The sequence below is a fragment of the Dermacentor variabilis genome, chromosome 10 (genome assembly GCF_050947875.1).
Source record: "Dermacentor variabilis isolate Ectoservices chromosome 10, ASM5094787v1, whole genome shotgun sequence".
Taxonomy (NCBI): Eukaryota; Metazoa; Arthropoda; class Arachnida; order Ixodida; family Ixodidae; genus Dermacentor; species Dermacentor variabilis.
This window is the reverse complement of record NC_134577.1, coordinates 86,395,601-86,539,779: the sequence shown is the minus strand read 5'-3', so window position 1 is coordinate 86,539,779 and position 144,179 is coordinate 86,395,601. Positions and strand designations below refer to the sequence as shown.

At 44.8% G+C, this 144,179-nt stretch overlaps 2 protein-coding genes and 2 long non-coding RNA genes across 5 annotated transcripts; 3 read left to right on the top strand and 1 right to left on the bottom strand.

Moving 5' to 3' along the window:
- Positions 1-36,927: 36,927 nt before the first annotated feature.
- On the bottom strand, positions 36,928-96,886 carry LOC142559635 (uncharacterized). Its single transcript, XR_012823184.1, has 3 exons — positions 96,826-96,886; positions 49,264-49,421; positions 36,928-37,015 (listed from the first exon to the last, which is right to left on the bottom strand). It is a non-coding gene; the product is annotated as an uncharacterized LOC142559635 (long non-coding RNA).
- Positions 52,026-97,696, top strand: LOC142559634 (uncharacterized). Of its 2 annotated transcripts, none has more exons than XM_075671206.1 (4): positions 52,026-52,252; positions 78,204-78,283; positions 81,119-81,190; positions 97,478-97,696. In XM_075671206.1, exons 1-4 carry the CDS (start codon positions 52,142-52,144, stop codon positions 97,500-97,502), a joined length of 288 nt encoding a protein of 95 aa, XP_075527321.1. In that variant the 5' UTR covers positions 52,026-52,141; the 3' UTR covers positions 97,503-97,696. The 2 variants fall into 2 exon arrangements, with proteins under 2 accessions (XP_075527321.1, XP_075527320.1); XM_075671205.1 differs by lacking the exon at positions 52,026-52,252 and adding an exon at positions 71,314-71,446.
- A 25,336-nt stretch (positions 97,697-123,032) lies between these two features.
- On the top strand, positions 123,033-124,577 carry LOC142559320 (uncharacterized). The gene has a single exon (XM_075670935.1). The coding sequence runs from the start codon at positions 123,033-123,035 to the stop codon at positions 124,575-124,577; it is 1,545 nt and encodes a 514-aa protein (XP_075527050.1).
- Positions 124,578-132,247: 7,670 nt separating this feature from the next.
- Positions 132,248-132,719, top strand: LOC142559633 (uncharacterized). The gene is made up of 2 exons (XR_012823183.1): positions 132,248-132,424; positions 132,520-132,719. It is a non-coding gene; the product is annotated as an uncharacterized LOC142559633 (long non-coding RNA).
- Positions 132,720-144,179: the final 11,460 nt, after the last annotated feature.

The following is a 144,179-nucleotide window of genomic DNA, read 5'->3' as shown; positions in this document are numbered from 1 at the left end:
TCATCCGCCCACCTAACTTTCTGCCGACCCCTGCTACGCTTCCCTTCCATTGAAATCCAGTCCGTAACCCTTAATGACTATCCGTTATCTTCCCTCCTCGTTACATGTCCTGCCCATGCCCATTTCTTTTTCTTGATTTCAACTAAGATGTCATTACTTCGCATTTGTTCCCTCACCAAATCTGCTCTTTTCTTATCCCTTAACGTTACACCTATCATTCTTCTTTCCATAGCTCGTTGCGTCGTAGAACCCTTTTCGTAATCCTCCAGGTTTCTGCCCCGTAGGTGAGTACTGGTAAGACACAGCTATTATACAATTTTCTCTTGAGGGATAATGGCAACCTGCTGTTCATGATCTCAGAATGCCTGCCAAACGCACTCCAGCCCATTCTTATTCTTCTGATTATGTCCGTCTCATGATCCGCATCCGCCGTCACTACCTGTCCTAAGTAGATGTATTCCCTTACGACTTCAAGTGCCTCACTGCCTATTGTAAATTGCTGTTCTCTTCCGAGACTGTTAAACATTACTTTAGTTTTCTGCAGATTACTTTTTAGACCCACTCTTCTGCTTTGCCTCTCCAGGTCATTGAGCATGCATTGCAGTTGGTCTCCTGAGTTACTAAGCAAGGCAATATCATCAGCGAATCGCAAGTTACTAAGGTATTCTCCATTAACTTTTATCCCCATTACTTCCCAATCCAGGTCTCTGAATACCTCCTGTAAACACGTTGCGAATAGCATTGGAGAGATCGTATCTCCCTGCCTGACGCCTTTCTTTATTGGGATTTTGTTACTTTTTTTATGGAGGACTACGGTGGCTGTGGAGTCGCTATAGATATCTTTCAGTATTTTTACATACGGCTCGTCTACACCCTGATTCCGGAATGCCTCCATGACTGCTGAGGTTTCGACAGAATCAAATGTTTTCTCGTAAATAATGAAAGCTATATATAAGGGTTGGTTATATTCCGCACATTTCTCTATCACCTGATTGATAGTGTGAATATGATCTATTGTTGAGTAGCCTTTACGGAATCCTGCCTGGTCCTTTGCTTGACAGAAGTCTAAGGTGTTCCTGATTATATTTGCGATTACCTTAGTAAATACCTTGTAGGCAACGGACAGTAAGCTGATCGCTCTATAATTTTTCAAGTCTTTGGCGTCCCCTTTCTTTTGGATTAGGATTATGTTAGCGTTTTTCCAAGATTCCTGTACGCTCGACGTCACGAGGCATTACGTATACGGGGCGGCCAGTTTCTCTAGAACAATCTGCCCCCCATCCTTCAAGAAATCTCCTGTTACCTGATTCTCCACAGCTGCCTTCCCCCTTTGCATATCTCACAAGGCTTTCTTTACTTCTTCCGGCGTTAGCTGTGGGATTTCGAATTCCTCTAGACTATTTTCTCTTCCATTGTCGTCGTGGGTGCCGCTGGTACTGTATAAATCTCTATAGAACTCCTCAGCTACTTGAACTATCTCGTCCATATTAGTAATGATATTGCCGGCTTTGTCTCTTAACGCATACATCTGATTCTTGGCAATTCCTAGTTTCTTCTTCGCTGTTTTTAGGCTTCCTCCGTTCCTTAGAGCATGTTCAATTCTATCCATATTATACTTCCTTATGTCAGCTGTCTTACGCTTGTTGATTAACTTCGAAATTTCTGCCAGTTCTATTCTAGCTGTAGGGTTAGAGGCTTTCATACATTGTACCTTCATTTTGTACCTCTCATTAAATTTCACAACAAGACCTGCCACCCTCTCGTTAATGCTATAGAATCCCTGTATGTTACCAGCTATATTGTTATTAATCAGGAATCCGACGCCTAGTTCTCTTCTCTCCGCTAAGCCCCGGTAGCGGAGAGAAGGGAACTAGGCGTCGGATTCCTGATTGCTGCGTAAATATGACCGCATACGACACCAGTTCTGGCCGGGTCTCTACCGCTCCGTGCGTCGTTATGTCACAACTTGCGATTTGTGTCAGCGTCGGAAGAAACCTCTTATGCTACGTGTCGGACGACTTCATCCAATTGATGATCCCTCTGAACCGTTGTTTCGCGTAGGCCTTCTCCTGCTTGGCCCTTTTCCGACGACGACTAGAAGGAATGAGTGGATCGCCCTCGCTACTGATTACGCGACACGCTACGCGATATCAAAGGCGTTGCGGACTAGTTGCACAACAGACGTTTCCGATTTTGTCATCCGCGACGTCATTCTCCACCACAGTGCACCTGGACAGATACTTCCAGACCGCGGTTGCTCGTTCTTGTGTCGAGTTGTCGACAACGTCCTCCGCTCTGGTGCTACTGAGCAGAAGCTGTCCAACGCCTATTACTCACAAACGAATGGTCTTACGGAACGTCTCAACCAAACAATCACAGAGATGCTGTCGCTTTACGTTTCCAACGATCACCGCGACTGGAACGCCATGCTGGCCTACGTAATGTTGACCTTTAACTCGTCCCAACATGACACCACAGAATATTCACCTGTTTAATTTTTGTATGGTCGCGACCCCACATTGCCGATTGACACCATCCTCCCTTCTGTGCCACGTGTTGCTACTGAATACGCTCGCGAAGTCATAGATCGCGCTAACATGGCACGTCAAGTCGCCCGATCCCATTCATTGACCTCGCAACATATGCAAAAAGAGCGTTATGACCGGTGCCATCGCGATGTTGAGTTCGCGCCTGGTATGGTATGGTATGGTATGGAGAACTTTATTGGGTCCTGAAGGTCAACCATACGTTGACGCGGGCCGCTCCCACGTTGGGACTGTCAGGCCGAGCCCTTCAGCCACATCGCGGGCCTTCTGGACTGCCCGTAATTGGTCAGAGAGTGATTCACTGTGTAGCATTTGCCGCCACCATTCTTGTTCCTTGTCACGGTCTGTGAAGACCGCGGGGCACTGCCAAAGCATGTGGTCAAGAGTAATGATGCCATTGCACTTATTACAGTTGGTTTGAATTTCCCTCTCCGGATAGATCCTGTTAATAAAATATGGTGCTTGGGTGTCTCTCTTGTCACCATGTCGTCGGGTTGGTATCTCTCAGAAGCTTCTCTCTCGCTATACAAGGCCTTATGAAGTCCTACGTCAAGCGAACGACATTATTTACGGGATTGCGCCGCTACAGTTTGATGCATCCTCATGTCCGACGCCTGTTGACGTCGTGCACGTTTCGCGGCTGGAGCCATACTTTGCTGCCAATTTTTCGCCTACCATGCACCGAGACGGCGCTTCGTCACCTAGGGGTCCTGTTACGGAAGGAGGAAAGAAGAGCGAGAGGAAGAGGAAGAAGAAGATCTCGAGATGCTGGCTGCTGCGTGTTGTTGGTGATCAGCCATCTTAACTACTGTGACTCATTTCGTATATATAAATTGTAAATGCAATTTTCTATACTTCCAACATCCGCGTAACAATATCAAATTTTGTCATGTAGTAAATTTACCCCATTACCAACTTTACGTCGTTAAGTACCGGTAGCAAAAAGAAGTCTGCGTAACTGTGCAATAAATGTAACCGGAAAGAGCAGGTAGGTCCAGTGGCATTAGTTTATGGCCGCAAACAAAATTATTTGGCACCCTTCTGTTTGGAAGTAAATTTTGAAGACAGTCTACTAGCAACACATAAGCAGTTTCAGCGAGGCCTAGTAGAGAATTTCAGCAAATGCAAAAATACGCACAGGTTGTGCCAGTCTACCTGAAGAGCTCTCCTACTAAGTTCATCTGATCGCACTGTGAGAAATTCTGACTGCCCAAATACAGCTTGTATCTCTACAACACGTTACTTGTGCTACGATGCTATCATTACCTAAACCATAAACACAGTTTATAATGAATTTGGATATCATGAGAAGCACAAAGGAATGCCAACAGAAAGAAGAGACACATAGACTTGGCGGGCGCTAGACATCAACTGAAGAGTTTAATCGCAATAAAGGAGCAACGCACATAGGACAAGAAGCAGAAGGCGCAGTTATTGTTCAAACGAATTCCAGCGCTGCTCGACTTACCCTTTTTTCTTGGCATGCATGCTTGGGAGGATGTGCTCACACATCTGTCCGCTTTGTTGCTATTACAGAAGGCATAGAAGGTGGATATTCTATGTAATAAGGAGAATATTGTTTTTGTCATGCAATCATAACCAGCACGGGTTGACACATGTCCCAATTTATTAAGGGGTATGCCTCAGTGATTATTTATGAATCCGTTGCCATAGGTGAACAAAACAGAAGGATAATCTAAATCTGGCAGGCATCACCAGTCGTGTCAATGCAACGTCAGGTGGGACAAGGATACCTGTCCCTTGAGTGAATAATGGGGCTGTCCTGGGCACACGCTGATGCACCGACAAGTCTTCCCCATGTACATTTTACCAAACACACACATGGCGAAAGTAATAAATTACACTACGAATGTCAGACTTAAGACAAATCTGATGGAAACTTTAAGCAAATCTCCCTTGCCTAGGTGCCTTTTTCAATTCGCTATGGACTGCTATACACACATGTTTCCATTGAAAAATAAAGTAGGCACTTGATTCACGACAGTTTGCAAGTGAATTGAGAAAGGCGAGAATGCAAGTGATGTTTGCTTGGTAAAGACACTACCAAATTGGTCTAGTGTGTGTCAGAGCCATTGTAGGACATTCCTATTACGTATGGTACGCACAGCAGAATGGCCAGTAATTAAAATGTGCCAACAAACCCCCTATATCACTGAAAAGACCAGTATGCTCGTCCGACCTGGCGGTGCATTGCCATGATAGGGCTTCAGGCGGGATTAAAATCGTTCATCTGTTTCCACCCACGGCGAAAAATTGACAAGAGAAATCAGTAAGGCATATCAAATAAATAAGACATGTGTGAGCCAGCCCCCATTATCTATGCATAAAAACGCGTCGTTTTTGGATCATCATCATCATCATCATCATTTATTGGTCCTTAAAGACCCCTGGAAGGGGCAATACATAAGGGGGGGAAACATTGAACACAACAACGCAGGTCACTGTAAAACATTGTCACAATCAGTGATCAGCAGGGTATATACAGAAAAAAAGAGTACAAGAACCCTTTAAGCATATACAAATATAAAAATAGCAACAGTAAAGCAAACAGAGGCAAACAGAAGAAGACAATAATTTCCACATCATGTTTTCAAATAGGACGTCAGCAATTGCCGGAACTTAAATGGATCGCGTTCTATTACAATATGGTCTGGTAATGAATTCCATTCTTCAATTGCAAGAGGCACGAATGACTTGTTAAATGCGTTAGAGGAGCCGTGCAGACGTAGAATGCTCATGGAGTTGAAAAGACGGGGTGATGTTCGGAGAGGTGGTAGCAGAAGAGAGTCCCGAAGCGAAGGAAAACAGAAGTATAGTTTATGAAATAATGCTAAATGGGCGATTTGTCGTCTGAGTGTCAGAGGCTCGATGTCAAGCGATAATTTTATATTGGTAACGCTGGAGTGAGTGTCGTAATCGGATGAAATATGAATAGCTTCTAGGCTATCGATTAGGTAAGCCTGATGTGGATTCCAAATTGGGGAGCCAATCTCTAGTTTGGTTCGGACAAAAGTTTTGTAAGCTAGACTGCGAGTAGAGGGAGGGGAGAAGCTGAGGTGCCGTCTGATAAACCCAAGTGATTTCGATGCGTCAGCTGCAATCTTCGTGATGTGCTCGGACCAGGTGAGTTGGCTGGTGATGTGAATTCCAAGATAACGGTAAGATTCAACTTGAGAAAGGGTGGTTGAGTACAACGAATATGCGTAGCTGAGGTTAGTGCGCTTGCGTGTTACCTGCACGTATTTACACTTTGATACATTCAGCTTCATTAGCCATGTCGAACACCAGTCTTCAATTCTGTCCAAGCCATTTTGAAGCAATAACTGGTCGTTGGATGTGGTTATGCGGCGGTACAAGACGCAGTCATCTGAGAAAAGACGAATGCTCGACGAAATGCTGGAAGGAAGATCATTTATGAAGATTAAGAACAAAAGTGAGCCGAGCACCGAGCCCTGCGGGACACCAGAAAGAACTTCAGCTGTGGGCGAATGAACATTATCGATGACAGTGAATTGACAACGACCGGATAGAAAACAACGGATCCATGTTAATATCAGCGGATCAAGACACAAGCATGAAAGTTTGGCTAAAAGAAACTGGCTTGATATGTCCTTGGTGCATTTCAGTATCTTAGACGATATATTATCCGGTCCAGGGGCGCTTGAAACTTTGAGCCTTTCAATAAGTTTTATGATACCATGTGTAGTGATGATAACGGGCGGCATCTGTGAAAACGGAAACTTAGATAGGGGAAGGATACTTAAGGTCGGTTCATTAGTAAAAACTGAGGAAAAGTAAGAATTCATTACATCACTGCGTTTGTCTGGTGGAACTTCAGAACCGTTATTGCTAACCAATGAGATATTATGTGATGACGTAATGGCGGGAGTTAAAATTTTGCAGAATTTTTTGGGATTGGAGCGAATAATGTCCTGTAAATCCAGATGATAAAATTTTCTTTTTGAGCATCGCAAAAGTTTTGTGTAATCGCGAAGACAACAGAAATACTTTTCCCAACGCAAAGCGCTAGCCGAATGTTTTGCTGCTAGGAAGAGTCGTTTCTTTTTATTTGAGAGTTTTCTGAGGGCATTAGAAAACCAGGGTCTGCTGGCATCGCCTCGAATGCAAACAAGGGGTACATATCGGTCAACGAGTGATAACAATTTTTGTTTGAAGAGCAGCCAATTTTCATTTACTCTTCTGGAAGTGGAGAACATGCGGAAGTAATGAAAAAACTTGTCCAGCTCGATGATAATATTCTGAATGTCAGCCTTCTTATAGTCTCGTATATATTTGACTGATGGTTGACGAGTAGGGATGGGTACGGACAGATGAATAATAAGGAGCAATGATCACTGAAACCGGGAATGCATGATAATGACTGAATGGATTCAGGGTTCGAAGCAAGAACAAGGTCAAGCGTATTGTTTTGACGGGTTGGCATGTCGACTGTTTGTGTAAGATTAAAGGTAAGAACTAAATTAATAAACTCTTTCGATTGGCCACTGTGCGCCGATAAGTCGAGCCAGTTAATGTCAGGGAAGTTGAAATCGCCACAAAGTAAGCACCTCGCGCGGGGACAGCGGGCCTGAAGGTCCAGTAGAATTGAATACAAATGGTTAACAAATGAAATGTCGGCGTCCGGGGCACGATAGCATGCAATTAAAATGATTGTACTGAAAGGCAGTGTTAATTTCAGAGCAACAATTTCATGATTACTGATTGGTAAGACACAGAAAGAGGGCCCACTTGACCTCACGAAAACAAGTCCACCGCCACCCCTCCGCCCCACTCTGTCGCACCTGTACACCGTGAAAGATTGCACATCGTGTAGCAACTCATCATTCGAGATATCAGAAGTTAGCCAGGACTCAGTAAATATTGCTATAGGAAATGAAATTTGTACGTATGTGCCTACGTGTCAATCTGTGCAGGACACGTGCGCAAAAGCAGGAAAATAGCAGTCATTGGCGCTGGACATCGGCTGATAAATATGTGTCCCAACGGACAACATGGATCACTTAGTATGTGCCAAAGCGTGTGCGCCCAATTTTGTTCAGTGCCATAGAAAGGGTTAGTACCTGAAAAGACAACCAGCCGAATGGGCAAAAGAGGGAGCATCGGCAACAAAGGCACCTGAATGCGAAAACGAAAATAACGTAAGCAATCCAGTAACTGACCATCGATTGAACAGGCTTGGCTCTCCCTTGCTCTTGTCTTCGTTGCCCTAATTTAGTGAGCGCAAAGCCAGAAGTTCATTGCTACAGAGATGCGAAGAAATTAACAACAGAAAATTCAGAAATTCGGTTACATAGAAGCACGCAAAGGTATACTTCATTTACGCCTTTCTATGGAAGCAAACGGCTTCGTTTTGTCTAGCATATTCATTTAAAATATCAGCATGAAAAAAGCTTCCTTCCAAAAAAGGTCCAATTTGTGCAACAGATAAAGTGCAGGAAGCTATGAAAGTGTCAGAATGGGCAACCATTATAGATTGTAGTCAATGGTTTATTCAGCCGAATGATGTGTCTGTATGGGTCCGAGCTAATCGCAATAACGTCGAGAACAATCGTCAGGTGGGTTATGCAAAAATTTGAAGTGTGGTGTTTCCTTACTTTCCCGGCCTTGACGAGGCGGCATGGCCGCTTTTGGCTTAGTAGCTATCTTGGCGGATTTGTTTGCGGATATAGATACGAAAGGTATATGCGCGCCCATGGTTAGTGTACCAGCGACTGCGTTACATACGACCATAACCTTTGTGTGCTTGTCAAATATGCGCAACACTGTTCTGAGTAACAAAAGAACTACACAACATTCGAATATATAATGTCGGCTCACAGACATCTACAAATTACGCCAACCTCTTATTTGAATGGTGAAATATATTTAACAACTTCCTCAATTTAATAGTTTAGTATGGTTCACTGGGCGAATGCCCATTCTTGACCAGTCATCGAGAATGCACATACGACCCTATCATTCCTGCATGATCTTGAGTATGTAAAGCTGGCTCACGGTTATCTCCGCAGAATTTATTTGTCAATTCCGCAGAATGGTTATGTCCGACTATCACTCAATAGGTGCAGCACTCGTAAACGTTGCCTTATACGCGTCATACTATGCTGTGCATATATATGCAATCGCCATCCTTCGCTCGAGATGCATCATACATTGCCTTCGTCCTGGTTGCGCCTATGCCAGTCACACGCGTCCATGTGATTTCTAGTTGGGATTTCAGCTGTTTCAGAACGGCGCCAAGCATAAACATACCATATAATCCTGTAGATATTTTTTACCGCCCTTGTTGTTTATGTGTTTTCTCCTCCTGTCACCGTCTTTATTTGCGGTCAATATGATATGCAGTAAACACCAACAAGGCCAAACTGAAGTTTTTCTGAAGCGCAAACATAACAATTACGTGAATGAATTTCATAATATTTGCGGTGGACAAACATTGCAGACAGAGATGTATAGGAGGAAGGCAGGGAGGTTAAACAGTCAAGAGCCCAGCTGACCAAACTAAGCAGGGTGAAGGGACAAGGGGAATAGAAGCGAAACATAGTCCATTATTTACCACTTCACGCGATGAAAGTAGACACCATTGTATGCGTTGGAACTACTTCTACAGTACCTATTTAGCCGCGTTACTACATCTTTGTGTCACATTCCAACAAGTGGCATGAATGTGCAGGTATATATATATATATATATATATATATATATATATATATATATATATATATATATATATATATATATATATATATATACTGTAACATTCAGGATGGCAGGCGACCTCTAACTGAAGCGTTTAACAGGCGTCTCTAACCGCTAACTGTGCGCGCGTGATGTTCAATACATTTTCTTCTGCTATTTCTGCGGTGCTGCTTGAAAGGAGCTGAAATACCCTTTAGGTTGCGGTTTGTGCTTGAGTTTGTATTATTTTGTCGTTAAAAAGCTGCCAAAAGCTCTACGTAGGAAATGTTTGAAGTAGTAAAGGCAAAGCGCAGGAGACCAGGACTCAAGAAGAACACAAACGACAGGACCGGCGCCACTCACAACTAAATTTATTTTAGCAACAAGCCTGCCTTATGTAGGTTATTCACGGTGGACAATTTCATTTTCTTATTAGAGTTCTACCTGAACTCAACCGCCATTTTGTTGAAGGCAAGTTTTATATGCAGAAGAAAGGGATATGCATCGGTTCTTCTGTAGCTACTGTCCATTGCGATATCTTTTTATCTGTTGTAGGAGCTGAGATCAGTAATAATCTTTCTGATCCTCATGTAGTGTCCATTTACAGATATGTTGATGATTTCTTGGTCATTTTGAAGGATGTCCCTGAGCACGAATTAGTTTCTACCGTTGAGAGAACCATAACTATCTTCTCGAACCACAGTAAGGGTCTCAGGTTTACCAAGGAAGTTCCGAGCTGTGGTCAACTCCAGTTCTTGGATAACGGGCTATTGTCTCCAAAGGAAGGCATTTGTTGGATGTACAATCCGCGTTTTTTGAAAGGCCTGTTACCGTTTGAGAGCGCCCTTTCCAAGATTGTAAAGCGTGCAATTGCTACCAATTCTCTGCAAACGGCTTTAACTAAGTTGTGTATCCATTTGGTGTCAAGTAGCTTTAGCGCTCAAGTGCAACGACTACAATAGGCAGACTTCCCTCCATGTCTGATTTCAGCTGTCTGCGAAACGATGCTCCAAAAACTAAAGCACCCGCGCCTTATCAGGGAGCCAGTTTCACGCTGTTCTGTTGCGGTAATTCCGTACCTTCATAAGGTATCGCACAACATTAAGAAAGTGGCGAGTAGGCATAACGTTCAGGTTGTTTTTTCGGCGCCTTGCAAGCTGTCTAAGCTTTGTGCCATGAACGGAGAGAAACGCCCGGCTTGTTCAATTCAGCATCAGAAGTTCACTGAATGCAAGACACATGTAGTCTACGAAATCCCTCTAAGCTGTGGTCGCAGCTATATCGGACAAACAAGTCGATGTTTCAATCAGCCTGGAAGGGAACACTGTCGTAATCTGCGCAACAAGGAACGGAGTTCCCTTGCAGAGCATTGCAGAGACTGCTCTAATTGCCGCCCTCAGTTTGACAAAACTAAATTTTTGTAGTTTGCAAAAGACAGATTTGAGCCTGAAATTGTGGAAGCCTATTTCATCAAAAAAGAGGGAAACGCATGCGTCAGCAGGCCGTCCATTATGCTTAGTGACAAGGAGACGACTTTTTTAGAAGGGTTCATTAGGGCTCATGTTAAAGTGATTTCATTCGGTTTTACCGTCTGTCTTCCTTATATTTACCTAGTTTTTTATTTTGTTGACGATTTTCTAGTGGCCCTAAAGCTTTTGTTGCATTTTCTTCTTTTTTGACGCAGACGCTGTTCTTAAGACCTTTATCGTTCAACACTTCTGTCCATTTCATTGTTTATCACTTGGTTCTTTTTTCGCGCGGTCACATGTTTTATCAATTTTTTAGGTGAGTGACCACTAGAGATTTTAGTTTTGACGCAGACACTGTACTTAGACGCATTTTTCATGTTTTTTCCGTGTTATTCGTTGGTCATTATTCCCATAGTCGTGCGGGTTTTATGACTGACTGGGCCTTAGGCGTTTGAAGTGTCTTATGTTGTGGATGGTTTGGTAGTGAAGCGTAGACCGTTCTTTTTATGTCTGCTTTTTGTCCCCGTTGGCTTGGAAAAAGACAATACTAGATCAATTGCCTCCTGTGCTGATCCATCTGTGGTTCTTGCTTGCTCATTCGATAATATGTGCCAGATAAGATTCCTGAGTGGTCGATGGATAGCTGTTTTTTACTTCTAAAGTTTCGGCGTGAACAGCCTACATAAGGCAGGCTTGTTGCGAAAATAAACTTAGTTGTGAGTGGCACCGGTCCTGTCGTTTGTGTTCTTCTTGAGTCCTGATCTTCTGCGCCTTGCCTTTACTACTTCAAGCATTAACCAACTAGCCCAAGCAAGAGTTTTACTTGTAGTAAATATCATTGCCGGTGACTTAAATCAGTACGCAGGACCAAGTAAATTACGAGCTCCGCTGCCTACTTGACCTCCATTTTCAAGGCATCATTCTTCTTACTTTGCTGTACTTGTATACACCTAAGCGCTCTCTCATTTGGAACTATCGTTATACTTTTACTATCCTTATACGTTCACTAAATATGACTTTGTACTTTTAGGAGAAGGGTAAGCACAGCTACATGGTTTGGCGTTGTGTTAAATTTTAAGCGCCGCTAAGAAACGAAAACAAGCAGGTGTTGATGTGTATGCAGCTCGGCTATGAGCGTGTCCCATTGTATTTTCAACATTACTCGCTGTGCCGCACATCATTTGGTCTTTTCATTATCTGGCTTTTCCAGGGCCCACAACTCGGAACAGAGAGCCAGGTATTTGATGTACACAACCAATTTGTTTGCTTAGTAGGTTTATTTACAAAATACTGCAGGCCCAAGCTAGGGCCCATGCAGAAGTGGTATAAAAAAGGTTTACACATGCACTGGTAAAATAATCAAACAGAAATCATTATAGATCATGAAGACAGATGGAAAAAATAATATATAAATATAAAGATGACCCATAAATGAGCACCTTATGGCCGTGAAAACAATTATAAACATTGCAACTTTAGGAAAAATAGTAGTTTGCAAGTAAAAAAACAAGAATGCCGCTTCAGATTATGACGTCAATGTGTGGAATGAGTCACTGTTCTGAAGCATACATAGCGGCAAAGCTTTCGAGTCTGTAATCGTTCGTGGAAAAAATGAAAACTTGAATGTCTTAGTACGTGTTCTAAATGGTGTTATCGATTCAGCATGACGATTTCGAGTCAGTAGTAACATCAGAGGTTGGATGTACGGAGCAGGGTCTAATGCCAGATCGTTGTTTTTCAAGCGAAAAAGAAACATTGATCTCAGAATTTCGCGATGTAGCTTAAGTTCCTAGATAATATCTCGTGGCATCATAAAGGTTGGAGAGTCCGTCATGCGGTATCGAGAAAAGATAAACCAAATGGGTTTACGTTGAATCATTTCTAGAGCATCAATGTTTTTATGAGTGTGTGGGTCCCCAATAACACATGCGTATTCCAGGGCAGGTCTAATGATTCAATTATAGGTCAACAGCTTGACGGATGGAGGGGCTTGTCGAAGTTTATATCTGAGGAAGCATAACTTACGAAAGGTGCATGCGCATAAGTTTGATAAGTGGTTATTCCAACTGAGATTCTTTGTTATTGTTACGCCAAGGTATTTATATTCACTGACTTCATTGAGTGGGTGAGATGATAGCGTGTATGGAAACGAGAAGCAATTTTTCTTTCTAGTTACGTTCATGTGCACTGTTTTTTCGGAGTTTAGCTTCATACCCCATCGGTTGCACCACTGATAAACATTTTTCATGCAATTATATAGATGCACCTGATCGTCTATACTATCGATTTCCTTAAACATAACGCAATATTATTTCGACAGGTTCAGGGATAACATTAACAATGTCAATAATATATATTTAAATAGCTAACGTGGCTTACGCGTAAGTTTGAAGATACAGTTTATAAAACTTGCATAAGAAACTGCAATAACAGGCACCTTACAGATCGTAGGGTAAAAAGAAGACTTATCGGGAAAGTACACTGATTTATGTTATTGCCAGAAAAATTAACACTGCGTAGCGAATATGGTAAGCACTGGAAAAGTAGGCACCTGGGCTAGTTTATTGGCCATGCGCGCTACGAATTCCGGAAACAGACTAAAAACCACAGTTTCTAAAAAGAAGTACCGCAAGTAAAAACGCTCGTGTTCCTTATCCTGTCCTACTGCTCCAGCTAAGCTCTCAAACATTCTGCCACAGTTATACCATAAATGTTTTCCCCTTACTAAAACATTTCATAAGCTTTAGTGACCATTCGAAAGAGGCGGAAGTAGTGTCTTCTGCACTTCTGTTTTAGCAAAGCCATTTACTCTGCTATCGATGGTATGGCATGGACGAAATGCAGGTTCATGTACTGCAATTGCCTCGGCGGTGCAAAAGGCGCCGCCAGAAACTGTGCAACCTACAATATTTCATTTCATGGTCATTTAATATGTCCATAATTTATTGCACTTTTGTAACATACCTGGACAGGTGTTCAGTTGTTTTGTTGGCTGCTGGGCAGTCCATTGTTTTCTATGTTCCTTTTTGTTACTTGTTTTTAATTGCAAAAAAACCGACCGCTCTATTTTGCTACTTTTTGTTCTTCAAGGAGGAGAGAGTTGGGAAAGCATTTCAACGTAATGTATGCCATTAACAGATGTATAATGATGCTTCCCTGGTATTCTGTTAAATACGCCTTGTGACAATTACTATTGTATAATGTATGACATTGGTCCTTCCCAGAAATACTTTCAAAAAGAGGGAGATGGTCTTACATCGGGGTTTCAGTTTCGAGACCGGAACTTCGTCGCCCTCAGATGGCGCTGCGAAAGCGATGCCGAGCCTATTTAAGGCGTCGCGCTTCAACAAACTGACTCTCAGCCTCGGTCCCCTTCTGCTGATGCGTCTCTCTTTAGGCAGCCCTCCCGTCGTGCCCAACGTGCCAGCGTGGCGCTCTTCACAGCCATGGCGACATAACACCGACCCATCCAGGAATTCAACTAGAGCTTCTCAGTTGCGCGCACACCGCGAACGCTTAACCGATACGGTGGCGGTGATTTCAAAAGACCGCATCAATGTATTGTCCTGCCATGAAAGAATAGCTGACTCACCAAAAGTTACTGTTGCGCTTTTAGAAGCCTTCTGTTTTGAAGCTGAAGAAAGTGACACATCAGTAGTCCTATCAGCTATATACTTCGAAATCTAGCCGGTGGTACATTTACACATTACGAAACCTCCGTACACAGTCACCTGCACTAAACAACAATAACAAACCAAATGCAATTCACAAATTCACTACACCAAAAACTAACCGTAGCAATGAAAGCTGCCACAACTTTGAGAGATATGCTCTCAGCAGAAATGGTACTCTTTACTTGAGCTGTTACAGCGAGGCCTCATACACCGGTTGTTTTTTCGGTCGAAAGCTCACAGCGACCGCATTGTAGCTCTACAGCTGTGTATATAGCCATTTTGTTCGATAAGGCAGATAAACTTACTAAAGTACTTATCTGTCGTCTTATTCGACTTTTTGCTAACAACACTCATATGTAGTCTCGATATCTTATACAGCTGTGTATATAGCCACTTTGGTCGATAAGGCAGATAAGCTTACTAAAGTACTAATCTGTCGTCTTATTCGACTTTTTGCTAACAACACTCATATGTAGTCTCGATATCTGATACCTACCTACACACTCGGCGAGTGTGCCTTTTCAAGGCGCTCCTCGGGTGAGAAAATGTCGAATAGTGTTTATTCAACGAAACAGCTCCTTGTGTCTAGTACAACCCGTCGCCTCGACTGGAGTTAGTCAAGAAGAAGAGCCAAGTACATAATAATAATAATATTTGGGGTTTTACGTGCCAAAACCACTTTCTGATTATGAGGCACGCCGTAGTGGAGGACTCCGGAAATTTTGACCACCTGGGGTTCTTTAACGTGCACCTAAATCTAAGCACACGGGTGTTTTCGCATTTCGCCCCCATCGAAATGCGGCCGCCGTGGCCGGGATTCGATCCCGCGACCTCGTGCTCAGCAGCCCAACACCATAGCCACTGAGCAACCACGGCGGGTCGCCAAGTACAATCAAGTTTAAGAACGCTAGGGTTTGTATATCCTTTTTCGATGGCATGTGGCCGAGATGCAAAAGTCAGTATAAAAAGATTAGTAGGGACTACTTTGTGGTCATGTCGATGTTGATGCGCTATATATTGGTCATGCTTTCTCCTTTCGGAGTCTCCTGGAGGTTCGGCTTTGGTCAAGTGAAGATATGATTCAGAGCTTACTTCGTGCCCACATTTCGTAGATCAATGTGTGGTAACGGTCATTGGAATATACCGAAAGGCAACAAGACTCGTTCGGTTTCAGTACTGTCGTTTGTCGGGGAACTCAAGCGGGATGTCTGCAGTGGTCATTCTCGTCATCTTATAATTCAGGCCTAGGCCAACCATTTGGCAAACATTTGGCATCAAAAAAGGAAAAAAGGCTCTAGCTGGATTTTACGTTTTTGCAAAGTGTATCCCTTAAATGTGAAAGAAACTGTCCCTCTCTTGAGCGAAATATTCGGCAGGTGATTGGTACATCCCCTGTTTAGACAGTGACTATAAGGGACTGGTGGGTACGATGGGACTTCTAAGGTAATGTATTTCTCTAGGCAGTAGTGACAGCTGGCCAGTACGTAGTCTGATTAAGGCGCGCTTTGGAATTTAACATTTAAGGATGCATACGGCAGCCGAAGATCGCAACTATAACCAATAGTGTGTGTCGATATCTGGGTACAAATTAACAGAAATAAGAGGAGTGAGAAGACCACATAAAGAGAGAAAGCAAAAGTCGGATCAGTCTGGATGTGCTCTATACGTGAAGCTGCAGACGAAATGATGGGCTGTTTCCATCGAGGAGCCTTAAAACTCTAACTACCCGACTTCGACTGAACGCCCCGGTTTCCTTTTATCAGGACATGGCTAAGCCGCGCGCCGCAAGCACAAAATATTTCAAATACAGTAAACTCTCAGTTGTAAGAACGTCAGTTTATCGAATATTTCAGAATAACGAACGTTATAAAAATCCCCGGGAGTTTTCTTATACATTCTATGCAAAAATGTTTCACTTAAACGAATTTCAGAACGGTCAATATTTCATTTTAACGAACTCGCTCAGAGGACCAAGGCTTGCACTGCACTGCACTGCAGGCGCAACCAATGCCCGCCTTCATCAAACCACCGTTTATAAAGCGGTGCATCGAGCCATCTCTCCAACGGCAATGTAACGTCGCTGGCGCTACAGCGCCCCTGGGGCAAAGCGGCGGCGCGGCAAACGAACGGCAACGAGGCATGGCCTCCGAGATTGCACGCACAAAACGAGGAAGCATGTAATGTCGGAGGCCATGAACAAAGTAACGTCGCTGGCACTTACAACGCCGCCGGAGCAAAGCGGCGATCTGTCACACCACAAACCACGTGGTGTGTGTTTTTTTGCGGCCGGCTAGTCCGGGGCATGGTGGTCGTCTCTTTCTTTCCAGTCTCGTCGGTTCCGCGTGTGCACACAAACGACCCACGTGGTGTGTTTTTGATTGATATGTACAAATTCCATTTCACACAATTCTAACACTATGGATGCCATGTCTTTTGCTCCATGAATTGCACTTCAAACTTTTGACTCGGTATGCCATGTCTTATGTTGGTCCAGTAAATATTCGGTTTAGTGAACTTTCAGTAAAGTGAACTATTTCCTTCAGTCCCTTGAAGTTCACTCAAGTCAGAGTTCACTGTACCTCCCTTTCGCATGGCCCCTGGTACGACCTACCCGATTTGTTTTGAATGACGACAGAACCAATTCAAAAAGAAATGTCTATTTACAATAGCCAAAGACTTTCAATGGGACGAACAATGCTTCGCGATAAATATCCTTGGCTGAAATCTGTGTAGTTTTGTCGGTAGCACCGCAGCTGTTCTAGGAAAGCGAGCCTGCAGCTTGCTTGTGTTTCCAATGAATTGTGCCTCCTCAACCGCTCGAAGAATGTGCCCTTTGTAGCGGAGATGAAGCTGAGTAGATGTGACCCAGCTGCGTGGTTGTGTTTCTTGTTGCGCGAAACTGTGCGACGCGTTGTCGGCACAGCTTTTAGCAGTCAGCCAAAAAGAAGCCCAGACGCTTGGCAAGCTTTTCTAAAGCTGTGCAGTATTATATATCATGAACTCAATTGCCTTCATGTCTGTCGCATCGATTCCATCAAGTCTAGCGGGAGGTGCTTTCCTCACATTTTAATTTAGTTTTGCCCACAAAAAAAAAATCTTTACACTTTTATAAGAGCATGAAATGGCCAGTAGGCTCATGGCCGATGCGGAAGCGTTAACATTTTTCACGAATAACAGTGGATCCTATTGCTTCGGCTGTGGCACAGCAGAAAGCAGTATGCCATATTCGCACGCATATTTAATTGGCAGCAATGCCAAGTAGCTCTTCAAGAGACTCAAACTTAGCACAAATACACTTGGCAGCGTGTTAGTTTCTACAGATGCGAGAATGAAGCGGGTACATGCTAGTCAGCACTGGCGCTGCCTTTCTCGCTGCACTTGGCGTGGCGCGCATGTTGCCTCGTTATTGTTTCCTCGAGAAGCATCAAAGATCCCATTTGTCCTCGTGACCTTGTTGCCTTAAGCTTTTGCGGGGTGCATTCGCATGAGCAGCTGCCTGTATTAGTCGGAAAACAGAAACCTTACACGACGTTAACGTCGTAACAGGACAGCTGCATAAAAAAAAATAAATCACATTGTAACGAAGAAGAATGGACGATTAGTCAGGTGCATCTTCAGCATGTTAGATACGAGGAAGAACTAGTGATAGTCAGCGCTTAGATGAAGTACCAGCGCTTTGCGCAGAGAGCCCATTCTGACTACTCGCAGGGTGCTGATTGCCGTACCATGTTCGACCTGGAGTTCCTTGCGTGACCTGTCAATAAGCACATTGGGAATCGGTCGAGGTGCAGCATACGACTGCATCAACGCTGGAACTTTGAAGCGGGACTTTTGATCCATTCCGGCCCATTCCGGACGAGCTAGCCCAGTGTTTTCAAACCATGCCTGACGATCCAGCTGAACAAGCTGCAGCCACAGTACCACTTGTCATGTGTCGTGGCCTACAACGTCAGGAGGAATCCTGTGATTTTTGCGGGTACCGGAGATCACGGCATCGAGGACTTGCTCGCCTCGAACGGAAGACTTAGCGTGCACAATCATTGGGACTGTACGGACAAGCTCAAAACGTAATTTGCTACTTCAGCACCCCTGCACATTTGTGGTATCGTATTCATGAATCCCACATGTGGAAATGGCCGGTGTTCAAGACCAGCTTCACGGAAGTCTTTGGTCGTCCTGAGGTCCCTAAACATCAGGCCCAACAACACCTGTGTGGACATGCCCAGCAACCAGGTGATAATTTCACCAGCTACATTGAACATATCGTTAATATGTGCAACAGAGTCGACACAACGATGCCAGAAGCCGACAAGATCAGGGATATCCTCAAGGGCACTGAGGAAGACGCCTTCCAAATTTTGGTCTCCCGAAACTCAATCTTACTGTCTGTTGTCATTGCGTTGTGCCCGATTTACGACTAACTTCCAAAACACCGATAGTCACATGACATCCGCTATCAGAAATCACCTGTGCCTCAGGTGTGGCGCTAGGTGTTGAGTTGCCTCTAATGCACCAGATTAAGGAGTTCGCGCGAGATGTTGCTCGGTAGCTTTCTTTGGAGCCCTATACGAACGCGCATCCACAGTTCCCATTCACCGCGGAGTTACAGACTAACATCATGGAGCAAGTCGCCGAGTGCCTGTCGGCTGCTATTCTACACGCTACCGTTCATGCGCTCTTGCTATACGCACGTTTGTGCAAGGCCACACTTCGGTCTGCGTCCACCCCCGGCGCCTTTCTCGCTTCCTCAAACAAAGCTGCGACGCAGCCAAATGCATGCAGCTGAAGACCGGCCAATTTCTTACAATTCTGGTATTTTCGGACAGGTTGTCCGCATTTGTCGCCGCCGTACCCCACCTACTTATGATTACCGCCGACTAATGAGCGCTTACGCTCCTCGACAGCTATTGTCTCATGTGCCGCCAGATGCAACCGCTGTTCTAAACGCGACTCAGTCGTTCTTCATCACAACGCAGCCGCTCCATCAGACTGATGAGACGCGGGCCGGGCCCTCCACTTCCGGGACAGTATTTAACACGTTTAAGCATCGTTACGATGAAGTTTTTCACTGTCACCGCTACTAATGCCGCTCAAGTAGGGATAATAGCATCGCCTTGGTGGAAGCTTTCATAAGTAACGAACGATGTCAGTACATAGACACTTCCTTCCGGTTTGCGCCGAAGCGACAGCTGTGAACTGTAGAGGAACAATAACTTGAACGCTTGCTCTACAGCAACCTCATTCTGCAATGAGCACAGATGCGTTTTTGGGACGGTGTGTTGATCCGTGTCACCAGTACTGCTGCCACCCAACAAGCGACAAAATACTGAGATATTATCCATAAATTAGAGTTTTCTTCTCTTTTATTTCCTTAAAGCTCATTTCTCTATTCTTCGGCAATATCCCTTGCCCGTTTTCACCAATCGGCATTAAACCATCGCTGCGAAGCACCGCATGCGATCATTACTCCTGCTCCCATACAAAAATAAAACAGGCGAATGGACATTTCTTCTTAGGTAGCGTTGTTTAGGCTCGTGTTGTCGCCTTCGGTGATAAATATCGGACTTTGAAATTGTAAGACCTTTTCTACATCCAACATAGCTAGTTAAGAAATCCTTTGTACATATGGGCCTAAAATCGCAAACGAGCTGCACTACTCATCCTGTTGCAATGGCTGAAAATGTACAATTGGAATGAAAGCGAAAGCAGCTGAGGAAGCAACGCAAGCGAGCTATGATGCTTTCTTAGCAACCCTTGCCTTCCTGCTGCCTTTTGTATTTGTGGAATTCGCTGTTTGCGACATCCCTCGTTTCGAAACAACATGATGACCGATGGGCTCACAGCCTGCTCTTCCTTGTTGTGAAAAACTGTGCTTCCGCTCAAAATAGCAAGATGTTTCTGCTGGCGCTAAAGATACCTTAGTCTCCTATGTAAGTACAGGCCAATAAACGATGGTGCACCAGCGTGATGTCTGTAGACATGCCAGCGATTCCCAAATTCTCGCTGTATTTTCTAGCTTTAGAGTCAAACGTCACTGCCGGCCACGCACAATCCGCTACAACATGCTTTCTACGTGAAACAATGACAGCTATGGTTTCGGACATAGCTCTCAATACCACCACCAGGACCTGTCACACGAATAACGAAGAACTGCGAATGACGCTGCATCCGCCGCTAGTGCAGCTACTGCGAAATGGCTTCACCACAGCCCGACCTTGTGCGTACACCTTGCATAAGTAAGCCTGTATTTCTTTTTTCATTGAGGCGGCTGTTATATTGTCCAGTTGATATGACGGCGAAGAACACAACAGAAAACCTTATGAATCCCAAAACTAACTGTTATTGGACGACCTGTGTCCACTAGAGCAAGCGACACTCTATATAGAACGATAGCAGTGACCACAGTCCGCGATAGTCGGAGACCTGAGCAGCAGGTCAAGTGTGGCGGATTTCGAGAAAATACTGTATATTTTGCGCCACGCCCCCAATAAGATAACGCACTGTCTCTGACAACAGGCATATAAGAGGGAATCACCGATAACCTTCGAGTAACTGCTAAATGATGCAGGTGCGTCTTGCACTGGGCGACAACCTTAAGGTGTTAACGGTGAAATGCAGTCCCCGAGGTAAGGGTTCCTATATACAGGCGCCGTATAACGTACAACTCTTCCAATATGGTTTTACTCCAATCTCCGGACCTCAAATTTCCGTAACCGCCGACAGAAGCATCGGGCGAGAATCCGCAGGATTTTCGGAACAAACCAATCAAATGCTCGCCTCGTTGATAGGAGATCACTTTTGTTTGCTTGAAAAACGAATAACATTGCCTGCACTGAGCGGCTTGTCTTATCTAATTGGTGCACAAAAGGCGAGGAGCATGCTCCAGTGGAGAGGGATTCGATGGGCCGAGTCACTGCACTGAATATCGACAACCGGATGAAGAGGGTAGTGCCGACCTCTGCGATTGGTCCACTTTCTCTTAGCTTGCGCTGACTCGTCGACAATCGCGGCGGCATGCAACGGAAGCTTAAGAATGACGCTAAAATGGATCATCAGAAAAGAATAGTTGGCAGAACGGGGTCGTAAACGTGCTGAAAGTTCTCGGAAAGGCTACATGGCCAAGCAAAAAGTTTTATTACGTGCGAATAAACCCATGCTCTCCGGCGGGGGCGAGTAGACAGTGCAAGAGCGATCGGCGGCAGCCATACAATATGTTTTTATTCCAATCTCCTGACATCAAGCTTGCGTAACCACCGACCCAAGCATCGGATTTTCTGAACAAACCAATCAAATGCTCGCTTCGTTGATAGGAGATTCCTCTCGAAACGGGGCAGCCGGCGGCTATTCAGAAGAAAATTCAGTTTCTTTCGGCATAATATTGTATCTTTAAGGCACACGTGCCACTTTGACGCGGTAATTTTTTGCGGTTTAGTGAAGTCGCGTGAGAGGCAGGGGAAGTGGGTGCAGCCAGAAACATTTTGACTAATAACCGAGGGCTAATGGGAGAAAGGCGTCGCATCAGAAAGATCTATTTTCGTTTTGTTCGCTCAAATTATGCAACATCTGTGTGTACACGTGATGTCAGGTGGGGAGCTATTGCTGTTTTCGTGACGTCACGTGACAGACAGATGAAGCGGGGGTGGTCCCAAAACGTTTTTGACCAATTGCGGTGGGCTGATTGCAGAAATGGAATAGAAAAGTTTGGAATAGTTTTACGTTATAGCGCCCCTGGCAGTTGTTAGTACTGAAGTCTGACACTTGCGCAAAAGCATGAAAAGAGCAGCTAGTGGCATTGCGCATGTACTCATATGTATGTGGTCGAATGGACAAGATGGATTCCATAGCATGTGTCAGAGGGTATGTGCCCATATTGTTGAAGGCCACAGAGAGAGGAAGTACCTGAAGATACAATCAAAGCAATGACAAAAGCAACAATGTCGCCAACAGAAGCAACTCATTGTGAAAAGAGAAATAGAGCAAACTAGTATGTGAGGGTTCATTGAAGCAGGTTCTTTCTTCTTCCCTCTTCTCCTTGTTGTCATATTTGACCATGCAATGTATGAGAAGCTTCGAGGTATATTGATAGGATGGATCGAATAGAAAATTCAAAGCATTCGCTGCATGGACCCGTGCGAAAGTGCAAGCCATTTACATAATTTCAAGAAAGATGTTAATTATTAGGATTGGCTTTGTATAGCGCGTACACTTAAAATTTGCAAACGTAAGAAGAACACTACAGAAATTCTTCAAATTGTCTACGAAGGCGCACGCATTGTTTCGCCCTGTTCTGACTTTGTTTTACTTGGTTTTGGCTACTTCATTTACCTAGCTAATGCTCATCTAACGATGACCTTTATCATGGCCAAAATGCTCGTTCTTATGAAGAAAAGTTCCACGTTTCCTGGCCGCACCCGGTCCCTTCAATGCCATTGTATCAAATGAGTTAAAAAGCTCAGCACGCCCCTCGACGGAGCAGCGTTGTCGAAATAGAACACCAGCTGCCGCTTTAACTAATGAGGGGCGAGTGCGTCGCAGATATGCCGTAAAAACCTTGATGTTGCTTTCGCAAGCCTTTGTTATGCACCCATCCCTTGTCCTGAAAATGAAATGAAAACGTGTTAAACGTCTTACAGTGCTCGCTTGCCCGCGAGGTGTTCATACATCGAGGAACACTCAGAAGCGTTCATTCTGACATTGCGCCACCACTAAAAAACCAAGTTGGCCCACACCCAAACTTCAACGAAACGCTCCCCCAAATTTATGATGGTCTACCTCTAGATTTGAGGTTGGGGCTAACCGGCATTCCAGTTGTGCCAAACCCAGATTTCAAGTAAATCCAACATTTAAGTTCGCCCACCCGCGAATTGAAGTCGGCACATACTTAAACTTCGTTAGGCCAACTAACAAATTCTAAGTTGGTCCACGCCAAAATTTAGGTTGGTGCACCTAGAAATTTCAGGTCAGCTCGCGCCCTAATTTATGTTGACTCACCAGTAAATTCAGTTAGCCCACCCCCGATTTACTTTCGCCCACTCTCAAATTTCACTTGGTTAAACCCAAGGTTTCGACTTAGGCCACCCTCAAATTATACTTGGCTCACTAACCTTTGAATTCAATTTGGCCGGTATCAAAATTTGAAGTTGGCCGACTTGCAAATTTCAAAGTCGCCCCGGCCACCTTTGAGAGGACCAACTCACACATTTCAAGTCGGCCAGCAGCCAAATTTTAGTCGCACCACCTTCCCTATCAGCTTCATCATACGTATTAAAAGAAGCCCCGTGTATATCTAAGGGCTTTTCATTCATTTTTTGCATTAAAGAGTTCCTTATTGCTTAAAAGCTATCAGTCGCCTACATTTAATCAATCATTGCTGGAAGGTGTTTCCACGTAACGCATTTTTGTGCAGATATTAGGGATTACATTTTCCGCGTGACAGGAACTCAGCAAAGGCTGATTACGCATTAAACACTTTCTTTTGTACGTATTCCCGTTTAAGTGTCGGATATGTTCAACTGATAACGAACCCGAATGTATGGCAATTAGAATTACCCCAACAAATTGTAGTTCAAGGCACCTTCAGCTGTATGGTGCATCTACATTGTTACAGAACAAATCGCAACAACGTCTACAGGAATCTCAGGTTTTTTCTACAAGCATCGCCAAGTGTAGCATTAATCGCCTACTTCCCTGGGTCTATCATGGCTGCCTGGGTGTTGCTAGATTGGTAGTTACCTTGGCGGATAAGTTTGCGGATATGAATACGAATGTTACATCCCAGCAGACAGAGCCTACTAGCGAACTTGCATACAAAAACTATGTATGCTTAACATGTACGCGCACCACTGTTCTGCTTAATTAAAAGGAGAAACTCCTCAACACCTTGAAGAAATAATGTCAGCTCACAGCGACCTAAATAGTACGCCCACCTGGTATCGGAATGATGAATTTAACGAAGTCATTGATTTAGCCATTCAATGTGTGTCACTGGATGAGTGCATATATCCTTAGAACATCGTCTAGAATGGTCATGTGCTCCCACATTTTGCGCATAAATTTGCGCATCTAATGCTGGCTCACGGGTATATGTGAAGCTCACAGATCTGCTACTTTATTGCTGAAAAACGTTTCAGATTTTTCAACGCATAAGCATATCTATCTATGTTACCCAACGAGGTTGTCAGCCCCTCTGTTTACCACATAGGAGATTATCGCTTTCAAGATAGGGCCCACTGCAGCAAACAGATTGACCTTCGTGCTGCCTTTTGGGTTAGTGCGAATTAAGCGGCGAGAACACAATGCACACGAATCCATCAGCACTTGGGGAACTCTGTCGACAAGGCAGGTTGCTTTTCAGGTAGGGCCCGCGCGGCCGTGCCATACGCAACTGCCGCCGGGTGTGGTTGATCACGGCTAATAATGGTTCGGATCGAGAGGAGGCGTGGACATACCCCCCCCCCCCGTCTACGTTGGAGATCTACCAAATGTAACATGGTTCGATTACATAACCCACTACAGCACGCATTTGTCAGTGCTCTCCTCTACGCAGCAGTCACGTCTTCCAAATGCACCACCGGTGCAACTCGAGTGAAGGTTGCTACGACTCCCCTCTTCTTCGTCGTCTCACGCGGCTGTAAATTAAAGTTTCAGTGTTGCAGCCTCGATTCTTCGTTTCGTAATTATTTCTCTTCGTTTGTAGCACTTAAACCAAACACGGCAGCATGCGACGAGAAAAACACTGGTGATTAGCAGTAACTGCATACACATCATATACATAACTCCCACACCAAATGTTTATTTACAATATTTTTCGTTAATTTAGCGATTTGGTATATTGCACTGCCGGTGTGAAATATATTAGTCAATTCTCCAGAATGGCTAGGTCCAACTGTGACACAACAGTAATAGAATGCGTAAATATTGCTTTGTACGCGTCGTACTTATCCATGCATAAGACTGCTATTACCATAATTATCTCCACAGGTATCATACAATGCCTTCGTGCTTGCTGCTGCCTATGCTTCACCCCCCCCCCTCGTGCGCATGATACGGAGCAAGCATTTTAGCATAGTTTTTGAACGGCGCCATGCAGAAGCATTAAAAATGCATAAATATATATTGATGACGTTTTCCGTGAATACACAGAAGAGAGATTTCTGTTGACGTAAATCAATGAATGGTATGAAGGAAAGTGCAAGCGTCGCTGCTTATTTATGAAAATTACAGCACTTTCCAAGAACAATATACATCCTATAAGAAATACGGGTAAGCTCTGTCTAGTTGTGAACTTCCGCTGACCGTATTTCTGAATTCATAATTTTGGAAGCTAGACAAACACACCTACATATGGCATGGCTTTGTGTTAAATATTATGCTCAGCTTAGAAACGAAAGCAGGGGAGGCGTTATCTACGCAGGTCTCCCATGAGGGCGTGTCTTCCTATTTTAAACACCACTCACTATACAGCACATTGACCTTTTTCTTAAGTGACCTTTCCAGGACCAACGTCTTTCAGTAGAATGCCAGGTTTTTTATCTGCAAAGGAAGTTCATAGGGTTAGGACGTTGAAGGTATCTAAGTGGCCGAAGTAAAACAACTGCAAGACACTAACATGTCGGCGTTGCGTGAACTTCAAGGCAAAGCTTATAAATCTTGCTTCAGAAGCTGCCACATTAGGGACATTATAAAACATCAGTTAAAAAGTACTTATAAGGGTAGCATGCTTACTATTGTTATTTCCACACAAATAAAGCATGCGTTCTGAATATTGTATCCAAAGCAGCACTGGAAAATCAGGCACTACTGTTGGTTTATTGGTAGTATGTGCTGGGAGTTGAAGAAACGGAATAGCAACCTTAGCTTCCGAAATAAGGCCAAAGAAATGCAAATGCTCGTGTTCCTTGTTCTGTGTTACTGTCAGAGCGAAGCTGTTAACCACTCTGCCGTATGTAAACTATAATGGCTCACCCACTACTGAAAGGTTTCGTACATAAGAAAGACAATTCGAAACTGCTGCTAGTGGTTTCTTCTGCACTTCTGGCTTAGGAATGCTGTGCGCTCCACTATCACCCACAACTCGAGGAATTGAACTAGAGCTTTTCATGCGTTCGCAAGCACCAAGCGTTTAACTAGCAGCGCGACGGTGACTTCAAACGACCACATCAATGAATTGTCCTGTGATGCAAAAATGGCTCACTCTCAAAAAGGTAATGTTGGGTTCCTAAATGCCTTATGCTCTTAAGCTAAACAAATCGATGCATCGCAATTTCAATCAGGTATGTGTTTCGATATGAATCCGGTGGTACGTTACACTTTGCAAAACATCGGTACACTTTCACCTGCAATAACCAGGAAGGCAATGTCATTCACAAATTCACTACACAAGAACAAACCGTAGCAAACAAAGCAACCCCAACTTTTTAGCAATGATCCAAGCTCCAAACTGTAAACGTACACTGTACTTGGTGTGTAGTTATTGCCAGTTCTCATGCGCAATCGCCGGTTGTTCTATCGATGGAAAGCTCACAGTGGCAGCGTTGTCGAGCTACACTGCAGTAAATTGCTTTGCTGCTCGCTAAGCCACACAAATTTACGAAATGTCTTAACTGCCTTATTTTTTGGCCTTTTTCTAACAACATTTACATGCATTACGAGCAACAAAAGCAGCGCTAAACGACGGGAGGAGCGAAGGGACACAGACAACAGCGCTGCGCTGTTGTCTGTGTCCCTTCACTCATCCCGTCGTTTAGCGCTGTTTTTATTGCTCGTAATCATGAACCAACGAGCCCAAATGCGTACTCATTTACATGCAGTCTCACTATCTGATACCTACACACTAGTCGAGGAGGCCTTTTCAAAACGTTCCTCAGCTGAGAAAATATTGAATAGCGTTTATTCACGAGAAAAGACTTTGAGTGACGTGCGGCCCGTCGCCTCCACTCTAGTGAATCTAGAAGAAGTGCCAATTGCAGGCGGGTTTAAGAATACGAGGGTTAGTATATCCTTTTTTGATTGCCTGCGGCAGAACGTTAGATGCAAAAGTGAATATAAGAAGCTTATTAGGGATTCTTTTGTTGTCATATCGGATGTTGATGCGTTGTATATTAGTTACGTTTTCTTCTTTAAGAGCCTCCTGGGAGTTTGATTTTCTTCAAGTCGAAATATGAATAAGTTCTTACTCCGGCCCCGCTAATCGTACGGGCATTCCAATGGCGATCAGAACATTCCGATATACCACAATACTCGTTAGCTTTCAGTACGGTTGTTTGTTCTCAATCTCAAGCGGGAGGTATCCCGAGGCCATTCGTATCCTATAATCCGAAGCAAGCGTGTCAGCCAAACATTTGGGAACAACAAAAGGGAAATGGGCTTCAGGTGCCTTTCCAGTTTTCTTTTCACTGTGTATCACCTAAAAATGAAGGAAGTTGTCCCTCAGTCGGGTGAAAAGCTAGACAGGTCATCGGTTCATCCCCCTTTGAAGAGTGGCAATAAAGTGTTGGATAGGATGAACTTCCCAAAAGAACGAATTTGTTTCAGCAGCTATGACAGCCGCCCACTAGAGAGTCTGATTAGGGCGGGCTGTAGGAGTTGTCATGTAAGGATACATACGCGAGGCGCCTTGGAAGTGTAACCCAATATTGTATGCCGAAAGCTTGCTACGAAGACACAGAAGTGGCAGAAGTGAGGATAAAAGAGAAAAGCAAAAGTAGGGCAGTTTGGGAGTGCCCTCTACATGAAGTGAAAGTCAAACACGGAGCTGTTTCCACCGAGGCGCTTTCAAGTTTTAATTACCGGGCATCGTTTCAACACGCAGGATCTCTTTAATCAGAACATGGCGGAGCCGCTGACCACACGTACAAGACGTTACAATTGCCTCACTTCGACAGGGGGTCTGATATAGCCTACACGATTTCTTTCTGATGATCTACTAAACAATAACAAAATTATTGTCCCTTCAAGTTCGTGAAAATGGTCGAACAGCGAAGCTCTGTTAGTTACACCGAGTGTTACACCATGCAAGTCAAATTTCGGAAGCAGTTTGTATTATATATTTTTTTCTTTCACCATTCTTACACCTCATTTTCGCTTTTGCAAAAATGAGTTGAGCATGCTTTAGGGGTTCTTTTTTAGTGGTTCCCCCAGTGTTATTTTTTGTGCGTGAGGTTTCATTGTGGGCGCTGATTTCACGGAGCAGCTCCGTATTCAAGGCTTCGTATACTGGGTGCAAGTACCACCACTGGTGATGTGGGCACCGTAATCATTCTGGCGATTGGAATGATCGCTTTGAGGAATACCGGACATGCCGCCATTGAAATATGAACCTGGCAACATTTAGCGCGAGACCGTTATCTAGTGAGGCGAGTCTAGCAGTGATATTCGAGGAATTAGAGGGCAGTAAATGGGATATAATAGGGCTCAGTGAATTTAGGAGCGCAAAAAAAGCATATACAGTGCTAAAAAGCGGGCACGTTCTAGGCTACCGGGGCTTAGCGGAGAGGCGAGAACTAGGAGTCGGATTCCTGATAATTAAGGATATAGCTGGTAACATGTAGGAATTCTATAGCATTAACCAGAGGATGGCAGGTCTTGCTGTGAAACTTAATAAGAGGAACAAAATGAAGGCTGAACAGGTCTATGCCCCTACATCCAGTCATGATGACCAGGAAGTCGAAATCTTCTATGACGACGTGGAATCGGCGATGGGTAGAGTGAAAACAAAATACACTGTACTGATGGGCGACTTCAATGCCAAGGTAGGCAAGAAGCAGGCTGGAGACAAGGCAGTGGGGGAATATGGCATAGGCACTAGGAATAGCAGGGGAGAGTTATTAGTAGAGTTTGCGGAACAGAATAATATGAGGATAATGAATACCTTCTTCCGCAAGCGGGATAGCCGAAAGTGGACGTGGAGGAGCCCGAACGGCGAGACTAGAAATGAAATAGACCTCATACTCTGCGCTAACCCTGGCATCATACAAGATGTAGACGTGCTGGGCAAGGTACGCTGCAGTGACCATAGGATGGTAAGAACTCGAATTAGCCTAGACTTGAGGAGGGAACGGCAGAAACTTGTACATAAGAAGCCAATAAATGAGTTTGCGGTAACAGGGAGACTACAGGAATTCCGTATCAAGCTACAGAACAGGTATTCGGCTTTAACTCATGAAAAGGACATTAGTGTTGAAGCAATGAACGACAATCTTGTGGGCATCACTAAGGAGTGTGCAATAGAAGTCGGTGGTAACTCCGTTAGACAGGGTACCAGTAAGCTATCGCAGGAGACGAAAGATGTGATCAAGAAACGCCAATACATGAAAACCTCTAACTTTACAGCTAGAATAGAACTGGCAGAACTTTCAAAGTTAATCAAGAAGCGTAAGACAGCTGACATAAAGAAGTGTAATATGGATAGCATTGACCATGCCCTCAGGAAAGGACGAAGTCTAAAAGCAGTGAAGAAGAAACTGTGACTAGGCAAGAATCAGATGTATGCGTTAAGGGACAAAGCCGGCAATATCATTACTAATACGGATGAGATAGTTCAAGTGGCTGATGAGTTCTATAGAGATTTATACAGTACGAGTGCCACCGACGACGATAATGTAAGAGAGAATAGCCTAGAGGAATTCGAAATCCCACAGGTAACGCCGGAAGAAGTAAAGAAAGCCTTGTCAGCTATGCAGATGGGGAAGGCAGCTGGGGAGCATCAGGTAACTGCAGATTTCTTGAAAGATGGGTAGATTGATCTAGAGAAACTGGCCACTCTGTATACGCAATGCTTTATGACCTCGAGCGTACCGGAATCTTGGAAGAACGCTAACATAATCCTAATCCATAAGAAAAGGGACGCCAAGGACTTGAAAAATTTCAGACCGATCAGCTTACCGTCAGTTGCCTACAAACTATTTACTAAGGTAATCGCAAATAGAATCAGGAACACCGAAGACTTCTGTCAAGCAAAGGACCAGGCAGTATTCCGTAAAGGCTACTCAACAATAGTCCATATTCACACTATCAATCGGGTAATAGAGAAATGTGCGGAATATTACCAACCCTTATATATAGTTTTCATTGATTACGAGAAAGCGTTTGATTCGGTCAAAACTACAGCAGTCATGGAGGCATTACGGAATCAGGGTGTAGTAGAGCCGTATGTGAAAATACCGAAAGATATGTATAGCGGCTCCACAGCCACCGTAGTCCCCCATAAAGCAAGCAACAAAATCACATTAAAGAAAGGTGTCAGGCAGGCAGATGCGATCTCTCCAATGCTATTCACACGTGTTTACAGGAGGTATTGTGAGACCTGGATTGGGAAGAATTTGGGATAAAATTTAATGGAAAATACCTTAGTAACTTGCGATTCGCTGATGATATTGCCTTGCTTAGTAACTCAGGGGACGAAGTGCAATGCACGCACACTGACTTGGAGAGGCAAAGCAAAAGAACGTGTCTAAAAATTAATCTGCAGAAAACTAAAGTAATGTTTAACAGCCTCGGAAGAGAACAGCAATTTACAATAGGTAGCAAGGCACTGGAAGTGGTAAGGGAATACATGTTATTATGGCGGGTAGTTACGGCGGATCCGGGTCATGAGACGAAAATAATCAGAAGAATAAGAATGGGCTGGGGTCCGTTTGGCCGGCATTCTCAAATCATGAACAGTAGGTCGCCATTGTTCCACAAGAGAAAAGTGTATAATAGCTGTGTCTTACCAGTACTCACCTACGGGGCAGAAACCTGGAGGCTTACGAAAAGGGTTTAACTTAAATTGAGTATGACGCAACGAGCTATGGAAATAAGGATAATGGGTGTAAAGTTAATGAATAAGAAAAGAGCAGATTGGTTGAGGGAACAAACGCGAGGTAATGATATCTTAGTTTAAATCAACAAAAAGAAATGGACATGGGCAGGATATGTAATGAGGAGGGAAGATAACCGATGGTCATTAAGGGTTACGAACTGGATTCCAAGGGAAGGGAAGCGTAGCAGGGGCGGCAGAAAGTTAGGTGGGCGGATGAGATTAAGAAGTTTGCAGGGACGACATGGCCACAATTACTACATGACCGGGGTTGTTGGAGAAGTACGGGATAGGCCTTTGCCCTGCAGTGGGCATAACGATGATGATGATGATGATGATGTGGCTGCCGGCAGTTCTTGCTGGCGCAAGAAGGGCTGACATCCGCGCGCTGTTAGTATCGCATCTCAAGCACTGGGCACTGATTGTTGGCCGCAAACCGCCAGCATAACATCTGTTTCTTTTGTGGCAGGCTTGAATCAAAGGCCGGTATATCCGATGTCGATCTTGCTCAATCGCCGAAAATGCACTGTGTGACAACCATATAAGATTGGTGTATGAGGTTGCATTCTCACATAGGGAAAGGGTCACTCCAGCTCCTTTCGCCCTGTTCAGTTCTTTTCATCTGCCGCTAGGGGATGTGGCCCCTTCTTAGTGCAGTACAACATCGAGTGCAGAGGGTCCGCATAAGCAGCTCCACTGTAAAACAAGAATCTATTTAGAAGAGGTAAATGCCTTGAATGGGGCGAAGAATACTTTGCAGTAAATGTCAGCGGCTGAGATGCGCACGTTTTCGTGCGTGGCTACGCAGCTTTTCTAGAAAAGCAAGCCTGCAGCTGGTTTGTGTCTCCAAACAATTGTGCCGTCACAAGCTCTCAAGAATGCGCCCTTTGTACGATAGCTCCACGGTGTTATGCAGCTACAGGAACCACGAAGCTCAGCAGATGACTCCCAGCTGCGTGGCTGTGTTCGTTGGTCCGCAAGATTCTGCGACGTCCTACCGTCAAAGCTTATAGCTATCTATAGCCAAACATATGGGTGGTGTTTTTGCAGATTCTCATGTTAGGGCGAACGTTGCAGTCTGCAAAAAAGAATCCCACACGCCAGGGAAGCAGTTCAATGGAATAATTGGACGGTGCACCATTAACACTATCGACGTCTTGTCTGTTCCATCGATTCCATCACGTCTAGCCTGAGGTCCTTTTAACACATTTACATTTCCTTTTACGCAGAAAAAGAAATCTGTACGCATTTGCGGAGTATAAGATGGCCAGTAGGCTCAAGGGCGGTGCTGAAGTGTTAAAAGTTTTCAGGAATACCAGTAGCTCCTGTTGCTTTATCTGCAACACAGCAGAATGCATCAGGCGACAATGACATGTATATCTCATTATCGGCAACGCCTGCAGCTCTTTCAAGAGATTAGAACTCTGCATAAAAGCACATCCGAGCACGCAACTTTCCAGAGGCACTTGAATGTAGCAGGCCAATGATAGCTAGCACTAGTGCTGCCTTTCGCGTGGCACATCGAGTGACTTGCATGTGCTCTCTTCATTCTTTCCTCGAGTTACATCAAGGATCATCTTTGTCTTCGTGTCATCGCTGTCTTAAGCTCATACGGGGTGAATTTACATGAACGGTTGCCTGTATTAGTTGCGAAACAGGAAAATTACATGACATTAACTTTGTAACTTGACCGCTGCATACACACAGAAAAAATTATATTGTAACATAGAAGAACCACCTATTAGCCAGGCGCCTCTACAGCATATTATATAGGACGAAACACAGACTCCCGTCAGGCTCATCACCAGCGCTTTACTAATTCGCTTCCACCTTCGTTTCTTTTGGTGTTCTGCTGACCCTCTCCCCAGGCCTCATTTTGCGGGTGTTTGGTCAAGTATGGGCCTGTTTATTTGTGCTCTGTTGTGTTTTTATTAGCCTCTCACAATCTGGTTGATCTTGTTAATAAGAGACTTGGGTCACTTTCTTATCCGGGCAGCGCTCTTTTTCTTGATGGCTTCCGTTCCCACTAATGTTACTCAGATACAGGCTTTTTTGTGCAGTGACATTCTCAGCGCCCCAGTTGGCCTGGCGCCAACCAATGGGGAAGGTATCCGCGTGTAAAAGGCTAAAATCGATTCAAGAAGAGCTGCGAAAACCTGACCTTCACTTCCAGGGCAATACCAATTTTCGCCAATTTGGCAGAGGGGGCATTCTATGTTGCTCGAGAGACCAGAACTGTGTCTCCGACCTTCTAAAGTGTGGAATCCTTGTGCATCACCTGGCGAAACCTTTTGTTCCTGCTCATCTAGCTTACTTAATGGGCCAGTACGGGGAGTCCATGCGAATCTGTGTGCTTCCGAGTTTGGTCACATGCTTTGCTCAGCAGGTGTCATTGCCATCTACTGAGGTTTACAGCTTTCTGAGAATTAGAAAGTCCCCGCAGAGCTGGTCATTGTCACTTTTGCAAGCACAACTAGACGGCTAGAGATCAAAGCATGAGCTTTATTATACGGAGTTTAAGCCTTTCTCCCCGACCACTGTAATGAGTTCACTGCTTGCGATAAGCTCATAGTATTAGGGAGTTTAGATGAGATCTTCGTTGTCGCATTTGCGGAGAATTCCGCGATTCAAAGGCGCGTTCCTCTCAGAGGTGAGTGATGTTCTTTTTGCGAAGGTTCCCATCCTGCGCGCTGTTCAAAATGTCCTGCGAGAGACCACCGCCTTCAAATTTTGCAAGGTATAGTATGGAAGCGATGTTGGTCTCCTGAGGCTCAGGCTTTTGTATTAGAGAACTAATGTGGGTACGCTGAAACTGCAGTACGTCACTCAACAGCTATGGCTGCATCTTTTGATGGTGTAGTAGCAGCAGCTGTATAGAAAGCTATGTCAAAAGCCCTTGACACTCCTTTTTTCGAACCTCTCAGAGGCCATTGAGGAGCTTTTTACTGCTCAGGTGGTGCAACTATTGCAGGTTAAGTGTTGGTTCTTAGAGTGCAGCGTTTCATGAAAATAGAGACAAATTCCTAATTCTTCTTTCTTTGTATTTATATTTTCTTTCAACATACTTTCAGTTAGAAGAAACTTATGATATAATTTTTACAAGCAGTTATTTTATGTTCTTCGAAGTGCTTTAGGTCGGCGACGGAAAAGAATACACTCGTCACTTCAGTATAAAATCATACAGCAGCCGTTCTAATACACTGAAAATTTCAGGGGGCCCACTTGATAACCAAAAATGCGCCATGTCTGATTCCACTATCTTCAGATTGAACACCAAGAAGCAAATTATTTTAGAATTCACTTATTGGCACTCACTTTCGCTATAGCCCATCGCTTTTAAAATATCGGCCACGCACCAAGTTCATCAGGTTTATAACAGTTGGATGTTCATGAATAAGGCGCTAAAAACCAATTAAGCTTATACTGATGGGGACGTTAAGAGACAACCAGGCACCGTCACCTGCAATAACTTGCTTGCCTCATCTTTTCACCTTGCGTCGCGTTCAGCTGTAATTCTTATTGCCGCAAGGCTGTTCCAGTGACTGTACTGGCGCCAAGGCGAGCGCAGTAAGTAAATGTAACCCCTTTGTCTTGCCTCCCTACCCTGATACCAATAGAAAAGATAATGCCGACGATTGCGGCGGGAGACTTTAACGTCGACATCCCGAAAGCCAACGAAATTTGGCTTCGTGATTACCTCGACAAATCCTACGGACTATGACTCTTCACTGATGTCATGATTCCCACATCGAGATGAAGCAGCGTCATGAACCACGTCTACGTACGAGGCCCACCAAGCGTGACACTCTTCACTTGCGTCACGTACTACAGCAGCCATCTGCAAGTGCTCATCTTCCAGGAAAGAGCGGTAGCACGCAAAGGCTCTGTTATCCAATTTCAAAGTCAACAATAGATCCACGAAGAACAAAACCAAGAGCCAAACGAAAGACCAAACGAAGAACAGGAGCCAGTGTACACAATATATGTTGCACATGTTTTCGTGAGTTGCTACATCGCCTCCATCCCTTCAGCTCACTCCCATATCCACTACGGGCTATCTATACCATTGGTAAACACCGTTTCAGCTCGCATATTGTACATTGTCTCGTGCAGCTCTGAAATAACGTTTCGGTGTTCAAACCGAGCTTCTGCCTGTCTCGACTTTTGCGCGGTCGTTCTCGCAATTATACCAAACACACGAGCATACTACCATGAAATATCTAAGTATTACGAAATGCTTACGCGTCATTTATAGAACTTTCAAAGGATATCCTGCGTGGTTTCTTATATTCGTTCGTTAATTCTCGTTAGTGCCCTTCTTCACAAGTTGCCATTTTGAAAAGTGCATCGGCAATCGACGATGACACTGCTTCTCCATAAGATTTAGTAAATCGTGTTTTCTAGGCACTTTCAGGTAAACTAAAGCGATATGGTCGAACAGACCTGAATCTGGTCAACTCATGGTGCTTTCTGCATATATCAAGTAAAATCCCCTGATACATGTTGACCCATCAGATCAATGACAGCGTTATAGCATTTATTTATGATAATAGTTTGAAGATTTACAATGTACTGCTCCACAGCACAAATTACCGAATGCTTATTTGCATCTTCTCCGTCAGTTTATTTGCTTTCAAGATAGCTCAAGCTACGCAAAAGCTTTGTTTAGGATGTAGGGGTCAAACTATAACGTTATTTGCCACACGTTGCCCGTATATCTACGGGAGGTACTTTGCATCTCGGGAGGTAGGGAGTAAGCAGCCCGAAGGCACGTATCCATTTCCTGCTGACTGAGAAGATCCAAAGTTCAACTCGTCACTTGCGTCAGGACTATGCGCAACTAATTGTTCTATCTTCTGTGCTGTATCCGAGTTTTATTTTTTATGTAAAAAATACAACATGAGTAACTCCAGATTTTTGCCGTCTATATCTAAAAACTCTTCAAGGAAACGTTTCTATCATCCCTACAAAGAGGCTTTTTTCCGTTTTCCGTGTTTATTCTTGCATCCTCCGCAAAACGGATAAATAATACCACAGGCTGTTACCCACATGAGAAATTAGCCAACATTTTGCATGCTTCACAAGAGAAGTTTTTATTAAGCACTTTATGACAGCATGAAAACGTATCGAGAATGAGTATGGCGAAAGCGTTTCTACCTGCAGAACCGATAGGCCACAAATAGTCGTAATAGGGGAAGAAGTGTCCATAAAATGGGGTTCACGTTAAGGGTACAATGTCTGGCTAGCAATAAAATACTGTTTCACAGAGCTTAAATGGGTACGTGATACGTTTATGCATCGATACGAAGATATCTGTCACTGTCACCGTTACTACTGCAGCTCAAGAAGAGTTAATAGTTTCTCCCTGGTTAACGCTTTCATAAGCAAGCAACGATTCTGATACTTGAAGGCTGCCTTCAAATTTGGGCCGAAGTAGCAGCTGTGGACGCTGGAGGAACAACGCCTTGAACGCTTGATCTACAGCTGCTTGATCCTGCAATGCGCACATATTCGTTTTCGTCATGATGCGTTTATCCATGTCACCGGCACACCTGCCGCTAAACAAACGACAAAATAATGACACATTAGCGTTAAATTTGTATTTTCTGTTGTTCTATTTGCACAAAGTTTGTTTGTATATTGTTCGGCGATGTGTCTTGCCCATACTTACAAGTCTGCGTCAAACTATGCGTGCGAAGCTCAATATAAGACCACTGTTTCTCTTACCTTGCAAAAATAAATCAGACGAATGGACAGTTCTTCGTAATCTTGCTTGCGATTCTGTAGTCCGCTTCGGCAATAAAAGTCAGTCTATAAAATTGGGGAAATGTTTTATTTAAACCAGCATTACGTAAGAAACTTTTTGTGAATGTAGGCACGCAATTGCAGCCAAGCTGCACTTCGCATTGAATTCCGTTTCCACTAAAAAGGTTGCTGATGAATAATTCAAATGACAGAAATTACTTATCATCTTTGCTGGCGGACGTCCTGTTCAGTTGTGTAGCAATGGCTCAAAATGTAGAATTCGAATGAAAGCGAAAGCAGGCTAGGAAAGAGAACAAGTAGGCCATGACACTTTCTTAGCAGACCTTTCGCCTCCTTTTTGCATATTTTGGGAATTTGGTGTTGCCGCCACCCCTCGTTTCGCGATAATGTGATGAGCTATCGGCACAGAGCCTTTCCGTACTGATGTGAAACAAACCCTTCCTTCCCCCCGAAGTAGCTACAAATTTCTGCTGGGGCTAAAATGCTATCGCGAACCGAGAGGTTAAAGCGGAGTGCCAGGGCCAGAGGAAACGCGTAGCACACTCTTAGAACTGCCTGATCGTACTGGCGCTACGAACACGAGTCACCCAACTTTATCTTACTCTTTTTTTTTTTGCCATTCCAACCAAGGGCGCTCCGCTTCCGCGTCCACACGTAGTGAAATCGATAGGCGCTATGCCCTCCCTCCAACCCAGACGGAACGACGAAATGTACTCGTCGACCAAGTGGAGATGGTGCTGTCTTGGTTACGTGAAGATTCGCTGATATGCCGGCTACATGGCGTAAAATCAGGTTGTGAAGGATAAAACTGGCGATGTCTTTTGCTGCGGCAGATTCTAGGGCTGAAGTTTCAGTGTACCGCGTGGCGTGGTAGATAGCAACAAGAACCCAGCGGTTGCCGCTTGGAGTGTTGGGAAGCGGACCATATAGGTAACTGCCGACGCCGTCGAACGCTCGCGCAGGACATGGTAAAGGTTGCAAGGGGCTGGCGGCATGCTGAGGTGGCGTCTTGCGTAGTTGGCATATATGGGATGACTGGACATCATGTCAAATGAAACGGTACATACCGCGCCCGTAGTGCCGAAGCTGGAGGCAAGAGTATGTCTCTAACACATCAGCGTGACCGCACTGTGGGTCGTCGGGGAACCTGGCACAGATATTGGAGCGGAGGTGTCGGGGTATACCTACTTGCAGGCACACCAGCTGTAGTTGCGGCGGTATAGCAGGTTACCCCGAATATGAAGAGCGTGACATGAAGACGGAGCGTCCGAAAGATCAGCGCTGGCGACTGGCTAGACAGGAAGTCAATAGGCGAAAAGATCAATGGGTCTGCACTGCTCTAAAGGCATGTCGGAAATGTTGAGGGTTAAGGCACCCCAAGTGGAAATAGACGAGCGGACTGGACCGGAAGGCTGGGGGGACCGGGTAGAGCGTCTGCGTCTGAATGATTTCGGCCTGAGCGGTAGCCAACGAGGACGTCGTACTCTTGTATGCGCAATGCCCAACGGGCCAGCCGATCAGTCGATTTTTTAGTGAACATAACCAGCATAAGGCATGATTATCTTTTTACGGTAGCCCAAATGAGGGCCAGACATTCTTTCGCAGTAACCGATTATTTATATAAATAAATATATATATATATATATATATATATATATATATATATATATATATATATATATTGACACAATGATGTGGGGCTCCACGCACAAAGGTCGGCGTCCTGAAAGACGATGAAGCGCGTGAGTGGCACGTTCTTCTCCTGGCCCGCCAATAAATGGCAGCGTCTATTTGTAAGACTCCGTCTTTATTCTACGTTACATTTTACTGGCGGAGGTGCTGGGTACATGCTACCACTCCCAGATTGAACACCGCCTACAAGCCCAGGACGAACTCTGGTCGAGCTGAATCCAGTTCACGTACGGACAAGCGGCCGACTTCAAGGACTACCACCTGAGCACGAGCCGCTACCCAATCGAGTCATAAGGATGAATACCTCAGTTCCGTCTTCTTCCTCAGCCGCACCGACCGAGGTCGTCCTTAATCAGCCGCGAATCCCCACATCCTTCCATGGGGACACCTTCGAAGATGTTCAGGACTGGCTCGATCACTTTGAGCGTGTCGCAGAATTCAACTGCTGGACTCCAGAGCGCAAGCTACGCAACGCCTACTTTGCCCTCGAGGACTATGCGCGGACATGGTTTGAGAACCGTGTGGTGGCCCTATCGACATGGGACTAGTTCCGACGGTAGCTAAGCAGCACATACGCCAGCGCCTATCGCAAGGAGCGAGCTGAATCTGCAATTCAGGTGAGAGTGCAGCGGCCGAACAAACGCGTCGCAATGTTTGTGGAAGATATGTGCCGACTTTTCCGACGCGCGGATCCATCCATGCCGGAAGAAAAGAAGCTCAGGAACTTGATGGGCGGCGTCAAGCAAGAGTTACTCGGTGGACTAATAAGCAACCCATCAAAGACCGTTACAGAGTTTCTCGCGGAAGCCATATCAATGGAAAAGGCACCGCAGCAGCAAACAAGGCAGTACAATCGCGACCTGTCGACCCTATCTCGTGACCCTCTCGTTATGCCCTTGGACAATACCGAAGCCTTGCGGGAGCTCATTAGGCTTGTTGTCCAAGAAGAGCTTCAAAAGCTTCAGGTGGCTCTGGCATCGGTACCGCGACTCGCTCTGGCTGAGGTCTTCCGGGAGGAAATCAGGCACGCAGTACAAATCTCGGAGCGAAGCGAGACACCACAGCACGAGGTACAGGAGCCACAGCCTCGCATGTTGTATGCAGAAGCTGATAGAAATTTGTTGTCTCCGACTTTTTACGATGGGCGCGACCTCCCGATCTTTCCTGGTGTGCGCGCCGTTGAACAAGCAACTGGCGACTTCAGGACTCACCACACACCATTCATATGTGAAACACGACCACCCCACAAGAGCGACGCATGTCGCACTGCAGACCGGAGGCCCTTGTGTTTTCATTGCGCTGGAGCCGATCACCTCTACAGGGCGTGTATTTACCGCCGAGCTGGGCTCCGTGGATTTTCACTGAATGCGCCGTGCCCGCGCAATGATGAACGCCCCCTGGAGATTGAAGCCTACCTCGGGGACGCCAGGACCTCATTTGCCCCATGATTCCGTGTCCCCCGGTCACCGTCACCCGCCCGAAACCGGTCTTCCAGCCCCATCTTCACGCCGAGCGCAACAAGGCGTTGCTCACCCAGCCCTGCCTCCCGGAAGAACTGTGTACCGCGATTTGCGTAGGTGACGTCGCTGACATTGCAAACGCTGAAGATCCCCCACTAAGACGACCGCGATATGACATAATTGAGACGCAGAGAAAGTAGTGTAGTTCGGTGTCAGTACCTTGCGACGTACCTGTTACCATAGATGACCACAAAGTATGGCATTAATCGACACGGGTGTGGGCACGTCTGTTATGAGCCAGAATCTCGCGCGTATCCTGAACAAAGAACAAAGTGTATCGTGAACAATGGACCGGGACTCAGATTCCTACTGCAGGAGGGAACCTCATAGCTCCTATGGGCCGGTGCATGGCACAAGTCAACATTCGGGGCTTCACGTACATGGGCGACTTCGTCATTCTTCCTGAATGTTCGAAGGACCTTATATTCGACATGAATTTCCTTCAGGCGAACGGTGCCATCATTTGACTTGCAAGAGGCTTCGCTACTACGCAAGCCATACCGAACAGCAATGGCAACGCCCGTGCCATCGCGCTTCACGTAGCTGACGATCAGGTCACGTTACCACCCAAGAGCAGCGTGCTTACTCTTGTCCGATGCGACATGGAGGACGACACCGAAGGACTTGCGGAGGCAAACACCCCTCTGCTTCTTGAGCGCCACATTTGCATAGCCAGATGGCTTCTTCAGGTGCGCAACAAATGTTTAGTCATCTTACTAAGAAACTTTAGCAACGAATATCGGAATGTACCTCGAGGCACGACAATCGCATTTCTTCGCGAAATCATTGATGTTACTGACATTGCCCTATTAGAAATCGCAGCGTCTCTGCAATCTGAGTTACCCAGCCTAAAAGAACAGATTCACGTTAAGACTGCTCTGCCAGACCATCGGAAAGATCATCTACTGAGTCACGTGAATGAATTTGCAGACGGTTTTTCAACGTCGACCAAAGTACGGCGCACGTCCATCACAAAGCACCGCATTATAACGGACGAGTCCGCACGTCCTGTTTGTCCGCATCCTTACAGAGTGTCTCCAGTGGAAACGGAAGCAATCAAGCAACAGGTGAAAGGGATGAGATAGTAGTTCTGCGGGAACCCGCAAGGTGGAGAGAAGTAACGAATAGCGGGAAAATCAGACATCCACCCGTTCGTAGCAACTGCTACAAAGGAAACCCATACGAGTTCCTCGAAAGAAAAGCCTCGAAGTTTAAGAAAAATTCGTCCTGCTCCGGGACTCGAACCCGGTACCACCGCATTTCCGGGGCAGGCGCTGTACCATCTGAGCTAACCAGGCGGCTAGCAGATGGCAGGGCGAAGTCGAATTTGTCGACAACACGAAGCAAAGGCAAGTGTTTGACGGAGTAGTTCTGCGGGAACCTCCAAGGTTCGCCACCTTGAAGGCAGATATTCCGCGGAAACGCTATCACCTCAATCATTTCACGGAAGAATATTGGAAGGTTACTGTTTAATTTCTCAATCAAACCAGGTTTCAAGAAAAATCTGTGGCCTTCGCCGCTGAATGACATAAGAATGAAAGTATGTTCAGCTGGGTCTGCAAATATGTGAAAATAAAAGGTACCGTAGAGTTCGAAATCATGAAACGGATGGAAAGAAATGATTAATAAAGGCCAGAATCTACAAGGCCATGAGTTTCTCAAAGAAGGTTTAAGAATGCCATTACAAAGCAAAGAGAATTACCTATGTTCTAAGAAGTGATCTATGCTTATACAAGCATTGTGAAGTCAACAAATGCTGATGCAAATGGAATTAATATATGGTATGTTGGCGCGACCTGACTGAAGCAGCACCCATCAAAGGAGATGGAAAGACAGTCAACCTATAATATGATCTGCTTCTGTGGTAAATTCATGCAGACCGCATTATTTTTGGGATTGAGTGTAAGGAAATCTGTGGTTTCCTCGTAAGAAAAAATGCGGCCAACATGAAACCTATCTGGATGAGAGATTCTCATACACATTTATTGACGCTTTATTTTAATGCTTATTACCAGCAAAGTCGGGGTTGTTCAGTTATGCGGTCATGAAATGGTGCATACCTGTTGTTCCGACCTATTAGCTTGGAATATTTCGAGAATATTTTTGACATACGATATATTTTGCCATGGAAAAGATATATTAGGAAAATAGAAAATACATATCTGCCATCTTTAACGCTAAACACCCTTGCTAAGGACAACTTTTTAGTTCTGCAGTTTAATAACTTTTTGCCAAGTGCTGTATCTTAGGAAGTGATAAAATATTTGTCAATATATATCCACAGTTTGAAGGGCCGAGTCACCATTGGTGCCATTGTGATCTTTAGTGCCATAAAATAATGAAAAGGAGAGGCCGTGCTTGCTATTTACTCTAATAATGCAAAAGTCGCTAACACATTCGCGTATTTTCGCACAACAAATGTAGACCTACGGTGTTCATCTTTGCGCGCTGGCAAGATGCTGATAGCTGGTTTCATAGGGCAGCCCTAAAGGCTTTACTTACAATCTTTTGTGTTCCATTAACGGTTGTGTGCACGCTACGGATGCTCCCACGCCGTCAGTGCCACCACCAACGTTATGTTGTTCCGTTGTCAAAGTCGCACGCATAGCCTATGTGCATAGTGTTGGAAAGTATGCTCAGACTAATGTGAGGAGTTGTACATTTGACCATGCTGTGCGTTAGTAGAAACATATTATATTCTAAGCATCTGGAAGGGTGTAACACATGCTGTAGTTCCCCCAGTATATCATATTTTTCCATGCAATTCGACAGCTTTAATTTGATGGCTTGCACCGTCATCTTATATGTCACCGACGTTCCTGTAACTTGCATGTACCAGCTCGTCTTACCCTAATCAATTTTACCTTTGTAGCAGAGGTTAACTTTCATTTTACACGATCCGACTGGAATTTTCTTCCTTATAATCACTTTCTATGTGACATAAGTCAAAACTGCCCTGCTGTTTGGACCGAGTTGCCTTGCTTAATAGAATTTCAATTTTATCGTGTCCTGCGGCCGCGTTCCTAAAGATAATTTCTTCTCCTTTCTTCCAGTAAGTGTTAGCTATCCAAAATGTTGATCTCTCAGGCTTTTCTGTTGTTGGTGAATCTTTTTGGGTCTGAAATATGCTTTTTTGTTTGCCGAAGATATCCCTAATAACGCATTTCAATGACCGTAGCGCATCGCCTCCTTTGAGGATGTTACCGTCTCAATCTGTTATAACCTTTTGCGCATATTGAGTTAGAGCTGCGAGTGCTCTTAGATGAGGCTCAGAATTGTTTATGCAGCTATTGGACTCTCGCGGTACGTCTGGCTGCGTGGTAGTAGCAGTGCATCGTTTACAGCAAAGCTGTTAACCTGTAGTTGGTTGCGATTTTTTGTGTCCGGGTGCACGGCACTCCCATAAATATGTGGGCTGATACCCGAGACAGTGCAAATAAGCGGAAGCACACAGTGTGCTGCTCTCTCCATGGGAAAGTCGTGACCTCATTGGGTGTCATCATCACTTGACACAGGCGAGATGGCGTGAATTCAGTTTGACGTGGAGACGTCATCAGATTACGTCTTCAGGCAATATCCTCATCTGACAGTGCCATTATTCTGTCATGGTCGCATTACACTCCGAAGCTATCATGTCTGCAGTTGATGTGTAAGTCGTACTCTACGAATTCTCTTACACACTTTGAAAAGTAGTTTAATAAAGCACTTGCGCTTCGCAGAGCGCCTGTAAGAATGAGCACGCATGCTGCTGTTCCGCAGACGTGCGTGTACGAGTGACGTACGTTGCTTGTGGTGGTGGTGTCTGTCCGAAGTGTCTAACCAACGTCGTGCTTACCTAACGTCAGCAACAGCTTGGCTTTACATCCACTTTCACAGGGTGTAATGGAGGCTTACTCTTTTGGGTACCTGCGCCACTGAGATTCGTTTCCGAACGTCGGGATGAGCGTCCGCCAACACCGCGTCGAGATGCTGGGAGGGGATTGGCTCGCTTATGGTGGTGAGGATTTCCCTAACCGCTAGGGTTTATTTAAGCAGCCCGACTGAGATGTGAAGAATGTTGCCCTGGGATCTATGTACTCAGAACTCAGGCGCCAATGCCTATGGCGATGATGTGGTTATCCACCTCGACGAAATATCGACATTACTGGTATAGCATTTTTCGTGTATTCTGATGACATCCGCCACACCTCGTGTGCAGCTAAATCCTCTGTCACCGTCACCGTCACCACCACCGAAGCCTCCTGCAGAATCTGGTCTTTATGCGTTAATGAACGCTTCGTGGCCCACATAGTGATATAGCCCGCATTAATTAAATGAGGGGTTCTACTTGCCAAAACCGCTTTCTGATTATGATGCACGCTGTAGTGGAGGACTCCGGAGATTTCACCCACCGGGGGTTCTTTAACAGGCACCTAAATCTAAGTACACGGATGTTTTCTCACTTCGCCCCCATCGAAATGCAGCCACCGTGGCCGCAATTCGATCTCGCGACCTCGTGCTCAGCAGCCCGACACCATAGCCACTGAGAAACCACCGTCGGTATAGTCCATTTAGAGGGTATAACCCTGGTGAGAATTTTGTAGGGCACAGGCGAGTCTGCGCATGCGAATGTTGCAGAGTAACGGGCAGATTATGGCGCCCTGTGGTGTAGCATTAATTAGCTTTTGAAGTTGATCTCATCCTGTCTGATCTAGCCCGAAGGTAGCTGTTGTACGAGAAAGGATGTACCTAATGTAGTTAAAAGCATGCTCGCCACGTCCAACTCGTTGTGCTCTGAAAGGACTGCGTTGTGAGATCCTCTCAAAATCACTTCAATCTCTAGGGCAAGAATAAAATTTTCCCTTCCTATGGGCACACATTCGAGGACCTCCTCTCTAAATAGGAGAAAAGCGTTCCGATACTAGAGTGCGGTGCGAAAACATATCATGGTGACAGCGAAAGGCTTTCTTTCTCTTTGTAATTTTGGAGCCGTGTTTCAATCACCCACTCGTAGAGCTTGCCCATATGCAATGTTACTGATAGGGGTCTTAAGGATCCTAGGTGTGGCGTTTTGCACGGTTTTGGTATATTTATAACCGCGGCTCCTTTTGATTCAGGACTGAATTCGCCCTTCTCCCTGCACTGTTCGTTAAGGAACAGTCATGTGTACTAAGACTTCGTCGCTGATATGCCGAACACTGGAGTTGGTGATCTCATCTGACCCCGAAGCCTGGGCGCCACGCGCACCTGCACCTTGGTTAGTGGTGCGCCTAGTTCAGGGTTGTCGGTACCCGCACACTCCATGTTTCACGGTGTTGTGATATCTATTCCGATGTATCTTACGATTTAAACCTGGAATTATTCCTGGTCCGTACACGTCAATTGAATAGCTGTTGACTGTAATAGTTCAGTGAGAACTTGAACTTGTCCGGCGCCAGCATACACCTCTGCACCACCCACGTATGAGCGGTGCCCAATGTCTTTACGAAAATAACAGGACTGAATCCAACCATTGGCAGCAAATCCGCTGCTAACCGTTTTCGTACTACGAAAGGGCAGCTGGCTGCCTGTGCAGGTTTCGGTTGCTGCCTCTTCCATCTTTGTAGGCGGCTCCGTCTACTTTCCTACTAGTGCAGCAGATGTTCGTCGATCGCCGGGGTTCCCGCCGTGAGCGCGACTTCTCTCGAATTTTCCTTATGCGTCTCTCGAATGAACGTCACGCAGCCGTTGACTCACCAGTGGTCTCCCTCCGAAAGGTCGCCGTTTCGAAAGGTCGCCCTCTGCGTGACAGCGACCTTTCGAAAGCGCCCACGCTGGAGCATGACTGAAAATCGTGTACACTAAATGAGGAAGAGGGCAAGAAAGGTCACAAACATGTACAAGGCGAAAGAAGGTGTAAATAGACATACGGACGTCATCAGGAATGAGGTGACGTAAACAGAGAGAGTGAATTGGATAGCAATAATGCAAACAAAAACGACCATGGAGATTTACAAGATTGAGAAGAAAGAAATAAGGGAAAACTACAAAATATTACGAAGGAAAATGCCTTGCTATTTGCACCTCGAACTCAGTGCCTAAGCACAAGAACATACCGACAAAAATATTCGCAACTAGATGAGGCATGGTAATGATGCAGAAAAAAATCCGGAAACCACTCCGCAAATCCTAATAGAATGCGAGTATCACCCACTGAGACCCGTAGGTAACGTACACCTTCTACAAGCGGTTGGAATTATTATTGATGGATGTATGATCCGGTCTGTTGTCGATATAGACAAGAGACGCTTAGAGTATTTGTCGGAAGAAAGGCATTGAAGAGTTTGATTGGACCGGTTGTGCTACAGGCTTAAGTAGCGGTACAAGTTAGATAGAGAAATATTGAGGAAGAAAAAGAAGATTGAATAGATGTGTAACAAGAATGATTGAATAAAATATCTGTACCGCATGCCCGTGGGAGTAACTCAAGTAGGCGAGGTGACTATTTCTAACCACCCCGTTTCAATGGGGAGGACCATGCATCATCATCGTCGTCATCGGCAGTCCGTAAGTGCGTCCCCCGCGATACTACGCAGCTTCGGGAAAACGATGGACGTGCTTATAGCGAAATGATCGCTTACTAAATTTTTGTCTAGGTTCGTACTCGTGGAGTTTTTAATGTTATAAGTGAAATTTAAGTGTAGCAATTCAACTTTGCTGACGCTGTTTCCTAACCTTGTTCGTGCCGTTGGCAGAATCGCCTGTTCAAACTACAGCTTCTCTTCGCGTAGTCCCTGGCATATCCCCAGGAGGTATTGAGAGCATTGAAATCACCCACTACTGTAGGTTGATCTTTGGCGCCCTCTTACAGTTATCCTTCTGAGAAACACTCGGCAAGATCGTCTCGTTTGATGTTTCTCTGGCTATATATGTTCGGGATGTGAGCACGTGCATCCCCATTTTTTTGGGGCAAGGATGGTAATGACCTGGTGATTGATTTCTGGTTGTGGTATCTGCAGGTCGCAGTGAGAGACTTGCCTGGCAGCGTCGTAACGATAGGACACGTTCAAGATTAGAGGGTGTATGACCCTAGCAGTTTACAACGTCGTTTCGAGACTTCCTGCAAGCATATTACATCAGGTGGAATTAGTACCCAATGAATACAGTACAGTAATTCTGCCACTCACGAGTGAAACGTGCGGCTGTTCGACTGCCAGATTTTTAGTAGTTCAAATTTTGGTGTTAATATAGTTTGGGCCATTTAGGCCGCTTTAGTGGTCCGTTGTGCCGGATTCGTCCGTGAGGTGGTGGTAGGCCGTTTGTCGCGAACGAACCACGACAGCGTTGTGATAACGCTCATGAATCGCGGTCGTGATATTCGCGACCGTCTCGTCCACATATTGTGTCTGTTGCTGAAGCTCAATGACTAAGCGTTGCATTTGCCTCTGCAACTGCTGCTGCTCGATCTGAGGTTGTTGTTGAAGCCAGTGCGCAATGCCTTGCGTCATGCAACTGTGTTCGTCCGCATGTGTTGAGCGGGCAGTAGCTGCTGGCGTGGCTTTAGGGCCGACATCACATTTAGCCGTCTCTAAGGACTTAGGTTTAGGTTTAAGGTCACGATTACGTTTTTGAACGCTGGAACGCTTCTCTCAGTCGCCTATTTTCTTTGGCAAACTGCCCGCTTTCATTGACAATTCTTTGGTATTCTGCATTAGCTCTTACCGGAGCAGGGGACGCGACAGTGCCAGTCTAATATGAGCATTAAAACGCCAGTACTATGAGCAATCAAATACATTGCAAAAGAATGGCGCAATATACAGAATATGTGAGATGCTAAAATTGGCTAGAACACTACTGCCTCATGAGAGCCCTTAAAACACAAGGCTCAAGAGGCACGTGCTATCAAAAATAACTATTACAGCGGCATCCTCTGTAAAGAGGATGCGCTACAAACTTATTGGGCTTATAAGATGTAGCACAGCATCAATCAAGAAAGCGACGACTGGTATTGTCTTAAAGAGCAGTTCTTATCCAAGAAACGGCCGGATGAGGAGGGACACGATAATGGTATGAAAAAGGAAAATAATTCTTCCTGCCTCTTTTGGGTTCCCGATACTCCAGCATGACTTGGAGGACCGTCAGCCTGTCATCACATCTGCCCTTGATGGGAGGCTCGTTACAAGTCAAAAGAAAGTTATGAGTGCCAGATGTGGATCCTATTCTGGGCTTACTGATTAGGACATATTGTTCTTCGTGTCTTCGTAGTTGGGGGCCAGAAACCGAACTTTGGCTCAATGACGTGAAGGTTGTTACTCGTTTCAGCATTCCAGAAGCGTTGTCAGAGGCTTCGCAGTTTGTTTCGTCGGAAAGGCTTCAGATGTGTAACAGGGACAGCAGCCGTAGGAGCAATAGCTAGCACTGTGAGTGATGCGGCCATTTTGTCAGCTAGTACATTACCCTCGATGCCTCTATGGCCAGGTACTCAGCATATTACTACATGTCTATGCGATAAATAAATGTTGCATACGATTGACTGAAGCTCAATAAAAACAGAATTTCTATGCTTTTATAAAGACATTAACACTTTTACAAGACTTAACGAGCCTGTGAATATGATTGCTCTATCAATTTTGAATTTCTTTATATGTTTTACCGCTGACAGTACTGCATAGGATTCTGCAGTTAAGATACTTATTAAGGGGTTAAATAGGTCAGAATTAGAAAAAGAGAGAGCAACAGCAGCCTAAGATACGCGAGCTTGTGATTTTGACGCATCTGTGTAGAATTCGGAGCAAGAATGGAAATGCATAGCGATTTCGATCTCAGGATTGTGCTTTGTGACTTCCACAAATGATACATCACATTCTATCACCTGCCACTTCCAGGGCGGTAAAAGCTTAGCTGGAGGCATTAGGCGATGCTCGAAAGTTGGGACATAGATGTTTTCTTTAAGTTATCTTACACGCAGGGGTAAGGATAGTCTCATAGAAGTTCTATTATGAAGAAGGGTTGCACATGTCAAGTCATTAGTGGTGGTGCAACACGGATGTTACTGATTAGAGTGCACTTTGAGAAAACAGATGAAGCTGTTGTATGCTCTCTACAAATGGAGTGATCACTCACCTGGCTATACGTACAGGCTTTCAAGAGGGCTTGTTCTAAATTCGGAAGTCGCCAGACGGATACCCAGATAGAGGACGGGATCTAGCATCTTTAGCGCGCTCGGGGCGGCAGAGTGATATACCACGGCACCATAGTCCAATCATGAGCGACTTAGGCTCCTGTAAAGATTCAATAAACACTTTCTCTCACTAGTCCATGTTGGGTGGGATAGGATTTGAAGGAAGTTCATTCTTTTTAGACATTTTGTTTTAATGTATTTTATGTGTGGAATGAAAGCAAACCTGGAGCCATGTATAACACCTAGGAATTTGTGCTCTTTCTTCGCAGGTATTTCCTGGCCTTATATTTCGACAATGGGATCAGCAGCAAGCCCTTTTTTTCCTGGGGAAAAATGCAAGAACTTTTGTTGGAGTTCATTTTGAACCCGTTTTTGTCTGCCAATTTAGAAACATTGTTCAAGCACTTTTGTACGTGTCTCTCGTACACTGTTGGCTTGCAGGATTTGAAGCATACTTGTATGTCGTATACTTTGACGGAATAATAATAGATGGTGGTAATGATTTATCAAGCGTGTTCATTTTAACGAAAAAGAGCGTGCCACTCAGTACGCCTCCCAGGGGTACCCCAGTTACCTCTATGAATGCACATGGCAGTGCCTATGTTCATCCGGAATGTACGGTTGTCTAGGTAAGTTTCTGTAATGTTTAACATAGGGTCGCTGATACTCAGTGTTGATAGTTCGCGCAGGATTCCGTAACGCCAAATTGTAACGTACGCATTTTCAGTATCAACAAACATGGTTAAGAAGGATTGTTTACGCACAAAGGCGTCGCGTATGTTTACTTCGATGCGCACGAGATGTTAGGTCGTGGACAGTCCTACTCTAAAGCGACACTGATATGGATCAAACATTTTGTTTGATTCAAGGAAGTGTAAGAGTCGAGTGTTCATCATTTCTTTCAAAAAAATTGCATATACAAGTTGTGAGGGCCATTGGGCGGTTACTTGTTACTAATGAGGGTCTTTGCCTTGTTTCAGAATCGCACCGACAAGGGCTTCTTTTTGAGGGGTAGGGAGGTACCCCGGAGCCCACATAGCGTACCATACAGCGGATCAGAACTGCGATCAGAAAGTTTTCGCCAAGAGCGCCACCTCGGTCTTCGAAGAGGTTCGCCTCATCGTTCACTAGGGGCAACAGATGAATTTCTTGTCACTTGAGCCTTTCCAGCCCGTCCCATAGATTACCTTCTTCAGTATACGAATTTATACCTGAGAGAAATCTCTACTAGCTTGCCCTCTTTGTCTGTCGTAGCGTCCTTCTTCCCTGTGATTTACCATGTTTAAATTGTATTAGATTTTCAGCTGTAGGCCATTTACATAGTTTGTTCCAAGCTTCATTTTGTCTCTCCCATGCCTCTTTTGAGCGGACCCCTCTTTTGGATGAAGGTCCTCTCGTTTGAGGAGTGAACTCTTCAGCGGCGTCAATGATAAAAGCGGTAGATAATGACACAAAATGATCTATAATAAAATTACCTATAAAATCACGTAGTAAGGGGGTGGATTCTCTAAAAGGTTCCCAGTCAGCTGAGGCAGTTTCCAGCGAGGGAAGTCCGGAGGGAAGTCATGTTAGTTTGCGAAATTTAGCGTACACTAGGAAATGATCACTTCCGATTGGCTTCTAAATTATACCCCATTCTAAATCAGGAACGATATAAGTGCAGCCGACCGCTGGTCTATTGATGAGTACCTATGAAGATGTGGTTCCTTATACGTTGCTTCTTTCTTATTACCGAGGCACGCACTGTAGGTTAAAAGGTAATTTTCAATGATTCGACCTCTCACGTTGCAACGTGAGTCTCCTCACATCGTGTTATGGGCGTTAAAATCTCCCGTAAGTATATAAGGGACGGTAAGCTAATTAATGACCTTATATAAGTCTCTATTTTCTAGATGAATAATTATTAAAAAGAACGGCTCGAACTGACACTGCCTCAACGGACGACAAGGGCGACTTGTCGGTAAGCTACATACTAAGCTACAGGCAACTATTGCTACACCGCCAGAGGCATTAGCCTCGTCACGGTCCTTTCGGAAAATGAAGTAATTACGAAGCAAATTAGTGTCCGTAGGTTTCAGATTTGACGCTTGAGCGCTCAGCAACGTTGAATTAGGTTTGTGTATGATTTATTTTATATTGTCAAGATTATAAAGACGTCATCTAACATTCCATTGTAGTATTTGTGTTTCTATTATGATAAATGTGTTTTGTGTTGTGTGTTCAAGAGACCAAGATTAGCTCACGGGCCCTTTCCAGGCTCCGTGACGCGGAAGTCTTGCCGCTCCTTAGGCACTGCTGCCACTGTCTGGAAGGTCGTTGTGTCCATCGCCTTTTGCGAGGCGCTGGACACGCGCTCTTCTTAACGCCATGTTTGACGTGAAGGCCTTGGTACGTTGGACGGGACCTTTGAAGCCATCTGCCCGGAGGTGGATCGCCCCTTCTGCAGGGGTGGCGGAGCATTGCTAGGTGCAACTGCCGAGGCGGGGGTAGAAGGGGGAAGATGAGGTCTCTGCCGGCTCGCTGCTTGTGGGCCGGGCAGCCGCCGCAAGCCGTTGTGTCGCTGCGCCCTGACGCGTGACATCGGCAAAGTTGTTTTTGGAAGGAGGGATACCCGCCTGCGTGCCTCCTTGCAACTTATGTTTTCTTTTACTTTAATTACACGGCTTCCTTTTCTTATTTCCAGGATGGGCACGACGGTGAGTACGCGGTGCGCTCCCCATCACCATTTACACAGTGGAGAGAGCCCTCTGAAGATTCAGAGGGGTGTTCATGGGCACTGCATATCGCAGAAGTTTGGCGGCATCGGCAGCTCTGTGAACAATGTCCGAAACGCTGGCTTTTAACACATCGGAGAGGATTCGGCACGTATGCGTAACGCGAACCTTCATGCTGCCGGCTGCGATGGACTCGGGCAGGACACTTGAGCCGGAGGTGAGTATCAGGTGCTTGGTCTGGATTTCTTAGCCATGCCGCCGGATCCTAATTCTCATGACATTGATTACATTCTGCTCACTGAAGCTCTCCAAGTATTCAGACTCAGTCAGCTAGAGCAAATCATCGTCCGTCGCAACGCCGCGGGTTGTGAGCATAGTACCATGCGGGGTCACCGTTACTTGGGCCTCCCCAAATGATATTAGCTTCGGAAGTTTCTCATATTGTTTCTGATCCAGGAGCTCCAAGAAGAGATCATCCATGCAATCCTCGACGACCTATATCCTGGACCAAAGCCTACAGTCAAAGACTTAGAAACAAGGAACGGCGAAATGGTTCGCACTGATTCGTCTAGTTTCTCCGAGTGGACTACATGGAAACGAGGGAAGTTGTGGACCTGGAGTCCGAAAAACTAAAATACATCTTTGGTGCGCCCTCGTCTCTGAGGGCGATCGGGGAGTTTAGGAAAATCTTTCTCCAAAAGTAGACATAGGGTTTTTGGCAGCGATGCCAGCAACCCACCATGCAAACCAACAAGGGGACGCGACAGAAATTTCTGCAAGAGAAGCCCGGCCAACGCCCGCCGTACATCACTGCTATAACCAAATACAGGATAACCATGGATGGCCAGCCATGCGAGCTTAATTCTTCCCGCCAGGGAATTCGCAAGTGATAAAAAGTGAAGAGAAGACCAGTAAGGTAAAAAGGCGAGAAACATAGACAAAGATTGGAGAGGAGGACAGGGAAAGGCGACTGCAGATTTGCCCCCGGTGAGTCCGTCTGAAGATGACGTCTATGTGTAGCAGAGGCCAAAGAAGTATATTGCCTCCACCTTAAAGCTCAGAACACTCGACATCGGTTCAACGCCTATGTCCGGCCGACACGGCTAGGCCACGCGCGGCTACACGTGGGAGGGTCCAGCCCTCATGCGCTCGGGTACGTGGTGTCGCAACACACCAAACGCCTGTTGACGCAGACACCCCTGCGCGGGGCTAAGGAGGAGACACGAAAGTATTTCAAGTAAGCATGTTGAAGAGACTTTGGTATGACAGCGCGGATGCTGGTTTACTGGTATATATGTTCGCAACAGGGATGCAGCGCCTAAGCAGAGCGTCTCCACTCTGTAGGTAGAAGTCGTAACTCTCAGAAAGCGCAACTGAAACCGTACGCCCACGGTCCGAAACGCCTTCAAGAATGCGGCGTCTTGTTGCTGCACCACCAGCAACTGGTCACGGGTGAAGAGAGTGTCGCGGAATTCCTTTGCACCACCAGGACCTTTTGGGTAATTTGAAAGTCTACTCGCAATAGCGCACGATAGAGGGCGTCTGCAACGAAGTTGGGGGTTCTTCTCTGGTAAGCTGTCTTTTAGTCATATTTCTGTATGGTCAATGCCACGTGAGCGAGACGGCCACTCTGGTATTCAAACATAGAAATCCATGATTGTGCCAAGCGATCTGTTTGTATTAAATAGTGTGCGTCGCTGAGATAAATGTCAATTTGTGGGGCATAGCAAAGCATCCTTTTTTCTATGACTGAGTAGTTGTGTTACCGTGGCCGATAGGGTGTGGTTAGAAGTAGCAACTCAGTGCAGTTTACGGTGATGACTCGGCTGTAGATGGTGGGAACACCATACTTACTTGCGCCTGTTTGGACGCCAAAGCGCGCTTCTTTCTCGAAACTGAGAGCTAATTATGTGTGCGAATGCATGTAACAGGGCGAGGAAAGCGATGTTTTCCTGATCTCTCTGGAACCTCTACGCGTCTTTTCACAGCAGCTGACGCAGAGGCGGCCTACGACCGGGCAGTTCGGGTTGAATTGGCATTTAAGGGTGATCATACCGCGAAATAACCGTAAAACACGACGTCCAGGGGCGTCAGAAAGCCAAATATGTTTTTCAGTTCATCTTCGCTGGGGTTCGCCATGCCGTTTCCTATAATAAAGACCAGGAGGTCTATTGTGTTGGTGGCTTGTTTGACTTTATGAAGATTTCTACTGGTCCACGCGATGTGCATTCTTTATAAAACTGCCTGCAGGTGCTGCAAGTGATAGTCGACAACGTGGCATCCGATAGTCTCCTAAACATCCATTTGATACAGCAGTACGAGATTCGTCCAGAGAATACTGAATGTGCACAGCTATGATGGCACGACCCGAATGCTACAGTACTCGAGTTGTTGACGCAGTATTTAGAGGGGTGAAACTCGACATTGCCGCATTAGTTACGACGGACTTGGAGCTTGCATGTATGCTGTCATGACCGGACATGAAGTTAACGACTCTTGGAAGGACGAGCTAACCATCAATAGCACGCCTATCGATGGATCTAATGGAAAGACAGGTTTCTTAGTGTCATCAAAAGGAAGAAAATTGTTGCCAGCGCATCTCCAGGTTTAATTTGCGCAGGAGCATACTTCTCTGTCACGTCAGTGTTCGAGTAGCCCTTTGCGCTATTGGGCAAGACAGTCGTTCGAAGGAAAAGGGGGGCTGAATAATGTACTCCAGCAAAATCTGAACGCTGGATTCATCAGGACGTCAAGATGAGCATTTCCCTGTTCTCTTACGGTAGCTTTCAATACTCAAAGCTAAACTTCTTACCGTCCACAGTCATCGTAAGATGTGTTCGTCCCAATTTTTTGAGGCACACCACACCTTTATACTTGACAGTTGGCTGATGGTTTCGTCAATATGGCCCTAAGATACAGGGGTTCTTTATACATTTGTATATTTTCTCAAACCAGATGGAAATAATTAGGACCGGCCTACAGAAAAAAGAAAATAAAACAAGAATGCGGGGGGACTGCGGACGTGCGTTCTTGTCAACGTATCATTTTGTCATGGTATATGTCAAGGAGTGTCCACGCACTCTTTCACATATAATCTCGCAATGCACTCCACATGCTCTAACTAAAGCAGAGCCTATGTGTATAGGCTGGGCAATGAATAATGACATCTGAAAATTGTGCCAAATGTCACACTTGAGAAGCAGCGCTGGTTTTTCGTTATTTGTTGCGCCCTAATTTACGTCACTAGTAACGTCATTGAATGCGTAGTGCTGTTGGAGGCAACATGTATAAAATAATACGGAGACCACTGTCATAAAAGGGTACGTTCTTGAGTATATATATATACCAGGAAACCTTTCCTAGTGGAAGGCGTCGACGCGATAGAACACAGTAGCCATGTTTTTACTTTATCTGAGTTTTCTTTTTACCCTCGCAGCTGCTAGTCAACACGGTGCCTCTGAGCCTTTTAAATACGACAAGCCCAATTTCACTGATTTATTAGAGGTAAATACATTTTAAAAGTCTATATTCTTTCATGGCACAATTTCGAGCTGTATGCCATATGATTAGCGTGATATGGCCCTTTCTTGGTTGTGCTTTACTGCCTTTGATATACTTGAAGTTAATTACTAGCACCGGATGAAGTACTGCTTTGCACTGGAGATTTTAATATAATATGTTGTGTAATTAATTTGTTAGCTGTTCTACAAGCAATCTTCCGCAGGCATCTGGTCATAAGCTAGCCAACTCGCAACACGGCGTCAAAGTGCTCATTTTTGCCACTTCTATACTTGATATCATGGCCATAAAGTAACTATTCGTCCCTTCCGTAATTCGTGGACACGCATGTTGCTGAGCAGGCTAGTGCACTGAGCTAAGCGCTGTCCTGAAATCTGATATGTCTCCAGAGCTCTGTGACTCTTCAGTGCGATGGCTAAGCTATTTGACTATTTTGGGTGCATGCATGCGTGCCGTAATTCTGTCACAGATACTTGGGATTTGCATCCAAGAAGCGGCAGTTTCTAGGTTTCAGGTTGAGTCCATACAACTTGGTTGCCTATTCTACTGTTTCAAGCCCCGTCAGGTGACTGTCAGAATGTACAGACAATAGGACATCATCCAAGAAACGAGACAGGTCTGTCACTTGAGATCTGTGAGCACCACATCGATGATGCGCTGGAATGTGGCAGGTGCCTTAAAAAAAAGAACAAATAGTGTATACTTGAATTCAAAGACGACGTCCGGCCAAATAGCCGTAGTATTTTACTAATCCGTTTCATCATCTTTGAAATTCACAATTATTAAGATTTACCGACCGAGAAGGTTTTGCATTGAAGTGTCTGTGAAGAAAATGTCGATCAACTTCCTTCTTCCTGAGTTTGCTTATGTGGCCGTATCGGACTCCTTGTAACAGGGTGTGTTCAATATTTCAGTATGTATGGTCAATTGTAACCGAGAAGTCAGGCTACACAGAGCAAGTACACAGCTGGATGCCCGAGCGGCTTACACTTGTGCCAAGCAGTGACCATCTGGCTTCATGAGTGGTTCACTGCAGATACCGAATAGACGCTTTGACCGGCCTTGCTCGTCCTCTCTTCTTGTTTGTTCTAATTACCCCCGTGCAAAAGCTTAGTCATTATGTCGACAAACGACATGGAGACGAGTCGGTCATAACTGTTTCAGCCGGCCAACGTCAACAAGAAACCGTCACAGCGGTGCATGTTGGTTGTCGTCGTAAGCGGCTCTATGAGATAGTTCAGAGGTCCGTTCGCGATTCTAGAGACGTTGTGTCGAATTTTCAGACGTGGTAAAAGGCACGGACGACAAGACAAGTGTGCCGGAAGTGAAGGTCGGTTTGGTATCCACAATCACGATTGCATTTTCGTCATTGTTGATCGTCGGAGAAGAAAGTTTGGGTTAACTACGATGACCGGACGGCGATATCTGGTGACGACCAAAACAGAAGCACGACGTTGCGCGTCTGACTTATACGGTAAAGCCTTATCTTTGGAGTGCGAAGGATTCGGAGCGTAGAGGGGAAAGTATGCTGCAAAACCTAAAGTACTTTGTGTAGCCGTACTATGTGCTTAAGTTACAAACATGAGAATGACGTCCGAGTTTGTATAATCCAGTAAGATGTATGTGGCAAGCACGTCACCAGCGTTCGATTCAAATGCTCCGTAAACCCATTAGTATGAGGATGGTGCGCCGAGATTGATCACTGAACAACGCGGCTTGGAGCGAGCACGTCGTCAATGGCCTGCAAAGAAAACACACAGTCTCTACCACTCAGCAGTTCCTGAGATGCGCCATGACAAACAATTAAACGGTGGGGCATAAAGGACGCAACGCCATTTGCGGTGTCTGCAAGTAGATCAGCGATTTCAGCATACCATGTAAGGTTATCTACTGCGACAGTAATGCACCGTTTGCCAGTGGGTGTTAGTGGTAGCGGCCCGTGCCGATGAATTCCCACAAAGTCGAAGGCACGAGCCGAGCACTGACTGCGCTATTTTAACTAAGGGGATTTGGTGCGATGGCATTGCGGACGCAAGCATTCAAATTTTCGTACAACACTTAACATTCCTTGCCAGTAACAATGTTGGTAGGGGCTCATACGGCTTGAAAGTGGCTGCGTGTGAACATTGTGAGTCGGTGTAGAAAGAAGAATTCATATCAGGACGCAAACTCATCGAAATAACAAGCAAACCACTTACGACCACAAGGATGGTAGGTGCGTCGATACAGGTCATACCAGATGGCAAAATGGGTAGCTTGGTGACGCTGGAAAGTGCAGATGAGAGATGCAGACGAGCCGGAAAAGACATTCAAAGAAAGAGCACCCAGGTACCCTTGCGCTATTTTGATGCAAAGGGGTGGATGTCGGCCGACGACATCGCCTCAGAGGTGGAGATGGAAGCAGTATCGTGCGGTAGCGGAGAGCACGGCAGAGCGTCTTCTTGAGCGTGCTGGGTGCCGGAGCGTTAAACTAGGCGCTGGTCACAGACTTGAATGCGAAGGGCCTACCGGGCAAGACGTCCAGACGAGTCTTTTAAAGAGCATTATCAACAAAGGCCGTCATGTTCAGTTACCTCCGTGAAAGGGCGGCTGTATAAATAGAGGGAAATTTTCCAAGAGGCCGAACAATGGCAAGGCATTCTTTTTCTTTGACGCTGCAGTGGCCTTCTGATTTGGTCATTGCACGACTGCTGTACCCAAAGATGTACACGGAGTAGCCAGGTTTGCGCTGCGCAAGCACAGCTCCAGGTCAATACCGCTAGAATTGGTGCACACATCAGTTGGAGCAATCGGGTCGTATTGTGGATGTATAGGCGGAGACGTGAGAAGACGGCTTCATGCCACGAATGCAGTTTGTCAGTTTACCAGGAGGATAAGTTGTGCGCGCGGCTTATGATATAATTGCGGTAAAATTGCGAAAAAATCGTCTAAAGCAAGATCAGAGGCCAATGTAGGCGCAGAGTACTTTGAGTGTTTTAGGTTTTTGAAAACTCTGCTACAGACTGAGATTTTGAAATGTCGGGAAGGATTTTGACTTGGGATGGGACGTGACCTACAGCCGTAAGCTTGCACGCGACGAACTGACACTATTTCAGGTTCAGATGTATGCCCATGCTGTTCGAGTATGTGAACACTTCCATGGCTAATGATCATTATTGGCATTGATCATATTGCGGATATTGATCACATTGATGATAACTGGCGTGGAATTGATCCCTTGCCGGGCTATTGATCCTTATCCTTGGCTTCTGCATATTAATCTTCAACCCCACTCTTAGGCTTTCTCTGTAAAGGTGCTTAATCATTTGTTGTCATTTGTCCCGAGTGTTGCTGAACAGGACACTGTCATGTGCAAACCTAAGGTTGCTGGCATAATTGTTGTTGATATTTATTTGTAAGCCTTCCCAGTTTAACAGCTTGAATACTTCCTCCAAGCATGCAGTGAATAGCATTGGAAATATTCTGTCTCCTTGTCTGACCTCTTTCTTTATAGGGATCTTTCTACTTTTCTTGTGGAGAAATAAGGTAGCTGTGGAGTCTGTACATATTTTCCAAGACTTTTACGTTAGCCTTCTGTACTGCTTCATTACGTAATGCCACTTTGACTGCTGGTATCTCGTATTCCGTAATATATTAGAGGCATATAGAGAGGCTAATCGTACTCTGCAGATTTGGTGATTACCTGATTTATACGTAGATGTAATTCGTCGTACAGTATCCATTCCTGAAGCCAGCCTGTTCTCTCTGTTGACTGAAGTGTTGCCCTTATTTCATCATAAGTTATCTTTGTGTATATGTTTCACAATACTGAAAGTAAGCTAATGGCGTATAATTTTTCAATAATTTGAGCTGTCCCTTTTTGTGAATTAGTATAATGCTGGCATTCTTCCAGTTTTCTGGGACCGTGGAATTCGTGAAAAATTTTGAATAAAGGGCGGCAAGCTTTTGAAGCATGATACCTCGTCCATCTTTGAAAAAATCGACGGTTATTCTATCTTCCCCTGGTGTTTTTCCTCGTTTCATGTCTTGTAAGGCACCTCTGACTTCATCGCTAGTTAAAGAAATATCCTCTATTATCTTTTCATTACTACTTTGAATGGAGGTATCGTGGTTGCTCTCGGTATTACATAGCTCAGTATAGAATTATTCTGCGGTTTTTACTATATCTTCGAAGTTGCTGATGGTATTACACTGCTTATTTTTCTTGCATACTTGTTGTATTGTGCTACGCCAAGTTTCCATCACATTGATTTCATGCTGCGCCAATATTTTACTTCTTTGTCCGTCTTGCTTACGTTATAATTTGAATATTATTTATTAGGTTGGCCTGTTTTTTCTTGAGCAATTTTACTCTTGCTCTCTTTGAAATAAGGGGAATCCTAGTACTCAGTAAACTATCGTCACTACACTTTACCCTATCTACATCCTGCAATATGCAGGGCTGGGTACAAAAAATGAAATCAGTTTGAAATCTAGCTTCACCATTACGGCTTTTCTAGGTCTACTATTTGTTCGAACGCTTCCCGAATAAAGTGTTTGTTATTCGCAGCTTATTCCTTTTTTGCGAATTCTACCAACATCTCTCCTGCAGTGTTTCTAAAATCGACGCCGTAGTTGCCAATTCCTTATTCACCAGGCAGCTTTTTTCCTACTTTCGCCTTGAAGTCGCCCTTAACTACAGTATACAGGATTTGGGCTTTTTTCATCACTAATTCCACGTCTTCATACTGATATTGATATATACTGAATACTGAATACTGAATACTGATACTGAATACTGATATACTGCATCATCAACATGACTGGAGGTTGAAGCGTAGGCTTGTACTATCTTTAAGCTATACCACTTTTTAAGTTTTAATACGGCTACAGCTACCCTCTCATTAATGCTATAGAATTCATCAGTGTTGCCTGCTATGTCGTTAACGATTAGGAATTCTACTGCGTACTTCTTGTTGGGATATCCTCTATTGCGGAGGGTTTGGCCAGTAGTCAGCACTTTATAAGCTTCATGAGTTCTTCTAACCTCTCAAAGGCCAATAATATCCCAAACAATGTCTAATACTTACTCAAAGAGACCTGGTAAGCTAGCCTCACTCGAGAGAGTTCGGGTGTTAAATGTTTCCAGGGTCAGTTCCTCATGGCTTCCTGTCCGGGTCCTGAGATTTTAGCACCCTCTGCAGTTATACTGGCATGATCGCCGTCTTGGTCAGATGCTCCACAGCTGATGGGGACATTGGTTGATAAAATGAGTCACTTGGCCAGGAATTTCCTAATACTGCACTTTAGAGATGCGCATTCCTCTTCTGGTGAAGGAGGGCCTTTTATTTAAACTTAGTGGGTCTTCGTAATTGCATTAGTATAGCCCCCACTAGCTCTAGGCATTTTTTCCTGTGTCAGGCGCCACCCAAAGTCTGGAGATGTAATGTACTGGAGGAGATGAATTCTGGATTACTGCCTTGACATTAGAAAAAAAAACGAAACAAGCAACCTCCAGGATTTCAACTTCTGACCTTGGCATCCCAGCGTCCAAGCTAAGTCACATAATCCTGCACGCGGCGAGGCTACCCAATGACGGGGAATTTCAGCCCGGAGACCCTCACACCAGATTTTCTGCGGGAAGCAGCGCTTAGTGCTACTCGCGTTGAAAAATGAGAATAACGTGCACGATGCACCCGCTTCGATTTCAAAAGGGACATCTGAGCACATATGTTTAGACACCAGGTTTTGAAAGTTGTTGCAGCATTATTAGAAAATCTTAAATGCGGAAAATTTTTCTTGAATTATCCGCGATAGGCGGGTTTCACTTATCGGGATGGGAACACAATACTCGATTATTTGTAATTAGTTCTAACCTCGTAGTTCAGAATGCCATGTACGTAGGCGACCGCGAACGCGGCTAGGTATAGAAGACGTTTCCAGGACCACAAACAGCACTTAAAACGAGTAAGGGGAAAAATAAAGGCGGAACTGGTCACATCTCTTACCCGAAAGGCCACAAGCTACAGCTTGGATACATTCATCTTATGCGACCTCGGCGGCCACGCCGACGGGATTGTATAGGGTGCACTGGCATAAAAGCGACATCAAAGCGATCCCATTGAAGTATGTGTCTGCATTATTATGCGAGGTTCTAGCGTATATTATAAATTTGATGTTCACAAGTGGTACAGTTCCCAGATGAATTGAAGATTGCTCGTGTTTGTCCTATATATAAAGGAGGAAATAGAAATGAAATCACAAACTATCGTCCCATCTCCGTGTTATCCGTGTTATCGAAGGTATTTGAAGGAGCCATTAATAGCAGATTAGAAAAGTTTCTTAGCGTACATAACATTATTAACCCTTCTCAGTATGGTTTTTTTGAAAAATAAATCTTCTGAGCAAGCATTACTCGCCGTTAAAGAAAAGATCATTGACAACACTGAATCCAGAGCGTACACTCTCGGTCTGTTCTTAGACCTCCGGAAAGCTTTTGACTGCGTACAGCATGAAATTCTTTTGAGTAAACTGAACAGTCGCGGGATACGCGGAATATCTCTAAACCTGCTGAAAAGGTACTTAAATAACAGAAAACAATACGTTAAATGGAATAATTTTGTGTCCGACCGTTTGCCCATTACCCAAGGGGTTCCACAGGGGTCTATATTAGGTCCACTTTTGTTTTTGTTGTATATAAACGACATCTGTAACATACCTGATTCTCCAGATTTGGTTATGTATGCTGTCGCTACAATATTATTTTTCACATCACGTACTCTGCCGGAATTAGAAACTATCGTGAAGGCTTATTGGGTAAAATTATACGCTTAGATGCAGGCGAATAAGTTTAGTTCAAACTTGTCGAAAACGAGGTACATAATTTTCAGACCTATTAATGCCTCTGTTCATTACACACTTAACCTAATATACGCCAACACAAAGCTAAAACAGGTAACAACTCAGAAATTTCTTGGTGTCTGGTTTAATGAACACTTATCGTGGAACACACATATTTCAAAACTTCTTACGGACCTTAGTAGAACTGTAGGTTGTCTCTACCGGATCAGCGATCTCTTGCCCGTTTCCCTAAAGGTGTTCATATATTATGCACTATTTTTTTCCAAATTGTCCTTTTGTGCACTGGTCCGGGGCACTACAAAAATAAGTAGTTTACAGAAGTTATTGCTTTTGCAAAAGAAGGCATTGCGGGCTATTGAGGGTTACCATGGTAGGCCCGAAAACCTACCAACATTACCACTCTATCATAAGCATAATTTACTTAAAGCAACCCATGTTTACACATATCGCCTGTCACAGTAAATCCATCGTAATCGTTTGTATTCCATTGCTCTAAACCGCCTTTCTTCTAAATATCCCCTTCGGCAACACATAAACTTGGTCCCTAAAACGAGGACAAATTACGGCAAACAAAAGCTCGATTGCCAGATTACAGTTGTTCTCAATCCCCCATCTTTAAGCGTCAGGTTTGATTCTCCCTAAGAACAAATTTGAAAAAGACAAAAAAAAAGTTACTAATTAGCACTTACTCAATATCATTTCAGTTTTTTACTTAGAGAACCATCTCTTGTTTTCGTATCAAGTTGTTTATGTGTGTGTTTTCTTCATCGACCTCATGCCATGTTTATGCACTGCCTTTGATTTGTGGTGCACTGTCTTTGTATTAAAAGTAATATTTTTTACGGTAATACTGTCGTTTCATGAAATGTAGTTTGTTCACTATCATACTATGATGCAATATATTTGATGCAATGTTGTCTTGATGCAGCGTATTTTTCACTATCATACTATGTTAATATTTATTTCTGTGTTTCTCCCTGCTGTATCGGCTGTTTTCGGGAACTGTGACCTCGTCAGGCTTTACCGACTTTTGTCGCAGTTCCCTCTTTCATCTTTGAAGGAAAATAAACCTCAACTTCTACTTCAACTTCATATACGGAAGCTTGCGCTCACGAACAAATCCGGCCTCCGACACCGAATTTTCTGCAACACGTCGCCCTTAGCGCTAGTCACGTTACGTTCAAAAACAAAAATAATGTGCACGATGCGCTTGTTTCGATTATAAATGGGGGATCTAAGCAGGCACGTTTCGGCACAGTGCTTTGGCAGTTGCTGCACCTGTCTTCGTAAATCTTACATGCGTCAAAACTCCCGTGATTTATCCGCGATAAGCGGCTTTTGTTGAATGGGATAATCTGCGTTATTGCAGTTAATCCAGTTTAATCTACCCATATCCACCTTAGTGTGCCTTATTCTGCATTCTTCCATCTTAATCCCCATTAAACCACCTTAGTCAACTTTATTCTACATTAATCCACTTTATTCAACTTTAAGCGGCAATGCACCTTCATCCAATTTAATCTACCTTCATTCCCTTCCTATCACCTTATTTCGCTTTACTTGACTTTAAGTAAGCTTACTAAAATTTGTTCTAACGCTAACCTTGTCATAAATGTATACAAGACTTTGATAATGATTCTTCCTGCCTGTCGCTGCGGAAAGCCTCGGCTTTTCTGCTTCGCGAGTCACCTAACGCTTTCGCATGGAAATTGAGCTTTTCTTAAGAATTGAGGCGTAACATAGTGCCCAAGCAATCACCCAACTCTAACCCGCGGCCCAAAAGCGCTGAGTGCCATGTGCTTCGCGTAGATGCGCTGTAGATGCCGCGGTTGATCTCAGAAAACCCTAATGATAAACAGAAAACGCGTCGAGCTTTAGCTCTGGCCCAACTTTGATGCCGCCATTCGAATAGGCGTGAAACGCGCAAACGGTTTTATGAGATTTAGCCGGGCCGATGTTAATCAAATTGGTTGTATTTGAGGGGAAAAGGTTAAATTATGGTTAATGTTGGAAGCGAAATTTCGTTTTAAGCATAGCTTTTTTTGAACAAATTTTCAAATATTATTTAGCTAGAGAAAAAATCGAAGCATAAAATTTAAAGCTCTGTAGCTCTGCACCTAAAACAGTCATTATAGTTCTATTATAGTCGATCATCCAAAGCGGATAAATATTACGTGAATTCGTTACACTGTTTACAAAGGATTGGCAAAAGTCCAACTCAAAAATTAATGGTACATTTGAGAGCCATGTATAACAGATACATTTTGTGTGCTTTAGGTATAATATTAGATGCAATTTGTAGAATTTTGATGTCATGTTTCATTGCTCATTTGTATTTGTAAACTTGATAGTTTCGTTATCTGAAAAATTACGCTTTTCAAGATTTGTTACGAAAAAAAATTGATGGCATTAACCGAAATTCGCTACTAACAGTCGCTAGATTTTGCCATTTCCTTTTAAACTTAACAAACCTAATCAAACTTGATGCAGTGATTGCGAGTGAAACAATTTCTGCTTTCCCACGTATCTAGAGAGGAGCCCCCGAAGCTAAGGCTTCTTCTTGAGGCTGGCTTGATTCAGCGCAACCTAAGCGGACAACCAGAGACGAAGTCCACTTTGATAAATCACGTTTTCTTGCGACCTGAGACGAATACGCTAAGCAGAAACACAAGACTTGCCTTGTATTCGCAGGCCGATAAGTTCCGCTTGTTGCCGACCCACGGGGTATGTAGAAATTTCCGACTTCAGTACGTCCAGCGTACCGACCTGCATATTGTGTGACCATTTAAGCTTTATGACAAGCACGTGTACTAAACGACGCACCGACGACATTACGGCGCTTACTGAGGCTGCAGTCCGGCGAAAGAGGCAGCATACAATGCTCAACAAAGCCGTATGCTCGCTGAACCAAACGAACGATGGACATTCGTTCCACGAACATTCCAATGCGTTGTGACCACTTTTTTTCACATTTTTCACATAAACAGGATTGGATTTGATTGAAATGAGACTTCGTGCTCTCAGTGGTTGCCAGCACTGATTTCTGAGTACGCATTCAATATGAGTACACGAAGCCGAAACACTCGCAAACCACGTATTGGTGAATCCAGCCTTGAACGTGCAGTTCTGTTGTGCCATCTAAAATCACATATATGACAGTAGCAAGTGGGAGCACTGCTTCCAACCGCTGATTTAAAAGGACACCGTTATCCGTCTATCAGGGACAGAAATGCAGCCAACGTAACAACATTGAGGATATAGCGGAGCACAGTGGTGGAGGAGGGGGGGAGCATACGGTGGTCGGCCACCGTGAGCGTCATGGGTGATGCAATGCTTGCTGTTCTGCTATGAAACTCGCTTTACACTGAGCTGTTGGCGGAAACAAACTGACATGTTCTCATGCTACTCTTGAGTGGCGTGTACCATTTAACGATTGTGGCCTGTTTATACAGGAAGGAACATGCCTTTGTACCTTAGAAAAAATAATTTTGCAGTTACCACTTCTATCCGCTTATCAAAATTTTTTCAGCAAAATTGAATCTGATGTTCCGGATTGTTCATTATAAAAATTTGAACAGTTGCTTGCCTAATATTTAAGCAAGACAATTGCAGGAAAAGTTGCTGCCAAGCCAGTGTTAGCAATACCTTATTTCCCCACGTATCGGCAGCTGCGAAAGCAGCCGTTCCAGAAGGGTTGCTGCATGTTCCCACTTCTATGGAACACGCGACAACTCTACCTGAATGATTGGTTTCTGCAGCGGCCGACAGGCGGTAAAACAAGTTTATCCAAAGACCGTTTTGGTACGGGTTTGCTTTCTCCCAATAAAAGGCCTCTTTTTCCTTTGAAACGAACTAATTAACTGTGTGACTGTTACATGAAACGATCGGAATATAAAACGTCATCATTCTGCAGAACTTCATTAAGAACAGGCAAGTATCGGGAGCAAAATAATTTTTAGGCAATATTAAGAGAAAAATTATTTGGAAACTCACCTGGAGTTTAAGTATACTCTTAAACCAGTTGCACATTTACGTGTTTATATTTGTCTCTCAACATTCCTCCTCATCTGCCTTGCTTGCGTTGTCTTTCTTGGAAAATGAGCACTCGCTACTGTCCTGTCGATAATGCTATGTCACGCTGATAACGCGCATTCCGCTCTAGACGCGGAAATACCAGGCCCTAAGCGTTAAAGAAGGTGATGCGCGCAAGTCAGAGACGCTTATTCTTGTGGGACCAGATTAACCTCAAAGGGCATAAGAATTTAAAAAGTGAATGCGTAAGCACACCCCCAAATTACAGTTCGCCCACTCGCAAATTTCCATTTGTCCCACCTCCTAACGTAACTTGACCCAATCCAAATTTAAAGTTGGCCCACTCCAAAATTTCAGTCAGCCCACCCCCCCAAATTTCAGTTGGCACACACCAAGTTTCAATTAAGCCCCTCTCAAATTTTGTGAGCACACCGTCTAATTTCAATTTTCTCCAGACGTAATTTAAGCTGGCAATGCCTAAATTTATATTCACCCAACAACAAATTTCAGTTGGCCCTACCCTAACTTTCAAGACGACCCAGACCCAAATTTAATTTGTACCGCTGTGAACTTTCAAGTTTGATTATTCAAGCTTGATTATTCGAAGATGTGGACATTACTAGCACGTGAAATCGAACTATGTATTCAAATAAATAACAGACATTGAATAAGAAACTTGTCAATGTACAGCACATATTGTAATTTACGTATTGTAGCCGGTGAGCTTGTAACACGTATTCATTTTAAACTTCGAGGATAAGCAACAGTTTAGAGCTATTATTTCCCGTGAGTGTAACGAAATAGGCGGGCGTTCTAGCTACTTTTTTTCGTTGAGTACATAAAAGAACATTTGGTTAATAAAGTAAGAGGACCATTGCATATTTAGGGCGAGTTTCATGGCGCATATCTCCAAACTAGCGTCATTCTGCAAAATCATTCGAGATGGATACTCCTTGTAAACTACAAATCGTAACTTTTGATACAGCCTTAAAGTAATTATTTCAAAATTCATTTGTGGATTTTTGTTAATAATTTGACTATATCTTTCGTTTTCTCTGTGCTCGCTAGTCTTCTCTCGAGATTGGTCTGTGACCCTGATAACCCGCATGCCATTCGTGACCTTGAAGTACCGGTCTCGCAGCGTTGGAGAAAGGGAATGCATGCAAGAAAGATGACGATTATTGAGTATGGGGCTTTGGGGCTTATCTTGTCCCGCACAATCAACGCCATATATCTTGCTTGCATTTCCTTTCTTCAACGCTGCGAACTCGGTACTTCCAGGTCACGAATGGCACGCGCGTTATCAGCGTGACACAGCATTCTCGACAGGAAAGTTGTAAGCCCGGTGTATTTAAGGAAGGAAACGCAAGCAAGGCAGATGGCGATTATTGTGTTGGGAGAAATATAAGCCTAAAAGGGTGCTTCCGTTATGAGATCGAATGGCAAGAGGTGTGAAAAAGGCGCTGTCAGGAATTTAGAAACCAGAATACACTCTTTTTACGCCCTACTGGGTGTAAAAAATTCCCAGTGTAGGCGGGCATAGTGCAAGAGGTAGGATATGCGGTATTTCTATTTATGGCGTGCTGGCACCCACGTACGACGCAATTATTCGATGTCATTTTTCTAGCTAAAGTGATAGCCGAGCGCTCTGACCAAGAATGGCGTTTTGTATCTCGCAAGGAGGCCACAGAAATTGTGGCACTTGTTGGCAAACTGGCTCGCGTACGGAAAATCTCATGTAGGCAGCCATGCGATGACGGACACCCCAGATCTTTTGCTCCAATGGCTGATACAAAGGCAGTGCTGCTTGTTAGCGTGGGCTACATTTAGTCTGCAATACCGCCTAGAATAAAGCGCAAATGCCTACAAAATATAGAGGCTGTGATTTCGAACAATCCGCATAGTGCACCTGAACACATCCGACTTACGTACAGCCGAGTGCAATAGTCTAAAGACCACGATATATGCAAAAAAAGCAATTTCTTCTAGCACAGCCGTGCAGCGTGAAATTGTGCAAAAGCTCGGCGCTGGTCAAACAAGCCGATGGGGGCATTGCACTGGACTCGAACCTTTATGCCTATGCGGCGAAGAAAAAACGAATTTAGCGACAACTCTGGTCAAACAATTGCACTCGACTGTACAATAACCGCATTGCATCGATCTAAAGTACCAAGATTTCACTTCCAGTTCATATCACCTACCAATTTTTGCAAAGTTCTGTCCACGTCTAAAATTTTATTTCCTACTTAAATCGCGAAGAGTAAGCTCTATTCTATTAATGTAAATTATTCGTTTTCCTGTCCACCAACATCTCATGAGACGTTCACGGCAGTTGCCTATGCCTATGTTTTATTTAACAGTTACAGACTGACAATCATGGACATTCACCAATATTGTGCGCCTTTTATGACCCATGCTTAGAGGTCACTAACTTGCACGATTTATACAGTTTCAAGACTTTTGGCAGCCCTGTCATAGAGATGTTGCAACGTATACTTTCGATTGCGACCTGTTGACGCAGTATACACCCACAGATCTTTAACTTTAGATATGTAGTGTGGAAACAGAACACATTCTGGCTCGAACGGTTTTTCTTTCTTAGAGCACTTTACCATTTGTACATACGCCACATAAACGGTGACCTTGTGAGCAGTGACTAATCTGCGTAAGAAAAAGTTAGTTGATAGGGCATGCATGACGTTGCCCTTTTATGACTGAACTACTTGCCTTGTTTATCGACGTTCCTTGTTCCTTGTTTATCGACGTTCCTCAAGAGCTAAAAAGAAAGAGCGCCAACCTTTCGTGAAGAAAACAATTTTACCCCTTTGCAACATTTTTTTTCTCGCATTCTTGTCGGCTGACCAGAATTGCATCAACTAATTTTGATGTTTTGGGCAAACATAAGGATTCATCGGTATATTTGTTCGTACTTTTACAGATGTATAGCTGGCGCTATAAAATATTTTATGTTAAATTCCTCGACATTGGATGAGTCGAGTGGCCTGTGAACGCAAATATGAAAGTATTTTTTTAGGAAGTACTACGGCAATGCAAGAAAACAAACATTACTAAAACGTTCTCCAGTGCAGTTGAAGTAATGCAGAAGATATATAGAAAGAACTAAAAAGTGCATGAATCTTGGAAACTATGCACTGTCTATGAATTTATAATTAAGGGGTAGACAATTTCCTGCCTTGAGACAAAAAAAGAGACGAAATAAAAGGCGTGGAATGAAACTTGCTTGCATAATTAGGGCCCACAGCTGCACAATGAAAGTGAACACCATTGTCGGCCCAAGAAAGCGTTGCCGGCTGCAAAGCTGCCCAGACCACAGAAGTAGTGGATTCGCAAATTACCGTAGCAACTGTCAGGCGCCATACAATTATCGCACCTCTTCAATTCTAGGGCAGATGCTTACGCTTTAGAAAGATTTTTAAGGTGAATTTTGAACAGTTAAGGCCAATGTGTGACTGCAGCCCTTAATAATTAGGAGTTACCTTACGCTGACTTGTCGTTTGTACGAAGTGGCGCTTCGAGTATTTGCTGCAGACCTTAGCGTACCGAAGAATACAATATAAATTTTTAGTTTCTTTATCCTTAATGTAGCCAAGGTGTAAGTTTACAGCTGCTTGCTACTGCATACAACGGGGCATGCCATGCGCATCATCTGCTGCAACGTAACATAAATGTTTTCCCTGAAACGATGTACGTAAACAACCTCCATTGTGCAAAATGGTATGCTTTATGCTTTGTGTAACAACTTACAATTACCTAAAAACCTTTGTAAGGAGCGCAATGTTTAAAAAGTTCCGTCGGTTTCGAAATTGTTCTTTTTATTCAAATAAAAAACAGAACAAACTTTTTGCTCGATAATAATTTCATTTTTTTACTCTCCATTGTAATTATTTTTCCACACAGTCTAATATGAATTAAGCCACTTGCATGCATGAAAAAATCTCTGCTTTCCAATAAAGAGCTTCTGTGTATTTTCCCTCTAGAATGATAGACTGCTAGAGGAGTGCAGTTAATTCATATGCCCAGGTAAGTTTCATTCACTCTGGCTAGCATAATTTTGATCATGTTATCAGTAACATGCGAGAAATTACTCGCGTTGTCAGACCCGGAAGTCATTGTTTTAAAGCAGCAGTTGTTTCCAGGTAGATGGACCCACCTCGTATCAGTTTGTCAGCGAGACAATTGTTAATCTTGTGGCGTTCTAGAGTTTACCTTGTCGCAGTGAGCGCAGCAGGAAGATTCGATGAATCAAGTATAAAAGCGGCCCGTTGCAAGTGGCTATCATTCGAACCTGTGTCCTCCGACGGCTTTTGTTGGTATTGCCACTGGCGAGCTGTATCTGAATCAAGGGGCCAATATTTCGCCCAATGAAGTGTTTAGAACCTTAAAACTTAATTCTCTGCCTGGCTGACTGCATGTGTGGGTGCCGTCAGAGCGTCGTGACAATATGGAAGTCTAGTGCTTCCAGCTGTTGTGTTGTTAAATATTGTACCGACGGAATCATAACGAATTTATGTAGTTCCCAAATGCCAGAACTGTTGTTGCAATTACAGGGCAAAGTGGGTTCATCCATGGTATCCTGCCTTGAAACATCACAACGGAAACTAAGGCCGTGCTCTGTGGGTCCCTTTCTAGAGGCTCTGTACTTGTCGAAGTGGAATACAAGTAGCTCGGCTCTATGATAATTAGAACATATTTGCGGCACTAATGCGTGGAGTATATTTCTTAGAGATAAAATGCACTACCGGGATTCTTCAAGCTACATATGTTGAACTTCATGACATAATTTTGTGGCCCTGCTTTTGTGCTTAACACAGGCCGAGTTAGATTCATCGAAAATGGAAACGATGTTTCTCGTTTTTTCCTAGGCTTTGAACACGACCGAGAAAATCTGGCTCAAGCAGCGAAATTATTCTACAAACACTGATTGTACTTACTGGGAACGAATCTGGCTTAACGAGACTGATTACTTTTTTTATAAATGGATGCGGCAGCGACCGCAGCGGTAAGTGGCTATGAAAACGCGCAAAAGTACGTAAAGAAGAGGCTGTCAAATTCTGCATTACCACTATCGAGTTTCTGTTTCGTACCCCACCTCATGTCCTCCATTAACTGTCATCGCTATAGCTGACGTCAGTGTTCTGTACGTGCAGGTATAGCTGAAGGTACCTGTACGAAGATAAATGTAAAATAAGTCGTGGTTTATTTGCTTGTTGGGCCTGCATATGGGGCGCTACCATTCACTACAACATCGGTCCTGGAGCCTGACTCACGTGCCTATCAATAGAGAAACTGGCAACGCACACCGAAACGTGTTTAAATTGCAGCGACTATGGTAATGAACAAGGAAAAAGGAAACTATCACTGTCGCACGCGTTATTCAGCGATTTCCGCTGAAATATTTCTTGTGCGTCGGAGATAGTGCCAAACTGAGCGATTTCCGTCGAATTCACGCCTTAGGTTGCCCCTCACATGGTGTTCAGGGCTGCATCCTTGAAAAGCAAGCCACAAAAACAGCAAGCATGTTTTTGAATTTTGTTATTTTGGTTAAACATAGAATTAGTATTCTTTTGTGGTCGTGCTTAGAAACATGGGATATCAAACACAACTCCTTAGTCTGCATCTGCGATTAGTGAAACGTACAACACACGGTAAAGTATGCCGCTCCAGAAAAGCTTCCACTTTGACGGCACTTGTTCTAGCCCCACCCTCAATCACGCCCATTGTTACGAGTCCACGACAGGCCTGTCCACCTGACAGAGCATTGCCACCCGTAGCGCGCAACAAAAATAGTAGGGTCACTTAGCGAAAACTGTGCCATGATTTGAGAGCCTAACAGAAAGAGTTCGGTAAAACAAGCCTAGCGTGAAAAGTTGATGTATGAAACACCTGTTCGATAGTTGGGCCAATGCCACCGCGACGACGTCGTGTGACGATTCAGCCATCACCACGTGAGGTAATGATACCAAAAGATTTTACGTGCACCATTCACTGCCAGCTTTAAGTCATATCCCCTGCAACTGGCCTTCCTCTCCTCTCTCGACAAAGCCGAAGCGTATCGCTCCCTGCCGGTCTATAGCATGACTAGCACTGTCCTCACTCTCCGCTACCTCAAGCCTGTTTGCTGATTTGAGAATGTAGACAAGCGACTAATAAACACTTTCCAACGTAATAAAAATTATTTTATCATAGACAGTAAACCAAACTTTACCGCGCAACGAGGTAAACCGTTAAAGCAAACTGGGACGGCCTTTTTCAACAACCGCAATTACATCTTACAACCAATGCCTGCTCCTTTTTGCGAATACATTTAAGAACAAGATAATTTACCTGCATCGGTACGTGAAAGCCCTGCTACAGAGATGTGCGGAATCTGACATGAACGTATTCTTAATGCGCTGTGTTTCACATGTCGGATGCGACGAGGAATATCTCCTCTAACTTTTTTTTTATTTCTATACTTTTGTTTATATTCGGGTATGCTGCGCCTAGCCTCCTTTCAAATGCTTGTTGCACATATTTCTTCTTATTATTATGTCTTCTTTAGTTTATGATGGTATTAATGAATAAATATACTCATATTGTACGTGATACTTTTGATCCACTCTGTAAAGGCGAAAGGCCAAGAGGACATGCAAATAAAATTTCCGTTGGTCTCTCGTCGATCACAGTGCGCGCCCCCGTCGTATCCGCTGCTCGATGCCATCCAGCTTGATCACTGATATTATTTGTTTTCTGGATAAATCCCGCTGAAACTTTTTTAGCCAATGTGAACCGCGAAACCTTGACACTGTCCTCCCAACATGCCGCTTGACGTCTACAAAGAGACATCGCAGGTAGCGCGCAGATTTTCGTCCGCGTTCCACCATGGGCGATACTGTCTAAGAAACTACGAAACTCCACTCCCTGACTTGACACAACATAATATACGTGGTCCGAAAATATGTTTCTTAGTTTACTTGCTCGACACGGTTTAGTCGATGCTTAAGCACATCGTCTTCCTACTACGGCGCTTGTAGACATCCAAGTAAGGACTTCATCAAAGAGCGCTGATTTAGTGCATTAGCCTACAAATGTTCTTGCGCTGATTGCACAACACAGTACAATACAGTACGAGTCGCTAGACAGAATTATACATGTAGGCCTGTGTAAGCATTGCGGGCGATCAAATTAGCTGGGTCATGAGTTTACTTTCGCCCTTGATTTTCTGCCGACAGATTTCGCCACACTTCATATTGGTTGGAGTGATGTTCTGAAGCTTGAACTTCCTGCTGATACTAATGTCATACATGGTGCCCGAGCTGCTTACACTATCTAGGACTTGTCCACCTGCGACATGAAATCAACATGCGGGTTGCGCAGTCGACTGCCTGCAATGTGCTCCTGCCGGAACGCCGAAAGCTAGCGCAGTTAGATTGAAGTCTGCAATGCTTCACGTCATAACAATTTACCATGGAGCCTACACAGATGTCCCGCAGCTTCATTGTTGCTTTGACACGTTATTACCAATATATGAATTAATCAACAAGTGCCGGTTGAAGTTGCCCCTTCAGTAGCAGAAGAAATCACTTCCTATCAGCGGTTGCTGACACCATTCATGCGCGCTTTTGTTCCATCTACAGTCGCTGCTACCATTAGCACAAGCGAAGTCTTTCCGGGTTATACTTCGCTACCTCCACTCAAGGGCTCACAGCTGCAACTATTCTGAGTTCATCATTATCATCAGCCTGGTTACGCCCACTGCAGGGCAAAGGCCTCTCGCATACTTCTCCAACTACCCCGGTCATGTACTAATTGTGGCCATGTTGTCCCTGCAAACTTCTTAATCTCGTCCGCCCACCTAACTTTCTGCCGCCCTCTGCTACGCTTCCCTTCCCTTGGAATCCATTCCGTAACTCTTAATGGCCATCGGTTATCTTCCCTCCTCATTAGGTGTCCTGCCCATGCCCATTTCTTTTTCTTCATTTCAACTAAGATATCATTCCCTCGCGTTTGTTCCCTCACCCAATCTGCCCTATTCTTATCCCTTAACGTTACCCCTATCATTCTTCTTTCCATAGCTCGTTGCGTCGTCCTCAATTTAATTAGAACCCTTTTCGTAAGCCTCCAGGTTTCTGCCCCGTACGTGAGTACTGGTAAGACACAGCTGTTAAAAACTTTTCTCTTGAGGGATAATGGCAATCTGCTGCTCATGATATGAGAATGCCTGCCAAACGCACCCCAGCCCATTCTAATTCTTCTGATGATTTCTGTCCCATGATCCGGATCCGCAGTCACTACCTGCCCTAAGTAGATGTATTCCATTACCACTTCCAGTGCCTCACTACTATCGTAAACTGCTGTTCTCTTCCGAGACTGTTAAACATTACTTTAGTTTTCTGCAGATTAATTTTAGACCCACCCTTCGGATTTGCCTCTCTAGGTCAGTGAGCACGCATTGCAGTTGGTACCCTGAGTTACTAAGCAAGGCAATATCATAAGCGATTCGAAAGTTACTAAGGTATTCTCCATTAACTCTTATACCCAATTCTTCCCAATCGAGGTCTCTGAATACTTCCTGTAAACACGCTGTGGATAGCATTGGAGAGATTGTATCTCCCTGCCTGACGCCTTTCTTTATTGGGATTTTGTTGCTTTCTTTATGGAGGACTACGGTGGCTGTGGAGCCGCTGTAGATATCTTTCAGCATTTTTACATACGGCTCGTCCACACCCTGATTCGGCAATGCCTCCATAACTGCTGAGGTTTCGACTGAATCAAACGCTTTCTCGTAATCAATGAAAGCTATATATAAGGGTTTGTTATATTCCGCACATTTCTCTATCACCTGATTGATAGTGTGATCATGGTCTATTGTTGAGTAGCCTTTACTGAATCCTGCCTGGTCCTTTGGTTGACGGAAGTCTAAAGTGTTCCTGATTCTATTTGTAATTACCTTAGTAAATAGTTTGTAGGCAACGGACAGTAAGCTGATCGGTCTATAATTTTTTAAGTCTTTGGCGTCCCGTTTCTTATGAATTATAGTTATGTTAGCGTTTTTCCAAGATTCCGGTACGCTCGAAGTCATGAGGCATTGCGTATACAGGGTGGCCAGCTTCTCTAGAACAATCTGCCCACCATACTTCAACAAATCTGCTGTTACCTGATTCTCCCCAGCTGCCTTCCCCCTTTGCATAGCTTCCAAGGCTTTCTTTACTTTATGCGTTACCTGTGGGATTTCGAATTACTCTAGGCTATTCTCTTTTCCATTATCGTTGTGGTGCCACTGGTACTGTATGAATCTCTTTAGAACTCCTCAGCCACTTGAACTATCTCATCCATATTAGTAATGGTATTGCCGGCTTTGTCTCTTAACGCATACATCTGATTCTTGCCAATTCCTAGTTTCTTCTTGACTGTTTTTAGACTTTCTACGTTCCTGAGAGCATGTTCAATTCTATCCATATTAAACTTCCTTGTGTCAGCTGTCTTACGCTTGTTGATTACCTTCGAAAGTTCTGCCGGTACTATTCTAGCTGTAGGGTTAGATGCTTTCAAACATTGGCGTTTCTTGATCAGATCTTTCGTCTCCTGCGATAGCTTACTGGTATCGTGTCTGACGGAGTTACCACCGACTTCTATTGCACACTCCTTAATGATGCCCACAAAATTGTCGTTCATTGCTTCAACACCGTCTTCTTCCTAAGTTAACGCTGAATACCTGTTCTGTAGCTTGATCTGGAATTCCTTAATTCTCCCTCTTACCACTAACTCATTTATTGGTTTCTCATGTACCAGTTTCTTCCGTTCTCTCCTCAGTTCTAGGCTAATTCGAGTTCTTACCATCCCATGGTCACTGCAGCGCACCTTGCCGAGCACGTCCACATCTTGTATGATGCCAGGGTTAGCGCAAAGTATGCAGTCTATTTCATTTCTAGTTTCGCCGTTCGGGCTCCTCCACGTCCACTTTCGTCTATCCCGCTTGCGGAAGAAGGTATTCATTATCCGCGTATTATTCTGTTCTGCAAACTCTAATAATAACTCTCCCCTGTTATTTCTAGTGCCTATGCCATATTCCCCCACTTCCTTGTCTCCAGCCTGCTTCTTGCCTACCTTGGTATTGAAGTCGCCCATCAGTATAGTGTATTTTGTTTTGACTTTACCCATAGCCGATTCCACGTCTTCATAGAAGCTTTCGACTTCCTGGTCATCATGACTGGATGTAGGGGCGTAGACCTGTACAAGCTTCATTTTGTACCTCTTACTGAGTTTCACAATAAGGCCTGCCACCCTTTCGTTAATGCTATAGAATTCCTGTATGTTACCAGCTATATTTTTATTAATCAGGAATCCGACTCCTAGTTCTCGTCTCTCCTCTAAGCCCCAGTAGCACAGGACATGCCCGCTTTTTAGCACTGTATACTTCTTTTGGCCTCCTAACTTCACTGAGCCCTATTATAATTCCATTTACTGCCCTCTAATTCCTCCAATAGCGCTGCTAGACTGGCCTCACTAGATAACGTTCTAGCGTTAAACGTTGCCAGGTTCGTATTCCAATGCCGGTCTGTCCGGAGGCAGGGATTCTTAGCATCGTCTGCTGCGTCGCAGGTCTGACCGCCACCGTGGTCAGTTGCTTCGCAGCTGCTGGGGACGGAGGGCCGGGGTTTGATCGTTGTGTTCCAATAGGAGGTTGTGGCCAAATTGGCCAAAAGCCACCAGGGTGGCCAATTCTACTCTGGTGAGGGAGTGCGTTACCGGTTCTGGTAACCGGGATCAGGCCACACTCCAGGCCTATTTTATGCAATTTTATCAACACGCGGATTTTTTGAAAATCCGGTTTTAAAATTGCGCGGCACCGGGATTCGAACCACGGACCTCTTGCAGGCGAGGCGGGTGTTCTACATCTACGCCACCGGTGCACCGGTGCATTACCTCCCCCTGAACACAATCATTAAGAAGAACGCCTATTCTTGCCTAGGATAGATGCCTCCCTTGGCTTTATCCAGGGTGCGAAATACCTCTTGTATACTTACCGTCACTTAAGTTATGGGCAAACTTCTGCATACGATTATCAGCATCACCACGTTAGTTACAAGGAACATATTTTTGGAGTCTAAATTCACCGCTGCGGCGACATTGTTAGCATACGTCCATCTTCGTCATCGGTTTTCGGCGACTTCTTAGGCTATGGTGAATGCGGCTGGTTAATTTTTCGTGTCTTAAATATATGAATCAGTCTAAACGTGTTTTGAAGGCATTATTCTTGAAAAACGTGCGGTCAAAATGTGCATTTCTAATAATAATTTAATCGTGTTTTCGGGCGGAACATTTCTCGTGCAAATAAAGCTTTGCCATTGGTGCCACTAGTAACTTGCGTGTGATATAGCTGTTTGTCAAAGCATTCGTTTTGCCCCCAAATACGATGCCCCATAATATGCAGTCACGAATATTAGGATTGTCTGTGAACATAGCCATGGCCAGGGATTTGCACGAGAAAATGTATAAATCATTTTAATCATCCATACGTATCTATAGCTGTTACTGATTGCTTTCTAGCACTTTCAGGCCACCAGGTGGTTATCTGTTGTGCATTTTCATGAAGCACATATAACGCATGGTCTGGGAGATATCACAGCGTCTAAGAAGATTCCTTTGTTTGCTTTCAGTACTCGAGTTTCCAATATCTGCATACCAAATTGAAAACTCTCGTTGTCAGCAGGCATCACCAATTTAGATACCTCATTCTTAAGGAACTATGTAAAGCGTGACTGGTCTTCTCGCAGGAAGAAATACGAGGAACGTGCCAAGCTTGTCAATGGAAGCGACGTGCCTGTAATGAAAATCAGACTAAAAGTACAGGAAGGTAAGAAAGAATGGGGCCGGTCGATCACGAACTTGGGGTTGATTTGGACACGCGAGTGAGAAAACTACCTAAACTTAATTTGTTATATCTATTAACTGCACACCGATAAGACGTTGTTCAAAGTAATCAACGGACTAAGTGCTGAACAGGGAAATGTAAGTGGATGTGATGACATGAGGTGTTATTTTATGCTACTTTACGTTATTATATGTGCAAGGTACACATTACACACCGGTTCATCTTTAGGCCTTTTATGTAGCCTGATCGCGGTGGCTTTGTATATCCGGTGCCACCAAAAAAAGCGAAGGCTTTCGGTCTCAAAGCTACAGGTCGCGGCGTTGATTGCGTGCAATGTGGTGTTGGCGGAACGACGAAAGCTAGCGTAGTTAGATTGAACTTTGCCCCTGCTTCACGCCAGAAAAATTTACCATCGAGCCTACACAGACGTCCTGCAGCTTCAGTGTTGCTTTGAGATGTTATGACCAAAATATGAATCAATCAACAAGTGCCGTGTAATATAAAGCTGATTATTACCACCGGCTGCAATGCACATAAAAACGCATTTATTTTGTAGCATTGCTGCATTATGTAGTATGAAAGAGACGGGGACAATTCTAGTAAGGCTGGAACAAACTAAAAGACTAGAAATCAATACAAAATAGGAATTGTAATACAGATTTCCGACTTTCTTCCTTGGGTACAAAATTTTATGTATAAGCAACTTTAGGATGCGCAGGCATGCCACTCATTGTTCAGAGAGCCATTTTCTGACTCATTGTAAGGCTCTGAAATAGGTAGATACGCGGGCATTTGCTGTCTCGCCACATTTTAGACTGATGTAATACAAGGCAATGTGGCTGACAGCCGAATCAAACCTCGTGCTCCCCGCATATACTGTAACCACTAGCTCTCTGAGGCGTTTGGCACGTGCTTTACGTGGCTCCTTTCTCCTGACAGCTCGACCTTTCAGACGCTGTGCTTGAGTACCATTCTCCTGTCTACAAGATCACGCCACATTCACGACTGCTCTCCTCACAGGAGCGAACACTACGTAGAAAGCTTGTAGCATTGACCACTTTCCGTCGGGCCCATTTCGAACGTGTTTTCACGTTTCAATGCCGTAGTGCAAATTTCATCGTCGTTTTAATCTGCACGACAACACGTGGTGTAGGTGGCAGTTATGCATTCCTACGTGGGAATGCATACCGCCGCTGATGACTCAAAATCGGCGTTCTTGATGCTGACGTTCTTCCAGTAGATGTGTACACTCTTACACAAAAGTACACCATCTCGGGTGGATATCTGCCACACAGCAGTAATCGTCATCTGCCTTGCTTGCGTTTCCTTTCGTGAAAACGGCGCGCCCGCTACTTCCATGTCGGTAATGCTATGTCATGCTGATAACGCGGATGCCATTCGTTACTGGGAAGTACCGGGCTCGCCGCGTTAACCAAAGGAAATGCGGACAAGACACATGGCGATTACCGTTGTGTGGCAAACGGGTGTAATTTTGCTTGACAGTGTACAAAAAAACAATGGACATGTAAAAATACCTCAACCTGCTTCAGCGGAAGTCAGGCCGTGAATTAATGGCATAGATCGTACCATGCAGCCAACACGATCGTCGTCACCGTTGCCTTGCACTGTCGTCACACGTACGCTCCCGTCCGCGCCGTAGCTGTTCGTTATGTGCAAAAACGTTGCTCGACATATTACTCCTTTTGGGAAATCCCCAAGAAGTGCAGAGTACCCTAGCTGCCAGGAAAATGATTCGAATAATATCGAATCCTGCAGTGGGTAGGATCTAGATTTCTTGATACTACATTTTTTTCGACGTACGACACAGTTCATACTCGTACAAGCGCGTCGGGGGCGTAGCAAATTACCACAGTAACACAAATGACGTGTTTGTCTTACTACACGGCAACGTAGCGTATGAAGTTGCAGTCAGAGATTGTTTTTAGTTAAAAGTGCGTTCTCGTGGAACCACCGCATACAGGTAAATTGGGCGCTTCTGCGCAGCGGGAACGCAACTACGCGCGAGAACAGCGCTCGTGTTTTCAGAAGTCATGGCGCTACCCAGGCGCTTCTGCAGAGGTGTATGAGGCCTACACTCCTACACTTCTCTTTTTTCTTTCTGAAGCCAATAGAACTTCATAATACCCGCGTCTCTGCCGAACGAACTGCTGTGCGCTGATTAGATATGTCAAATGAACGCAATCATCTCCACTAAGCTTAGATAAAACGCTCTTGCATTTTATGAATTCATAGTAAAGAAATCACGAACTTAGCTGGGCGGTAACTTTCATCGTTTTCAGAGGTGAACAACTACATTTCCTATGAGCCAATGTTATTTTCGACGTTGATAGCAGTGATGACAATTTCGTAGGTTGCGTATTCTTCACTGATTAAAAATTAAATTATGGGGTTGGTTGTACGTGCCAAAACCACTTTCTGATTATGAGGCACGCCGTAGTGGAGGACTCCGGAAATTTCGACCACCTGAGGTTCTTTAACGGGCACCTAAATCTAAGTACACGGGTGTTTTCGCATTTCGCCCCCATCTCTTCACCGATTAGCCTCTCGTACAATGAAAACTACGGGATTTAAACCAGTGAGGCAGTGGCGAGCCACCAGATGTGATGTGCGGGTTACCAGCATGCCCTTAATTTTTCCTATGTTATGTTGTAGCAATAGAGTGCGCACTATTGTAAAGCATCGTTTTATTATTATCTTAATCCGGCGTCTCTATTCACTTACAAATGCATGACAAAAAAACCGTTTAACTTCGCTTTGTGGGCTCATGCGTGCGTACAATGCGCGGCCTCTTTACAGAAGAGCAAGCAATACCCTACAAGTTCGAGTACTGGACATCGAAGGAAAAGTGCGGCATTTTCATTCACACACGTAAGTGCCACGTTAAGCACAGCAACGCTTGCTGGTTTATGCCTCTAGTATTATTTTTCAGAGCTTTCAAAGGAGGTGCCTGTACCAACCGCCGGTGCTCGGGTGAACACTTGATATAAAAAATATTTTGAAATTCATTTATTTATAGATTTTCCCATCACAATTACGGTTTCGGTGGGTACCAAGAGAAGACCTATTATCCATGTCATTGTCATGGCAACAGAATAGAATCTAGAACAATAAAATATTTATGCAGTTGAAGCAGTTAAGGAACAAATAGCAGTGCTTATAGAAATTCTACGCCGGAACTAATTGCACTCCAGCTTGGTGTGATCAACAAAACATTATGTAGTCCTAAAGCTGAATCCAATGGAAGTGAAGTAACCGTAGAGCGGTGTGTAAGGATATTTGTATAATCCATAGGAATGCGCACAATCACCTTTACCTTAAGTTTCTGTAGAAGGCAATTATGTGCAAGGTTTATGTTTATTTACCGCAAATGTTACAACTTTACTATCACAAAGAGTTTATATTTAAGACCCACACCGCTTTCAAACTGTGTCAAAACGCTAACGTTTAATTCACAGTTGCACACTACTAGACATATACGTAGCTATGCCACGAGGATAAAGGCAGTGTGAGACGCTCTTCAAGGGAACAGTGGTGAAGGCATGCCTTTATGCCGACTGCAAGAAGAAAGCTCCTCCCAGCGATCGAGTTGTCATCACGACAACGTCATCATGCGCTTGTCGGTATCCTATTATCCTGATACCCCTCTCGTGTCTTCGACGCCATGGCGTCGTGATGGCATTTTGGTCACCATGCATTCCTTTTTATAGCGCAGCGTGTAGAGCCGTGGTTGTACCATCATCTTCATTTTACTAATATTAGAATTGGTTGTTTACTTCAGCTGTGTTAAGCCTGGCTGTCTGCTTAACCGTCCGTCCGTCCCTCCATCCCTCCATCCATCTATCCATCCATCCATCCATCCCAAGTGACCCAAATGGTCTACCAGCTTAAGCCAATAGGTATATCAACGACCACGATGGTCGGGATGCCATCATAATCGTTCCATTGGTCTAATTCCGGCTTAGTTCTGGGAGTGTCATAATGCCATCGCCGTCATGCCTTCTATACCGACCCATTGGCGCAAGTTGACAAATAGCTTGGGCCGCAAGTAGGTTGATGCCCTCATGATTGTCGAATTTTTGTCAATCCAATTTGGTCAACCGACTCGTCTTGTCATCGTTGTCTCGCGTTAGTTGTTATAGAGTCGTCATGCATTCGTTGCCACCATGGTTACCTCATCTTGATCGTTTAAGCGCGTCATTCCAGTTTCTTAGTCCTACATTCGTCATGCCGTCATCGTCACGTCATCCTAGTCATGCACGCTTCGTGATAGAGTCGTCGTCCCACTGAACATTGTCGCCAAACGCATGTCGTCATCCCGTTTCCTTATACAGCTCTCATGCAGTCGTCATCACACATACATGGCCATACCTTCGTCATCACACCAACCGGGTCGTGACCTTATCGGTATTAAAGTGTCGCCATGCGGTTGCCGTCATACGCTCGCCGGTTTGTCATTACCCTCGTAACATTGTTATTCCATCGTCATCATTTTGTCGTCGTCATACAGCAGTCGTCATGTATTCGTTGTCGTGCCGCCATTGTAATGTCGTTGAGGTCGTTCTGTTGTCGTCATTTTAAGTTCAACATCCAACTGTTATCATTCCATCGTTGTCACACAGTCGTCGTCATGCCATTTTTTGTCACGCGGCCGCTTTACCGTCATCATTACTTCTGTAAAGCCCATCCATTTTATTCATGCAGTCGTCGTCATACCACTTTCACTGACCCACCAGTGTCATTCCCTCATCATTCTATGGTAATGATGGTGTCCTCTTTCAATCGCGACTATGCCATTGTTGTTGTGCCCTCGTCCTCATTCCGTCATCGTCAGAGAGTCGTTATCGTTCATCCTCTTTCATGCCGTCGTCGTGGTCAAGCCGTTATCGTCGTGCAATCGTCGTCGTTCCACCTTGATCATCTGTTTGTCGTCGTACTGTCGTCGTGAAGCCATCCTGTTCATATATTCGTCATCATCGCATAGATCCTACGCCGTAGTCATCACGCGATAGTATCTATACCGTCGTCACTACTTAAAATGGTAATCTAATTGACGCCATGCCATTATCGGCATACCGCCTTTGTCGTTCTATCTACGTGATTATTTACTTGTCACTTCACCATCCGGCATCATGCAATCCTGTTCATGGGCGTCCTTCGCAAGCAAGTACCACTGCCAAGTAGGATGGATGTACCCGGAATATGTAACATATTACCGAAGCAATGAATGTCCGAGAATGACCGCTAAAAACGGCAAATAAACATGAGTCTAGGATTGCAGTGTGCGTTACAATACTCGTATACCTATCGTGTTACCGCCAACAGTCATCGTAAAAAGTACTCGCAGAACCCACCTCAAGGTCAATGCTGACGCTAATGTGATTCGAACGGAGTGCAGAGACGCGTCATGTGTGAGCTGTAAACGCAGCACGGCCTCCTTTCACGCATCGTCCTACGTACGCTGTGCCATCTAGTGGCGCCTTCGCACTATATGCTATGGCGTGTTGGTATAAATATGCTATTTCAACAAGCCCAGTCTTCAACCTTGGCACGGCTTCATTGCACTCTGGTAAAAGAGGGATTCTATCCCCTGCGGACCTGAATTTATTGTTTTGACACGAAGTTTCTTACATGCTGTATTTAGTGCGAAAAAAGCACTGAGAAGTATTAAACAAGGGGGAAATTGAAATTTAGCAATTTTTCGCAAGGTTTTCGCATGTTGCGCCAAATGAGAGTACAAATGCTCGAAGCTTGTGAATATATATGCAAGGAATTCTATGGAAAACGCGCAGTTTTCTTTTGAATGATGCTGTCGGGATGAAAAATATTAGTCTACATTTACGTTAAACGTTATGTTGTCTGCATTATTGTTTCAACATAGCCATATAACGCTAACAAATCTAGGTAAGCTTATTACACGTGCCGAGTGAGATGCGCTTTTCTCGGACGGTGCATGCGTTGGGTGCTTGATAATTCCGGGCCGAGCTCCTGGAAGCCATATTGAGCTTTCCTTGCTTCTATCACTAGATAATATATATGCGCCTGAGAATCCTCTGGGGTTATATAACATTTTTCGCTAAATAATGATCCGAACAAGTAAAAACAGTTAAAAACAACAGAATTGAGCACGATGCTTCTAGAAAACGCTTCGGCAAACATGTCGAAGAAAACAAAGTGACTACAGGCATTCTGCCGCCGTTTCACTTCTTTAAGAAAAAATCTAGAATCAAGATTTACACAGCTTGGTTTAAGCTTATCAATTATAAATATCCTTTCTCTAGGAGCCTCCTCTCTTGGACAGTGCCACAGGGATATTTGCTCAACCGTGGAGGATTTTATAATTGCTACAAAGAGATTGTCTTGAATTCTTAAACATTTTATTTTTGTTCATTTCCTCCAGTTAGCTTTACCATTTTCAGTTTTTTTATAAAGATAGCCTAATTTCATCCAAATCTTGGCCAATCCCCCACAGTGGGTGTGCGCCATCGCATAAGGAATACCATACCATACCATACCAATCTCGCTTTTCCATCCACTGAACCCTAATGTCGTCAAATTAGCGCAGAAGAACTAATAATGGACCAGCTACGCTATGAGCGTCGCATCCTTCGAGTTGCCCTTCCTGAGTAAGCACCCCAGATACCTATGCCTTGGAAGTAACCTAGGAAGTAAATCGTTTACCGCGAGTCCTCGTAGACAGGCACGAACGCAAAGACTGAGGCCCTAAAGAAATGCACGTGAGCGATGCTGAATATGAATCAAAATATCACCGAGGCCTTAGAGCACAGTTAAACTGGAAGCATAGCGCGCAAAGGACGATCCACAAAGACTAGACAGGACAAGCGCTTCATCCTCGTTTGCGCTTGTCCTGTCTAGTCTTTGCGGATTCTGCTTTGCGCGCTATGCTTCCAGTGTAACTATGCTTTACCAACCAGCCCGAGCCTATACTCTTTCTTAGAGCGCCACCAGAACATCTTGAACAGCAAACACAGTGCTCGTTACTTCCGCTCCTGCCCTAAATAACAACAGACTACGGCTAGCTGGTTCACCGGCGAGTAGGCAGTTACATGAAAGCGTTGGTGAGAGTATTTATCCGGAGAACACTTTTGAAGATTCGGGAAGACAAGGATGGCCGAGTTAGGTGCAAATACTATCACCATCATTATAATTGGAATTCCAATTACGAATGAGAAATAGAGGCAGCCAGAGCATTAGTATCGCATTTTCACATTTGTTGCCGAAACAAAAAGTGACACTGTGCCTGGGACTACGATTCAGACTACTGGCCCGTGGTATGGCTAGGCTGCAGTCACCGCCTGGAAGTTCGAGAAGCGGGATCAGATTTCGTTTACCACTTGGTCCTTCCGCATGGTCGCGCAAGATCCGCCAGTTTGAGATGTCTATGAACATACGCAGGGCACAACCTCTAAGCGCAGCTATTGATGAGCTATTGGTACCCATTCAACGTACCAAATTTTAGATAAGGCCACCCCTTCGTGGCGTGCAAAGCATGACGACGAACTTCTGCGGTGACGTCCGCTGTTTAAGCCTAGCCCTAGAACAGACCAGAAAGTCAAATGGTAACATCTGTGGGCCCCATAGTGACGTTAATCTTGAATCTTCATCCTGTAGCACTAGTTCTCACAAACTGTGACAGTTTATCTGCCCATTTGTTGAAACTTCCCCACAATAACCACCATTTTGGCTTCCCAAGTCTTAGAGGCCGAGTTCATGCAGTGCTAACCATCCTAGATGTCTAGCCCTTGGAAGAGCCAGCACCATGACTGAAGAATCACGCAACTCGCGAACTTCGGGCAGCACCAGCAGTGACAAGAAATATTTGCGCATCGCCCACGACAATCATCCTAAGTACGTTGTGGCGAAAAGAAAGAGCGTAAATTTTGACAACGAGCAGCTATGGAAATCTAGGTGCACCTTTTGTACGAAACTTGAAGAACTTCCTGCGAAAAACTGTGAAGTACATGCGTCATCCCCGACATTAGCTGGAAGTTTTCCAGTAAATCACACAGTCAAGAAGGAATAGCCCTGCGAAACTGAAAAAGAAAAAGTGAAGGTGGTGATTTATTTTTACTGGATACAAACAGAAGTGCAAGAATTTGTCAGCTCCGACTACGAGAGATTCGACGCAAGAACGAGACTCGGGTGGCGTATAGGAGAGTTAGAAAGGAAGCCGTTCCTTAATACCCAAGAAATGCCAGTGCTCCCCAGACATGTACCAAACAGCCACTAGGACTAAAAGAGACGTGCAAGGGCGGCCAACAAATGTGAGCTGAAATATTAACACCCAGGCAGAATCGCCGCGTTACGCCCTCTTCAATCAGAGAAGAACACGGATCGAAAAAGCCCGGCCACCACAACACTCTTACACCGAATCCAAACGACCACCGAAAAGGAAAAAAAGAAACGGCAGTCAACTACACACCAGTGGAAATTGTACCACGCAAAAGAAGCGAGAATAGCCACTGCATATAATGTCTGCAGTGCCCCCAAGGACCGATGATCAGAGGTGCCGAACCTACTTAGGAAAGTGGGACATTTAGCCAAGGGCACCCAAATCCCCATAGTAGGGGATTTCAACTCAAAGCACACGGCTTCAGGATACCCCAAGGCCAAACGTAAAGGCGCGAAACTATGGGAAACCATACAGGACCTAGGGGTCACATCATAAACGACCGGCAAACTCCCACGAGGACTGGAAACAGCGTCATTCGACACACTGCACCTTACCTTACCTTAAGCGAATTCATCGACCAAAGTGGCACAACAGCGACCAAAAGGTAGGCAGTGACCACTACGTACTCGCCTGGAATGTCACCTCGGAAGCATGGGAACATCATGCAGCCTAGGTGAAAATAACACATTCAGACCACTTTAGGCAACTCAGTTAAATCACCGTATTTGCATCCATCGAAAATTTGCAATAATGACGACAAACACTCAAACAGGACGTCACAAAGACAACTCAAGAAACTGAATCACTTTCCGAGAACAGAACAATAGACACAAGACATCAGCACATGTGGGCAGCAAAAGACAATCTCATCTACAAACACAAAGACATAACCGAAAATTCAATCGCAGAATAGCACACCTGGAGAGGGAGATGGAAGAACGCGCAGTCAAACCTCAAAAAAGCAGTGGGGTCCAATCTTTGACAGTCTCAACAACCAACTTCGCAGCAAAAAAAAAAAAAAACTTGGCGTCTGCGGCGATACCTACTCGACCCCTCAGAAAAAATATCTACCATACACACATGCCTGAAACAGATCATCCTCCAATGACGGGGCACGCACGCGGAACTATTGTAAGAGCTCCCCACCAGGTATATAAAAGACAATCGAACCTTGACGCCCCCGCAACAATAAGGTAGGCACCCTAGCGAACAGCTCGACACTGACTTTACAGAAGCAGAAATCTTGTCTGCTTTGAAAAAACTCCAAACGTCGGCGCCACGTCCCCATCGTATATCAAAAAAGGTGCTGAGGAGCATCAACCCCGATTCCATGGTAGCAATAACAGATTTTGCGAACACGTACACGCTGGAAGAAAGCACAAATACCAGCGGAGCGCAAATATATGAGGGTTACCTTCATCTCCAAATCATATAAAAAGCTCTACTTAGAGAACTTACGCACAATATCATTATATCCTGCCTCAAAAAAGCTCATGGGGCACATGGCATTAAAAAAGCTGCAAAATTTTGCAGAGAATCGGGGCGTACCACACACCATGGTAGGATTCAGAGTACACCTCCCATGCAAGATATCCTAATGTAAATACATCATGCCCTGCTACACCCGCATAGTGGCGCGCACACAATAGCCATACTTTGCTTTCACATCCCCAATGGCTCTGGCAACGTGGTACATACATCTATCCTTTTGGATTTATGCAGCATAAACCCAGGCAGGCAAACCTACAACTACACAAAGTCCTTCCTTTTCGAAAGAACAGTACAGCTCGCCCTTTGGTACCTCTAATCCATCACCATGAAAATGGGCGACAGAGATGCTACACAAGACACTGTACTATCGCTTCGATGTTCAAACTCGCGCTCATCCCACTACTACTCAAGCTAGCCAACATCTAAGCTTTACAACCCACGCTATATCCGCATGATATTCCGCTATGGAGGAGGGGGGGGGCGAATGATCCGAACGTGGAATACAACAAACATTTCAGCAAGGCTACAAGCTCATAAAAAACACGTAAATCGTGCTGACCTGGAATGATAGCAGAACAAATCAGAACTTCTGATATTCAGAACTACACGAAAGGGTAAAATTCAAACACTCCCAAGCCATCGATACCCTCATCAAGGTACAACGAGTCCGAGAAGCGGTTACGATGCGCATACAGGCATGCGCACAAAACAATAAAAAAAATGTGCCCACCATTGAGAAACTACACACCGTGTTCAATCAGACCTCACAGCTCCTGCGGGAAACAAGCTCATGGAGGCAAGGCAAGGACGGCAAAGACATGGGTAGGCTAAACTATGCTTTTATTAGCCGCCTTACATACGCTCCGCCATACCTACATCTACAAAACATGAAAAAGCAAAACTGCACTGCCTAATGTGCAGTTTTGCCCTCAGCTACCACAAGGGGTCCACTAAAGAGATTCAGACCGATATTGGCAGTCAATGTTAGCAGTCGATGTTAGTGAGATGGAAGGTTCAGAGATTGAATAAAAGGCTTAGAAAGCGTATAGCAGTGGTTAATCAGGAAATAGAAGACCATTGTGGGGTACTGTGCAAGCATCAATGGGACGAAGTGTGCACTGCTACTGATGGTCTCATTAAGAGGGTAGGCCCCTGGAGTTTGCTAAGACATTCACTAGATGAGACAAACACTAAATCTAATCAGAGGACTGTGATAGGTAAGCTGGTCCATCAGGCGTGTCGGGACTCCACGAAGCAGGAGTTGCTGAAGAATTTGCCTGAGAGCTACCTTTCGTTGGAGACCTGGTACGAAACATCAGACGTGATTATAGAATATAGTGGGGATGAAAATGCAGCTATAGATAAGGAAATTATTGAAAGTCATATAAGGATGGCGCTGCAGAACAATGGTAGATCGGCACCAGGACCGGATGGCAATGCGAATAACATGTTACGGAAATTAGACGACGGTTCAATTGAGTTCCTTATGCGGGAGATCAATATCCGATGAAAGGAAGGCTTTTTCCCGGAAGAGTGGAAACTTGCAACTACTGTTCTGTTACCCAAACCGGGCAAGGCCATAGGGCTTGAAAATTTCAGACCCATTTACTTGACATCGGGTATGGGGAAAGCCGCTGAGCATGTCATTTTAAAAAATTGGATAACGCCTAATGTTGAGGGCAATGGGGTCTTTCGGCACTCAATGATAGGATTTCGGCCCGGCCTCTCGACTGAGGATGCTATGGTCAGGAATAATCAACAGCTTCTTGATTGCCGAACAAGGGATATTAGGGCACTAATTGGACTTCATGTGGAAAAAGCTTTCAATAATATCCGACATTCCTTTATTATAAAGGTGCCATCGGACTTCAATATGGGCCAGCGCCTTTTCCATTTTGTCAAGGTTTTCCTTTTGGATAGAAGGACATGTATCAGGTTTGGCGAGATAAAGTCGGAAGTCTTTAAATTGGGCTGCTGTGGTACTTCGAAGGGATCCGTACTCTCGCCAATGTTATTCAATCTGGCGATGTCGAGGTTCACATGGATTAATAGGAAAGATGCTTATTTGGTGGTAGTGGTAGATGGAAAAGGAAGCGTTCGAAATGCCGCTTCAGTTTATACTAAAGATCCGGGGGTTGCCGAGCAGGTGGCTATTGCTCTAGCACTAAATGATTCACGAAGAGTTTTGGTGTTTAGTGAATCGCGAGCTGCGATTAAAGCCTTCTCGAGAGGACTTGTTGGGGAACCGGATCACAGACTGCTGCAGGGTAGAGATGTATCATTTCGCATACAGTTGCTTGGTTCCCGGTGCACATGGCGACAGTGGAGGGAGCCCGACGTAACTTCAATGAGATGGCGCACAGGAAAGCACGCGGATTAATGTGCCGCGTACACGCTGATGGTGCTGGATCTCCCGCTCCTGAGTCCAGGGACCAACTGTTAACATACAACGACATCATCAAGCACTATTACTTAGGGCGCAGGGCATTCCCCAGCCCCATCCTAAGTTAAATAGGCCAAATGTGGTTACATTCAGACTTCTGCAGACAGGAACGCGCCATAACCTGGTCGTCATGAATAAAATTAAGCTTGTCTGTGGGGTTTCAATCTATTGTAGTAAGTGCGGAGGTTTGCTCGATTTAGAACATATGCTTTGGCGCTGCTTGGCGCTGGCCGGTGATGGTTATTAAGGTAAACACTGGTGGCAGTGGATCCTGCACAGTGAAGTGCTGGCGGACCAACTCAGGGCTGTCCAGAGGGCCTGTGTGAAAGCAGAGGGGCTCGGCCTCTCTGTCCCTACGTGGGATCAATCCGCATCAGTCCCAGATTGATCCCTCGACATCTAAATAAATTTCATCATACCGTGCCACACCACGGAACACCTCCACTGACAGACTCATTAAACTTGCCTTCACAGCATCATCGCCGAGCTCATTGAAGCACACAGAGTGCCACAAACCCACCGACAAAACAAAATAAACGAGAACGCTGGATATTGGTAAAAATGGGCACCCCACTTCAGCCTGAACGCAGACAGATCCATAATAGCACATGAAATAAGAAAAATGATCATCACCAAACCACTACCAATGAGCATATCGTTTGGGCCAACATGAAGGCAGAAGGTGAGCAAGAGCAATATCATTTCAGAAAGCCTACGGGCAAAGCCGATTGGCTGCCTACGCAGACGCAGCGCATTGCCCCACCGCACGGGAAGCATGTGCCATCTGCGCCACAACAGGCGTAACCTCAGAGAAAACTGCGAAAATCGCAGTGACAGCAATGATACCAACCAAAAGGACAGAAGTGGCAGGGGAGGCTATTCTAAGCCTAATTCTAAATAATCTCTCAGGTGATCTTAGGTGACCCCATGGCGGCCATGTATAACTTCACAAAACGTCTAATTATGACACCATGCAAATCATCCAAGAGCAGCACTCGCACCCACACGAAACGAAGAATAATTGGTATGGGTCCCAGTACACGCGGAGAACCCCAGGAACGAAGCGACGCATCAATACGCTCGGCAATTCGTCAGCCGAGCGATGATGTTCTCAGACCCCGGACAGCCCAGCGAATGTCTACACACATACCACGACATCACACAATATTATCGTTTAAGCTGACACACATATCGACACCACACAAGTCGCTCATCAAGCACCAAGAAATCATAATGGCGGCGAATACAAACCAACTCTTACCCAAACGTGTTCATAAATGCCTATATTAATCTTACCAAATAAATGCACTCTGTAGGCTGTGGGGATCAAGAGAGAGAAAGGTTGTACAGAGAGGCAGCCAGGTTAACGAGAGGTAGTTTTGGTTGGCTAGCCATTATGGGGGGAAGGATGAGAGAGTTAAAAATAGAGAGGAAGAAGTAGAGAAAGAGAAAGAGAAAACGTATGAGCACAATCAAACCGCATATGCTATAGAGCGGTAGCGAGTGGTGTTTTTAAAGTCTATCATGAAGGCCAGCGGACTGCAGGATTCTTAGTAATGCGAATAAGGCTTTCTGTGCGGATCTTCTAGGGAGTACTGGCATGAAGTTTTAGTTCTGAAAGTGGATGATTGTCTAATTGGTCCGTCACTATGCACATCCCTTGCCTCTCGTCATTATAGCACAGGCGGCCCCAGAGAATGTGTGCGAGCGCCTCTTCACAGCTACATGTGCCGCACGTTGGCTGTTTCAGTATAAGAAAGGCATAAGAGCTGATAAATTCAATGCCAAGCCAGGGACGGTACAGCATGGTCTGGTCACCTCGTGACATCCCCGGCGGTATATGTATTTGTATGTCCGGAGAAGACGAAAGTAATGGAGATACATCATTTCATTTTAATTTATTTTTCACCTTAAAGGCCTGCATGCATTACATAAGGTAGTGCTTTAATCCTTGGGACAGTATTAGAAATACTGTATAGAACCGTAAAGAAACAAAAATAAACAAGAACAAGATAGGAACAATTATGAAAAACGAGAAACATCGCGTTAGATTACGGGTAGGTAGGATCGATAATTAAGAAATGTGGTTGTTTAACATTCCGCGGAATGTTCTACGGTCAGTGAATGACACTCTACTTCTGGGAGACGGTTCCCGCTGGGTTTTTGTTCAGGGAAGAATGAAGTACTCATGGCAGATGATCGGGCGTTAATGTGTGCTATGGGACAATTCTGGCTTAAGTGAGAGGCTGTACGTAAGGGTGGATTTCATAGGGAATGCCTGGAGTGCGGGTGGTAATAAAAGGTTTGAACCAAGCACAGACGAGAGATGATCTGACGGGAAGCAAGAGATGGTAGATGAAGTGTACGTTTTAGTGTGGTTATGCTGGTTTCACGAGAGTAATTAGAAGTAATAAAATGAGCAGCGCGATTTTGTACTGATTCTACGTCATATGTAAGGTGTGATCGGGAAGGGCGCCAGATAGATGACGCGTATTCTGACTGTGGACGTACGAATCGTAGATATGCTAGTTTTTTTTTATTTCTTATGTTGCGGCTTTTACGTTACATTTTCAATGTCTAAGGACGTGAAGAATTAGAAGAGATGGTGTGAATATGAGGTGAACATGATAGTGTCTATGTGGTGTTAACGCCGAGATATTTTTAAGATGGGGCATGATTGATAGGAGCTGAGTTTTGTGCAGGTGTGACTGGTTAAGCTGTGGTTGCAGGTGCATGACAAACCTTTGCATGAACCATTTCTCGCACCATACTGCGATGGAATCAAGATGGTGTTGTAGAGCGGTGATGTCGTTCGAGCCTTTAATAGGGGAATGTAGGACACAGTCATTAGCAAAAAGACGTTTTTCATTCTTAATGTTAGCAGGTAAGTCATTGATGTAGATGAGGAAAAGTAGAGGCGATAAACTAGGCGCCTTGTGGCACACCCGATGTTACGCCGCTAAGAAACGAATTATGGTTATTTGCAGAGGTAAACTGTGTGTGCCCTTTTAAGAAGTGTTCAAGCCAGGTAATCAAGCTATTTGGGATTCCAGTAGATGCGAGTTTTTGAAATAGGTGATGGTTGGAAACGCGGTCGAATGCTTTCGAGTAATCCAAGAAAGTGGCATCATTCTGCAAATAAAGGTCCATGAATTTCAGAATGTCATCGGTGAACTCGGCGAGTTGGGTATCGCATGAAAACGGTTTTCGGAGGCCGTGCGGGATAGGGTAAAAGAAGTTGATAGGTTCCAGATGAACCATTAGGGTGGATGAGATTATATGTTCTAGAAGTTTAGAAGGAATGCTGGTCAGAGAAATTGAGAGATAATTTATAGCGCGGAAGCGGTCACCAGCCTTAAAGGTTTGTACGACATGGGTCTTTTTACAGTCGTCGGGCAAGCTCTCTGTCTTTAAACTGCTTAAACATTAGGTATAGTACCTGGCTAAAAATCTTACTGGGGTTAACAAGTATATTGGCATTAATGCCATCACACCCAGCTCAGGTGGTTAGCTTTAGTAAATTAATGAGGCTACATATGCCATCAGAGTTGATCTTGATGTCTGGCATTATTTTATTGAAAGTGAAGGTATTGATTCAATGCGAATGTCAGTGTTGGAGAAAACTGAGGTGAAGTAGTCGTTAAGAGCTGACGCGCATTTGTCAGAGTTAATGAGTTTACGATCCCAATCTGTTAGTTCAGTCTGTCTAGTATGTGTCTTTACCAAAACTAAGCACATAATTTATCGGGGTTTGATCGTCGAAGCGTCAGAAGGTCATGATTAAAGAAGTTACCTTTGGCAATCGTCAGTTTTTGAATATATTGGATAGCACACAGTTCGTATTTTCCCCATGATTCTTAGTTATTTGTAAGTTCGGATTTTATGTAAAGCCTTTTTTCTTAGTAAGGAAAGTTTGAGCCATTTATTAAACCATTATATGTTAAAGTCGGATTTCACGAGAACTGCTGGTATGTATTTAGCTTTCAAGTTGAGCAATAAATTCTTAGAAAGCTCAGATTTGCTAACGATAGTTCTATATAAGTAAGACTGCTGAAAATCATTTGAAAAATTTTGCAGTTCGTTATTTATGGCTTCAAAGTCTGCCATTCTGTTATCATTTATTATTTTTGTTGTGGGTGACTTTTTCTTAAGTGCTATTGTCATGCCGATGAGGATGAGTTTATGGTGAAATGTTCGAATCCTACGGGGGCAAAGTGCATTCACGGAACGTCGATCGCAGCTTAGCCGCAGCGTCTGTTCGCGAAAGCGGAATGAAGACACATCTACCCCTCGCATATACAGATGGGGTGGCTTCGTCAGTGTGTTCAGCCCTTGTCAGCCCTTGTCATGGCTGCGATGATATATGTGTGGAATTTTTACGGCTAGTCATTCGTTGGGTCGGTGGCACACTGGGTTTCGTATGCACTGAAGGGCAGCCTTGGAATCATGAAAAACTATTCATTGTTGCGCTTGTTCCTGGTTAACGAAATCAAATACAGCGCGGAGTGCCGAAAGTTCTGCTCCCGACGATGTGGTAGCACATTAAGTATTTAACATAATTTCTGCCGACATTGCTGGGTTGATGACACCAGCAGCAGAGCTGCTGAGTTTTACCGAATCATCTTTATAGAAAGGTTGGCGGAACCTGTGGGTGTAGTAAATGTATTCCAAGGTTGCTTGCTTAAAAGCTTGCAACTGTGCTCCAGCATCCCTTTTGATGCCCGGAATTGTTAATTGTACTTGCGGCCAGTGCAGGCATCACAATAGGGCTGATAATCGTGTAGCAGGCGTGAATTGTGTCGACTAGTAGGACTGATGCCTTACAATACTTTTGGAAAAAAGTTGAACGTATCCTAAAGGGAAGAAGCAACACTGGAGAGCATAATATGGCACTGCCAGGAGAGCAAACCTCCTCCTAACATCATCGCTTCTCCCTCACCTGATGCATTGGAGGTGGTGCTGCTCCGTTCTCGCCTGGACACCCAACTCGAGGCCATGGAGCAAGATTAAGAGGTTGCCATCCAACATCGCTTGATGACAATCTGGCCCATCTGAAGGAAGCCCATACAGAGTGCAGCGTACCATGACTCCAGTTACATATTAAATTCCCGTAGTCAAAGGCAGGGCCTCATCCGCCTAGCACTCCAGCGACGCTGTCGCTACGATGACTCTACGATTCCAATGCCTTTCTAGGAAACTTTACACCGACTCGACTTGAGACCGTTCACCGAGTCAAAGATACTCGGACCATGGCCACACGGGTCACTGACTCGAAAAGCGATTCGTGCACTAGTGCAATACTTGAAGTGCGCCGGCTTAAGAGACCGTTTATAGTGTCCCTGAAGATAGTGTCCCTCCCACGTACACTCAGTGCTTTCTGTCTCCATTTCTTCCTCTTTCTATTCTCCTTTCCCCTTCCCCCAGAGTGGGGTAGCAAACCGGATGCTCTTTTTATCCTTTCTCTCTCTCTTTCTCTCTCTCCCCCTCTCTCAATCTCTCTTTCTCTCTGCTCATATCGCTTGCCTCAAGCCTTATTTCTTCCTTCTTTACACCGATATTTCCACGCACCGGGGTGGTGCTTTTGCAGCCAGGGATAATACTACATTCATATTGCGTGCTTTTTTTTGACGATGTACGTGGGTGTCTCTACAAAGAACTGTTCCTGTTTCTCGAGCTGTCCGCTGAACTGGCCAGCGTCGCAGTTGTTTTTGTTGAAGTACATTGTAAATAGATTTCAGTGTTTCACTCCCCGTTCGCGTAACAATATTTAAGACAGCTACGCAACGCAAGAATCAACATATGAAGGCAGGAAAAGTTGTACATATGTTCTAGGTGTTACAGCAAGGTGCGGTATGTTCGTGCGTTCTCTGGTCATTCCAGTACTGAGGCACTTGTACATCAATATGTAAACACGAATTCTTATTGCTATGCACAACTTTTGGGGAGCGCATAACGTTATGCGCATGTTTGGTTTTGGTACGCTTGGCCGGGACCGTGTGCCACACTGTGTATTTACCGTTAATCATTTTCATTCTATAAAATGACTATTGCCAGATATCTGTTGCATATATTGTAATTATTTTTGTTTCAACGCAAAGTGACTATCAATGTAGAGCACCAATTTGCACTGTAGATCCTTTATACATCTGAGGAACAACGAAATAATGCAATAACTTATGGTACGCGGTGTGGTATGTTTAGCTGGCTGTGGAAAAAATTGTACTTAATGAGTAAATTATTACCAAGGGAATTAACACGCATAGTACTAATTCTTTCAACTAAAGCAAGGCGCCATGGCAGTTTATCTAAATTTCGTTGACGGACCGAATTTCTTAGGATTTTAAATGTAAAATGTGGGCATGAATATACAGCCGCTACCTGATGACTATTCAAGAACGTACTCGTTTCGTTTTGCTTGATGTTTAAAGGTACCGCCAAAACCGCAAGCCTGCAAAAAGGAGACCGCCAATATGAAAAATTGCGTCACACTTTTTGCTTACGGGATATGGCGTGACTGCCACTTAATTTTTGTTCAATCGGAAGTGTCCACTCCTCAAACAGATGGAACCAAGCCCCGTACAACACTGATGAACCGCCATTATCTGAAAGCTTGGGCATATTTAAAAGCTTCACTACCTTGTGCATTAGCAAGGCGCTACCACGCCTTCCTAAGACAAGCAGCAGGTAATTGGAGAACGACGTGTACGCTACGTTCATTCGACCCGTTCGTAACAACATGCGTCCTAGATGGATGTCAAATTATGCTTTGTGTGGTCACTTACGGTCAATATACATTCTCAACAGTCACTCATTCTATGAGGAAGCAGTAGCTTGATAATTGCAGGACAAAAACATATTTATACAAAAGTTATAGTTTCCAAGTGAATTTGTCAAAGGGTATTCAAACTACAAGGAACATGGATTTGTAAACAAGCTTGAGATAAAGAAATGCATTGGTTGGTAGTTTACGTGCTCTGAAAAGCAACAAAATACGACAAAAATGGGATGTTATTTTTTTGTCTTGTTTCAGATGGGAGCACCACGCCCAGATGTGAGCAGTACGCCTGGAACTCGCAAATCGGGATATCAGATGAGTGTGACAAAGCGTATTCATCAATTTGTGGCAGTACGAGCTTCCTGGGTTACAAGTACAGCTGTGTAGATCCAAATTATCTTTGCGTTGGTTTGCCGAGCCGTTGCTGAAAGTAAGCAAGGCAAGAAAATAAATTTTTTACCTGCTGTAATCCAATGTGCTCACAGTGTGACCATTTAGTTAACGCTTGCGATCAAATGCACAAGGTACTTGATCTAAAGTCTTCTTCTGGAGCCATTTAACTGCTTGCTTTCAGATCCTGCTTCTACACTGTCATCACTTTTTGAGTCAATTTATGATAGCCCAGTTATGGATGTTTTAGATGAGTGGCCATTGAAACTTTATGGCCACGCTGTAAAAAAATTGAACCGACATCTACGAATGCAAATTATACGTAGTTTGGTAAAGAAAGATTCTTATGAGCCGTGACACAACTTCAAGCATGCCTTCTTCACGAATACCCTATTGGCAGATTGTCATGACATGTGCTGTCTACACTGGAATTTTGGGCCCTTCGAGCATGGCAATATTCGCCCACTTAACGCCTGTCCGGCGGAGACGAATGCAACGCCAACAATAGCCATCTCCAGACTACTCGTCTGGCAACTAAGAACCACTACGACTACATTTCGATTTAAAGGCCAGCTAGACAGAGTTCGCATGGAGCACGACACTGTTTCAGGTAAGGCTTCCTCACAAATGTCGTATTTGCACGTTAGTTACCTGAAACGTGCTGCTTCGGCTGCGACTAGCGATTATTGCATTATAATGGTGTCGTGCCCGACAGAGTGGACTGACGCTTTCAGACGGTCGGTCACATTTTTATCGAAACGGCGTTTTGCCTTACTTGAGCTCTTACCAGTCCTCGCAGGCGACATTGAAAATATCGCCGTCCCATGTCAAAGGCTGAAGCAGATGCCTTTGCTGCTTCCTTGGAAAGAATCAGTAAGTTAGATGACGCCGTCAAAGCTATGCTGGTCGATTTTAAGAATTCCGAAGAGGAGCAGACAGCTGCATTGAAAATCGTACGCAAGCATAAAGCTAATGAGAGGGCGATGTGCAGCGGCTTAAAACATGCAAAACAAGAACGCGTAGCCACCGGCAAAGAAATTAAATTACTAGAAACACAAATAGCGACATTGAAGGCAACTATCCCGTCTCTATCAGCTTCCTTTGTTGAATTGTGCATTGAAACGTTGCGAGACTTATCTAATTGTCTGAATAAAATAACGTCTACATGTGACGATGAAGAAAACTGAAAGAAACAATCTAACCTGCCCTTCTTTGGATTAGAAGACGAAGCTAAAGAAGACTGGTCTGTATCATGATAAGAAGTTATTAAATTCTCCTCCGCAAAATTCGGCATAGAAAGGTCGACTGCTCAGTTTGAAAGAGTTCATAGGTTAGAGAATTATGCGGAAGACAAAAGAAGACCTGTGATAGCTAAAACGACACTTTTTAATGACAAGGGGAGCATCCTGTCTTCTGCACAATACACAAAAGTCTAACCTCCTCTATCGACGACGATTTTCATCAACTACTCGAGAGGCAAGGATGCACCTGATTGCATTTCCTAAGGGAAAAGTCAAGCCTTTTAGCCTTTATATTAACCGACTGGGTATTGAGGATGCAAATTATGTTTTTGACAATCCCTGTAAAGCTGTAGTCCTTTGTAGCAGCCAGCTACCAACCATACCTGAACTGCGGAAAGTCTGAGTCACCTACAACGGCGCTTTCATTATCACTATCATTCACAAATATTAGAAGCCTGCTGCCCAAGCGTGGCCATATTGCCTTGTTTATCGGCGACAGGAATTCTGATATCGTTGTTTTCGCTGAAACGTGGCGGCATCCTGAAATAACCTATAAATATATCTTCCCCGCGATAACTACTTTAACATACACAGGTGAGACCCTGTTGGATAAAGACGTGGTGGCGTAATCTAGCGCATCAAAAGAACAATTATATGGCTTGTTATGAACACCAATTCGTGTATTGAGATCATATGGGTAGAATGCTTAATCCGTAACCACAAAGTGCTAATTGAAGGCTGCCGTCGACCTCCTTATTCGAACGATTGCGTTCTCATTGAACTGTGCAAAAGCAATACAAAACAATAACACCTGTCAGACTGATATCACTTGCCTTTTTTCTTTTAGATTTAAATTTTCCAGAGGTAGATTGGACTGACGTATCATAATCTTGCCGATAATGAATTGTAGTCATTTATTTATTTTTTATTAGTATTTGTTTCAAATGCTTAGCCAATGCGCCCGCGGCAATAACATCTTAGTGTTCGTTCGTTATAGCGCCCCTGAAACATTTGGAGTGTCTAATGTAGAGGGATTTAGTGAGCATACGTTGCTTCCCGTTCCTTGCTGCCTACAGGCGTCACTTAAACAGTCGTTCGTGGCTACAACAAAGGCGACTACCACAAAATAAACGAGGAACTTGAGACGTTTCTTTCTCACGCTTTAGTGCCTTTCTTTTCTTCTCGGTCAGTTACCGAAAACTGGTTTCTTTAGAGGGTAAGGCTCTGCGGAATATTACAAAAGTATATCCCGCTGATAAAAATATCAGGTGATAAAATGAACCCATGGTTCGTCCAGTACTTTCGAAGGCTAAGGAACAAGCAGAAACGTTTATACACGAATGCAAAGCACACTGATCCCGCCCACGGTTTGGAACAAATAGAACTTATGTTTAAAAGCTTACTCCTCAGCTTTAAGTTTGGCTAAAGATAGATAACATTTTTACGCTCTACCCTCCCTCATGAAGTTCAATCCGAAAAAGTTTTAGCCGGCTATATCACCTTATCACAGTGCGCACCATATTTCTTGGGTGGTGAAAATGAAGTTCCGCTTACTGGTAGTGAATGGCCCGCGGTGTTCGAAACATTCTTTTCATTCATATTCACAATTCAAGACCTTTCATTAAATCCACAAGTCGCTGGTTTCGAGTGCCAGTACATAGAACCCATTGATATTACTCAAGATGCTATCGCATGGCTCATTATAAACCTTTAAATATTTACGTTTTCAGGTAATAATATTACTACCTGCAAAGCTTTAAAAATTGAACTTCAACATCTAGCGAAATGTTGTACCATATTTTACACCACTCAATATCATCCAGGCGAGGGGCTGATGGTGTCACCGCCATGACACTGCCTGTGACTTGGGCGGCCGCCGAATGATGTAGCGCTGCCCGCCGGCGCGCCACTGTGGTGTAGGACGGACTAGACTGGCTCATAGAGAAGCGTTTACGCGCCTCTCGGAAGGAAAGGTTCAGTTTGACTTTGATTTCAATTATCAGTTTTTCTTTTTTTCTAGGATGGACAAGAACGAGAGTACGCGGGGTGATCCCCTTCACAATTAGCGCAACGGGTGGTAGAAGTGCAAGTGTCGGACGAGTGCTCATTTGATGCACATTTTGCACAAGTAGCGCGCCCTCGGCAGCTTTGCGAACCCGGCCAGAACAGCTGACCCTTGAGGCATCGGCGTAGGTTAGGAATGTATACCCTTACACGGGGTTTGCAGTATCCTGTTTCTATTGAGGCTGGTAAATTGCTAGTTCCAAAAGTTGTGATTACGTGTTTTGTGGGGATTTCCTTGCCGTCACGCCTAATCGTTATTCTCTGGACCTTTACCACATTTTGATCTTGCCATTCCTGAAGCAGCTCACTTTAGCTAAGATGGAGCAGGTGATCTTCAGAGACGGCACCGCGGAGAGTGTTCAAGGATCTGTGTGGGCCTACTGAAACTGGAATGTCCCCAAAAGCACTTAGTTTTGACAACATACTGTACTGTGTCTTTTCACAAACTTCAAGAAGAAGGTTGCCATTTCTCATCTTAGTTACTTTTTAGCCAGGACCGATGGAATTTGTCAAGTTTTTCGCCACAGCAAAATGACTTTTTGCATCTTTTGGACTGTCTTACGTTCGTGCTGACTATGTATTACACGGCACTTTGTGAATGTTTCTTTCGGACTCATAAAGAAGTTGAAGGAATCTTCTGTGCGCCCTTCTTGAAGAAGCGATCAGGGAGAGGAGGGAATGCTTATTCCATAAATTTATATTAGTATATTCGGCAGGGATGGCCGCCGCTCACCATTGAGCCCAAACAGGGGACGCTACAGGACTGGAAGTATTCAGTTATGCTCACGCCAGCGGTACATCCCCACTATCACCAAATACCTATACCCAAGGCTGGGCATAATGTACAAACTTAACCCTTGCCACCAGGAAATTCAGAAGTAAGGAGAAATGAAAAGACGGGAAAGATGAAAACGCGCGAGAGAAAGACGAAGATATGAGAGAGCAGGAAAACTCGACTACCGATTTACTCCAGGTGGGTTACTCTGGAGGCGCCGTCTATGTAAAGCAGAGGTGGAAAAGTTGTGTTGTCTACAACGGGGGGCCTTAAAGGTCCAAGCACCCTGCGTCAGCTCAAACCCCAGAATCCCCCTTTCTCCGGACTTGGCTAAGCCGTGCACGGCTAGACGCGGGAGGGGCCAACCCTCACGTGTTCGGGTACGTGGCGTTGCAACACACCAAACGCCTGCTCACGCAGACATTTTTGCATTTCGCCGGCACCGGAATCTTGCTTCCTGCGAGCAGGATTTGATCCCGCAAACTCGTGCTTAGCAGCGCCACACCACAGCCGCTAAGCCACTAAGCCACCATGACCGGTGATTCTTATTTTCCGGTCTGTAACTTTTAACAGACCGTCTCGCCTTTATTATTTTTGACTAGATGATACCTCCTTCTCTAATACTTGGTGCCTGAATTTATCGATATTATGTGCAATAAAATTTATTGTGATTCTGATTTTAAGAGACCCGACGCTATTGTAGTTTCGGATTCTGGGGTACAGCGCGAAGCAGGGACAAGGGACGCAAGAAAAAAACGAGGACAAGGGCTTACTGCCAACTGAAATTTCTTTGCTTGGTGCAAGGTGTTATAAATAAAAACAAATAGAAAACGTCATAAAAATGTGTATGTAAAAACAATAAAGATGAAAAAACTCAAGAAAACAAGATTTTGAAGGTGCCATCACCGCTAGAGACACAGCGTCAAGTTCATATCGGATGATCTTCACGTCTTCTACGGTGAACGGCGCCTACGGCTCAGGTACGTCTTCGCAAGACCACGTTACTGCCATATTGTGAAGTCGAGTGAAATGATGGGCAATGCGTCCACTTTTGGCGGCCTCAATACTCTTGCACTATTGGACGATGGCATCAACGGTGTCGCAGCCTTTGCAGATTAGCAGATTGAAGACATTATGTGCTATGCCCTTTAACACGTGGCCCAGTTTCTCTGACTGCGTCATGCCGTAGCGGGCTTTGCGGCAAAGGGCAAGCACGTCCTGTATATAAGTCAGGTATGACTCTGTCGCTGACTGTGCACGAGATGCCAGGTCCTTCGTTGCTGCTGCCTTTCTACCTGCAGACTTGCTGAAAAGGGAACGCCTCATTTCCTTGCAGGCATCCCAGCTCCCAATTTCGTCTTCGTTATTCGGAAACCACACCTTCGCTGTTCTTTTGAGTAAAATAATATGTTTGCCAACATGGTCGTGTCATCCCGGTGATTGTTGTTACTTGCGCGCTCATAGAGAGATAGCCAGACTTCAATGTAAACTTTGCCATTCCCGCAGAATGTGTCTAGTTTTTTAGCTACCCAGGATGACTGCTGTCGTCGCAGTCGCCTCGGTGCGTGTCGACCCCTCTTCCGCCATCGTGGGGAAAGCCAAACGTCGGCCGCTGAGGAGTTCCGTTGTACCATGTGGGTAGCCCGCACCTCCATCGAAAGGCCACCAGGATGAGAGTAGCCAAAATGGGTAAGACATTGTCTTTACAAAATACATACAGAGAAAGACGGCTACAGGCTAGCTGGTAGAACAACATGAGCGCTCCTCTGGTCGTCGTCTTAACCGTCTTTCTGGCGCACTCTTCCACACTCGGCAGGATACAGGCTTCAGTGCGCGGGAATAGCGCGCAACAATATTTCTAATTATTTTACACAGAAAAAGAAATCTTCACTTTTATCAGAGATTAAAATGGTCAGTAGGCTTATAGCCGGTGCGTAGGGTTTACCATTTTCCAGAAATCACACTGGCTCCAATTCCCTTATCAATGACGCAGAGCAGAAAGCATCAGTCCCTAATAGCACGCGTATCTGGTTGTTGTCCACGCCAAGTAGCTCTATTCAGGAGACTGAAACACATGCGACCGCGCTTATTTTCACAGACGCTCCAATAAAATGGCGCAATAAAAGTCGACAGAAGCGTTGTCTTTCTCGTGGCACATCACGTGGCACGGAACTCACCTCGTCATTCTTTTCTCGGCAAGGATCTAAGATTACCTACGTTCTCGTGTCATCGCTGCCTCCAAGTCTTGCGGTAGCGCATGCAGCATGAAATGCTGCATGAGCTATTTTAAGCGCTACCGTAACGACTGCACTAGTCGTTAAACACAAAAAAATTACATGACCTTACTGTCGTAACATGTGCAATGCATAAACAGAAATATTTTACATGATTACACATTGGGGATTGATGATTGCACATGTGGACAGTGAATATGTCCTCCGAGTCAGTTATTTTTCCTTCCCGTCTGAAGGTAACCCGCTTTGAAGAAGGTGGTGTTGTGAGCATTCGTGTAGTGATTACTTCGTTAGATGCAAGCTCGTCACTCAGTTACCATCCTTCACAATTATGAAGCATTATTAATAAATCACTGGCCTCATCGTAAGCGTCATCATGCCATATGAAAACAGAATAAAGACTGGTCAAACAATGAAAAATGATGGATATTGACAGTTAGTGAATGATAAAGTTATAACAGAGATTTGCCTAGTTTAATAATGGCTACTATTGGATAATATAGACTACTTATGACTTGTAATAACTCCGAAATGACCAATATGTCTAACGGCTTGTAATGACCACAATTGATTAGAATTGACTAGAAATGTCTAGTAAGAAGTAGTAATGACTAAAATTACTATTAATGACTTTTAATGACTACTAATTGTCTACTGATTACTACTAATGTCTACTGGTCTACTGACTACTAATTGGCCATGTTGTTTTTTAAATATAATTCGTGATCGTCGTTCTAAAGCTGACAGTGTCTTCCCAGATTTCGCAAAAGCTTTTTAAAAAAGTTTGCCACAGTTTACTTCTTTTTAAATTAAGCAAATTGAACATTGATAGGAAACTTCTCTCCTGGATCGAATATTTCCTAACCGGACGCTCACAATTCCTGTCTGCTAACACTTATAATTCCCGGTTGAGGCCAGTTCATTCTGGAGTGCGCCAAGGTTAAGTGCTCGGCCCTCTCCTGTTTCTCATTTGCATTAATGACTTACCACAATCCGTGACCTCTAAAATTCACGTATTCTCCAACAATTGCGTATTCTTCTGAGAAAAAACTGACCAAAATGATGTTACCAACTGTATATCTAACATGTGTAAAGTCTGGCTGATGGAACTCAACACAACGAAATGTAAGGTATTACGTATATCCCGTACAACTTCTTGCCCCACTTCCTACTTGATCGAGAATTGCACTCTCGAATGCTTAACATCCTATTGCTACTTAGGTGTCTACATACCTTCCTCTCTTTCTTGGTCTCTTCATATTAGCAAAATAATTAGCAATGCAAACCGCTCGTTAGGTTACCTCCGGCGCAATCTTTCACCTGCTCCTGTTATTTTAAAACTCCAACTTTACAAATCTTTAGTGTGAAGTAAACTCGAATATGCCTCTTCCATCTGGGACGCCAACATTGCTATATTAACCTCTGCCCTCGCGCTTGTCCTAAATAGCTCTGTCCGCTTCATTCTGGGAAACTACCATCGTACTGCGAGTATCACTTTAATGAAAGAGTCCCTACAGCTCGCGTCACTCGCCTGTCGCCGGAAGTTTTCTCGCCTATGTCTCTTCCACAAAATATACTAGAGTCCCGCCCTACACAATGACCTTGTTCTTCCTCCATCATACATTTCCCCTCGTTTCGATCATGCAAAAAAGGTGGGAATAATGTCGTGCTTAACGCAAACATGTTATCAATCATTTGTACCCCGCACCTCACAGGACTGGAACCACCTTCCGGGTTCAGTCACGTCCACTGCTCACTATTCCCAGTTTCAAAGTGTTTTAAAGACAAGTGTATTGGAATGTAACTAACCAAGTATGTAATTATATTTGTTATCTGTGAATTGCTTGAATTTTTGTTGCTTCGCGCTGTTATCTCATCTTTTTAGCTAACATTGTATTAACAGAAGAAAAACCTGTATCGTGTATTTTTAGGTTCCACTCGTAGGTTCCACTCCCCTCTGAAATGCCTCTGGCCCTGCGGGTAATACTAATAAAATAAATAATATATGACTACGGAATGACCAATATGTCTAACGCCGGCTTGTAATAACCACAATTGATTAAAAATGACTAAAAATGCTTACTAGTGAGCAGTTCCGACGCAGACGGAATGCTGAAAAAGACGGAAGACCGACAAGATCAGGCACATCCTCAAGGGCACTGATGATAACGCCTTCCAAATTTTGGTCTTCCGAAAATCAACCTGAGTGTCTGTCGTCATTGCGCTGTGCCAGTTTAGGACTAACTTCTAAAACGGCCAGTAGTCACACGAGATCCGCACTCAGAATTTGCCTCTGCCTCAGGTCTGACGTTAGGTTATTGATGAATCGCCTCTAATGCAACAGATGAAGGAGTTCGTGCGAGAAGTTGCTCAGTAGCTTTCTCTCGTTCCCTTTGCGATCGTGCAACCATACTCCCGTTCACCGCGGTGTTAGACTTAATACCAAGAAGCAAGTCGCGGAGTGCTTGCCAGCTGCTATTCAACATGCTATGGTTCCTGCGCCCTTGGCATTCGCTAACGTCTGTCCACGACCACACTTCAGTCCGCGTCCACCCCCGGCGCCCTTCTCGCCGCCTGCAGCAAAGCTGCAACGCCGCCAAATCCTGGGAATGCAGCGGAAGGGCGCCGAATTTCTTACAATTGTGGTATTTTGAAACAGGTTGTCCACTTTTGTCGACGCCGTACGCCGCCTGTTTATGCTTACCGTCGACTCATGAGCGCTTAGACCCCTCGACAGCTACTGTCTCCCGTGCCACCAGATGCAACCACCGTTCTAAACACTACTCGTCGTTCTCCGTCCCCACGCCACCAATCCGTCTCACCAATGAGAGCCGGTCCAGGCCCTTCACCTCAGGGACAGTACGTGACACGTTTAGGTATCGGGGCGATGAATTTTTTCACTGTCACCGCTACTAATGCCACACAAGCCGGGATAATAGCTTGTCCTTGGCTGAGTTCAGTTTCAGCTAAAGTTCAGTTCAATTTTATTCCCTTAAAGACCCCTTTGCTAGGGGTAATACATAAGGGGTGGGTACAGTTGATAACGGAAACATAAACACAGGTATACAGAAAAATTTGTACAAGAAAGCTACAATTTCGCAAGTGCATAAAAACAAAAAGAATAACGCGTGAAAAAGCAGGTTGTTGATCAGCCAACAAAGACACATTTTCGAAAAACGATGTCGGGCAAGTGATTGCAGTGACTTGGTGGGGAAGGGCGTTCCAATTTGATGCTGTGCGGGAAAAAAGACGAGGAAGAAGTAGTTGTATGGAAGCGCGGGTGTAAGCCTTGTAATGGGTGCCCAGTTCGTAGCGATATGCGTGCGGGTGGTGTGATATATCGCTCGTAAATTAGGGAACTTTAAAAGAGCTTATGAAAGAGGCAAAGGCTGGCAGTAGCGCGGCGACGTGCAAGGGGCTTTAGATCAGATTTTGCTTTCAAGGATGATACGCTTACGTCATATGAGTAGGATGAATGGATGTATCTGACGACGCGGTTTTGAAAGGACCCGAGCGCGTTAATAAGATAGACTTGATGTGGATTCCAGATGGGTGATGCGTATTCAACTTTCGGTCTGGTCAGGAAGGGATTTCAAAGCTAAGAGTTTTATGTTCTGCGTGGCGCCACGCACGTGTCATGTCATGAAGCCAAAAGTTCTGTTAGCTGATGAAAGTATGTTGGAAATATGCGTACCCCAACTGAGATCACGAGAAAGTGTGACGCCCAAGTACTCAAATGATTCTACTAATTCTAATGGAATGTTTACTATCGCATAAGATGACAGGAGAGGGTTACGCCTAAGGGTAAAAGATATATGTTTACATTTGTTGCGATTAAGAGTCATTATCCAATCTTCACTACAAGACTGCACGTTGTTAAGACTTTGTTGTTAGGTGTTTTCGTCAGTAGCATTAGAAACTTGATGGTAAGCCACGCAGTCATCGGCGGAAATTCATATCTTACAAGATACGTGTTGGGGTAAATCGTTGTTATCAATTAAAAAGAGAAGAGGACCAAGAACTGATCCCTGACCGACACCAGAAGTTACAGGGAGGAGAGTGCATGATTTGTCATTTACAGCGAATTGGCAGCGATCAGTAAGGAATGCTTCGAGCCATTTGACTACGTCACTGTGTAAGTTCAAAGAAAAAAGCTTTAGTAGTTATTGGCGGTGAGAAACGTTGTCAAGGGCCTTTTCATAGTCCAGAAAAATGGCGTCAGTTCGTTGGTTAGAGTCAAGGTTTACATGCAAGTCGTGCAGAAACAGAGCTAGTTGAGTTTTGGTAGAGAAACCTTTACGGAACTCATGCTGTGTCAAATGAAAAAAATGATTCGCGTCCAAATGATTCGTGATCAGGGAGTAGATGACGTGCTCCATGATTTTGCACGGAAGGCTAGTTACAGAGATGGGTCGATAATTTTTTGGTGTGTTCTTATTAACGGACTTGTAGATTGGAATGACCTTACCCACCTTCCAGTACTCAGACATGGAACCTGTGTAAAGTGACTGCGAGATTATAAGACACAGAAATGACGAAGAATTGTATTTTGTATGTTTTAGCATTTGGGAGTTTTTACCATCTATGCCTGCTCAGGATGAAAGTTTAAGATTTTCAATTATGCGCAAAAGACCACCAGGATAAAACACCACGCTTGGCATGCTAGAAGCTATGTGGCAGGGAACATTAGACAATGGAACATTATTATAATTAGAAAATACTGACGAAAATGCGTTGTTAAATATGAGTGCTCACTCAGTTTCAGACATGTTTTCCCCCATATCATTAACAAGAGTTGTAGTGCGTGTGTTGCTTGGGTTGATAACGTTCCAAAATTTTTTGGGTTGTCAACATTTTAGGTAAGTCATTATTGAAAAAAGACCATTTGGCATTGCGGACAGCACGTAAGTATTCTCTCTCAGCGGCGTAATATTTGTCCCACGAACTTGGGCTTGATTTCTGCTTGGCACTACGAAAAAATCGTTTTTTTTCTTATTTTCCAGCCTCGTCAAATTGTTATTGAACCAGGCGTTCTGGTGGTTCGCACGGAATGTTAGTTTCGAGATTTCCTTGTTTGCTAGTTCGTTCATTTTATTTTTAAGCAGTTCCCGGTTGTCTTGAAGACATAGTTCATTAAATGAGGTTTCAAAGACTTGAAAAAGAACTTCACAATTCTTCATTTACAGCTTCGAAGTTTGCTTTTTCATACAGGTTGACAGTTTTGCTGGAAAGAACATGCGGTGCTGGAGCAAAGTCAAATGTGGCATGAATTACACTGTCGTCGCTGATAGGGCGAAGGCAGGTAACCAATGATAATGTCTCTGAATGGTCAGTAACTATAAGGTAGAAATGTTTGCGCAGTCGCGCGTTACGTGTGTAGGCACTGAGATAAGCTGTGTTAAGTTAAAATTCAAACAGGTGTCGACAAAGTCCTTCGCCTCTGTGTTGTTTATTGTGGAAGTTAGGTTTTACGAATCAATAATGGAGAAGTTGATGTAATCAGGCATAAAGTACTGTTAAGCTCTCGTGAGAAGTTTGGAATAGTGGTAGGTGGCCTGTAGCACACACCTAGAAGGACATATCGGTGGGAAGAGTGAATAAGAAGCCATAGTATTTCTAAGTAGAGATAAATAATATTTGGTGTACAGGATAATCCAAGATTACAACCAATGAGAACGCCACCCCCGCGTGCCCCTGACGGGCACAGCGATAAACATCGATGTTTGGCAAGACTAGGACTACTTCATCGTCCCTAATTTCACTTGTGAGCCACGTTTTCGTTAAAACTAGCAAGTTACGGTTAGATGACGTCACGAGATTTGATATTGCTTCACGTTTGGGAATGAAACTGCAGGCATTAGTGTAAACAACAGATAAGGAAAGGTTTTTCTTAAGGGCGAAAGGGTGATTATTAACTGCACGTATTTTGTGCAATGATTACAACTGAATATTTTTAACCGATTTCGTCAAACCTTCATATTTATAGCGCTGGGAACCCATAACGAGCGTTTTGAAACGCATAAAAAAGGGGTAGATTGACTTTTGGTGTAGGCGATAAGATGTTTGCGGGCGTTCCGAACTGCGGCAGTAAAACCTTCCCTCATGCTATAATCTGTGCCTTTCAGTTTGCGGCCGTTAGACAGGACTGATTCTTTCGTTTTATAGGACGCGAATTTGATAATGATAGGACGGCGCCGGTTAAGTGAATAGCGTCCAAGGCGATGACCACGTAGGTATCTTTGGACTCAAGGTTTACCTTCATGATATGCGCGATTTCATCAATGATCAGCTTTTCTGATTGTGCGAAGGTTTCTTTAAGTTTAGCATCTGGAATGCCATAAAAAAATTAGATCATTCCTTCAGGACCAGTTGTCTGCACCGTCTAGGCGATTTTCGAGGCTGCATACGACGCTGCAAGTTTGAACAGCGGCGCATTTGACAGCTTCTATTCATTTTGAAATAGTATCATGGCCTGGTAATCATGTCCCATTTCGGTCACTCGTTTGTTGAAGTCCATTAGACTCCTTAGGTGCCTAAAGTGTTACTTTTTAGGCCTTGAACTTCACTGATTAGTGTATTCTGTCTGGCTGAAATCTTCTGCAATTCTTTCAACGCATCGTTCATGTCCAGTCCCGGGTTAATTTCAACGTCGCCAGAGAGTATTAGTAAGCGGCGAATCCCTCCCACACATTCACCAATAAGAGCAAGGCCGCAATGGGGGCTCGGAAGCTGCACCAGGAAATAGTCGCTACACCTCTTAGCAAAAAGGCTGCGCCTTGTACCAACCTGCATGGCGAAAACCAGTGGATTAGACGACAGTGTCGCGGCGCAGCCACCAAGCCCACAGAGCGGCCGGAGCGATAGGCTGTCTTTTATAGTCGACGAGCTGGAGAGGGTCGATGTCGATGCAGAAGGCCACAACGAAGTGAGCACCCTCTGCTGTGCTAGCAGTACATAGGTATCCGGAAAGGCGCAGTCATGTGCGACGCTCCACTGATCCGAAAACCGGTGGCAAAAGGGCGCATGCTCGGAAGGAGTCCTAGAACAAGCAGCCGCCAGTGCGGGCAGCATCATGTGCGAAATGGCAGTGGCGATCTTCTGCATGGCGAAAACCAGTGTATGAGACGACAGTGTCGTGGCGCAGCCACCGAGCCGAAAGAGCGGCTGGAGCAGTAGGCTGTCTTTTATAATCGACGAGCTGGAGAGCGTCGATGTCGATGCAGAAGCCCACAATGAATCGAGCATTTATTGCTGTGCTACCAGTACCTAGGTATCCAGAAAGGCGCAGTCATGTGCGACGCCCCGCTGATCCGACAACCGGTGGCAAAATCGCGCATGCTGGATGGAGTCCTTGAACAAGCAATGCAGGCAGCAGCACGTGCGAAAGGGCAGCGGCAATCATCTGCATGGCTAAAACCAGTGGATTAGGCGACAGTGCCGTGGCGCAGCCACCCAGCCAACAGAGCGGCCACAGCGGTTGGCTGTCTTTTATAGTCGACGACCATGACAGCGTCGATGTCGGTGCAGAAGGCTATGATGGATCGGGCATCTATAGCTGTGCTAGCAGTACATAGGTATTCAGAAAGGCGCCGTCATGTGCGACGCCCCGCTGATCCGACAACCGGTGGCAAAAGGGCGTAAGCTCCGACGGAGTCCTAGAAGAAGCAGCCACCAGGGCAGGCATTAGCGCGTGCGAAAGGGCAGCGGTGATCATCTGCATGGCGAAGACCAGTGGATCAGATGACATTGTCGTGGCGCAGCCACCGGGCCATCCCAGAGGTTTATAAGCAAACAACGATGCCAATACGTGGACACTTCTTTCGAACTTGCGCCGAAGTGACAGCTGTCGACTCTGGAGGAACAATACGTTGAACGCTTTCTCTACAGCATCTTCATTTTGCAATGAGCACATATGCGTTTTTGTCAGGGTGTGTTGATCCGTGTCACCAGTACTGCTGCCTCCCAACAAGCGACAAAATACTCAGATATCGATGAAGTAAGATTTCCTTCTATTTCCTTAAAGTTTATTTCTATGTTGTTCGGCAATGTCTCCTGCCTGTTTCCACCAATCGTCATCAAATCATCGCTGCGAAGCTCAGGATACGATGACTACTCCGCCTCCCATCCAAAACTAAAACAGGCAAATGGAGATTTCTTTTTGTGTAACGTAGTTTGCGCTCGTGTAATCGCTTGCGGAAGTAAACATCACACTTCAATATTGGAAGACATTTCTACATCAATTGGGGTTAGCTTAAGAAATGTGAATATGGGTACAAAATCACAAACAGGTTGCACTACACATCCTGCATCCATAGCTTAAATATAGAATTGGAATGAAAGCGAAAGCAACCTAGGAAGCACTGAAAACAGGCGATGACGCGTTCTTAGCAACTCTTGCCTTCCTGCTGCCGTTTCTATATTTTGGAATTCACTGTTTGCGACATCACTCGTTTCGCGATAATTGGATGAGCTATCGGCTCAGAGCCTTGCTTTCCTGGCTCTGACAATCGGACAATCTGACCCTCAAAATGGCAACATGTTTCTGCTGGTGCTGAACATGCCCTCGAGTGCTATGAACCCAACGGCCAATAAACGATGGTGGAGCTACGTGACGTCAGCAGGCATGCCAGTGGTTCCGAACATCTCGCTGCATTTTCTAGCTTGATAGAGCAACGCCAGCGCCGGCCACTCAATATCCTCTACAGCATGCTTTATTTGTGAAATTTTGACAGCTATGATTTAGGACGTCTAGCACCACCGGCACCTGCCACACGAATAAATTTCTGGGAACAATGGAGCGTCTGGAGGCTGGTGCTGCTAATGCGGAATGGCTTCAGCGTATCCGGACTTAGCGTGGACCTCGCCTATTAATCCTGAATTGCTTCTTCATTAAGATGGTTGTTATATTGTCCCATTGATATAACGGTGAACAACACTGAGTTGCACAGCTTGTGAATCACAGAACTAACTTTTATTGGGTGAACCTGTGACCCCCAAAGCAAGTGACATTCTAAACACGATAGCAGCGACGACCGTCGGCATTATTCAGAAACCTGAAAGGCAAGTCAAGCGCGTTGGTTCTTACAAGGGACTCGTCGGTTGTTGCTGCGTGATGAGTGGTGCCTACGTGTCTTGAAAAAGATTCTACATAATTTGCACCGCGTGTACAAGCAGTTTACGCAAAGTTCGGTCACAACAGGCCAATGAGATGGAACCAATGATAACCTTCGAGTGACTTCCAAATGATGCTGGCGTGTCGTGCTCTAGGAGATAACGGAGATAACGGAGCTTAACGGCGAAATGCAGTCCACCGAGAAAAGGGCTTACATATACAAGTGTCAGTATGTATGTCCGACACTTGTGCAAGAGCAAGAAAAGAGCAGGTAATGACATTGTGTATGTTACCATGTGTATGTGGCCCAAAGGACAACATCGATTCCAGAGTGTGTCGCAGGGTATGTGACCATATTTGTCCAATGCCATTGAGGGGGTGAGCATTTGAAAAGGCAATCAAAGCAACGGGCAAAGGCGAGAATGTCGGCAACACTTCATTGTGAAAAGAAAAATAGAGCAAACTGGTATTTGAGAGTTAATTAAAGCAGGTTTTCTTTTCTTCCCTCCTCTCGTGTTGTCCTAATTGACCATGTATTGCATGATAAGCTTCGAGGTGCATCTATGTGATAAATTCAACACAAAATTCAAAACATCCACTTCAGGGAAGCGAGCGAAAGTGCATTCCATTTACATCATTTCAAGAAACATGTTCATTATTCTGGGTTGGTTTTATACAGCACGTACATTTAAAATTTGCATTGGCTTGAAAGAACTACAGAAATTCTGTACATTGTCTACTGATGCGCAAGCTTTGTTTGGCTCGGCTCTGAGTTTCTTTTGCTTAATTTTGCGTACTTGCAATTTCTAGCTTTTGCTCGTCTATCCAAGGCCTTTATCATGGCAAATAAGGCTCATTCTTTAGAAGAGAAGTGTCACGTTTCCTTTCCGCACCCGGTCCTTGCAATGCCACCATAAAAAAATGAGTCGAAACGCTGGGCAGCAGCGTGCCTCGACGAAGTAGCGCCGTCCATATGGAACACCAGCTGTTGCAGTAGCCCGTGCGGGAAGAGGGCACCGCAGATATGCCTGAAACCATTGCAGTCACTTTTGTAAGCTCGGGTTATGCGCACGTTCCTTGTCCTCTCAAGCTCTCGCCTGTGCTCTGACTGCGCCTCGGTAAAGCATGATGAAAATGTGTGAAGCTTCCTACAATGCTCGCTTGCCCGCAAATTCTTCATACTTCGAGGAACGCCCGGCAGCGTTCAATCGGACATTCCGCCACTCGAAAAAATGAAGTTGGCCCACAGCCAAACTTCTATTATACCATCCTCCAAATTTAAGAAGGTCTACAACTGGATCTCATGTTGGACTAACCCGACATTTCAGTTGTGCCAAACCCAAAATTCAAGTAAATCTAAAATCGATGTTCATCCAACCCCAAGTTGAAATCGGCAAACCACTCTATTTCGTTTGGCCAACCTTCAAATTTTAGGTCGGCCCACCCCAAAATATAGGTTGAGACAATTCGAAATTTCAGGTTAGCTCACCCCCTAATTAAGTTGACTTTCCCATATATTGAGTTAGCGCACCCCAGAATTACGTTGGCCCACTCTCAAATTTCACTTGGTCAACCCCAAGGTTTACACTAAGCCCGCCCCCAAATTTTACTTAGCTCACGTTCAGATTTCAAGTTAACCTGCGAATTTCATTTGGGCCATTTCCGCATTTGTAGTTGCCGACTAGCGAATTTCAAGGTCGCCACGGCCACATTTGAGGGGACCAAGCCGAAAATTTTAAGTTGGCCCACACCCAAATTTTAGTTTTCCAAGCTCCAAATTTTAAGTTGTCAAAACCCCAAATTTGCAATTCATCCACTCCAACATTTTAATTGCACAACCTTTACTATATTCTTCATGATACATATTTTAGGAAGCGCCATGTATTTCTAAGGGCCCTACCTTTTCATGGTTTTTTGAGCATCAAAGTGGTCGTTATTGCTGAAAAGCTATCACTCATCGACATTCACTCTATCATAAGTATAAGGTCCTTGCAAGGAACGTGTGTTTGTGCAGATATACGGCATCACACTCTCCGCGTGACAGCAGCTGCGCAAAGTCTCCTTACGCATTAAATACTTTCTTTGGTACGTATTCACATTTAAGTGTGGGATGTGGTCAACTGGTAACGAAGCCGAAGGTACGAGAATGGAAAGACCCCAACAGTTTGTGGTTAATGGTAACTTCAGCTATAAGGTGCGACTACATTATTACAGAACAAATCACAACAACCTGGAGAGGAATCTGTGCGGTATTTCTTACAAGCATTGTAACTTGTAGCATTGATCCCATACTTTCCCGGGTCTGTTGTGGGTGCCTGGGTGCTGTTGCATTGGTAGTTACCTTGGCGGATATGCTGGCGGACATAAAAAGAAAAACTACATCTCGGTCGATTAAGTCTACTAGCGAATTTGCCTCCAAAATCTCTGTATGCTTAACATGTACAGGCACACTTTTTTGCGTAAACAAAAAAGGAACTGCTGTAAATCTTGAAGAGAAAATGAAAGCTCACAGTAACCTAAATAATACGCCTATGTATCATCGAAATGGTGAATTTAACGAAGTCTTTCATTTAGCATTATAGTATGTGTAAGTGAGTGAGTGCATGTTCTTAGCAGATCGTCCAGAATGCTCGTGCTCCTATATTTTGTGCATAAATTTTCGCATCTAACGCCGACTCCTAGGTATATCTGAAGCTCACGGATCTGTTATTGTAATAGTAAAGAACGTTCCAGATTTTTAAATACATAAGCATTTTTATGTTTCACAATGAGGAATTCTGTCCCTCTCTCCATCTGTAGGAAGCGATCGCTCTTAATCGATCGCCCGCAGTACCAACAAATTGACCTTCTTGCTGCCTGTCGCGTCAGTGCGAATTAAGCGGCGAGAATGCAATGCGCACGAATCAATCAGCACTTGGGCAACTCTGTCCCCAAGGGAGGTTGCGTTTAACGTAGAGCCCGCACGCTCGCGCCATATGCAGCTGCGTCCGGAGTGTGGTTGATCACGGTTAATAACGGTTACGATCGCGAGGAGGCGTCATCATCCACCACGTGTACGTACGAGGTCTACCAAATGTAACACCGTTCGATTACATAACGCACTACAGCACGCATTTGTCAGTGCTCTCCTCTACCCAGCAGTCACGTCTTCCAAACGCACCACACTGTAACACGAGTGAAGGTTGCTACTACTCCCCTCTTTTTCGTCGTCTCACGCTGTTCTCAACGTTTCGGTGTTGCAGCCGTGATTCTTTGTTTTTCCAATCTTCCTCGGAGTTTCTAGCAATTAAACCAAACACGGCAACATGCGACGACAAAAAAGCAGGTGATTAGCAGCATATGCTCACGCATCATTTAGACAACTCTCAAAGGAGATTATCCTGTAATCTTTATTTACATTATTTTAATTGATTTAGCCATTTGGTATACTTTAATGCAAGTGTGAAATACATTAGTCAAATCTCCAGAATGGCTATGTCCAACTGTGACACAACAGGAACAGAACGCGTATATGTTGCTTTATATGCGGTGCACTTATCCATGGATATGGCTGCCATCACAATAATTCTCTCAATATGTATCATACAAAGCCTTCTTACTTCCTGCTGCGTACGCACCTCGCACTGCGTCCTCCTGGTTTGGAGCTAGCATTTTGGCATAATTTGTGAACGACGCCATGCCGGAACCTGAAGAAATACATAAATATATATTAATGACCTTAGCAGTGAATAGATACAAGAGAGATTTCTGTTGACGTATATCGATGAGCGGTATGAAGGAAAGTGCAAGCCTCACTGCCTGTTAGTGACATTTCAAGCACTTTACAAAGGAAAATATACATCCCATCAAGGATACGTCTAAGCATTGTCTAATTTCGAACTTTCGGAGACTGCATTTGGGAATTTATAATTGTCGGAGTAAGGCAAACACACCTAGGCTTGGTTTGGCTTTATATTGAATATTAGACGCCGCATAGAAAGAAATCTGGGAGGCGTTGACATCTACGCAGGTCTCCTACGTGCATCTCTCTTCCTATTTAAAACACATGCTCTGACCTTTTCATTAGGTGACCTTTCCAGGGCCCACACCTTGCAGGAGAATACTAAGTATTTTATGTGGAAAAGAAATTCATGTGCTTAGTATGCTTAATGCACCTAAGTCACCGAAACAGAAAAGCTACAAGAGAAAAAATATAAAACGTCGCCATGGCTTGAACTTCACGACAGCACTAATAAATCTTGCATCTGAAGCTTCCACATTAGGGACAATAATAAACATCAGGTAAAACGCACCTATAAGGGCAGTGTGCTTACTAATGGTGTTTGCACAAAACTAATGTTTGCGTTCTGAATGTGGTATCTAAAGGAGCAATGGAAATCAGGCATCACCGTTCGTTTATTGGTAATATGTGCCAGGAGTTGAATAAACCGGCTGACAATCTCAGCTTCTAAAGTAAGGGTAAAGGATATAAAAATACTCGTGTTCCTTGTTCTGTCTGACCATATGGAGCTAAGCGCTCAATCATTCAGCCGCATGTATACCATTATGGTTTCCCCACTACTGAAAGATTTCGGCGACTACAATGACAATTCGAAAGAACCGCAAGTGGTTTCTTCTGGAATTTAGGTTTAGGAAATATATTGTTCGCCCATAGCTCCAACAATTCAACTAGAGCTTGAGATGCGAACGCCAAGCGCAAGCTTTTTACCGGCAGCGTGGCACTGACTTCAGAATACCGCGTCAATCCATTGTCCTGCGATGTAAAAATGGTTCACTATCAAAAAGGCACCGTTGGTTTCTCAAATGTCTTGAGATTTTAGGCTAAACAAGGGAACACGTCGGCAATTCCATCAGTTATGTCCTTCTAAATCAAGCCTATGGTACGTTACACTTCACAAAACATCGGTACACTGTCCACTGCAGCAACCACGAATAACAAAGGCAACGTAGTTCACAAATTCACTACATGAGAAGAAAGCGTAGCAAACAAAGCAGCCTTTTTTAACCATGCTCCATGCAATAACCTGTAGTGGTACACTGTACTTGGGGTGTGGTTACTGCCAGGTCTCATGCGCCACCGTCGGTTGTTCTATCGATCGGAAGCTCAAAGTGGCAGCGTTGTCGAGCTACAATCGTGTATAAAGCCATGCTGCTCGCTAAGCGAGACAAATTTACGAAATGACTTATCCGTCTTACTAACTGTCCTTGTTCTAACAACATTTATATGTAGTCTTGATATCTGATACCTACACAATAAGCGAGAGGCTTTTTCAAGGAATTCCTTGGCTGAGAAAATGTCAAATAGTGGCTATTCAACAAAAAAAAACTTTAAGTGAAGTACGGCCCGTCTCCTTGATTGGAGTGAGTGGAGAAGAACCGCCAAGCGTAGCTTGGTTAGTGTGTACTTTTTCGACTGCCTGTGGCGGAACGTTAGATGCAAAATTCAGTATAAGATGCTTAGCAAGCATGATTTTGTTGTCATATGATCATATATATGTGGGAAAATGGACAACATGGATTTCATAGTATGTGTCACAGGGAATTTGCTTATATTTGTTCAATGCCAGAGTGGATGAGTACCTGAAAAGACAATCAACGCATTGGGCAAAAGCGGAAATGTCGGCAACATAAGCTCCTCATTTAGAAAAGACCAACCGGGCAAACTAGTATTTGAAAGTTATTTTAACCAAGTTGTTTCTCCTTCCTTCTTCTAAAAGCTTCTTCTCTTAAACCCAGGGCCAAGTGCTGCTGGATTTTAGAATATGGCGGTTAGCATGTACTTTTTCGATTGCCTTTGGCAACACGTTAGGTGCAAAAGTCAATATAGGATGCTTCGCACGGATTCTTTTTTTGTCATGTCGGATGTTGATGCGCTCTACATTGGTCCAATTTTTTCCCTTTAGAAGTATCCAGGGAGTTCGGTTCTCTTCAAGTCAAAATATGATTCAGATCTTACTCCGCCCCCGCTAATCATAGGCGTGTGCCAACGGTGACCAGAAAATTCCAAAATACCACAAGACTCGTTAGCTTGCAGTACGGTTGTTTGTTGCGAACCTCAAGCGGGAGGTATCCCGCGGCCATTCTTATCATGTTATATTCCAGACTTAGGGTGTCACCCAAATGTTTGGCAACAACAATGGTGAGCAGGGCTTAATGTGGCTTCGCAGTTTTCTCTTCACTGTGTATCACCTAAACATGAAGGAAACTGTCCCTTTGTCGTGTGAAATCTTAGGCAGATCACCGGTTCATTCTCCCTTTAGAGAGTAACACTGAATTGTTGGTGGAGAGAATGAAGTATCCAAAAGAATGTATTTGTTTCGGCAGCAATGACAGCCGCCCACTAGGGAGTCTGATTAGGGTACACTGTAGAATTTAACATGAAGGGTACATAAGCGCGCCGCACACTGTAACTATAACCCAATATGGCATGCGGAAAGCTGGCTACAAAGTCACAGAAGCGGCAGAGGGGAGGATAATCAGAAAACGCAGAAAGAAGAAAATCAAAAGTGGGGTCAGTGTGGAGGTGCCCTCTACATAAAGCGGAAGTCAAACGTGGGGCTGTTTCCACCGAGGCGCCTTGAAGTTCTAAAACCGGGCATCGTCTCAACACCCAGAATCCCTTTGATCAGGATACTGCTATGCCGAGCGCAGCACGTGGAAGACATTAGAAGTACCTCACTTTGGTGGGGTGCCTGATACAGCCTACCCGATTTCTTTCTGACAATATCAGAAAAAATTAAAAAATGAGAGTACATCTTCGCAACCATTCAATAGGATGGTAGTGGACTTCGGCTTGTTGTGGAGGACACGGTATGTACCATCGCAGGAGGGGTCAAGAGGTGCCTTTACGAGGCCTCGTCCGAGAAAAACGCGGGTCCAAGAGGCAAGGTGCGGCTGCAGAAAGGTTCTGTGGTCCGAATATCGATGTGGGACAGGGTGCAGTTACTGAATGCAGTCCTGTAGACATTGAAGTTATGGCAGCGGCTGGGGCGAGGGGTCTCAATGAACGAACAAGTCTCCATAGAAGATTTCGGCCGGAGAACAGCCCAGTTCGTGACGAAGTACAGTGAATAGGCCAAGAAGCACCATAGGCAGCTGCAAGACCCAGTTCTTCCAATCTAGGCGCGCCATGAGGGCCGCTTTGAGCTGATAATGAAGCCATTCAACCATGTTGTTGGCACAAGCATTATATACAGTCTTCCGGCAGTGTTCAGCGCCAAGGAGGTGGTTTAGGCAAGTGAAGAGGATATAGTCAAATAGCCGGCCCTGATCAGTGGTCAGGATGTTGGGGTAGCCGAAGCGGCAAACGCATGTTGAAACGAAGATATTGGTGACCATTTCCGCGATGTTTGGAATGGCCGTGGATTCCGGCCAACGGGTGAAGCGGTCAATCATATTTAGAATGTACAGGCCGTCATCAGAGGGAAGAAGTGGTCCAGCAAAATCAAGACTAGCCCGGTCAAACCGGCAGCCAGGTATCAAGGCAGACTGCGTGGGAGTCTTCGTGCGGCGGTTCTTGCGGCGTGGTCGGACGCGTTTGTGCCTCGCGTGCCCAATGGCGAACACCGGTGTTATTGTTTGGCCAGTCATAACGCTGTGTAACGAGGCACTGCTTGGCTCGGATGCTCATATGGCAGATTTGAAGCGACTGGAGCACCACACGACGGAAGGCAGCCTAAAAGAAAGGGCGAGGTACAGCCGTGGACTTGTAACACCAGAGCGAGCCAAGCATAAACAGATGAAGAACCAGTTGGAGACGACGGGATCGCGGATGACCAAGCAGCGCTCGTAACTCAGGGTCTCCCATCTGCGACCGTGCTAGACCTTCCAAGTCCAAGGTTGGTGCAGAAGTACCAAGGGAGGTAACGCGCAGGAGTGCATCAGCTGTCTTGTTTTCAGCGTCTTTGATGTTCCCCATATCCGTAATGAACTCCAATATTTGGCCAGCTTATGAAGTTCACGTGTGGCGTACTTGGAAGAGTTCGTATGCAAGACACCCACCATACGCTTATGATCCGCTAGAGCATAAAATGGCTGGAGGAAGGGCCGGAAGTACTGGCGGTGGTGTAGCTAGCTAGCAGCTCTCGGCCTACGAACGGAGTAGCGGTGTCGTGCCTGTGCCGCGACAATGCGCCCCCCCCCAACATTGTTTTCCTCATCATTTGCCATGCCTACCAAAGACGCCGAACTTTAACGTCAAGGCACCGCGGTGTCAGTGAGCGCTACGATGCCTTAGAGTGCAATGAGCGTAGCGGCCAATAAACGATGGTGGAGCTGAGCTGTGTGACGTCTTCAGACATGCCAGCAGTGCCCAACGTTTTGCTGGATTAGTTAGCCTTCGAGAGCATCGTTTTCTGCGGCCAAGGAAAAGCGGCTACAATTTGTTTTCTATGTGAAATATTGGCAGTTATGATTTAGGGCATCTAGCATCATCGGGACCTGTCACACGAATAAAGAACTGGAAACCATGCAGCGCCAGGCCGCTGCTACAACTAGTGCAAGAGGCCTTCAACGTGCCCGGACCTTGTGCGTAAACCTCGTGTATATAAACATGTCTTTACTTTTATTGACACGGCTCTTATGTAGTCATGTTTGAGCACGAAGTGCAAAGAATAGCAAAGCTTGCCAATCACAAAACTAGCATTTATTGGTCGAACCAATAGCAGATGATACACGAAACACAACGTTATCGGCGACCACGGTCGGTGACCGTCAGGAACCAGATTTACAGGTGAAGCGCAGTGGTATTTAAACAGGACTCGTCCAAGGTTCCGGTGTAAATGCTTGTGGCCTTGTGTCTTCGAGAAAATACTACTTGCTTCGCGCCGTGCACAATAAGACTGCACAACGTTCGCTGACAAGACACATCAGAATCGGCGATAGCCTTTGAATTGGCAAGAATCGGCGATAACCTTTGATGTGGTTGCCCATCATGCAGGCCTGTCTTCCGCTGAGCGATGGTCTTCAGGTCTGAGCGGGTGAAATGTAGTCCCCTGGAAGAAGAAAGGAAAATAGAAAAGTGCAGTTAGTGGCACTCTAAATGCGCCTATAAATATGTGTGCCAATAGACAACATCGATCTCATAGTATGTACGACAGGCTTTGGCCAATTTTTGGTCAATGCCTGAAGGCGGAGAGCACTTTAAAATAAATCAGAATAATGAGCAAAAGCAAGAAAACGGCAACATAAGCACCTCACTGCAAAAGCAAATGAACTAAGCAGGCCACGATTTGACATTCAACTGAACGAGCTTGGTTCTTCCCTATCTCTTATTTGTCCCAATTGAGCGTGCACTGAAAGACAAGCTTTCAGCTACATAGATCTGATGAATTCAACAAAGTATTCAAAATTCGGCTTCATAGAACCACGCAAACTACCTTCCATTTACGGCATTTACAAGAAATATGTTTATGATTAGGTGTTCACTTTGTCTAACATATACATTTAAAATTTGCGCAGGTGGAAGAAAGCTACACAAATTCTGCGCAGTGTTTTTTTAATGCGCAAGTATTTGGCTTGGTTGTGACTTCGTTTTTTGTTTAATTTTCCCTACATGCTTTTCCTAGCTTACGCGCGTCTACCCGTTACCATTCTGGTGACAAAGAATCCTTATGCTTTAGTTGACAATTATCAGAGTTTCTCGCGCCATCCGACCGCTTCAATGGAATCGAACGAAATGAACCGAAACGGAGGGCAGGAGCGCACCTCGACAGAGCAGTGGCCAAAATGGAGCACCAGAGGTCGCAGTAGTGCGTGAGGCGCTCTCTGAGGTGAAAGTGCATCGCAGGGATGCCCTTAAACTATCGCTGTCGCTCTCGCCAGCCTTTATTAGGCGCACATTTCTTGTCCACTCAAGCTCTCGACTGCGTTCTGACTGTGGCTCGGCATGGCCCAACGAAAATGTGCCAACCGTCTTACAGAACTCGCTTTCCCACGAGTGTTCATAACACGAAGGACGCTCAGCAGCAGTGGACACGGCAGCACCGCCGTGACGATGTCGCCTGACGTACCGCTGTTCATGCAGGTTCTCTGCGCATGCCTTAGTCTCATCGCTGGAGGCGCTGCGAAACCCTTCGACGCTGGAAACAACATGCTTCGCTACGATGCTGGCCAGCCACGACACTTCTGCGCAGGCGGATACTTCGGCCAGTTTGCTGACCTCACCAGCATCCAGGGGCATCGACACGCGAATGGTCTTTTCGACTCGCCATCAGGGGGCACGATGACGTCAGGACGCATGCCCAGAAGGGATCAGCTGTATGCTATAAAAGCATGCCCTTCGCCTACCAGCTTCAGTGGACACGGCAGCACCGCCGTGACGATGTCGCCTGACGTACCGCTGTTCATGCAGGTTCTCTGCGCATGCCTTAGTCTCATCGCTGGAGGCGCTGCGAAACCCTTCGACGCTGGAAACAACATGCTTCGCTACGATGCTGGCCAGCCACGACACTTCTGCGCAGGCGGATACTTCGGCCAGTTTGCTGACCTCACCAGCATCCAGGGGCATCGACACGCGAATGGTCTTTTCGACTCGCCATCAGGGGGCACGATGACGTCAGGACGCATGCCCAGAAGGGATCAGCTGTATGCTATAAAAGCATGCCCTTCGCCTACCAGCTTCAGTGGACACGGCAGCACCGCCGTGACGATGTCGCCTGACGTACCGCTGTTCATGCAGGTTGGTAACCGAAAAAATGGCTTCCATAGTGATGTTCTTGGTCTTATAGTGCTGCCGTGTCCACAGGCTGTCGTTGACTGTATAAGCGACTGTTTTTCTATTGCGGCCCTGTTGTTGAGTCTCTCTGGGGACGTGGAGAAAAATCCAGGTCCAATAACAGAAGTAATGTGCAGGGAAATGCTCCAAAACCAGAAAGACATTTTGTCTAAACTCACTGCGGTTCAAGACAAGCAAGACTCGTTTGAAACAAGAATACTAGACATGCAGAGTCGGATTCTTCTTATCGAGAGTAAGGTACAAAGCTTAGACGAGACTCGGAACAGGCTCGCAACTCTTGAGGGAATTGTAGCTGACCACAGCGTTGAAACATCTACTCTGGTCAAACATCTGGATGATCTGGATAATCGTTCACGACGAAATAATCTTATCATTAGAGGAATTAAAGAAGAGGACCACGAAAACGAAGAGACCCTATTAAGCAAAGTAAAGGACGAAATCTTCAGCGCTACTCTGAAAGTGAATGTATCTTCTATTGAACGAATTCATAGGTTAGGCAGGAGGATTTCTGGTAGAACACGACCAGTTATCCTGAGGGTGGCAGACTATAGGGATAAAATGACAGTTTTGCAGAACTGCACAAAACTGAGAGACACAGATTACAGCGTAAGCGAAGATTTCTCTAAAAGAGTACAGGGAATAAGAAAAAAGCTATGGGCCTCGGCGAGTGAGGAGAAGAAGGCAGGAAAGAAGGTAAAGCTGCTTTTTGATAAATTAAAAGTAAACAATACGCTGTACCGCTGGAATGAAGAACGTGAGGAAAGGTGCAAACTGCGAACTGATGCAGGAGCAAGTGATAATTGACGCATGCAGGGCCAACATGCTGGTTTCAAAATAATCAACGTAAATGCAAGAAGCCTGATAAACAAAGCGCATGCGCTTGAAGCTCTAGTTATTGATCATGCTCCTGACATTGCTGTAATCACTGAAACCTGGTTGCATAAAAATATTCTCGATAGCGATATCGCGCCACCCGGATATTCGCTGGTTAGGAGGGATCGAGATGGAAGAGGCGGAGGCGTGGCTGTTTTGGTGAAACGAAATATCATATTTTCCACTTTAGAAGTACCAGGAAATATTGAGGCTGTATGGATCACTACAAAATTGAATAATCGCACTGTATTCATCGGAGCGGTATACAGGCCTCCGAACTCCCCAGTAGAACACATTATGCTGCTAAGAGAATTCATGGAAACACACGTGAAAGAGCAAGATAGCATACTGTTACTAGGTGATTTTAATCTCCCGGCTATTGATTGGGATTCATATGTAGCCGGTGACACAGATGTTACATCTTCTGAGTTGTTCTTGGATTTAATATATTCATACAATTTAACCCAGCTTGTTAACCAATATACTAGGGAGTGTGCAACAAGGTCATCTGTACTTGATCTTATACTAATATCAAATGCTTTGACACCGCATGTGATTGACTGTCTTGTTGATGAAGGGCTATCTGACCACAAAATGATTATTCTGTCCATGAACATGTCATCGTACCCTTTGCACCAGGATTCAAGCATCCAATATCTAAACTTTCAAGCTGCTGATGATGTTAGCATCTTGGATTACCTTGAAAGGTCGTTTGATAACTTTATGTCTGTTTATGAATCCAATGGTGGCACTGACGATCTCTGGGACTTTTTTTCCAAGGTTACGATGCATTGCATTACGCGATTTATCCCTATAAGCGTCAAGAAATGTAAACGAAATAACCCATGGATTACCAGGGAAATCATACATGTCACACGGAGGATAAAAAGGAAACGAAAAGCTTGTTCTCGAGATCCTAGCGCCCAAAACAAGACTTTGCTTCATAACATGAAGCTCGACTTAAACCGTCTGATCAAGGAATCCAAGGAGAGATTCTTCAATGTAACACTGAAAAATTTCCTTCATAACGCACCTAGTAAATTTTGGAGATATGTGAACCCTTCTAAAAAACAACACAAAGACGAGGATGAAATGATTAACCAAGAACGCACAGAAAATTTCAATTCCTTTTTTTCCTCCGTGTTCACCAGTGATGATGGCACACTTCCGTACTTTCGTGACACCTCTGACCACCCTTCAGCATCTGACCTTCTCATCAACGAGGCAGGAGTCCTGAACCTTCTTCTCAGCATTAACATTAAGAAATCCCCCGGCCCCGATGGCATCCCGAATGAGTTCCTATGTAGATATGCTCCATGGGTTGCTAAATATCTTACCATAGTCTTTCAATCTTCGCTCACCCAGGGAACATTTCCTACAGCCTGGAAGCAAGCTAAAATAATTCCAGTTCACAAAAGTGGGAGCACATCTGAGGTAGGAAACTACAGGCCTATTTCTCTTACGAGTACCTGCTCCAAGCTACTTGAGCATATAGTTTATAAACATCTGTCAAATTACCTGGAAGCTTACGAGTTATTATCACCAGCACAACATGGCTTTCGCAAGAGGTTGTCTACAATAACGCAGCTTGTTCAAACCGTTCACGATCTTTCACAAACTTTAAATTGCCGAGGACAGGTCGACCTAATTTTTTTAGACTTCGCCAAAGCGTTCGACAAAGTATCGCATCCTAAACTTCTCTTAAAAACGAATGAAATATTTAGAAATCCAAATATTACTAAGTGGCTTAAATCCTACCTTCAGTCTCGTGAGCAGTATGTTGAAATAAACAAAATTAAATCCATGCCCAAACCAGTTTTGTCTGGAGTACCCCAAGGCAGTGTCCTGGGTCCCCTTTTATTTCTTATATTTATTAATGATTTGCCTTCCGATATAACTGTTCCACTAAGGTTGTTTGCAGACGACTGCGTCATTTACAATAGGATCGGATCTTTAAGTGACCAGTTAGAACTTAACAACAATTTACAAAGAATATTAAAATGGTGTAATGAATGGCAAATGTCACTGAACCCAGTAAAATCAGTTTGTATGACCATAACAAGAAAGAAGGTGCCTTTGCGGTACAAATACAGCATAGGTCCACAGGAACTAAAAAGAGTAACAGAATATAAATATCTAGGACTAATATTTACTCAAGATTTGAGATGGAATGCGCATATCAATCAGGTGTGTAGCAGAGCAAATAAAGTCTTATGGGGTCTCAGGCGAAGACTGTACAGCGCAACTCCTGAAGTGAAAAGCTTGGCATATAAGGTATTAGTAAGGCCAATTATTGAATACGCTAACATTGTATGGGACCCACACACTGTAACCAACCGTCATAAATTGGACAGAGTTCAACGACTCGCCTCCAGGTTCATATTTAATAAGTATCAGCGCGTGCACTCTCCTACTGAACTATGCAGACGCGCAAACCTCTCCGCTTTAGAACTAAGGACTAAGTTTGACCGGCTGAAATTTTTCTACCTAATTGTTCATAACCAGGTTAAACTTAATTTCACTGATTTCTGTATAATTTCAACAGATCAACGCTCCAGACACAAGCACAGTTTATACATACACCCGCCAGTTACACGGAATGATATATTCAAGTATAGTTTCTTTCCTAGGGCGATCAAGGAATGGAACGAATTACCCAATCCACTTGTCACATGTTCCTCTGTCAGTGCTTTTACTGCTGGTTTAGAGAATCTTATTTTTCCGGATATGACTGCATCATAGCATTTGTTTCTGATGCGCATATTACGAGTGTTTTGTCTTTGATCACTGCATGTCACTTTTTACAGATACTGCTATTGCATTATTCATTGTTCAACATGTACCGATATTTTGTATATGTGTTGTTGTATTTCTATCCACTCCTGTAATGGTCCATCCTTGGACTGACAGTATAAATAAACAAACAAACAAACAATTGGATATCGGGCCACCCCAAAAATCTCATGTAGGCCCACACCCAAACATTGAGTAGGCTCGAGCAAACTTAAGGCCAACCCTCATATTTCAAGATGGCCATTTCAATATGACCATTCAAGACATTTAAGTTGTGCCGGGCCCACATTTTAAGTACTTTGATGATGATGATGTATGGGGTTTTGTGGCGCAAGGGCCAGGTATGGCCAAAGAGCGCCATGTCTGTGCTAATGATTTTGCGGTGTAATTATGATTACTATGGAGTTCGTGTGAGGTGGCTGTAAAGAGGCCTTAAAATATACGCTCTAAAGTGCGTAAAATCTGTGTGATAAAATTATGGCGATGACGTGTGACTTGTACTATGAACATTTAGATGCATTTAAAAAGAATGATACGATAGGTAAAATATATGTGATTGTGAAAAATCCATGAGCACTACTGCCTCCTTAGAGCCCTTGAAATACAAGGGCCTGGAGGCATGTGCTATGCAAAACAATTATCGCAGTGGCATCCTCTCAAGAGAGGAGGCGCTACGAATTCATGGGACTAATAACATGTAAGACCACATCTTTAAGATAACCTAGCACTGTGTCTGTATTAAAAAGCGGTTCTGGACCAAGAAGCATTATAGGATGAAGAGGAATGTGCTGTCGGTATGCTAATGAAAAATGTCTTTTTCTCTCAGATTCGGCTTCCCGACACTCCAGGAGGACGTGGAGTACGGTCAGCCTCTCCCCGCATCTACCACAGGTTGGAGGCTCACTTCCGGTGACTAGAAAATTATGGGTGCCGAACGTGTGTCCTATTCTGAGACGACAGAATAGGACATCTGTTCGGCGCGATCTTGTGGTAGACGGCCAAAATCCTAACTGTGGTTTTATCATGTGGAGCTTATTATCCGTTTCCGCATCCCACATGTGTTGCCAGTGATCGCGCAGCCTCCTTCGCAAAAAAGGCCTCAGATCTGTGACAGGCACCGCAGAGGTAGGGTTAACAGCTTGCAATGTGATTGACGTGGCCATCTCGTCTGCCAGAACGTTACCTTCAATTCCCCTATGGCCAGGGACCCAGCATATTATGATATTCTGGTTAGATGAGTACGCTTTGCACAAGACCAAATATAGTTCATTAAATACGGGATTTTTATGTTTGCTGAGTGACATTAAGGCCTTGACGACGCTGAGAGAGTCTGTATAGATCGCTGCTTTTGGAAGTTTCGATTTTCTTATGTGCTTTACAGCAGAGAGTAGTGCGTAGGCCTCGGCCGTAAAGATACTTGTTTCCGGATGCAGTACATCGGATTCCGAAAACGATGGGCCGACGGCTGCATAGGATACCCCGGCATTTGACTTGGAAGCGTCTGTGTAGAACTCTGCGCAGGAGTGCTTGTGCTGGAGTTCTAGGAAATGCATTCGGATTTCAGCCTCAGGAGCTTGCTTTGTAACTTTTATAAAGGATATGTCACATTGTATCACCTGCCATTCCCAAGGAGGTAAGAGCTTGGTTAGGTGCATTAAGCGATGCTCGAGGAGCGGGACATGCATTTCATCGCTAAGCTGCTTCACACGCAGCGAGAAAGGCTGTCTTATGGAGGGACGATTGCTCAAAAGTGTAGCGCACGTCATATCGGTAACGTTATGAAAACATGGATGTTCAGGATTGGAGCGTACTTTAAGGAAATATGTAAAGCTAATGTATGATCTCTGTAGGTGGAGAGACCATTCATTTGATTCCACATATAGACTTTGTATAGGACTCGTTCTGAAAGCGCCAGTGGCCAGTCGGATTCCCAGATGGTGGACTGGGTCTAGCATCTTTAGCGCGCTCGGGGCGGCAGAGTTATACACAACGGCACCATAATCCAATCGAGACCGAATTAGGCTCTTGTATAGGTTCATTAAACACTTCCTATCACTACCCCATGTAGTCTGGGATAGAAGTTTCATTAAGTTCATTGTTTTCAGGCACTTTTCTTTAAGATGTTTAATGTGTGGGACGAAAGTAAGTTTATTGTCGAGTATAACACCTAGAAATTTGTGCTCTTTGTTTACAGGTATCTGATGTCCACACATTTCCAAGCAAGGATCTGGGACCAGGCCTCTCTTCCTTGTGAACAGCACACAAGAACTCTTTTGAGGATTGATTTTAAAACCATTTTTCTCTGCCCACCCTGACACCTTGTTCAAACCATGCTGTACCTGTCTCTCGCATACTGCGAGGTTACAGGATTTGAAGCCTATTTGAATGTCATCCACATAGACGGAATACAAAATGGCCGGGGGTAAGGAAGCACGAAGCGTTGTCATCTTAACAATAAAAAGTGTGCAACTGAGCACGCCTCCCTGGGGTACACCAGTTTCTTGTGTAAAAGGACGTGACAGCACATTGCCAACTTTCACCCGGAAGGTACGATTGGACAAGTAGCTTTTTATTACGTTGAGCATATTATCATGAATGCCCATTTCCGATAAGTCTCGCAAGATGCCGTATCGCCACGTTGTGTCATACGCCTTTTCCATATCGAGAAATATCGAGAGGAAGAACTGTTTATGTATAAAGGCGTCCCGGATATTTGTTTCAATACGTACAAGATGGTCGGTTGTGGAGCGCCCTTCTCGGAAGCCACACTGATAGGGATCAAGCATTTTGTTCTGTTCAAGGAAATGGATCAGTCGCCGATTTATCATTTTTTCAAATACCTTACACATGCAACTTGTGAGGGCTATCGGGCGGTAGCTTGCCACTGATGAAGGATCTTTGCCTTGTTTTAGAACAGGGATCACAATGGCTTCTTTCCATGCGGTCGGAAGGTACCCTGCGTCCCAGATTGTGTTGAAAAGTGTAAGTAGTGTCACTTGCGTGTCATTGTGTAAGTTTTTCAGCATTTGGTACATGATTCTATCAGATCCTGGTGCGGAGCTCTTGCATGCGCTCAAGGCAGCTCTCAATTCGGCAATACTGAAAGGACGGTTGTAAGGCTCATTCTCTCGGCTTTTTCTAGTTAATGGCTTACGTTCTTCTATTTCTTTATATATGAGAAAAGATTGCGAATAATTGTTTGAACTTGACACGCTCTGAAAGTGCTCCGCAAGTGAGTCTGCCTGATCTTGCAGTGTATCGCCTTGTGTATTTACCAGAGGGAGTGAATATGTTTGTCGCCCTCTAATTCTATTTACTCTGTTCCAGACTTTGGCCTCGTCTGTATACGAGTTAATGCTCGATAAATACTTCTGCCAGCTTTCTCTTCTGGCCAGTCGGCGGGTTCTCCTGCCTTGGGATTTTACTTGCTTAAAGTTGACTAGATTTTCTGCAGTGGGAGAAGCGCGTAGCAACCCCTACGCTTTGTTTTGTTTCTTACGAGCGATCCTGCAGTCTTCGTTCCACCACGGGACCCGCCGTTTACATGCCAAGCCATGTGCTTCTGATATGCATTTAGATGCCATGTCTATAATGAAGGCTGTGAGATACTGCACAGCAGCATCAATTCCTAAACAAGACATGTCATTCCATGAGATATTAGTTAAGTTTCGGAACTTCTCCCAGTCGGCTGTATCGATCTTCCACCTAGGAGCCTGTGGTAGAGATTCTTTTTCTTTATGTGTTTTTAGCAGTATGGGGAAGTGGTCGCTTCCATAAGGATTCTTGGTGACTTCCCATTCGAGTTCAGACAGCATACAAGGGGAAACTAGGCTGAGGTCAATTGAAGAAAATGTTCTGTTTGCGAGAGAATAATATGTGGGTGTCTTTTTATTCAGCAGACACGCACCGGACGAAAAAAGGAACTGTTCAACGAGGCGACCTCGCGCATCGATACGAGAGTCTCCCCACAGGGAGCTGTGCGCATTGAAGTCGCCAAGAACAACATAGGGTTCTGGCAGTTCATCTATAAAGGACTGAAATTCATGTTTAGTTAATTTGTAATGCGGGGGTATATAAAGCAAGCAAGTAGTGATGAGTTTGTTTAGCAGAACAACTCGCACCGCCACTGCTTCAAGGGGCGTTCGAAGCTGTAAAGGTTGACATGCTATACTTTTATGAGTGAGAATCGCAACACCACCCGATGATGCGATGGCATCATCGCGATCTTTGCGAAACGTAACATACGTACGGAGAAAGTTTGCGTGTCTGGATTTTAAATGTGTTTCCTGTAAACACAGCACTTTTGGATTGTGTTTGTGGATAAGTTCTTGCAAATCATCAAGGTTTCTAAGGAGACCTCTGATGTTCCATTGTATGATTTGTGTATCCATATTTAATGTAAATTGGTGCTGTGTATACGGAAACAGAAATGACTAATTAGATTACAGGGCTCTTGCGAGGCCCTGTAACCGGGGTTTTGCCTTTTTTGGAGTGTTCGAGGGAACCTCGCCGCTCCTTAGGCGCTTGGTGCGCCGTGGGGATAGGAGTTGTGTCCATTGCCTCTTGTGAGGCGCCGGACACGCGCTCTTGCGAGCGAGAAGTTTTTCGGGAGAGTATCACCTCGGAAGGCAAGACCCCTGCGCCCACCAGCCCGGAGGTCGATGGGGCTCCCTGTGTAATTTGGCTGCGCCGGCTGTTGCCAGCGCTGGGAGGGCCCAGGGAGGTCGAGGCAGCCTCGGCTGCGCCTACCTTCGGGGCCACTATCGGTACTGCGGGATCGCTGCGTGTTGCGCAGGTCGCCACAGATAACTCTTGTGGGACCGGCAACCCAAGGGTAGCCTGGCCTGTTTGCTGGTTGGATGGAGTAGGCTCACCTACTTCCACCCTGGGGGCAGGAGCCAAAGGTGCCTGCTCGCTGCACGCGGGCAGGGCACTCGGCGATTGCCGCTGCGACGCTGCCCCCCGACGCGCCGCATCAGCATAAGGTGTGTTGTGGAATGGAGAGCACCTTTTACGGGCTTCCTTAAATGAAATGTTTTCTTTGACTTTGAGGGTAACTATTTCTTTTTCTTTCTTCCAGTTCGGACAGGAGCGTGAGTAGGCTGGATGGTCACCACTGCAGTTCACACAGTGAGGTGTGCCACTGCAGTTGTCTGAGGGGTGGCCCTGGACTCCACACTTTGCACAAGTTATTTGACCACGGCAGCTCTGCGAGCCATGGCCGAACCTCTGACATTTGAAACATCGTCTAGGGTTGGGGATAAATGGTCGTACATTTAACCTGATGTATCCTGTTTCAATGGTGTCTGGCAGCACGCTGGATGAAAATGTTAGGATAAGATGTTTAGTGGGGATGTCCTTGTTGTCTCGTCTAATTGTAATACGTTTTACGTCAGTAACATTTTGTTCTTTCCACCCTTCCAGGAGTTCAGTTTCTGTCAGGTCTAGGAGGTCTGCCTCTGACACGACTCCCCGTGAGCTATTCATTGTGCGGTGTTGTGTAACAGAAATAGGAATGTTACCAAATGTCACGAGACTGCCAAGCTTCTCGTACTGATGTTTCTGAGGGATCTCAAGGAGAAGGTCCCCGCTAGCCATTTTCGTTACCTTATAACCTGACCCTAAGGCTTCGGTCAAAGATTTTGCTACGGTGAATGGCGAAATGAATCTGGCTTGCTTTTCAGGATTTTCACTATGGACAACATGGTACTTCGGGTAGTTATCTTTTATGCGGGTCAAACATGTGCTGAAGTCTTCGGTGCGTCCCCTCTTCTGAGGGTGACGATCAAGTAGGCGGGGAAATGCGGGTGTTCCCATGGTATTTCGGTTCGTTTTCGGCAGCAATGGCGGCCACCCACCACGGAGCCCAACATGGGGACGCTGCAGGTCTTAACGCGTAAGGCTGCAAGCGCCAACCGTACATTGCCACTATAACCTAATATATTTTACCCAAGGGAGGGCAGATACACAAGGTTAACCCTTGCCGCCGTGAAGAAAGGAAGTAATAAGAAGTGAGGAGAAGACAGGAAAGATGTAAAAGTGGGAGAGAAAGACGAAGATTGGAGAGGAGGACAGGAAAAGGCGACTGCCGATTTCCTCCAGGTGGGTCAGTCTGGAGGTGCCGTCTATGTGAAGCCGAGGCCGAAGAGGCGTGTTGCCTCCGCCGGGGGGCCTTAAAGGTCCAAACGCCCGGCATCGGCTCAACCTCCAGGATCCCCTTTTCCCCAGACACGGCTAAGCCGCGCACGGCTACACGCGGGAGGGTCCAACCCTCGTGTGCTCGGGTACGTGGTGGCGCAACGCACCAAACGCCTGCTGACGCAGACGCCCCTGCGGGGTTTAAGTACTTTAGCCCAGCGTGAAATTGATGTTGGCCGACACCCAAATTTCAATTGGCCAACCCACAGATTTCAACTTGGCCCATCTCCGAATTGATTTCGGTTCACCCCAAATTTGAAGTAGGCGCAGCCCCTAATTGGCCTACCCCGTAAGTATAGTTGCCTGCCCGGAAACTTGAAGTTGGCTCCCGCCAAATTAGATGCAAAAGTCAGTATAAGATGCTTACCAGGGATTCATTTTATTATATCGCATTTTGTTGCGCTGTAGATTGGTAACGTTTTCTCCTTTTGGAGTCTCCTGGGAGTTGTATTTTGGTCAAGAACTGACTCACACATGACTTAGGGCCCACTATTCATAAATTGTTTTGGTGTCAAGGGTATCAGAACATCCCGAAATACCGCATTACTGGTTAGCTTTTAATGAGTAAGCATTCTCTGCCGAGCTCCTCATCCGGGTCATGAGACAAGTGCAATGTTTGTATGTGCAGAAAATTACGTAATTTGCAAAAATATGTGATCATTTCGATAGTGCAAATGCAGATGATTGGTAGCTTTTAAGCGACAATGAACAATTAAAACAAAAAATAACGCGCATTGAGATCTTTCAGGCTTCTTTCCAAATGTGTGGGGAAACATAGAGTAGGGGGGACAGCTGAAGTTTGAGGGTGGGTCAACTTCAAATTTGGTGGTGCTCCAACTTGAAATTCGAACTTGGGCGAAAGTAAATTTGTGGGTGCTTCGACTTGAGATTTGAATTGAACCAAACTAAAATTAGGGGTGGGCCAGGTTTACATCTGAGTTTTGGCCACCTGAAATTTGGGGGTGGGAAAAATTATATAAACGGGTGGCCCAACTTGAAATTTGGCGGTGGGCGAAGTTAAATTTGGGAGTGGGCCGAGGTAAATAAGAGGGTGGGCCAGATGGACCTTGGAGGCTGCGAAACTTAAGTTAGGCTGCAGGACAATTCATGACTTCGGGGCGATTCAGCTTAAATCTCTCAGCTTAAATTTGGGGATTGGCCAACCTAAATTTGGAGATAGGCCAAGATGAAATCTGTGGGTGCGCTAACCTAAATTCGGGGTCGAGCCAACTTTATTTTGGAGGTAAACCGACTGTAATTTGGCGGTCGACCAACCTCAATTTCGAGGTGGGCCAAGTTTAAATTAGGGTTTGGGAGAAGTGAAATAAGGAATTGGTCGAACTTGAAATTTGGGGGGGGGACGTACTTAAATTTGGGGGAGTGCCAACTTCAGATTTTGGGGTGCTCAAATAACCCAATGAATGCAGCTCAGCATCTTTCGAGTTATGGAAACCTTGCGGGCAAGCGAGCGTGTTAAGCCGCTTCCCGCACTTCTACTGTGCCTTACGAAGGAGCAGTAAGAATGCAGGTGAGAGCTTGCGTGGGCAAGGAACGTGCGCATAAAACTCCGCCCCCCCCCCCGGCAACGCCTCACGCACTATTGCTGCAGCAGGTATTCCTGTTCCACTTCTCTGCTCCGTCGAGACGCGCTCCTGCCCAGCGTTCCGGCTCAATGTGTAAAATTGCATTGAAGGAGCCGGATGCGACGGGAAAATGAGACAGTTATCTACTAAAGCATACGCATTCTTAGCAACCAGAAAGGCCACAGGTATACGCGCATAAACTAGCAAAACCAAGTAGGCAAAACTAATCAAAAATGAACTGACAGCCAAGCCAAGCAGTGCATTAGAAGAAAATTCTCCGTCTTTGATTAGTTAGAAGATGATGAAGATGGCCGCCAGAGACCTCCCTCCCGAGATTGACGTCAAACAGCGCAAAAAGCTGCAGAAATTCTAAGTCACAGCCAAGTTAAGCAGTGCTGACGCATTAGCAGACAATTCTAAGAATTTCTGTAGCTTTTTGCGCTGTTTGACGTCAACCTCGGGAGAAAGGTCTCTAGAGGCCATCGTCGTCCTCTTCTAACTCCGACCTAAGTGTCAGCCAAACATCTAGAAACAAGGAAAGGGAAAAATACTCTAGCTGGCTTTGCATATTTATGACTGTGTCACTTGAAAGCGAAGGAAAGTGCCCCTCGGCTTGGTGATATATCAGAAATGTCATCATCCCCTCTTTAGAGAGTGATAATGAAGAATTGGTGGATGAGATATGGTTTCCGAAGTAATGTATTTTTTTCTGCATCAATGACTCCCACCGACTACGGAGTTTGACCAAGGTGTCCTGCAGAATTTAACATGTAAAGCTGCATACACCAGCCATAAAGTGTTGCTTTAACCGAATAATTATATATTCAAAACTGGGTTGAAAGTCACATATGTCAGAGATGTGGTGAGAAGACAGAAGAGCACAGAAAGAAGACGGAAAGCGATAACAGTCACTCGGGAGGTGCCGCTTAGGTTTTGCCGAAACCAAAGTGGTGGGTTGCGGCCAAAGATAGGTCTTTTGGCCCGACTGCAAGACTTCAGCTCAAGACCCAGGATCTCTTTCTTCAGAAAATGAATAAACCGTGTGTGGCGCGCATGAGACACTTGAAACACTCCACTTTGGCGGCGACAATAGGTGCACGACAACAACCAATCTAACTACTGGAAATTCCAGGAATAAGACGTAGGATCATTTTAGACAAATGCCAGTGGCGGAGATGTGTGTATTTTATTTTCCGTAGCTGTGCAGCTTTTCTACGAAATAGACATTGCAGCTGGTTTGTGTCTCCAGTCGATTTCGCCTACACAGGAGCACGAGGAATGTGGCCTTTGTACGAGTGGGTATTCGGCGTAGTGCAGCTTCAGGGGAGCGGAAGCTCGCCAGCTGTGGCCCAGCCATGTTCTTTGTTCCTAGAAAATGGGCGACGTGTTGCTGGCATAGCTTATAGCTATTCATAGCGGGACCTATCCTCGATATAAAGTTTTGGTGAACTCTCGTATTAGCGCGGACGTCCGCGTCTACGAAATAATACCCAGAGGCCCGGCCAACTGTTCTAATGCATCGGAGAACTGTGCAATGTTAGCTCAAACGACGTCGACCCTCTTTTATCGACTCCATAATGTCGGGTGCGAGGCGCTTTTCCTATATTTTAAATTTTACAGACGAGCATATTAGGACATCGCTCGGTTTCTCTTCGCGCCCGCAGCTTCGTCGAGCTGGGGGAGAGAGTGCTCGGAGAGAGTGAAAGCAGAGTATAAAAATAGCATCACGCAGGATTGCGTCGCAGCAAGGGTAGGTGGAACCTAACAGGGGAGAAGAAGCTTCACGCACGCGAGCGAGGAACGCGGCCAGGATGCGTGCTGTCTCCTGTGGCGCGCGAGGCCGGGGGGTCAGGCGAGGGAGGAGTGGCGCTATTCTCCGAGGGCTGCTAGGGTGCTTCGATGCCCTCCTCGCCCGCCGTTTCGTGGAGAATGGAGACAACCTCGGCATCTACTACGGCATTGGCCACGCGAATGGTGGACGCGGTTGCCGCAGCTCGTGACTCTTGCGCGCGCTTTGACACTACTTTAAATACCTTTCCCCAGCTCCGCTGGCCTCTCGTGTTTGCGGCACCAGGGGCACTCTGATTTTTTTTTTGCATAAAAAGACACATCTATACGTTTATTAATTAATAATATCACCAGTAGGCTCACGGCTTCTGCGTAATTCACTTGAACTGCTGCCTGCATTAGCCGTTGAGCGCAAAAAAAATGAACAGCCCAGTGTTGCCGCTTAGCAGCAGCAACGTTGCTTTTTACAACATTACTTCGTGCTGTGCAGTAGTAATAGAATAATCGTTTAATCAATTGTATAATAATTTGAAGTTAAAACTTGAATATAACCGCATTTTGTGCCTTTACAAAGATACTTTCTGTTTATTGAACAGATAGCATAACGTCATTACACAACAAGGCAAAATGATGAAAAAGTTCCCGTCCAGCTCTGGTGAAGAAATTCATTTTTTTATTTACAAATGTATCACAGGTTCAAATGGGAGCATTGAATGATGGGGGAGAAACTGGAACAAAATTAGACCACGAACGGAAAAGGAACGGTAATAATGACTGCGAAAACATATACTGAACAAAGAAACCTACAAGAATTTTACTCAATTCGCGCGCCACACCACTTGCGGTCTTTGCGAAGTCGTTGAAGCCTAGTGTTTTTAGTTCAAATTTGGTCACCTGAGCGCTTAAGCACTTCGCTGTCTTATGGCCCAAGTTGCGCGTACAGCGTTTTCTGGTTGGTCATTGCTTCCTATAATGATTGCTTGATGTTGTGCGATGCGGTGTGAGTTAATCATGTGAAGAAGTTTTGTTTGACACATGGCGTCTAAAAGCAAACTTCTCTATGAAGTGTCGCTGTCCGTCGGCGTGTCAAAAGGGGCAAATCATCTTCTCCGTGAACATCGTCATGTTGTCATTTCGCAGCTTCCGCGTGCTTATAGGTGGGCTTCGGTTCCTACGAGAGCGCTATGAAACATGTACAGCGTTGTTGGGCTTGGCTCACAGTTCTCAAACCTAATTTCTATGACATCATCCAAGGACAAATGCACACGCCCCGGCCGGCCATCGCAGCTTCAGTAGCTAAACGTGGTAAACATCGCGTATGTCTTCATTCAGCCTTTAGGATCTCTAAACAGCGAGGTCTGGATTGTTCAAGCACGACAGCCCAAGCCGGGGGCTATCGTTTGGTCAGTTGACTAGATCAGGGCCTTCTTGTTTTTCGCTGGCACTATTGTATACTCCTGCAGCATTCCTTGCAGTCGGTTTTTAGCTGGCTGACCTTAGGTGATGTTGTTTGCCGGTCGTGGTCCTGGATGCACACCGAAGCACCTCCATCAGATATGAGGCTGTGGCTACACTAAAGAACGAGTCAGTGCCGAAAATTTGACTCACGAGTCTAACTTGAGAAATACCTAGTAATGCTTAAAGCACAATGATAGTCGCGAGTAGTATCGTGAGCCGTCAAAAACTTATCTACGGTAGAAGTACGTCGGGTATTTATACATCACACTTCGTACCTTCCAGCGCAATTGCTGATGCTAGCACACGTTCCCGAAATGCATCTATTCCAATATTCAGGTCACGCACGCAATTGGATTAGACAAGATTCTTTTGCTATCGAAGGAGCAACCAAATTCGAGAAAGTTTCTATGCACAAAGTTGTAACTTGGATCCAGCGCTAGCTCTGCTACATTTGTAAGCCGGTAAAAGACCGTCACCGGAAAAAGATAATTTTTCTACTACGTGCGTCGAACTTCAACTTTCATCATCGCTAGTTGCTAGTTATTGTGTGGAGTGTATCTTTATATTCTAGAATTCTCTGGTTCCCAGGGAGATTGCTGCTTTGTCTAAAGGAGAAATCTGTGCATTAGTTTACTCTCATGAATTTTTATTTTCTAAAGTACCAACATGTTAGACATTTAAAAATCCATTGCACGCGCTGACAGCTGACCTGCATTAAGGCCATCGCCGCCCTTTTTTCGCTTTTGTATTCTAATATTGCTGAATTTTCTACACAAACACATACCAAGCAGATCGGTGTACCCTACATCTTGGAATATATATGAGGTCACATATACACTTCACGTATGTACGAAATAAGGCAGAGCATATGTGTACAGGTTAGAGGGTAAATAATGACCCCTAGAATGTGCGCTGAACTCAACAACTTAGCAGCAGTGGTAGCACTTTGCACTGTAGTAGATAACGTCACAGCATGAATGTCACAACTACTGTCCGTTCCTGCGTAGAGCTGATAGCAGCTCTCAGGAAAAAAATACGAGAAGAGTTCGATTAAGGGGAATAGTAGGGATTATAAATAAAAATTTACGGTTTGTTGCGTAGAACGCGTGATACTTCCCTAATGCTGCTTATCACACAAGAAGGGCCGAGGAACCATGTTTTTAATTTTTCTGATTGTTGTTTTTACTGTTGCTGCTGCAGCCCTCATAAAACCACCAAGTTTGCTACTGAATACCCGCTATCTACGTCACAAGATTTACTGGAGGTAAATGCCTATTTAAACTATATCACACTGCGTTTATTTGTGTTGTAAAGCCTCATTTGGATGCCTTAGGTGCAATAAATTATTATCCATTTCGTCATTGTTCATATTCGTTTTGATATATTTACAATAACTATCAGTGAAATAATGCCACGGCATGAAAACTGCGATGTACGAGAGCCTAGAATAGTATCACCCATGTATTAGGTAAACTATGACCATGTTAGCAGTGTTAGTAGTAACTGTTCGTGCCTTTGCTAAGGCGAGTTTGCCACCTGTTAGCACAACTTTAGGGTGGTAATATCAGCCACATGTTACCACCCTTCATAATTTGCTCAGCTCTATTCTAATGTGTATGCAGACGTATAAATGTGCTCTTCAGAAAAAACATGTGGGGCTTTTCTGCGGGTTACCAAGGGCTCGACTGAAGCTATTAACTTTTCTTCCGTGTTTCGTCCATATCATTTGCACTGCCAAAGTCCCGTCTCTTACAGAGCTAATGGTTATCATAACGGGCGCCTAAATAACTGAAGTGCTTTTTCTTTGGACGTGTACATAGCACCCTTCATACGCTGTGCTAGAAACACACCAGAATATCGAATGGAAACCGAATGACTGCCGAGCCGTTGCACCCTTTCCCCTTTGCGCCGTTACTGTGAACCACGTCATGAAGCAAACCTAAGTCTTGAGAACGCCTCTGTAAAGGGGACATTATGTGCACTTGTTCTGACAACGTAAGCTTCGCCTGATGAGGTCCTCCGTCAAAAACATTCCCATTGCGGAACCTAAATGTTTGGTAATGGGTGCCAGTTGGTTCCAAAGAAGAGTACGAACTATCATATATGAAAATTTTTCAGCATTGTGTGGCCCTTTATGACAAAGGTGTGGTGGTCACTAGCTGAATCATTTATTGTAGTATCATGCCTTTTAGTAAATGCAGCCATTAAGATATCCTAATAGGTTTTTGTGATTGCTGTTGTGTCCATCCTAGACCTTCACGCAGATCCAACTGACATGTATGAATCTGTGTGAAGTAATGCTTTCTTGGCGTAGCTAACTCTCAAAAAACTATTTATCTTCTGCAACGCGTACTTCATTAAAGGGATTGCGGGGCTGCCTACCACATCATCAAAATGCGTCAACAGCATCCACACGACCCAAAGGGCCCCTGCTACCGGGGAGAACACTTTGAGCCGGATCACCGCAGTATTCATCACGCCGCCTCTAGCAGCAACCCACTTTACTATTGCACTATTTCCCGGACCTCCTCCACTCCCCTCCCACCGCCCGCCAACTCGGTAAGAAGCCGACTGAGCTGAGGCGCTGCACTCGGCTAAGTGAACCATAAACAGTTTTAATCTAAATATGGAATTACATGCTTGAAGGTGCATGTCTGTTTCATTGAGGATGTGAGGTTATTTTTCATTGTATGACCGCCTAAATCATTTCAGAACATGGCTGGCTACTGGCTATGTGGCCTATAGCGGTTATGCAAATGGGGCCACGCAAATGGTATTTAGTTGTGTGAGTGCTATGCTGTGTGTGATCCATTGTGGGCAGCAGTCACAGTCTCCAACGTGGAAGGGCTCAATTAGAAGAATTATGTGTTAAAGTATACAATTATATAACATGAGTCCCAACAAGCCTGAGGAACCTAAAGAAATGAACGGTTACCAGTATATAAGCGAAAGTTGTCGCGTATAAAATACCGCAAAAGATGATGGATTGATATATTTCTTTATTATATCCTTCACCGCTTGAATTATAGAAGACCTGCAAGAACTTTAAGCCCATTAAGAAATTGTACAGAAAGAGAGAGAGAGAGAGAGAAATTAGAAAGCAAGCAGAAGAAAGGAAGGAAGGGCAACGAGACGAGCCTTCGATTTGCGGCCCAGAACTGGGGGTCAGGCAAAGGGCGAATAGAAAGAGAAAAGAAAGATGCCGGGAACACGGTCTGTGCACGTTGCACTGTGTACCGCGAAGCGCCATGCCACCTTAGTCAATTAAATGCCGTCCTTTTTTCACATCAGTTCAAATAGAGGACTGCGGTTAGCCATGGGTCTTACTCTAGTCATGCAAGCACTGCATTAAGAGCATGCCCCCCCCCCCCCCCCCCCCCAACCACGTGCATTGCACTTCGCACTGACAAAGTATGCAGCTCATTCAAGAGTATGTGAAGGCTGTTGATGAGGGTCCGAAGCATCACGAACACCTAGCGATCTTAGTCCGGCAATTTATCCGCAGTCGGCGCTCGGGGCTCTACCGCGGTGCGCGGTATCGCTTGAAACCGGTGTCGCTCCGGCTATGGCATAGGATTCGGCTTCATTTGCCGCTGAGGCTGTAGCCTTGGTTTTGCCCCTGCAACACTAGAGTTACTACGGTGCAGAGGAGAAGAAAGAGTGGGATACGCCGTACTCTTCATAGAAGCAGCCGCGTTCTTTGAAGTCTGATGGCATCGGAACCTCGATTTCTAACGGCGGTAGTTGCTTCCCGACGAGCCGAATAGTTCTCTCGCCATCTGCTTCAGTACCCCGCCTTCCAGCTATGTTTTACAGAAGTCGGAAAATTAAGGGGTGGCAAGGCGATTGGGGCATTTGACAGGCGTGTCCGCACACGAGTCGGCAATGTGGGCATCTGCAGCGCATGCAAACTCTGGTGTACCGCTTTATCGCGCACCTTACTCAGAGCAATATTACATAGATGTACTTAAGAGCTCCCAGTAACGAATTGTTCCTCGAGTTCTCAAAAAAAATTTTTAATTACTTTAGTCAATAATTTCTGTCAAAAATTGGTTTTTAAAAGAGGGTTGTTTCGTGCCACGGTCAAATGGTTGTCGTTTGTTTGTTAGCGGAAAGGATTGATCGCTCTTTTCACATTGTAGAGAAGGCGTGTTCTTCTGGAACATTATCAAAAGAACAGTAAATAAGTTCGAGATGTCGCGCCCCACACAATTCTTTTTCTTCCTTGCGAAAATTTTGCTGACTCACTATATTGCATGTTCATTCTATTTTGCCAACATACCGTTTGGTGCAGTAGAGTATGCTTCAAGCATGCTAATCACCGCAAAACACTAATCGCTATTTATAATCTGTTACTTACTTTCGTGGTGTGCGTGGGGCTCAAATATGAACGCCAGACTGGAAATATTTATTTGACGTTTGCATTTGATTTTCTTTATTTTAAGGGTGCTTTCAAGTCACGTTCAATTTGAGTATAGCTTCGGTTTCTATAGGTTCTTTTACTCTCATTTATTAATAAAGAAACATGCAATAGGGGCCTGACGTTTAGAGCACACGGCTGCTGTATCGACGGCAGGGAATTGGTTCCATCATCGGTCGCACTGTGTTGTCTTAATATAGTGACACAACGCAAGAACATATCTACCCAGCTACCTACCTGCACCCTTATTTCAAAGTTCCGAGATGGACCGAAGAGACTCTTCGCACTAAACGACTGGCATGTAGAACAGAGCGTAGTCTCCAATACCAAGCTCGCAAAGATCAATGCGTTTTATTGGGTGATCAGCAGGCGCGCAATTATATCTAATAATGAGTTACTGCTTTTCTATACCCTAAATCAATACACTGCTACAGAAAGGAACTGAGTTCATATCACCACGCAAAGTTCATTCACACTAGCTAAGCAGTCTTGTATCCAGATGCCAGAGAACGCGCTTTTTCTTTGTCACCTCTGGGTCAATGTAATGCAGAAAATATCTTAGCGAAGCGGTTGATAGAAGGGGTTTTTCTTGATGGGCATATTTTTTGCCCTGGTTGAAGCGTCGGCATTGTTGAGTGAGTGAAACAACTTTATTTGTTCCACAATAGACACGAGTAAACTCAATGTCACCTGGCTTGGCCCATTTGGGGACCGTCAGGTGGAGCCTGGGGGCCTTCTCTCGGGCCCTCTGCTCTGCCAGGATTTGAGAGGTCTGGTCCTTCGGCCCTAATGAGCTTCATCATTTCCTCTTGGGTCAAAGGGGGACTGGCGGAGGCGCAGCCCCGCAGGACATGCTCAAAGTCCGCATAAGCACCTGACAGGGAGCATTCCGGGCTTGGGAACAGTTCGCGGTACATTGATTGCAGTGCCGCGAGACTTGGGAAAGTGCTTATTTGCAGAAGTCTGAGAGTGACTGCCTGGGCCCTGTACAGCGAGGAGTGCGGGAGTGCGGCAAAGGCAGGAGTCTTCTTGATAGATAATTAGGCTTGCAGATCTCGCTTGCGTCGGCGTTGGTAAAATGCATTATAAATTTTCGGTATGGATACCGTTTCGGGCAGCTTCATCCGCTTTTTCGTTTCCTTAAATACCGGCATAGCCAGGTATCCACTGGAACGTGATGCAATGTCCAGCAATATGAGTTTTATGGTGAATATAGGCAATTTCAGATGTTGCAGGTTCGGTATTACATTGGTTGTACCTGTTCCACATAAATTGTTGGGCTGTTTTTTAATC

Coding starts and splice junctions, on each gene's coding strand:
- LOC142559320 (XM_075670935.1), top strand. CDS start 123,033: ATGTCGCCTGACGTACCGCTGTTCATGCAGGTTCTCTGCGCATGCCTT.
- LOC142559634 (XM_075671205.1), top strand. CDS start 71,427: ATGCGGCAGCGACCGCAGCG. Junction 78,284..81,118: donor CAGACTAAAAGTACAGGAAG/GTAAGAAAGAAT, acceptor GCCTCTTTACAG/AAGAGCAAGCAATACCCTAC. Junction 81,191..97,477: donor CGGCATTTTCATTCACACAC/GTAAGTGCCACG, acceptor GTCTTGTTTCAG/ATGGGAGCACCACGCCCAGA.